The 144179-nt window shown below is 37.6% G+C and overlaps 3 protein-coding genes across 4 annotated transcripts; 1 reads left to right on the top strand and 2 right to left on the bottom strand.

Moving 5' to 3' along the window:
- Positions 1–1503: 1503 nt before the first annotated feature.
- Positions 1504–18829, bottom strand: LOC140238479 (uncharacterized). 2 transcript variants are annotated; one of them, XM_072318383.1, is made up of 6 exons: positions 18509–18829; positions 14672–14952; positions 13466–13617; positions 11770–11887; positions 4945–5003; positions 1504–4151 (listed from the first exon to the last, which is right to left on the bottom strand). In XM_072318383.1, the coding sequence occupies exons 2-6, from the start codon at positions 14930–14932 to the stop codon at positions 4046–4048; spliced, it is 696 nt and encodes a 231-aa protein (XP_072174484.1). In that variant the 5' UTR covers positions 14933–14952; positions 18509–18829; the 3' UTR covers positions 1504–4045. The 2 variants fall into 2 exon arrangements, with proteins under 2 accessions (XP_072174484.1, XP_072174483.1); XM_072318382.1 differs by having other exon boundaries at positions 18657–18828.
- A 4266-nt stretch (positions 18830–23095) lies between these two features.
- LOC140239062 (tyrosine-protein phosphatase non-receptor type 11-like) lies at positions 23096–97363 on the top strand. The gene is made up of 15 exons (XM_072318958.1): positions 23096–23289; positions 52681–52803; positions 68019–68213; positions 71476–71638; positions 73163–73279; positions 74828–74944; positions 76008–76104; positions 78076–78143; positions 78896–79099; positions 79845–79976; positions 80954–81108; positions 82017–82084; positions 84160–84311; positions 86468–86614; positions 94613–97363. The coding sequence occupies exons 1-15, from the start codon at positions 23276–23278 to the stop codon at positions 94679–94681; spliced, it is 1821 nt and encodes a 606-aa protein (XP_072175059.1). The 5' UTR covers positions 23096–23275; the 3' UTR covers positions 94682–97363.
- Positions 97364–109138: 11775 nt separating this feature from the next.
- LOC140239107 (uncharacterized) lies at positions 109139–123951 on the bottom strand. The gene is made up of 14 exons (XM_072318998.1): positions 123928–123951; positions 123233–123383; positions 122305–122508; positions 120617–120806; positions 119131–119948; positions 118761–119025; positions 117616–117734; positions 116835–117044; positions 115428–115605; positions 114762–114933; positions 113388–113528; positions 111927–112043; positions 110892–110985; positions 109139–110311 (listed from the first exon to the last, which is right to left on the bottom strand). Exons 1-14 carry the CDS (start codon positions 123949–123951, stop codon positions 109827–109829), a joined length of 3168 nt encoding a protein of 1055 aa, XP_072175099.1. The 3' UTR covers positions 109139–109826.
- Between the last annotated feature and the right edge of the window lie 20228 nt (positions 123952–144179).

Below are 144179 nucleotides of genomic sequence, written 5' to 3' on the forward strand. Positions count from 1 at the left end.
CCACTCATCGCCTTGTACAGACAGTAGCTCTCTTTTGGGAGTCTATTAAATTCCCACAACATGCAGTGGTATCACCATAATTTATATGAAAGTCATGTTAAAGCTACATTCCAGGGACAAGTAAGACCAAAAATGTGACACAAAACATATTCTTGAATTTTCCTGTATGGTCCCACAAATCTTCACAACAATTTAAGAAAAATTTTGGTACAATGTTTCAAACATGTAGCATTATCTGTGCGTGCACGTGTGTGTGTGTACAAGTATATATATATATATGTAAACTGACTTTGGTCATGGTCATGATTACTGTGCATATATATATATATTTTTTTTTTTTTGAAACAAGGAAGGAAAAACTGACCAGAAACAATTGTAATAATAAATAGCGAAAACTTTGAGCAAAGAAAATGGGTTTTCATCGGCGATCCCTCACATTTATTCCAAAGTTGATTTACATCATTTGGGTTTATGTCAGGTTAATGTGTGTGTGTGTGCCACACATACGCACACTATAGCTTCTGACCACACGAGCAAAGAGAGTTAAGGGTTTGGGACGAACACCGATCTAGGGCTTTCAATAGCTCAGTCGGTAGAGCACCGGTCTAGTAATTCGGAGGTCTCGGGTTCGAATCCCGATGAAAACCCATTTTCTTTGCTCAAAGTTTTCGCTATTTATTATTACAATTGTTTCTGGTCAGTTTTTCCTTCCTTGTTTCAAAATATATTGCAAAAAGCTGCATCGCTTCGGCGATCCTTCACATTAATTCCAAAGTTGATTTACATCATTTGGGTTTATGTCAGGTTAATGTGTGTGTGTGTGTGGCACACATACACACACTATAGCTTCTGACCACACGAGCAAAGAGAGTTAAGGGTTTGGGACGAACACCGATCTAGGGCTTTCAATAGCTCAGTCGGTAGAGCACCGGTCTAGTAATCCGGAGGTCTCGGGTTCGAATCCCAATGAAAACCCATTTTCTTTGCTCAAAGTTTTTGCTATATATATATATATACAATGTATATATATATACAGTTCGACCTCGATTATCCGGCCTCCTTTTATCCGGAAATCTCTATTATCCGGACGCGTTCACGCAGTGAAGGACTTTTTTTTTTTCATCCAAAAATTGAGAAAAAAACAGTGACTTTCATGGATCTATTTCACTAATTTCATAAGATGTGCATGATAGGTTTCTCAATATCTAATGAGGTAAAACATGTATGATTTTCACATAAAGATATACTTTATTTTTGTGAAGAAGGGACTATAATTTTGCGCAGGCTAGCATAGATTACCCCACCGTTGCGGGGTACGTTACCTGCCTAGCTGCCAGGGCACTGGGACAGCAGCTTGGACGGCTGCTATATACATTAACATTGTGTCTCCCATATCCGGCCAATTCGCTTATCCGGATGAGCGCCGGTCTGGACACGGCCGGATAATCAAGGTCGAACTGTATATATATATATATATATATATATATATATATATATGCACAGGACTGTATAAACTCTGTTATGATATGAAAGTACCAGTATCAATGTGCACTCTTTCACACACAGTGGTATCTTCAGTCCCCTCTGACACATATGACAATTGCAGGATAATAAAATGTTAACTGTTGATGTTGTTTAATGTTCTTTGAACTTTTTCCTCTTTACTCAATAATGAAGGCCTTCAAAATAAACTGATAGGCAAGTTCAGCCACAAGTCTTGAAAGTGAATCAGTTAATTGATGGCCCTAAACGTCATGATCACCTGCATTGAAGCCCATTCCAAAGTCCCCAATCTATTAACACACAATCAAGTCATTTCAATCACATGCAGTCAAACCTGCCTTAGCAGCCGCCTGTCTATAGAGGTCATATGCCCTATGTGGCCACAAAAAAAAAAAGAATACCCCTGAGGGAAAAGCCATGTGAAAGACTCTATAGTGTAAAGTGGCCACTTGTTTTTAACATCTACTCTTTTTTTTTAGTCTCCCTTTGGTGGCCACTATATAGACAGGCTTGACTTGCTTGACTTTATAAGCTCTCTCCTGGTCAACAATTGCTTGTTATAAAATATGTCTATCACTGTTGCTAGTATTCCAGAAAAGAACAAGATAAATTTGAGGAACTGCCCTACCACTTCAGTGTGACTTTGGCTTCAGAGAAGTCAGTATCAGGTAACAGTTGTAACCATGCAACACATAACCAAGAACATGAGACACATACAAACAAATACCGGTTTACGTTTGCATATCATGTAATATGTACATTCAAAGGTAAAACATAGTTTCCATATGCCTGCAGAAACTGTCAAGTTTTTGCTCTAAAATGGACACACATGTATAAGGAATGTGTGAAATAAAATGCTGTGATAACACAATTTCAGTTGGGCAATGCCAAAAATGCAAAATAATGGCCAAAAAGGTACACTGAAAGTATTGCAATCTCAGAGTATAAGCGATCATGGCTGCTACGTAACATTCTACAAGAATCGATTTCAAATCGGGCCACAGAAGTATCCATCAATCTTTCTCATGAGAGTGAATCACATTCCACTTGTTGGGAAATACTACAGTGGACTCACGTTATAACGAAGTCCTCGGGTCCGGCAGTTTTCTTTCACAATATATAAATTTAACTTAAATAAATGAACAAATAAAGAATTAAAAAACATGAATTTTTACTTCGTTGTAACCGGAATTTTGTTATAACCATGTACCTTATAACGGGAGTGCACTGTACTGCAAAGGCATGATTGATCATCATTATTATTATCATCATGCAATAGGATAAAAAGTTGTGGACATGACAGAAATTATTTTACACTTTTGATCTCAAAATACTCCAAAGCAACTCATTATCCTGGCAAATCCTGTCAGCCAAACAAGGTTCTTGATAGACCCTTTTGATATATTGCAAGCAAATTTGAAATGGTAGAAGATGAATTTTGAGCCCTTTTGTGAACTATGTTTTATCGTTTTATCGACTAGCAAGCTAGTTTACATACATCAGGACCATTAGGGTAACATAAGACATTAGACGATATTCATCAATGTTGCAGGAGGCTTGAAGAACTAAAAAGAGATATCAATCCCCTTGCTGGAAACACTATTGAAATAACTTGACAAGAAATGCAAGTCTCGATCTCAACAGTTAAAGATAGCAATAATCTCATCAGAGGCAATGCCTCAAACAAAGTGTGAGCTATGAAGCCCAAAGGTGAGGTCACACGCACGCTGGTCACAACCTGAACGTGGATTATTAAATGTTCCTGACCAAGGATACAGGCTAACTCATAGCAGTACACATTAGGAACATGTGAGATCACTTGCTTTGTAGATGATGGTTTGGGTACAGCATCAGCTTGGGTTCATCTGATGTACCCTAACTTGTTCATCAGACTGAATAGCATTCCTACTGGCTGACTTTCTAAGGTCACTTGAGAAGAACATTCTTGCTTTGATATATGGCTGGCTGACAAACTGGTATATAAAAAATTAATTCATAATCATCACAATATATTGCAAATGACATTGTCATTGAATGTAAGATACAACAAAGCCAAAGACTTCTTCATTTGTTTCAGCTGTGTTTAACAAAAGACAATGAAGGAGAAACAGGTGACCCATCTAAACTAATGCAAAAAAATAATTTAGTTCTGATTTGTATGCAGAGCTTTAAAAAGGTTTTCAGACACTCCCATCAATGGGCATAGAATTTCATTTCTCACTATGAATTATACTCCATGTTACAAAACGAAGGGGACAATATAGGTTCTCTCTGAATACATAATTATATTTGTAGCTTCATCCATAATAGTAAATCTCATTTTAACAGACTTCATGAGAATGCAAGTTCGCTTCAGGTCTGTTCCCATTAATTTCATGAAGGATGTCATATATACTCATTCTGCAAGTTGCTAGTTGGCTTTTCATGTTACAGCTACAGTCTCTGTTGTTCCATGGATAGCAACAGTGTGCCTGAATACAGAAGTCTAGCTCAGGCATACATGCATGACGTTGACAAGCATGTTCAACAGAGGCTCCTTCTATCAGACCGGCAAGGACTTAGACACAGCCTTCCCTGCTACTGATGTGAACACTTTTGTGAAGAACTTGAGTCCAGTCTGTCCTCCTGGGATGTAGCTCATGACATACCTAGGCAAAAGTTACAAAATTAAGTATATTAGAGTGATATACTAACAAAAAGTGAACCAAATGAAACTAAGAAACTCAATCATTTAGTCTGTCATTGATGATAGAATCAGGTCAGAGCTAACAGTCGTCTTGAAGAGTTTTAAATGACTTTGCAAAATTCAATTGCCAGGCTTTATGTAACAATCAGTTATGAAAATAATTATGTTGATGGTACATTTAACCACCAATACCATTATAAATAAGTTAAACTATTTTTTAAAATCTACTTATTCAAAGAGGTCCCAGAATCTCAAAAGCATACCCTGGTATTAGCATAATGAATAAATGAAACTGATACAAATTCTACATCTGGCTTCAGTATGAGGCTATCAATTGTTTCATGATTGTGAGGAGAATATGGAAGTCATTTCCTAATAATGTTACTCTTAAGGCAAGTTGAAAAAGCGAAGTCTCATATAATATAATACTGCTATCAATTTATAAATATACAGTTGATTCTTCTTTTTTTGTTGTCATTGAAAATAGCAGTAAATTCTTATTTATTGTCAGCATGGAATTGTTCTTGCATATAATGAGAACTACTCCTATCTCTGGCTGTTGAGTCCCTGTTTTATTCTTATTTTAATGTTTTAAACTCACAAGATGTATTTCACACACACCATTTAATATCGCATGCCCAGTTGTACTTAGAATTCATATTTATACACATACAAATACATATTCTACTAAGCTCTACTCTGGAAATATATATCAAACTCAATGTTCAAGTTGAAATCCTTTTGTTTCAACTTACCAAACTAAGGCACACATTTGCAGAATTGCACAAACGATTGTCATCAAGGTGACATGTTTCTGTGAAAGAGAGAACAGTATTGACATTACAAACTTGACTCTTGGGTGGCTTGATGCAGTAAATGCTACAATTCACAGATAGAAAGTGTGCACAGAGTGAGTAAAAGGGAGTAGTATGAAAATAAAAAGAGAAAACATTTGGGCCAGCTCATTTGATCTGTTCAAGGAGTGATGCATAATTTCTGATCTTTTTCTGCAGTATCATTGATTGTAATTAAAAAAAAAAAAAGAAAGAAAGAGCTTACAGGGTACAGTATTACATGATAATTTGTTTTTTAATGTTGTTCTCCTTGGAATGATTACACTAAAAAACAACAAATAATTCAACAAGATGGAGAATTTCTAGTCAGTACCCTAGAGTAACAAATACCACATCAGCAGGTCCCTGTTTTATGAAGAGTTATAATTGATTATATGTGACCCGCTCCAACAAAAGGATCCTAAAGTCGCTGACGGCTGAGCCAATAAAATCGAGTCTGAAGTCACTTCATCAAAATCAGTCAAAACAATCGGATTTCTGTTTTTGGCATAATTTTGTAGTGTAATGCTTTGTCTATCATCTGCCGAAATTTCGAAGCTAAATAATCAAAGGAAAGGCGAGAAATCAGCATTTTTCTGGGCCATGATTTTCCGACTTTCAACGTAACAGAAACATGTCTGAAGATTTGAATTTAGCGCTGCAGCTAGACTCCGCCCCTAGCAACGAGGGAGTGATCTTATTGGTCAGTGCGTGGCATCCTGGTTACCAATTGGTCGTGCGTAGACCGCTGGCGCCAAGCTTGAATGAACATCACGGAGGTCGCTAGGAGCATACCTTCTATTGTCAAGCAGTGAAAACTGCCTCGCCTCCCCTTGATCATGAAAGCGACGGAAGAAAAACTTTGAAGCCGTTTTTCTCGAAACTCTGATTTCCTCAACCACTTTACATGTGCTAATACAGTGAAACCCCATTATAACGAGTTCGGTTATAACGAGGAACCGCTTATAACGAGGTGATCGCGTCTGTCCCGTTTTCCTTTGCATGTAAACCTATGGCAGAACGAATCGGTTATAACGAGTTCGGTTATAACCAGATTCCGGTTATAACGAGGACAATTTCGGTGCATCATGATAAAGAAAAACAAGCTATTTGATCGGATATAACGAGGTTCCATATCTTGACTAAATTGCCGCTTTCAAACACAAGACAAACGAAACATTGAAAACCAAATTCACGCTATCCATGTCTTTTTCCCATTTTGCAGGGAACCGTTCCTTCCATGTTTTCTTCTAAACCACGCGATAAGACACAGGAATGCCTTCTGATGTTCCTACTGAATTACTGAACATAATCATTCGATTTTCTTTTTCTCGCGATACGCGTGCGTGATATTAGGTCAGACCACAGCGCAACGAAAAAAAAAAAAAAAGATAATGCATTCAAAAACTTTTCATGTAGCGACACTTGTGGCCAAAAATGGACAATTGGAATGCGTGTGCACCTCAATATATCTTTTCCATTATTAGTTCCGACTTCCAGTTCTTTTGCTGGTTAGCAAATATGGGTGTGGATGATTAAAGCCGAAATAATTAATGAAATCATCGCGATCTCGCCGGGTGACAGTAGCGTAAAAATAGTTGAATAACGCATGTTAACCTACTTAATTGGTGTTCAGAAAAAGAAACAAATGCATTTAACAGTTCAAGAACGGATGTACAAAACACAAAGAGATTTTCGGAAGAAAATAAAGAACGCATTTTTAATCCCTTCGGACGCAACGATCATACATTGTATAAGATTACAGCCGAAATGATTCATGAAATCATCAAATTCCTGCTGGGCACCAACAGCGTAAAATACCTCGCAAGTTATCGGTAAACAACGCATGTATGTTACTCTGAAATCATCGCGATCTCGCCAGGTGACATAGCGTAAAAATAGTTGAATAACGCATGTTAACCTAAATCAGAAAAAGAAACAAATGCATTTATTAGTTTGAATAGATCTGGATTTGTTCATTATCACAATTTTAACACTGCATTTCACAATGAAGATTTTTCTTTCTTTCAGAATGGTCTACCAGGTACGGATTTGCGTAAAAAGGATCACAACCTTCCAAATTCAATCCTGTCGCATATTTTTCAAGAACGGACGTACAAAACGCGAAGAGATTTTCGGAAGAAAATAAAGAACATATTTTTAATCCCTTCGGACGCAACGATCATACTTTGTATAAGAGTACAGCCGAAATGATTCATGAAATCATCGCATTCCCGCTGGGCACCAACAGGGTAAAGATACTCGCAAGTTACGGTAAACAATGCATGTATGTTGCTCTATTTGCGTTGGTGTTTACAAAAACTTAACAAACGCATCTTATACAAACTGATATTGTTCATTATCATTTTACACTGTATTTAACAAACGAAAAAAAATATTCTTTCAAAATGGTTCAATACAGGAGGAGGAGATCGGTGTAGAAAGAATCACGAAAATAATAAAGGCCTATACTTCTCAAGAACATATTGTGCAAGTATTATGCGAAGAGATTTTCGGAAGAAAAATAAAATAAAGAATTAACTCATTTCAACCCCTACTTTTTCGTCTAATTCACAAATAATTTCCCTTTATTCTCTCAATGATAATGATCCATAATTGTGTAATAACAACGCAAATGATGTTCTAAAGTTTCATTGATGGGTATATGACGTCGTGTATATGTTTTTCTTTGTTTTTTATGAGTACGGTTATAACGAGGTACCGGTTATAACGAGGTAATATCGCCGGTCCCACGGACCTCATTATAACGGGGTTTCACTGTAAAATCATCTACATCTTCGCAACCGAGTACTTTTATGAGGTGTGTTATATATGAAATTAAAGTAGAAGAGTAAGGGAATTATGTCATGTCATTTTCAGAAATATGTACTCCCCCGACTTTCGGATCCTTTTGTTGCAGCGGGTCACATATTGTTGATTTCTATCATAAGTTTATGGCAGCCTGTGTGTTAAAGGGAATTTATAATCAGTTATATCTTTTGATAAAATGGGGCCCAGAAAGTGAAAAGAGCCTTACACACTTCAACCCATGTCCAAAGAGTACCAAAGTGTGATGACATAGCCATTCATCCCCATGGAAACTGGTTATAAACAACTTCACCTGGCCCAGTTTGTGCACACTATTATCGCTATCCATGCTTGCACCTGGTTCCAACCAAGCTATAACAAAAGACTATGACATCATCACTTTGCTACTATATAAAGCAGGCAACAAACAAATGTGAAATGAACAAGCTGCCAAAAGCAGGCATGAAGATATGCAGACTTGGAATCTACACGCAGCTAAAAGCACATAAAGGTGTGATTTCATGGAGCACGCGAACGATTTGCGAAGGACGCGAATGACAAAATCCAACATTCGGAAAAGTTTTTCTCTGAACGTGTTCCGACAATGAAGCCGAAAACCATTCTTGCGCAATTTGTGTGAAGTTCTCGCGACGTACGTGCGAATGTCGTGTGTATCATTGCTAAAGTACAGCATGTTACGTACACGAAGAACAGGCGACGGAAATGCGAACGCAAATTTTTCAATAATCATGGGAGAAAATGAGAGGTGGGAGCTGTCTTGAGTTGAATTTTTTTTTTCTTTCCTGTATTTCTCCTTTCTTTTCTCTCACTTCTGTGTTGTGTACGTGCTAGAGTTTTTTTCTTAGGAAATATATCTCCACTAAAAAAGCATTTGATTTTTTTTGCAGTTTCTCCAACACATAATCTCCAGTTTCAAATGTAATTTTGGCATACTCTAGATTCATTCTAAGTGTATTCTGCGATTTTTTGTACATCAAACATTTCTTTCTCTTTGCTAGTCTTTAATTTCTTTTTTTACTATATAGTTGTTAATTGTTTGATGTTTGGATGTATGCTATGATTTTGATCTGTAGAAACGTAGGTCATACATCCCCAAAACATGCACTAAACGTTCGTGAGAATGTCTCAAAAGATATGCGAACAGTTTGCGGTTACGTCATAAAATGATCGGAAAAACTTTGCAGATTTCGCGAAACATACGCGAAATATTCTCCAAAGTTTCAGGGTCTGTTTGGGGTTTCACGAACATTTTGCGAACATGGCGCGTGTCTTGCAAAGGTCTTGCGCATATGACGAGGCTTTAAAGACACTTTTGAGAACAAATCAAGAGCAAATTTCAAAATTTTTTGAAATTCTCACCGAAGTAAAACGACATTCGCGAACAATTGACGATGCTTCCGAACCCTCACGTTTGTTTGGCGATCTTTTGCAGACTAAAATACGAAAAGTTTAACATCAAGAACACTTCACATTGTTTGCCCTTCCATTCACAGTGGTGGCCAAACTTATCAAAGCTGAAGTTCTCAAAGTTTTGGTCAATGGTGCATATGTGTAACAAAGAAGAAAGCGTGTTTCATCTGAAAGCTAATGATTGTTATGTGAACAATGCACCAATGTCCTTCTCAATGAGCACTCGCTTCAAAGGCACTACTTGCAAACAGGTGGTGGACTGGTCATGGGACAAACTTTGTAAAGTTTCAGCTACAACAAGGAAAAGTAGAAATTACGCGGTGCGTAAAATTTGTCCCCGCCGGAAGTAGCATTTAGTAGCAAAATGTACAATATTGGTAAAAATTCAAGGTCAAAGGTCAAAGAAGTCAAAGGTCAAAATTCTGTGTAGAAGTTTTGAAGCCCTCACCTAGTGCCATCACAAAAAGCAAATGGAATCAAAATCAGGTTAGAAATGGCGAAGGAGTAGCATCTTGTAGCCAATGTACAATATAGGTCAAAAATCAAGGTCAAAGGTCAAAGAAGTCAAAGGTCAAAATTCTGTGTAGAAGTTTTGAAGCCCTCACCTAGTGCCATCACATAAAGAAAACGGAATCGAAATCGGGTTAGAAATGGCAAAGGAGTAGCATTTTGTAGCCAATGTACAATATAGGTCAAAAATCAAGGTCAAAGGTCAAAGAAGTCAAGGGTCAAAATTCTGTGTAGAAGTTTTGAAGCCCTCACCTAGTGCCATCACTAAAGAAAACGGAATCGAAATCGGGTTAGAAATGGCAAAGGAGTAGCATTTTGTAGCAAAATGTACAATATAGGTCAAAAATCAAGGTCAAAGGTTAAAGAAGTCATGGGTCAAAAGTCTGTGTAAAAGTTTTGAAGCCCTCACCTAGTGCCATCACATAAAGCAAATGGAAGTGAAATTGGGTTAGAAATGGCAAAGGAGTAGCATTTTGTAGCAAAATGTACAATGCAGGTCAAAAATCAAGGTCAAAGGTCAAAGAAGTCAAAGGTCAAAATTCTGTGTAGAAGTTTTGAAGCCCTCACCTAGTGCCATCACATAAAGCAAACGGAATCGAAATCAGGTTAGAAATGGCGAAGGAGTAGCATTTTGTAGCCAATGTACAATATAGGTCAAAAATCAAGGTCAAAGGTCAAAGAAGTCAAAGGTCAAAATTCTGTGTAGAAGTTTTGAAGCCCTCACCTAGTGCCATCACATAAAGCAAAAGGAATCGAAATCGGGTTAGAAATGGCGAAGGAGTAGCATTTTGAAACAAAATGTACAATATAGGTCAAAGGTCAAGGTCAAAGGTCACAACTGAAATTCTGTGTAGAAGTTTCAAAGCTCCCATATGGTGCTATCATATAAAGTAAGCAGAATCAAAATTGGCTCATAAATGACAGAGAAGTAGCAAATTGAACATTTTGATCACACACGGACGCACAGACGGACGGACGGACAGACGGACGGACACACACAAGTACGGAGCCCGTTTCATAGTCCCCTGCTCGAACTCGTTCGGCGGGGACAAAAATTCAGACTGCACAAACTTCAAGAAGATTTGTGGAGGTTTGGGAAATTTTCCTAGTTTTAGTAGGAAATTTTGCGAGATGTTTTTGAGAAGTTTAAAGTCACATCGGCAAAAATATGAGAACTTAACTCACTGAGGACGAGTCTCGAGTATTCTTAGGCAGGGGTCTATGGGAAATGCGTGTTGTAGCAAAATTAGTCCGTCCTCAACGGGTTGAACTTCAAAAGTTTTGCCAGTGTGACCACGGCTATATAGTCCCACTGAGCTCCGATGTTATGCCATTCACTGTCCCCCTAATGCCCTGTCTGTTAAGTTCTGGGGTTAGCAAAGATTATGCACAGCTGGGCTTAGTGGCGAGTGATGGAGGGAGACAGAGAGAGATGAAGAGGGCGACAAGTCAAACAATGTATGCAGTCTATCGCTTGAATTTGTATTTCTCAGCTAGAGATCTATCACAGATATGACTTTGCATCACTGGAAATACAATACGCATTTAGATCTGTGGTTGTTCTTTTTTTTAAGATAACAACTTTGAGATGTGACGAATATTTCGTGGGGTTTTTATTTTCACAAATTTCATGAGTCACATGCTATTCGCGAAATTAAAGACACGCGAAAAATTTGACTCTGATCTCGATATGAATGTGACGTACATGTACTAGTATACAGTTCTCCGTTAAGTTCAGTACTCCACGATCGCGAATTTAAACACTTGTAAAATCGTTGGGAAGTCCCGAGTCACGAAAATTTAGACTCGCTAAATATGTGGTGTATACAGTACATTGCAAAATACAACTACAGAATGAACAGATGGACTACATGAAAATATATTGGACATGTGACGACATGTAGCACAGAAAATGAGATATGAAGATGATAAAACATGCAAAAATGATGCACAGAAAGACTAGTGCAGTAGATATTATCCACTTAGCTTCATACTCACTATCATTGAGAAGTACAAAGTGGCAAACATGGTGCCAAAGTAGGTAGCCGTAAACGGCATTCGGTCTTTTGAACAGAGGTGTCGTAGGTGATTCATAGGACCCCATAGAAGAGAGAAACTGTTATGGAGAGAGTGGTATGTATCTGTTACAAAAATGTGCTGAATTCACTTCCACAAAGCAATGACAATGAGAGAAAAAAATTGCCATGAAGAAAATGCATATCTGACTGGACATAAGCACCACTTCACATGAGACCATTGAATACCAGTGTTTTCTGTATTACAAGAACACATTGTACCAGGTACATTGTATACTGATTCAGACTTTGCTGACCAAGAAAATCTGTGTATCCAAATTAAAGGAACAGCTTACCTTTGGGAGAAGTGGTTTTAAAAATGTTCAAGATATCACATTTGATGCATATGCGTAGGTTTGTCGTCCTACAAAACATCCTACCATATAAAATTTTCGTAATAAAGCCTAAAATATAGGGAGATATCAGTATTTTTCTCAATAAACCGTAACTGTATATGGTTTAGTCTGGAAACATTTTGATTATAACTATTGTTCATATTTTGTATATTTAACAATACTTAACATCAATTTCACTGATTCAATTTTTTTACAGTGGTTGTTTCTCTCCCTAACTCATATTTTAAAACTATTTTAAAGCACTTATGCTGGGTTTTTGTTTCATCTGCAAATGGTAAATTATGCCTTTAAAAGAAAAACAGAAGTGCAAGCACCAATGCCGACTCCATTGGGCACCTAGCTCTAGTAATGAAATCTTCTCTTTAAAATGGACTCACAATACCAGTACATTGCTGTACATTGCTGATTCTGCACTCAGGAATTTCTACAATTGTAGTTCTGCTTTGCTGATACTTTTGTCAAATGACAGCAGCAAAAATGTTACTTGTCATTTCTATCAGTGTCAATAAACCATTAGTTTTTATTGTGGAAGTACTGCTGTTCTAAGAGTATTTACATAAATATTTGTATTACTGATATGATTCAAACCTAGGATTCAGATAACTTGAGCTACCTGAATGGCATATACAGTCACCTAGAGATGATGTTAATGACTGAAAAATTAAGAATTAATTTTTTCTCTTTGAAAGGTAGAAGGGTTATATTTTCTGGGCAAAACAATTTGGAGTGGTCACACGAAGATGTTAGTCAGCTGGCTAAAGGATCATGCCAGATCACAGCTGTTTCAAAATTATGCAAGACTGCAAAACACACTTCAAATGAGGTGAATCCCTTTGCAGCAGAGAACATTTATTCACTTCAATTTTGACTTTTGTGTGAGTTGACTTAAAACTATCTTCTGCACATAAAGTGAAATCTTCTTTTATCATGACATGACTAATGCAAATTGAAATCTTCTTTTATCATGATATGACTAATGCAAAGTTGATTAAGTTGATATAGGCAAGGTGAACTGCACGAGTATCGTATATCATCATTGCAAATTCCCCTTTGTCATTAATGTAAAAGTGAAAATCTGTGCACATTTTGCGTGACCAGAAACTGGCACCAATATAAAAGCACCGATACATTTTTACTTGCTTTGTACTACTATGTAATGTCTTGATTCCGCAGAATTAAAAACATGTGAAATTCATCTTACCTGGCAGAGCATAAAAAATTACTCGTACAAAAATATCCACTTTTACAGCATTTTCATATTACCTGCAAACTGAGAAAAGGCTACCCAGCGTATAGAGTAGAGCAAACTTCCTTGGCTTGAGGACAATCATAGGTGCAAATGTCCATGCCAAAGCAAAACAGAAAATACCAGCAAGAAGGCAACCGACGAATCCCATGATTCTTTGCTGTCGACTCTGCGGGATACATAAATGGAAATGAAAATAAAAATGAAATACAGCTATTACACATTTAAAAAATAATGAAAGGGGATTTCTGATTGTTGTTGAAAAGGAGTGATGAGCAATACTATTGCTCCTTCAACTTGTGTTACTCTGTATAGACGTATTTTGTTTTAAAACACTGTAAAAGTATGTCAGTCATAACTGGGGGCCTTACAAAAGAAGAAAAAAAGATGATTCAACAGATAATGCTTTGTTATGTCACTGCATGAAATTAGCTACTGTTATTAGCTATTGTTAGATTTTCAAAGCTTAAGCCCTCCTTCCCAACCTCCCCTCCCCCCCAAACTGTATAATCTTGGTGGTGCCATTGTATGTGGTCATTGCAACACTGTAACATAGCCTGAATCACAAAGTACATGTACACACAAACAGCTTTGGACGATTCCTTCCTTACAGTTGTTAAGACTGAAATTGGATGAACAGAAAACTTAAAATCTATGTCAATATCTGACCTACAATAATATTTATGGAATTACAAAATTATGTTTTTTTGAGTTCATCTTGAATTTTATGATTGAATGTGCATCTTAGCTCAGGTGTCATGATGACATCAACCCACAACCTGATTTGTACATCTCATAACAAAAAACACAAAAAAACACACAACCCCCCCCCCCCCCCCCACAAAAGAACATGCTTTTGGTTTATGATTTAGAAACTAAAATCCCAAGATTCTGCACATCACATACACACACACACACACACACACACACACACACACACACATAAAAGTGATATGTAAGACAAGATCTTTTTTGTAAAAAAAAAAAAGAAAACAGAAAAAGTAGTGACAATTTGTAAGTAGGTCAATAGATGACTTTTGGGGGCATGACATTATCATCCAGTTTTCTGTCTAAACATTGTTGCTGCTATGATTACTGTTTTGCAAAAACATGATACACTGTCAATTCCATTACTTTCTCAGTATTACCCCTTTCCATAAGAAGTCATATTTAGTGATGTCCACTCTACTGCCACTGGTAAAAAAAAAAAAATTTCACCTTACCAGTGAAGGGCACAATGGATCCTTTTCAGCTTGACTGAACCATCCATTGGTCTCCCCATTATTTCCTTCCTTTGGTGCTCCTGTTAGCAAATTTCCACTTGCTTCATCACTGTGTCCATTGCTCTCCTTTGTACCAGAAAACCATGCAGTCACTGAGTTCAGCGTATTCTGGGCTCCAGAGGAAAACGAGCTACTGGACTGGGAGCTGGACTTTGAGGACGTTGACAGGTATGACTGCAAGTCTGATTTCAGGTCTGTCATGGTTAGTTTTCCAAGTCTGGCTGCACAACAGAAAGGTGAAAAGGACTTCACTGTTAGAAGTCTACAGGTACTGGGTACAGTTCCAAGCGTGACAGAATTTGCATAGATATCATATTCAGCAAATGTACATGGATAGAGCACTAGTACACAATGTAATTTTGCAGAAAACACATAGTTCTTATATTCTACAGTGTGCCTATGCTCCTCCTCCTCCTCCTCTTTTTCTTCTTCTTCTGGTAATCTGCCTCCTTTAATCCTGCAGATTATGGCAGGTATCAGATTTTTTTTCCTTCTGTGTGCTGGGGGGGGGGGTGACCATTTCACTGGGATTTCACCCTGCTCTATACAAGAGAAGTGGATTCTTTTACATGCATATGGTATAATTCCCCCTAACCACATGACTAGTGGCTTTTAACTTGAAGTCTCATCTGAAAGACTTGGCAATGAGGATAGAGTTCCTTGCCAAAGGGTACCTGGGTACGACTGGGATTTAAACATCATTCATGCATAGAAGCACATGAGCTCATCCATGTGGTCTTGACCACTCACCTCCTCTCTAAACACAGTAAAGGAACATATGAAATATAAAACATCTGTATTTTGTGGAATTCAAAGTTTTTCATGGCAATAAGGTTGTCTTTTCATGGATTTGAAACTACCATAATGAACAATACTAATTACTATAATTTGAGAAGGCACTACATTACTGGATGTGCCTCATCTTGAATGGAGCATTTCATACAAATCAATGAAATGTTAACCCTGTGGTAAAGCCCAGAATCAGAACCTAATACAACGGTGTATTGCTCACCTTATAAGGTAAGCACGCCTACACTCATTTGAACGAATGAGACAAAGTCAATCTCATTTTCTCAATCAAGCAACTTACTATTAAAGTCTCTAAATTCTAATTTCTGAGTAACATCTAATGCAATGCAATAGAATTCTCAGCTCAAACCGTAAGAGCCAGAGCCAAATCTGAAAACAAACAAACAAATGTGAATCCAATTAGGAACTCAACCCACTTTCTATGTTCAAGGGGTAGATCTAGGTTATGTCATCACAATAATAAATTATATGTTTCTGCCTGATTGAGCAAGTGTGCACTAGTAAAATAGATATCTACACTGTGCCGTCCAACTGTGTCTTGTCTTGCCAAAGATGCCCACAATCAATAGGTTGATGGCACTAGGGACATAGATAAAGCTTGACCTGTCCTGATCTGCGTTGACCTACTGTACTGTACTGCTATTTACACTGTAATTTGTTTTCTTTTACCTTATGTTTAAAAAATGTTGGTTATTTGTTGACCCTTGACATACATGTAAACGTGTCAAGGGTTGAAGCTGCCACGACTTCCTCTGGAAGACTGATCCTCCAGTCATTTTTAATGATTTTGAAACACATGGTTTGTTGCAACTGATTGACAAATTGCCTGACATCTCCCCAAATGAGTGCCGAATTGATCAGTGATTTTAGCAGTAGCCATGTCAAAAGAAATCATCAGCATTGATGAACTACTCAAGCAGCATTTGAACCTAACACGTCCGTATCTCCGGACAGGTGTTTTTATATCCACTGTTAGGTATAGTACTACCACCGAGCTTCCACGCGACAGCCAGTGCTGGTTCTGATCCTTGACCTTATACTATAGCATGCAGATGGTATGGTACTGAGTAATTATTCAAATTGTCATGGCTAGGTCCTACTACTAAAATCACTCATCCATTCAGTGCTTATTGGCATTGATATAGGGCAATTTGTCAATCAGTTGCAATTTAGAAAAAAAGAACTTCATGAATTTGAAACTAGTGTACTGCCCACAGCAGTGCTTACAATTGTCACATTATTTACCTCTGCCGTTTTAATATACAATATACCCCCCGAGTCTGGCATTATTACCCAACATTTTCACTTCTAAACTCACCAAAGATCTCAGACATTTTTACCCGACATTTCCACCTCTGACATCTATACCTCCAACATTTTTACCACACATTTTTACCCGATATTTTTACCTCTAACATTTTTATCACAACACATACTGTATTTATGCCAGATATTTCGCGAGTCTTAATTTTCGCGAATCGGGAATTCCAATGATTTTGTGAGTGGTTAAATTCGTGATTGTGGTCCTGGACTGAAGCAGTGAAGGGAGAAATGTATATGCATACGTCACATTCACATCGGAATCAGAGTCAATATTTTTGCATGTCTTACATTTCACAAATAGCATCCGACTCATGAAATTCGTGAAAATAAAAACCTCGCCAAAATATTTGGCATATACAGTAACTGTGTGAAGGAGCACCTCGGGGTTATTAGTATTACTAAACCTGTCCCTTGATCATCTGGCTGACATTGCACTGTCACTGATGACAGATGTCAGCATCAGCAAAGTCAAGGATTCAGGAATAATCACAAACACTCCACTTCCACTCCAGTCAATTCCACAACACACTGTCTGAGCGGTAGTGTTAAATTTATGAGTATCTACCTATGATGACTAGACCTTAGACCTAGGTCTATATTTAAGATAAATTTTAAGCTGTATTGAAAAGCTGAGTAGGCCTAACGTTAGTGAGTAATAATGTAATTCTAAACATGACTATAAAATTCATCAATGAACTTCTGTGAACTCATAAAGTACGTAGGTACGATATCTGCAGCCTGCTTTTAAGTTGTGCAAGTGGAATCGACTGTAAACAACTGGAGCCTAAATCTAGCATAGCTCGTAACGTCAGTCGTAAAGTACATTTGATCGACTGTCAAAATGGTCAAGCCATAGTGTCGAGGGCACACAGAGTCAGTTCGGGAAACCCACTCACAAGGGGGGCCCCTCCTTATAAGTAACCCGTCCCCCTTATAAGTAACCCCGTCCCCCTTATAAGTAACCCCCGGGGCACCCCTTATAAGGAGTCTCCACGCTTTTTTGCAATGCAACGCGAAAATGAAAGGACTGCGGCAATTCGCTTGATTATGTCCATAAAGCTTCACAAGTTTCCTAGTTACTCACGAAATTAGAGCAAAATCGGTTTGAGGCATCATATCTAAAATCATGGATTTAAATGCGATGTCAAACGACCCATATGCGAGCGATTACTGGCGTGAGTGTCGCCAGGCGCGGCGGCGCGGCAATGCTCGAGTGCAGACGTGGCGACTGAGTACGTACTCAGTCGCCACGTCTGCACTCAAGCATTGCCGCGCCGCCGCGCCTGGCGACACTCACGCCAGTAATCGCTCGCATTTCAGCGTTCGCATGGGTCGTTTGACATCGCATTTAAATCCATGATTTTAGATATGATGCCTCAAACCGATTTTGCTCAAATTTCGTGAGTAACTAGGAAACTTGTGAAGCTTTATGGACATAATCAAGCGAATTGCCGCAGTCCTTTCATTTTCGCGTTGCATTGCAAAAAAGCGTGGAGACTCCTTATAAGGGGTGCCCCGGGGGTTACTTATAAGGGGGACGGGGTTACTTATAAGGGGGACGGGTTACTTATAAGGAGGGGCCCCCCTTGTGAGTGGGTTTCCCGAACTCAGCTCTAGGTCCAGTAGTAAGTTAAAGTACCGTACCCAGTATGCCGGCCGGCCGCCGGTACTGTCTTCACTGGCAGAACTGGTGTGGTGATCAATCTGAGCTTGATCACCAGCTCTGGCCTCTGCTATAAATTAGTATGCCGTAGGTAGACATAAATTATCTAGACAGTTCCTGGTTCCTTACCAACAACAATACATTACACGTAGCCAGCCGGAGAAGCTGGGATCGGGAGAGGAGGTCGGTGACGGAGACGTAAACACACGTTGCACCCACCCCGGCCGAAGTGAAGAGGCGGAGTATACTGTAAGGCCCTACAGGATATTGATTTGGATTGTAGCATGTCCAAAATGTGTATGTAGCGTGTGCATTCCCTGTGAGTACTAGTAGTCTACTTCCGTATTCCCTATTCTATATTCCCAGCAAAGAGTATAGAAGCGCACGCAGTGCGCCAAGAGGGAACACTCTCCCCATTTTGCGTAGTACGCAAAACGTACGAAGAACGGGTTCGATCGCCATTTTAGGATGCAAACCGCCGGGTGATCGATAGAGGGCGTATTTCTGCCTCCGTTTCATTTCTGGGGCATACAGGATAAAAGATGAATTCAGGACCATATTATGGCATATAGAAGTAGAATTCCTGCCTAATTATGAAATAAAATTGAAGAATAATGTTTTTAGCTTTCCAATCTATAATCCACCAATGTTCGCCGGCTAATTTATGACCGTATGTAAGCCTACTTGTGTCCTAAGCCAAGCATAGTGCTTAGTATCAAGGGCACTTTCTATCCCTCCCCCTCCCCCCCCCCCCCTCTCTCTCTCTCTCTCTCCCTCTGACCTCCCTTCTCTCTCTTTTTTTTCAGTTGGCAGTGAATTGGCTCAGTCGGTAGCGCGTCTGCCTCACGATCCTAAGGGCCCGGGTTCGAAAACGAGTCTAATGGACTGAGCAATGTTGTGTGTAAGCATACCGTCCCCTCTAGCAAGAGGCAAAACACTCTATCCCACGGATAGGACATAAAATCGAGGTCTCGTGTATGAGAGAGTAACAACTCATGCACGTAAAAGATCCCGCTTCATTCATTCATCGCAAAGAGCAGGGTGTTTAACCCGGTGAAGTGGTCCCACCTCACACCCAACTGGACCCCATGGAAGACCAGCTTAACGTAGCTGAATATACTATGGGCTATCCAGCCATCTTCTCAGATGGAAAATGAATCAATCAAAATCAATGTATTTTTGCCAAGTTGACCTATTTATCAGCCATCAACATGCGAAAGTGTTGTCTTTTATATTCCTTGTGCCTATGCAACTGACTTGCTCTAACCTATATTTATCAAGTTCAGCATCATCCTTCTTGGATTTGTGTTGCGGAATATGTCTTTTAGGATGTACTCTTGGTGAAATGATATGGAAATTTTGAAATGAAATTAGTATAGCACCTTTTTTTGTCGGTTGTCTATAGTAAGAAGAATAAGAGCCCAGAATAAACTGAAGTCTGTAATTGTTCGGTGATTTTCTCATCTACAGATCAAAATTTATTTGAAAATCTTGATCATGCACACAATGAGTCGAGACAGTCAGAAGTTGTGGGATGGGGATACCCCCTCCAACACATGAAAGCTTTTGCATTATTTTGTTAATGAAATTCAAATCTGGGTATACACACTTTTCATGGAACATTTTCGAAACACACACTCAAATATTTTCAATAAAAAATGAGAAAAATTATTATGTTGATAAAAATATGAAGAGGTAAATCATTGTACATCTGTCACCTCTTTTTATGCGTCTTCACCATGTGAGTCTATATGGGGTGGATGTAAGCAGTCACTGGTAATTTTAAAACCAGCAGTTTGAATGGAGTATGTTGATGGTGATATATAGATATTACGATCTCAGAGGTATAATATTCTCACAATAGGATCACGAGAAATGCAACCAGTAAAAAGAAGGGTATAACATAATCTAGTAATTGTTTCACGGCTTTTTACTGATCAAAATCATCTTAAAATCCATCATCTGATTCTTGGGAAAAAAAAAAGGATTTGAAAACCCTTCCAGAGTCCAGACCAGTCCTCCCGCAAGTAAATGAGACGTCCATGGTTGCTACCTGACTCGCTCCCAAGAAACTATCTCTCTCAGCCGTTTTGGAGTCAAGATTTTCAGCTATAACGCCTATGAAGGGGGAAACGGGGGGGGGGGGGTACCCGGGGAATCAACCTGTGACAGTAGTAGAGACTGGATTTGTGTGTGTGTGTGTGTGTGGTTTACATAATTTTCAAACATTAACTCTTCTGTTGCATTTGGAGATTTTGGTGTTGTTTTTGTTGTTGTTTTTTGAGGTTTTTTACTTTTATTTTCCTTTCCTTGTTCAAGCGGACCCTGCTCGCCAAAGGGGGGAGGGGTCACCCCTTAAACCCTCATCCCTATGATAATCAATACAGGTCATATCTTTTCTATCATTGCAGCCTTTGTAAGAAAGGCTGCCGAAACATTTCTTTTTTTAGGGGGGGGGGGGGGTAGGGGGAGCGCCGGGAGAGAGGCATCACCCAAACGATCAACACCACTTTACTATGTGTGCAGATTGACCATGAGACATAAATATGAAAATAACTCTTTCCTATGACTAAAATATGATAAGGAAAATTCAGTTTGTTATATTCAGGAAATTGCGTTCCTTAAGAGTCTCGGAGAGAATATGGTATATACCAATGGTATATAACATAATATCCTATCTATACATTATCAAAAAAACGACCTAAAAATATGAATAATCGATATTCATACCATTCGAATGATATTACATAGGGTCTACAGCCAACCTAGGGCCCGGTAAGAGAGAGAGAGAGAGAGAGGGAGGGAGACTTAAGAAGCGCTTTGTGAGTACGTTTTAGTTAGGCCTGCACATACTTTCATTAGTTAGCTCGAAATTTGAGGGACAACAATTTGGAACAAAAAAGGCATTTTTTCAATTTTACATCATACTTCAGTAGAGATTATGCTTCTGTATGATATAACAAGGTCCTACATACATCTGAAACCTTGCATGCCCCGTAAAAAGAAGAAAATGAAAGGGAGGCAGAATTTTCTCTATACGGCCACGTGATATACGCTCCGAACGATCCGGACGATTGCATCCTAAAATGGCCGCCGTTGGGCTCCATTGCGTACTACGCCCATTTACGTGTAAAATCGGGAGAGTGTTCCCTCTTAGCGCACTGCGTGCGCTCTATATTCTTTGATTCCCAGGCATCGAGCATGAACTCTACTCTTACTCTAGTTTATTTGAATTGAATTTGAATTTATTCATTTCACTTACATTTACATTGCATTTACATTGCATTTACATTGTATTTGCATTTTCATTTACATTGCATTGCATTGATGATTACATGTTGACACATAATATTACAGTAATATAACAACATGAATTAACAGAAATATAGAGTTACTATACAAAACGGAAATGGGGTGACCCAACTAAAAGCATAGCTTGTAAAATTTGTAGATCACCATTCAACGAGTAATATTCAGAATTATGTACAGAGTGATTGAGAATATAACATATATAGAGACTCCTGAAACATATTTACATAACTTATACATATATACATCTTACAGATAGTAAAAATGAAAGAGAAAGAGAGGGAGAGAACGAGAGAAATAGAGGAAATAAAGTGAGAACCAAAGGGGGAGAGAGGAGGAAGAAAAAAGAAAGAGAAAATAAACAATGGAATTAGAATGAATAGGAATACCACATGAATGATATACCATATAAAAATGATATAAGATTACCTTATTGGGTATAAGTGTCCAGATATTTGGTATAGAATTATTTAAAAAAAAACGGTTACATCGTAACATATTTTAATACTCAAAAGACTTAGTTTTAATTTGTATTTGAATGTTTTGAGGCTTATGGTTTGTTGAAGAGAATAGTCTAAAGAATTCCAATATTTTGGTCCAGCGAAAGCAAAAAATTGGTTCTAATGGATGGCAGGTGGTAAGAAGAAGACTGCCGAGTGTAGTTAGACTGAACATTGAACACGTATTAAAAACAACAACAAAATACGACCAAATATTGGTTATGAAATATGATTACTGACACATAAGGTCAATTACAATTACAGAAACTGTATTCTGACACTTTACTAGTACTACTAGTACTAGTAAAGTGTACTTTACTAGTACTAGTACTACTAGTATTCTGACCATTTTAGTTATTGCCTTTTCTTCATGCAGGATGAAACTAGACCAGCCGAAGATATTACAACATGCTTGAATATCGCGCTTTAGTATCTGTGCCAGATCCTATACTTGGGCGTTGTATTGGGCTTTCTCAGCTCCTGATAATAACGCACAACTAAACTCGCTTCCGCGAGGGCAACCCAACCGCGCCACCTAGTTTTCGCGTACGACCACCGACAACCGGGTACGAGTGTAGTTAGAATCACACCGCGCTCGTCTGGCTGCTGCGCTGGCTGGCAATATGCCCTTTCCTAGATCCTGCTGCATCGCTCTCTTACCGTACTAAACCCATCGCCTCTACTAGTAGTAGTAGCATATTAGCAGCGAGTTTTGTATGTCATTCGTATTGCCTGTACACATAACTCATCGCTGAAGACTAGAGTGACGCTCTTCGAAATATCAAGACAGTGGGCAAGCACCGACATTTTGATCGTTTGTGTGTGCTTGCTCCAAAGTTTATTTTTCATCTAACGTGCGAGAAGTAAAAGCAAGCTCCTGGTCGGTCAGTGAGTTGTATATCAGGAAATATTCAGAATTTACACCAAGATAACTAGACTATGGCGTCTCGAAGGTAAGTGAAAGTCCCTGTTGTAAAATAACCCACAGCACAGCCACACCACAGCACAGGGCCACGGTGCAGTGCACCATGGGCACAAAGTGTGTAGAAAATCTGCACATTCGGGTTATGATAACCGGCACATTCATTTGATGAATTTATGCTTTGATTAGAATCTAGAGTCTATGCCTACATGAATGTTAGATGTACAGTAGGGGTCACTACATTGTAGGCACTAGTGTACTTTTTGTACCTGTTTGTCAAATGATCTCCAAACATGCACAAACTCACCCTTGATGGCCTTGTAATGTTATTCAGTAACAAAACAGAGGCCCTACTAGATTCTATAGGGTATAAGTAAGTAAGTAAGTATATAGGGTAGTAAGTAAGTAAGGGTATAGGGCCTAGATTTGTCTAAAGTTTACTTCAGACAAGTTCAGTAGGCCTACTTGCATCTGAGTCTCCAAAGTCGAACAGAAACGATATCAAGTTTTAACCCTTTTAGTTTTATTATTGTGTCAGAAAATCGTTCGAAAATCTTGATCACTTGAAATGCTCCTCTGTACACAAGCACAGTATGAATACGTTCAGGGCATGTTAGAATTTAAAGGGTCGATCATGTACAACATTAGCGACACAGTGATTGTCAGTGGCTTTTTCTATGAATGACTGTAAGATGTTGTTGAGCACCTAAAATTTGTTTTTCTCTTTTCCTCGGCCAAGTCTTGCATTTGATAGCGGTTGCAGCTTTAAAGCGGTTAGGCATGTGCGCGAGTGTATGCTACCACTACGTCTTTCTCTTTCTTTTCTATCTTTTCTTCTTTCATTTTCAGGTAAATAGGCCTACCTAACTTTCCCTTTCCTTCCTGTAAATCATTTCTTTGTGGTTTTCTGCTTGTCAAACTTTCTCAATGTCCTATTTAACTGTAGAATCTACTTTCTCCCTAATTATAGCATTTTTCGTATAAAAATCAGATGTACACCAAGCCATGCAATGAGATCAATTATCCGTAGATTGATACATATTATATGCATGAAAAGTGTTGAAATCAGCCGATTTTTTCATTTTCTTGTAAAAATCTTGCATTTTAATAACTTTTCGCGTTTACGTTTTTCCCGTTGTAGTAGCTAGCGGCCGCTAGCGGCCCTTGCGGCTTCGATTCGCCAATCATCGTAAGCAGAGAGCTGAGCCAGCGTGCGGCGTCCGCGGGCAGTCGTAAATCCCACAGCACCCATAGTGACTCCCGCGGCAGCAACCGCGAAGCTCTTCACGGGCTCCGATCGGGCAGCCAATTTCACTGAAACAGGCATCGCAAGGTCCATTTCGTGTACCGTTCTTGCCACATGCGCTAACATGCGCTCAATAAATTTTCCTTTCAAAAAATCAGAAAACATTTCAATTTTGAAAAAAGTAAAGTTTCGATACTGCCATATTTTGCGCAATGTGGATTAAGTACAAAATACACCAAAGGTCACGACAAATAAGTGAGAAATTTCGACTTACCGTGCCGAACAGATCGTCCTTCTCGCGCTACTAGCTGTAGGTAGCAGACGCAAACCCACGTACATGATGGCAAAAGTAGTTCAGGTTTGTGATTCGAACATGTTGTTTGCAGTACGGCCGTATTACTTTTGAAAAGAATGATATCAATGCACCCCGTCATAACTGCTACAGCTAGCGATCATCGCAAATGGGCTCAGAAATTGAGCACACTGTGTGTGTAGAAAACGATGTACATGCGCGAGAGCGCCATCTAGTGCTGAATGACGAACGCTATCCTAATTGTTCTTTGTTAAATTCATTTTTCACGAAAATTACACATTCCATCAACTTGATACTGACATATACGGTAGTTTATTATTCCCCGGCCCTGCTTTCTGAAAGCCGTTAGTCAAATGCACTTTCATTCTGTTAGAAAAGTGAATTTTTGTGGAATTTCCTTTATATTTTCTTTATGTTGTCCACACATGACATAACCTCTAGTAGTCTCCTCATCTAGCAGTTCCAACACCAAAATTTTAAATATTCTCAACTTTTGCATGGATTGTCCGATTTTCCTCAAACTTTCACTGATGTGTTCTACTAATGTTGCTGCTTTTACTCAATCCACATTTCTCTTTGGGTTTTGGTTTTCTTTAATATTGAAGGAGATAATTCTGTTTTCTTTTTCCATCAGCTTGTACCTTGCCTGTACCAAGTCTTGCTGTATAGTGCTGGTGGTTATATTATCAGCATAAAGACCTCCAGAGCAGTTGTGCCTTGAGGTTTGTTGTCAAATGTGATGTTTGTGTGTGTGTGTGTGTGTGTGTGTGCATTCTTGTGTCTTTCTTTCTAATTCTATTTTTTATCTTTCATTTTTGAAGTGCATGTTATCTTTCTCTTTCCTTCCTATTTTTAGACTCTTCTCTTTCCTCCCACCTTTTCTTTATTTCCTTTTTGATGTTATTTTCTTCTCGTGAGTATTTGTTCTTTGTTCCTTTCCTTTCATCTTTCCTTTCACCTACCTTTATATACATTTAGTTTATTTCCTCTCTAATATATTATTTCTTCTCACCAGGTCCTATCACTATTACTGTAAAGATGGAAATTTTTGTGGTGTTTTCACACATTTTGCGCAACCTGAAACTAGCGCAAAAGTAAAAACACGCAAATATTTTTGCTTACCGTACATGTTCCAGTAGTTGATGTCTTGATTCCGCGGAATTAAAAACACACAAACTTCTTCTTGCCCGGCCAAGCGCAAAAAATTAGTCATGCAAAACTATCCACTTTTACAGTACTTTTTAGTATTTTTTTCTTTCCTTTTTCGTACAATACAATTCTCTTATTTCTTTAGTTTTTAATTTATCTTTATTTTTTCTCCTGTCTCCCCTCTCTTTCTCTTTGGCCATACAAACGTAATTTACTATTTGCCATGATCATTCTTATTTCATTCGAACACACACACACACACACACACACATACACACACTCACATACACACACTCACATGCAACACAGAACAACAACAAACCTCAATCAACTGCTTTGTAAACAACCAATATTATACCACAAGACTTGGTCCAAGCTGAGGGAAGGGAAAAAACAAGTATATATCTTTTTAAAGATACCATACAAAAACTTGATGTGATCGCTGAGTGATCGCTACTTTACATTCAGATCCAATTATCAACTGTATTGTATGAGAACATGTACGGTCGATTTTGATGTGAAAATTCAGCATTTTGAGGATAAAATAGGATCTGAATTCGTTCAAATGGGTACCATGCCACACCTTGGGGCCCTGGGAGTCCACCCCCCCCCCCCCCCCCCATTGAAGGAATCTTTAAAAATCTTCTCTAGAACCAGAAGTGATAGAGCTAAAGTTAATACTCTGAATTAGTACATTGATTACTGTTGTTTCAAGTTTGTTCATGGCGAAATCAGGGATGACCGCCTGCCCCCCCCCCCCCCAACCTTGTTGTCGGGGAGGGTGTCCATGTGGGGACTTACATGTACACATAAATTGTACATGTTCATCTTCTTCTTGAAAACCCCTTAATGGATTTTCAACAAACTGGGCAGGTATCATGCCTAGGGAGTAGGGTTCTCAAATTGTTTGACTTGCCACTATGCTCCCCCTTGGGAGCCACTGGGGGGCCTAAACCCCCCAAAGCAAGGAATACAAATCTTCTTAATTATAGAACCAGAAGTGATAAAACAAAGTTAATTCTATGAGTTCCTGTAAAAGTGAAAATTTTCACGGTGTTGAAATTTTCACACATTTCGCGCAACCAGAAGTACCGCGAAAATAAAAGCATGCAAACATTTTTGCTTGCCATATGTTGCTGTGCGTGATGTGTTGATTCTGCAAAATTATAAACGCGCAAAACCCTTCTTACCTGGCCAAAGCGAGAAAAATTAGTCACGCGAAAATATCCACTTTTACAGGAGTACATTAATGACTGTAGTTTTAAGTTTGTTCATTGCAGATCCAGGGGTGTAGGCAGGGGGGGGAGGGGGGGGGTCGGATCCAAATGCACACCGACAGTAACTTGTACATTTTCAGCATCTTCTTGGAGACAACATACTGTAAAACGTGATATATTTGCAGCATGAATTTTTCGTGAATTGGAGCCGACGGCCTTTTTTGCGGCATGAAATTTTGGCAAACTGCCACTGGTATTCAATGCATATAGTGTAGACAAGAACTTTCGCATGCATTTGAATTTCGCGAATCTTGGCGCTGGCGAAATTAAAATGCACGCGAAAATTCCTTGTTTTACAGTAATGGATTTTCATCAAACCTGGCAGGTAGCATTCCTAGGAGGATAGATCTCAATTTGTTCAAAGTGATAGAGCTTTAAGTTTTGTTTTTTTTTTTCCAAACTGCATGGTCAAACTTCTTAAGTACAGTGTACTTGGCAGGTATTTTTACCAGTGTGATGGAAATATGCAAATGGACACCATGCCCCTAGCTCTCAAAGCTGCCCGCCTCCCCACCTCCAAGTTTGCAATGTTCTTATGTGAGAGTCTGCAAGAATGCATGGAAGGTGAACTTGCAATACTCGGGTGAGCGTAAGACCCCTGGGTCCCTTGTTACTGATATTGTGGTACACAAATTATGTGGATTGAGTGAATGCAGTACAATATTGGTAGAAGACATCAATGAAGTTTGAGGAAAATCTGACTATCTCTTCAAAAGTTTGACATTTTTAGAGTTTGGATACCTCCATAGGGGGATGAGAAGACTACAACAGTTTGGAATGTCACTGTACAAAGTGTACCCTGGTACTTGTAGGACAGTGATGTAAAGAAAATATAAAGAGAATTCCACAATTTTTTATTTTTTTATGAAAAGTGAAGTACCCAGTCTCTTAGCTTGTTGCTGAAGTGTGTGTTGAGGATGATATCATTCCCCCTGCTATCTGAAAGAGGTAAAATCAAGTACAGTGAAACCCCGTTATAACGAGGTCCGTGGGACTGGCGATATTACCTCGTTATAACCGGTACCTCGCTATAACCATACGCATCAAAAACAAAGAAAAACATCAGCACGACATCATACCCGTCAATCACACTCAAGAACATCCTTTGCGTTGTTATTACACAATTATGGATTGTTATTATTGAGACAATAAAGGGAAATTATTTGTGAATTGATACATAAAAAAGACGGAAAAAAGTTGGTGTTGAAATGCGTGAATTCTTTATTTCTCTTCCAAAAATCTCTTCGCATAATAGTTGCACATTATGTTCTTGAGAAGTAGGTCTACTCGGCAGGATCATATTCGTGAATTTTTCTACACCTATCTCTTCCTCTTGTATCGAACCATTCCACAAGAGTGTTTTTTCGTTTGTGAAATACAGTGTACAGTGTAAACTGACAATGAACAAAATCAGATTGTATATAAAATGCGCTTGTTAAATTTTTTTAAACACCAGCGCAAGTAGAGTAACATACATGCGTTGTTTATCGTAACTTGCAAGGTATGTTACGCTGTTGGTGCCCAGCGGGAATAGGATGATTTCATGAATCATTTCGGCTGTAATCCTATACAATGTATGATTGTTGCGCCCAAAGGGATTACAGAATGCGTTCTTTATTTTCTTCCAAAAATCTCTTCTCTGTTTGTACACCCGTTCTTGAAAAATATACGACAATGTTGAATTTGGAAGGTTGTGATCCTTTTTACGCAAATCTGTGTATACCTCGTAGACCATTCTGAAAGAAAGAAAAATCTTCATTGTGAAATGCAGTGGTAAATGATAATGAATAAACCCAGATCTATTCAAACTGTTAAATGCGTTTATTTCTTTCTCTGAACACCAACTCATTTAAGTCGATTAACATGCGCTTTTCAATTATTTTTACACGCTACTGTCATCCGACGGGATCGCGATGATTTCATTAATTATTTCGGCTTTAATCATGCACACTCATATTTATATTATGATTTGTTACATGATAATGAACAATCCCAGATCTATTCAAACTGTTAAATGCGTTTGTTTCTTTTTCTTAACACCGATTCAAGGAGATTAACATGCGTTACTCAGCTATTTTTACGCTACTGTCACCCGGCGGGATCGCTATGATTTCATTACTTATTTCGGCTTAAATCATCAACACTCATAGTTACTAGCCAGCAAAACAACTGGAAGTCGGAACTAAAAATGGAAAGGATATAATGATGAGTTGCACACACATTCCATCCATTTTGGCCATGAGTGTCGCTACATGAAAAGTTCTTGAATGCGTTATTTTTTTTTCTCTCTCCTTGCGCTGTGGTCTGACCTTATATCACGCACGCGTATCTCGCGAAAAACAATATCGAATGATTTTATTCAATAACTTAGGAACATCGGAAGGTAGGGCCTATTTCTGTGTCTTATCGCGTGGTTTAGAAGAAAACATGAACTACTCTGCAAAACGGGAGAGACATGGATAGCGTGAATTTGGTTTTAAATGTTCCGTTTGTCACGTGTTTGAAAGCACCAAGTCAAGAAATGGAACTTCGCGAAAAAGAAAATGGAATGATTATGATTATGTTAAATGTGGTTTAGAAGAAACATGGAAGGAACGGTACTCCGTTATTTGTCACTGATAATGGGCGGTAAAGAATGATAAAGGCGGGACTGAAACACATTTGTTTCCGAGTCTTCCCGCTTCAGATAGTACATGACTATGTAGAGATTGAGACGGGACGGGCACTTGTGCAGTGTGTTACTGCGTTCTACACAGACTAATGTACAACGGGATAGCGTGAATTCGCTTTTCAATGTTTCGTTCGTCGCATGTTTGAAAGCGGCAGGTCAAGAAATAGAACCTCGTTATATCCAATCAAATTGCTTATGTTTTTCTTTATCATGATGCGCCAAAAATGTCCTCGTTATAACCGAACTCGTTATAACGGATTCGTTCTGCCATAGGTTTACACGCAAAGGAAAAACGGGACCAACGCGATCACCTCGTTATAAGCGGTTCCTCGTTATAACCAAACTCCTTATAACGGGGTTTCACTGTACTCTTTCATTATGCTAGATAAACACAATTATGTTCAATGGTATTCTTCATATCATGACAGTGATGCCATGGTGTCCAAAGTGTGTGAAAACTTGTCACACATTTGGACACTGTTACATCTGCAACCAATGATCAAAAGTCAGAGAATCTAGAGTATTCGTTTATCCCAATTTTTGTTGCATTGCATCAGCCAAGTACCCCAAAGTAATCACACCAGTACTTATCATGATTGGTATTACTGATGTGCTGTAAAACCAAAAAATAAACAGTTTGTAGATGTAACATGGACACCATATCTGCATTACATCCGCAAACCCAATTTTTCTACAATTTCTAATATAATTTGAAAAGTGCCACAAAACAGAAGGTCTTGTGTTCTTTAAATGCTTCATGAAGGTAACACAAATATCACATCAAATGTCCAAATGTAGATCAGCCTTATTTCAAAAGTTATGATAAAATGTCACAAAGGGTTTCCCAACTTTGTGAAGAGACCCATAAATTATTAATACACGATACACGTACAGGCTTGTATGCATTGTGTGTTGATACACTGGATATTACATTGTACCTGCAGAAAGTAAAATCATGGGTAGTGTGACTCATGATCTCTCATTGACTTAAACACTTCTAGATCAACAAGGAAAAAGGATGTCAAGCTGATTTCATTTTTTGAAGGCACGTGTTCTGTTTCAAGACTGTAAGGCCTGGGTTCACAGGCAATGTTATCTTGCTTTTTAACACAGATTGTGGATGTATATTTCAAATCTTACAATTCAAGCAGACAGGGCATAGTAATTATCAGATTTAAGATGAGCTCTAGTTTGGAGTCACTTTTGAAGAACTGCTGTGTTTTGCAGTGACATTGTAATATACAATGCAAACTCAGAACTACATGTAATTGAATTGAATAATGGAGGGGGTACAGTAAAAATCATAAACTCGCCAAATAATGAAAGTTGAAAGCATACATTCTAAGGAGTGAAGCAATTGTTGGCATTTCTCATAGTACATTCCCATTTACATAGCCCATTCATGCACAAAGCGTTAAAGGGAAGATAAACCCCAAGAACAATGTGGATTGAGTGAAAGCAGCAACATTAGTAGAACACATCAGTGAAAGTTTGAAGAAAATCGGACAATCGATGCAAAAGTTATGAATTTTTAAAGTTTTGGTGTTGGAACCGCTGGATGAGGAGACTACTAGAGGTTATGACGTTTGAGTGGACTACAATATCAAGAAAATATAAAGAAAATACTACAAAAATTCATTTTTCATGAAAATTACAAATTCCATCAACTTGATATTGACATATGTTAAGGGTAGCAATTATTCCCCCTGCTTTCTGAAAGCGGTTTGTCCACTGCTCTTTCATAATTCTAGAAAAGTGAATTTTTATTGAATATCCTTTATATTTTCTTTGTATTGTTGTCCACTCATACGTCATATCCTCTAGTAGTCTCCTCATCCAGCGGTTCCAACACCAAAACTTTAAAAATTCATAACTTTTGCATCGATTGTCCGATTTTTCTCAAACTTTCACTGATGTGTTCTACTAATGTTGCTGCTTTCACTCAATCCACATTGCTCTTTGGGTTTACCTTCCCTTTAATAGTATTTAGATTGCAATGCAACAATTGATTCTATTTGCTGCTGTTACATATGCCCCCCCCCCCATAACTTTGAGCCAGAGCACAATTCAGGGCACTATCATTCTGCAGGCTGTACCTAGTGTGATGACTTGTATCGTAGGATTAAAAAACTGAGTTTTCTGGAAATAATTAAGATGGACCACGTTTTGCATCAATTGTAATGAAACCTATGGATTATGATAGTGATTTTTTGTGTGTCCCCACTACATGTAAGTCATTGATTTTCACAACATGTTGAAAAATAAATTTGTAAAAACCATTGATTTTAGATGTGCAGGAACAGGCCTTCTGTTGTTTTGTAAAATTTTTCCAGATACAGCTGTATTTTTTTTTCTGGAATTTTTTTAAAAAGAGATGGGAGGAGGAAAAGTTAATGTACAATATGACATAGAATTTGGCTGTTTGTAACTTTTAAAAAATGCTGTGATAGTCTTTAAGCAAGGAGGTACTATTTTTTAGTTCTGTCAACTAAATTAGGACAGCCTGGAAACCTCCTCTGTGATAAACTCTTTACAAGAATTTTCTCAGTAGAGTTTAGAAGGAAGCCAGAGTCACATCCTCTAATTGCCATGTATAAAGAGTAAATTCAGACTCACCAGAGTGAAGTGACTATTCAATAAGTTTGTTTGGTTTTCTTTTTATTTTGTGAATTACGGGCTTTGAACTGTCTTGTAGAGAAAAATGTAGGGGAAAGGAAGGTGTGTTGGAGCTCATTTTAACCATACAATATCTAGTTTTTGTCTAGACATCCTAATTGATTTTTGAAAGCTTGAACAATGTCATACTGTAGGGGTCATAAAAGGTATCTAAAAATTAAACTGCAAATTTGTGCTTTCTGAAACGGGTTTCAGCCAGAAACGTGTTTCTAGAAGCAAGATAAACGCAAAGCTGTTTTGTAATGACTTTGTATTGCGGGTACAAAGCTCGCGCCGTATATGACCCTTTCTCCTCGGGTCAAACGAGGCAATGCCGTTGCACCAGTGACAAGGCGAGCTTCATGTTGGCAAAGAGTTGATAAACGCAACTTATTTTGGAAGCCGTTTGTCAAGGGCTTTGGAAACGACTTTTGATAGTGGGTATGGAAAGCCATCTCAAAGTGGGGAAAGATGATAAAAGCAGCCTTTGATTGTGTGGTAAACCAGTTTAAAAGTAAAGTATACGATATCGATACAGGGGGAAATGAACTTGACTGTGTTGAAGATCGATGCGGAGGTGGGGTTGTACACACATGGTTAATGTATCAAAACGTCCATTATTTTTTTTTTTTTTTTTTTTTTTTTTTGTCTGTGCAAGTGTGAGAGTGTGAAATTTGGTCAAAATGCGTGAGAGTTGGCAGCCCTGAAATATCTGACATAAGGCTCCATGAAATGCCCCCTGAATAATCCGTAGAGGACAAACTTGCTCTTACTTCCCCTGCCTACATACAGGTAGCTAGGGGAGTATTACATGTCCTACTAAAGGTGAATAAAACAACAACCAGATGCATACTTTATCATAAGTTTTCAAACATTATGGGGACAGCCCCTGTTTGCTGTTCAAATAGTTTCTAGGGGAATGGAAGTACAATTTGTATTAGATTTGGTGTCACAAGGTGGGACTGCCCCTTGACATGAATATAGTGCAGGCATTCCCATGCCACAAAAATATGGGAACTTCCTCAGCTAAGGAGTTCCAGTCGCAGCGGACGGATGCAATTAACTCGCTGTTTTCATTTTGACGTGACCTCGCTTTCCTCTTGAGTGAACACAGTTCGCATGAAAACTGCTAGGAAAGTGTCGCAACAAAACCGCTGTAATTTTACTATAAATTCATATTTTTTGATAATCCAAACAGTTATGAAAAGTAAAAACCCAATTTTAACCTGCCATTATGTTACCTTGTTTAAATAACGAGGATAAAATATTCCAAAATAGAGCAGAACTTCACTCTCAAAACGGAAAATAATTGTCAGAAATCGTTGCTAAAATTGAACATTTTTACTTCGTGAACAACAAAAAACTTTCAAGTATGTTACTAAGTATGTATTTCTTTATGGAACTCTAAAATATCACATTCGAGAAGTCATGCTTCCGGATATGTCTGGAAATAATCGGAAGAGGTGCACTTTCTACCTTCGTTCGGAGCACGAAATTTCATAGTCATTCTCACACAGGAAGACAGGGTACAGCCCCACATACCCACATCTTTGTGGCGCTCACATCACCTGTACTCTGATTGTATTAACTCGTACCAGGAATCCGTAGGTATTGTTACTTACTAGTGCTGTAAAATCTGCGTGAAGTCCGAATAATCCAATGTCATGAATTTACAAGTGGTATCATAGCTGGTAGATATTCACATTTTTGCTTCTTTCTTTTTAATAGGCCAGTTTTGATAAAGTGAGTGCTTGTTTATGAGGTGACGGAGTCCCCTGCAGCAGGCCTTGAATTTCATCAGTTTTAGGGGCAGGCAATTTTTGGTTTTGGGGGCACTTTCTCTCAATATGTTTTTTAAGGACAACAAGGCAAATCAGAGGGGCACCGAGGCAAAACCCCAAAATTTGAAAGGGCACCAAGGCAAAACCAATATATACACTATATATATAAAGATATATATGAAATGGCTTCCAAACTTTCGCATTAGCGAACATTATTTCCAATCATTCATTGGTGTACTTTACATGATAAGGGCTCACCTCAGTTTGAGTTTAATTAGTGTAGACCACAACATAATTTTACGTCTTTCAAGAAAGAAAAGAAATATGATAAAAATGGTCCATTTACAGGAGAGAGAAATACCATATTCATTCACAGGTACATGTCCAGCTGGGCCCTGTTTCATAAAAGATGTTAGGATGGCAACTCTTGCTGGAATGGCAATTTCCAATAGCAACAGCCAATCAGGAAGTTGGATTCTTGTCGTTACCATGACAATTGTCATTCCAGCAAGAGTTGTCTTCGTATCAACCTTTTTATGAAATGGGGCCCTGTGGACTCCGACTGAAGCGCAGCTGTTCAGTTGGTGGAGAGAAAACACTGGTTGAGATCAAACCTGGAAGATCATTTATTTTTACAGAGGTGCCAACCTTTGGAAGCACAAATTAGTACTCAGCAGCTCCAAAATTCGTATTTTTCCTTCAGAATTCGTATATTTTTCAGTCTCCCTCTATTTGCTATTTTGAAATAAACTCGCCGACTTATGAGGCCTACAGGCTCGAAACATAACATTACGACACATGCTGAAGTAGATTCCAAACTACGCAATGTTCAGTGTTGATTGATTGCTTACTCTCTCGCAAAGAATGTGTACTCGTGCATGTATTTACCTCCAAAAACTTGCTGGGCTGGTTATGGAAACTTCCACTACCTAGCAGGGGAGGAGAAATGCTTTCATCTTCTCTAGAGAGCTTTTGTGTGAGCAAATGCAGAACTCTGTTGGGTGTTTTCAATTATTGTATACTATAAAACAAAATCATGCGTCGTTTTCAGGCTTTTTCATTTTATTGGATTTTAAACATCGTCATTTTCCGAAGTACAGTTGAACCTCTCTTATCCGGCCTCCCTTTATCCGGATCTCTCTATTATATGGACGCAATCTCACCGTGATTTTTTTAAAATAATTACGGGAGGAAAGGGGGATTCCCAACTCCTTGACAACTCCTACCCAAACACACATGAATTACGTATTACTTCTAACATGATTAACATACATTACATCAAATTTCCTTTCAAATTGCATACCTCCAGACATTTCAACATCCCCAAACATCCCCAAATGTAACAATGAAAAGGTTGCAGTATACACATTACTACATGTGGTACTACAATGGGCTACATCAGTACATGTGTAGGACCTATGTACTTGTATATGTACATATGTATAAAGCATTGAGTCTCCCGTATCCGGCCAAATCCCTTATCCGGATGAGCCCCGGTCCCGACTTGTCCGGATACGAGAGGTTCAACTGTATTCCAATTTCTTTCCCCCTGACTGGAATCGGAAAGTCTGCCATAACGATGATCGCTAAATGCCGCGCTGTGTGTAGATATGTGTCGATGTGCAAAACACGTGGTTTCACTTTCAAGTTCAAAGGAAATGCGCCATGTGCTCCTGCCCTAGAGATTACTGAAAGTTCGATGGATCGAATGCGCCATAGCTGAGCTTAATGGCTTGGTTACAGTAAACACTTTACATTCGATATGAAGAAATCATTACGTCTTTCACAAGGAAAAAAACACACAAACAAACCAAAACAAAAAAAAAAACACCCACAAACGAATGTTGACAGCCAAAACTTTGAAAAGTAATAAGCAGTTTTGATGAACTTGAAATTAATTGTCATGATTTTGCTGTCTAATCGGGTGATGGCTGCATCTCATAGGACCTACTCATAAAGAATTTGTCTAGGCATACGAGACCTTTCATGTATTTCTGTGATTGCATTTTTAATCGAATGATTAATCAATCCTTTTGTTGCGGTTTTTATTGTTTAGGGAACATATAAGATATTCAATCAAGTACACTATAATTGACTGTTCGATGTTTCCCACTATGCATGTGCGAAAAGAAAGGCTATAGAATCGTGATATCTTTGCGATGATTCCTTTAATTCAACTCATGAGCTAGTTCTTCGATCGATATTTCCAGGATATTTACACGCTGTTTATTCCAGTGCGCGCATTCTTTCATCTGGCACCTGGGTCTGGCACCTGCTTTTGTGGAAATTTCCACAAGGGGAGAGGGGTGGGGTGTCAAGTTTCTTTGAGCTGAAGAGACTGCATACACAATCTCTTCGCTTCTAATTACTGTCATTCGTGTTTTCCCCTATTCTTTGCTGGTAATGAACATTTAGATTTCACTTTACGAAGGTTGCTAGCACATGGTTCTTTTTGTTGTGAGGTGTATGTATTTTCTTTTTTTATCATTCTTGGGAGAGGAAACAAGAGTACAAGGGAAAATAAAATAAAACGAAGGCAAGTACGCTCAGCATTCACAGCAAGCCGTCTTTTACACCAGCATCATTAATTATCATCACAATCAGGCATCACTCCGATCATTTTGTCCTTTTCCTATCAACATTTAAAAACACGATCACCATCATCACTCGAGATAAACGCCTAGGAAAATAAATCACAAATACAAAGTATCGACAACCTCCCGACAACAACACAAACATTACAAAAGATAACACACACTGACACAGCACACTGAAGTGGCTGGGATCAAACTCGCTTCGAAATATTGCAGCAAAGCAGAGAAATCACTGTTACGAAAATGCATGTACAGTGTGAGACACTTGAAAGAATTACGTTGAAATACTTCAAAGTATAAAGGGAACGGGTAAAGTGATATTAAACGGAAGAAATCGTACCAAACGAGGCATGATAAATGACAGAAATAAAATGATCAGTAGGCCCTAGCAGAAGTTTGCAGCATCGAAAGCTACGACTACGAGAAAATAAATGCACTGTAGAAACTCGGTATTGCAACGAGATCCTTGGGATCAGCAGTCAATAAACGATACAAAACAAAGGAAATTAATTCATTTGGACTGGAAAATAGTTTGTTATAAGCATTCTGTCATATGAGATCTCCTTTAATAGGCCTAGAAATATATCGAGTCACAGGAAAGAAAGTTTGAACGCTTTTCACCTGCACTATACTGGTGCTGCAGTGCACATCAAAACTTGAATGGAAACTCACCTCTTACTTGCAGAAAAATGATGCAATAACGTTAAAAAAAACACACAACTCTCTGAAAGTCATTTCGTACTTCGGAGGCAAGGGAAAAGTGGATGGAGAAGAGAAAAAGAAGGAGACATTGTACAACGGAACGCCTTCTACCCCTCCTCAAAACGATAGGGTACTGTAAAAGTGGATATTTTCGCGCAACTAATTTTTCGCGCTAGGCCGGGTCAGAAGAGTTTCGCGTGTTTTTAATTCCGCGGAATCAAGACATCACGCACAGGAACGTATGGCAAGCAAAAATATTCGCGTGTTTTTATTTTCACGCTAGTTTCTGGTTGCGCGAAATGCGCGAAAATTTCAACACCGCGAAAATTTCCACTTTTACAGTACCGGTTAAATGGCTGGAAACTGGCTACAGTGTGTACTCGTGCTCCTCCCCAGCCGCCCACACGTGGCGATATCACGGCGATCGATGTAAACATCCTAGGGTCCGTAGGCGGCAGGGATTCACATGCGCGAAGTTCAGTTCGGTGTATACAGTACGCAAGCAGCGATTTGCGTGTGCCCACACTTTTCTGCTCAGTGCTCATTTTTTACCCATTATTTTTTCCCACTGTGAATTTGTACTTTTTAAGGACATTTTCGGAACAAATACAAATTTTTCTCTCGCGCATAGCTCATCATCAAGCTGTGTTTCGGATGAAAGGGTATCACGGCAAACCAAAAAGAGGGGACAGCAACAAGTTGCCGTAAGCATGGTAATTTTGAGAGAGGCATTGCGGCAAATTGCCTTTTGCTGCCCGGGTAATTCGAGGCCTGCTGCAACACATGCTGCTATAGACACCCCGCGGCCCACTCTCATGCATGTACTGTATGTACAGTGTACTGGGCATTCGCAGCAGCCACCTCGCATCGCACAGTACGCATCGACCAGTCAGCTCGCTGGATCGAAGCAGCATGGGAAAGTCCATTCATTGCGCAAGCGCAAATCAGTTTTTTTTTAGAATATGACGTCATTATTCTCGTTTGCTGCTCCCGCACAATGTGAGATTTCTGACAAAACACCTCATTTATTTTCACTTGTAACTTCAAAAATAGGTCTTCGGCAAATCGAACAACACGTAGCTAACGTCCGCCCATGTCTTATAAATATGTATGTTAAGTTTCATGAATATTTAGTGGTGCGACCAGATGTGTCTGGAAATAATCGGAGGGTAGTTTTCCAAGACAGCGAAACATGAAATGTTGAATAACTTAAAAAGTACTTAATCGTTTCTCGTGATTTTTCATATGTAGATAGAAATCATCATTTTGCATTGATACTGAAAGTTTGAGCGATTTTGGTCAATGTATAGCAGAGATATGAGAAGGTGAAATTTTGGTGAAAATGAGGACGCTTGATGCGCACTGCCTCGATGATGGTTGAAAATTCAAAACGTTTTGTGGGTTTCGGGGGAGTTAATTATAGTCATCCGCTGCGACTGGTTCTGTCTGTGATGTACAGCTTCTTTAAATGATGCATCACGCGTTACCCCGGGGTACCGTAGTACCCCGGGTAACCGCGTTGTGTAGTGCCACCTCACGTCCACTCGAGGACAGCCAGAGAAAAATGCATGCACTGTGTGTGCGTGTACATAGTCATTCCCATGCCACTGCATATGCGTGCATGGAAGCTGCGATACCACTAGCGTGTGCTTTAGTGCAATGCAGTGCAGTAGCTAGCGCGCGCTAGCTCCAGCACCAAAATAATTTCCTCTTTTTGGCACCCAGGGTACAACCTTTTAAAAAAAAAAATAATAATTCAACAAAATGGCTGATTTTTGTTTGGTACCCCAGGATACCATTTATGTCATCAAATATGAAGTTTGTGTTCCTTTCCTTTTGACCAATCTTGTGAAGCTACTTTATGCTCATATGATGGCTTATTTTCACACCTTTACTGTCTAATCAGGCTCAACTGCCTCCAAAGCCATGCTATTCTACTTTTTTCTTAATTACGAGGTACTGTAAAAGTGGGTATTTTCACACGACCAATTTTTTGCACTTGCCCGAGTAAGATGAATTTTGCGTGTTTTTAATTCTGCGGAATCAGGACATTAGCTACTGGAACATATGACATGCCATAATATTCGCATGCTTTTATTTTCGTGCTAGCTTCTGGTTGCGTGAAATGTGCAATTATTTCCACGCTGCAAAAATTCCCACTCTTACAGTTAGTTTGACCTTTTAATGCCTCTGTCCAGAAGGGTACCAGAGACATTTGGGATATCATTTGGAAATCCCTTCTTTCCAGCAAAATCCCATAGCTTCAGCTAGGAATATCCAGTTTTGATGCAAATTAAAGAAAAAGGTAGAATTGAATTTATACATGTAATTATTTGCATGAATATAATAGTTGGGAAATAGTAAAATGCCAAGGTCGCTGTGCATTACAGTTCTCCCTATCGTATATAAATGTAAACATTTAGTCGCTAGCAGTCAGGTTGGTAGCTGGCCATACACTATTTGCAAATCGAATGAATGAGGTAATCTTTGGCACCCGCATGCAACATATGGAGGTCAGGTGGGCTCACACTTTCGGGGTTCACTTGTGCGCTTGCAATAATGCGGAGTTACTATGCAGCATGTATGGGCGGAGCATCACATCTAATTTTCCCCTTTCTATCATGGCTGAAACACTATCACTTCACAATAAATAGGCATTTTCAGAGTTTACAGTTGAAATTTCTTTTCCCAACACGTAACAATTGCTAAGGAAATCTACAAAGCTAATTGTAGTTTCGGGATAGAGATAGTGCTTGATGTTTTTCTTGTATTAGGCCTAAATGCTGTAGAGCTTGCACTGCACACCAGCACAGCGTTGTTGACTCATTGTTACGGTAATTTAAAGTGCTACTTCCATTAAAGTTTTTACAATTATATAATGTGATAGCAAGAATAAAATATAAAATAAAAATGCTATTTTCAAACCATAATGTCTGCTAGGAATGTCTACGGTGATATTGTAACATAAGGGCCCGAATTCACGAAGGTGGTACAAATGAAACCATGGTTTAAACCATGGACAAAAACCATGGAGCACCAAGTGTCGCATGGAATATTTTGTTAAGAAATCCGTCATTTCGTCGATGAAATGATTATTTTGTAACGAAATGACAATATTTTGTAACTAAATGAACATTTCGTGCACAAAATGATAATTTCGTTAACGAAACGGTCATTTTGTCGACGAAATGACCAATTTCGTAACAAAATATTCCGTGCGACACTTGGCGCTCCATGGTTTTTGTCCTTGGTTTAAACCATGGTTTCATTTGTACCACCTTCGTGAATTCGGGCCAAGAAGTTTAGATCTTGTGGATTTATAACAATAGGTTTCCTAGCATAACAGGGGTGAAAGATCAGCGGTTGTGGTCAAAGGCCATCAAAATCTTCCTTGTGTGGAGAGGGTTAAAGGTCAATCCTTGGGCAGCAGAGAATTTGATCAGTCAATAGGCGTGTCTTCATCAGCCCGAAGTTCAAACTAGCGGGACATTTTGCAGTCTTAGAAAATAGCCCGATAGAGCGAATGTGCGTCTTCATCAGCTCGAACAGCCTACTTCGGGAAATTAGTCCGAAAATTGACGCATGCGCACTTTGCATCATTACTCTGCCTAGCTCGCTGTTCGAAAGTGGATTTCCCGCTCAAAATCTCCTACAACACCGTATATACGATACTACAACCAGGGTGGTGAGCAGTACAGCAAATTCTCTCCAAAGGGATATTAGTAACGCTACTCTTCTGTCCAGTGACACATCTTATACGAAATGAACGAATTGCAATGTTTAAACAAACCCAAAATACACACAATCTGCAAGAATCTTTAGCTAAGGTAGAGTGGACCAGAAGAAGAAGTTTACAAAAAACAGCTAGCATGCACGGAATCACCTCCCTGGTTTTAAAGATGTCAACAACAGTAGGCCTAGTACACACATGTGATCCTTTAATACGCCGTGAGTGTATGCACTATACACAATCACTATAGCTTGTACATGCGCTGTCAATAGCCAGCTGGCTAACCAGAAGCGTGGAGGGATCGAGAAAATTTCGGGCTGATGGAGACGCACCCGAAATAGCGCGCTATTTCACGAATTAGCGCTCTAGTTCACGAACTAGACCAAGATTTCGGGGGAAATTTTCCCGATCAAATAGCGCGCTATTTGCGTCTTCACTACACAGGTAGCGCGCTATCTTGACATCGGACTAGTTTGGTAACCGCAAGATAGCGCGCTATTTTGAAACTTCGGGCTGATGAAGACATGCCTATTGAGTTTCATCAAACTGTCAGTGAAAGGTTATGTTCATGAATATCACATGTTGTGACTGCGTAAGAAGCTGAGGCATCCCAACTGGCTGCATGGCAGTAAAATTACTCCAACTTTTAGGTAAAGGGTTCTCTAAACACATATTTTCCATAGAAATCTGCCGGAGTATATTTAGGACTAGTCTTCAAGGGTTGAGGATGAAGAAGAGGACACTATGGGTTCTCTGTTTAGAGATAAAGAGTTTTATCCCAAGATTCCAGTTAAGATTGGCAGGGGTGTAAGTGCAAGAATTTCAGGGCAAATGTTTATGTAAACCAAATGTGACCCGCGACAACGGTTTCAGGCAAAAGTCGCAAGAGCAAATTCCCTCCTAGGCGGGGTACAAAGATTTTGACCATTATTGTTGTCGATTTAGGTTTTTTGCAGAAATCGAATCTTTGATATGTTTTCTACATCTACACTAAATTCCATAGCATAGGACTAAGTTTTTCCTATCGAAAATGGAATTTTAAGCACCCTATGTTGGATCGCACTCGTCAGTTTCGAGCTTCTTTCGAACGCCGCGCCAATATCCCCAGTGTTGCTACGGCGCAGGGTCTCGCATGCGATTGGCTGGTGCGTCGCATTCATTTACATAAGTCGGCTTTCGGAGACACCGGTTGCAGCGTTCGGGGGAATGCTTTGTCCACGCGTGCACGATTACATGCTCCATTGTTCTTGCTATCGTGGTTTATATACGCTCGCTCTGTAGTGCGTGCTCTTCGTTTTGCTTTCTATCCAAACTATTCTACCACAATGTTCGACAACGGAAGTGAAACAAAAATCATGTAGCATGACATAATCGTGTGAAAAGAAAACTACAACTGTAGATACTCTCAAATTTGTCTACTTGTACATGTAGTAAAAATTATGACAGCAGACTGACTCAATGGAAGGTAGATGAGAGGAAAGGAGCGGTCACATGTGACTAATTATATTTAAATACTACATGTCAAGATCGCACCAAACTAACGAGTCGTGTTTGTTTGTTTGTTTGTTTGTTTGTTTAAATTTAATTAGCACCACCCAACAAAGCAACATAATGCATTACGCATGTCGTGTAAAAGCAAAACAAACTGGAAGCGTGACCCTTGCCAGCACTAGCAAGTTTCTGCCTTCAAAAGGGTCGCCAATGATAAAAACAAATCAACCACAATGAAAACGCGATTTGTAAATGTGTGGATTCGCCACCGCTCCTGTTACATGCTCACGGTCATGGCGTGTGGATGCCATTGCGTAATGCGTGCGCCATACACATGAGTACATGTAAACCATACGTGCAATTATCGTATTCGCCATTTTGAAAGACGTACTGCAAACAAACCCGAGCGAAACGCATTGTTTTTCGGCTCCATATGCTGAGCTCCGAGGAAGGTGCCCGGGAAATTTGACTCTCTCAGTGAGCCAATCAGAAGGCGATGTGGTTGCTAAAGGCGGAGCTTAACATCGATTGGCACCATCGTACGGATGGGTGACTCTCCCCTCGCATCGCCGCTCGGACATTGTCTTTGAGAAAGAGGTGAATCTTCAAAGCCTGTTTTCTCGCAATTTTGTCAGGCTAACAAGTTAAAAAGTGCATTTTATTTCTCTTCCTATGCCCACTTATGGTGCCGAAGTATACGAGTGTTTTATATCAATGCAAAGCTTAGGAAATGGGCAATGTGATTCAGTGAAAAAATGAATTTTCAAAATTCCCGACTTTTGCCTGAAACCGTTGTCGCGGGTCACAAATGCTCAAACACTTGTCTTCTGCATTAACACTCAGAGAGACCTCGCTACATGTAAAAACAGGCAGATTCCCATTGTGGTAGGGATACATTGCAGCTCCGCCCAGTATGAATTTGAGAAAGGCACTTGCTCATTGATTGAACATTACAATAATTCATGCAGAGGCAGTGTACTGTGCACCCCAGGGCGATATCACTCAGTGGTTGACCCCGAGCTTTTAGGACAAATAGTCACATGATTTACAAAAGGGGAAATCCCCTTCAGTGTTGTCTTCCATTCCTTATGAAACAGCAGGTCACCTGACCTCCTTAGAAGGTAATTGACTAATGGGAAGGTTTCCTCATATACTGTATCTCCCCTGTGAACCTTCATTTTTACTTAGATAATTTGGTTTGCATTATGTGCTTAAGTACATGCATGTGCTATGAATGCTTGCAAGCTTGCACATGTGGAAATAAGATACAAGAACGTATGCTGACGAATTTGGCCTATCAAGCTCCATAGGAATCATGTGAATTTTAAAGATGTATAAGTAACTCTATGCTCTCCATTATTTCCTAAATCTGAACTTCATAAGTTAATGAAGTTCAAGATCTCCTTAAAGGGATATTGTATCCTAGTTTGGGAAAGTACCATTGCTATGAAGAGATCAAGCTATAATGAAATAAAATCAAGATTTAGGCCTACATGTTGTAGCTGACTTGATCAGATCTGCAGGTAATTTCATGGCATGGAGTACAGTGCATGTTCCTAGGCACTACGCAAAAGATGTCGACTAGTTTATAGCAGGACAGGGAGTTTTCCATGTAAATAATTATACATCCAGAAACCAGAAGTGCTGCCCAAAGGAATAGAGGTTTGTTCAGTTATTTAAAGTGATGCCGGGCTATTCCATGGGAATGTGGACATCGCACTCAAATTTCAAGTTTATCATATTGCAAAAGAATTACTCATTATGTATTACCTATATATTGAAGTTACAGAAACTCGAAGAATTATATCAATCAGTCAAATATTTCCAGAGAAACGGCTACAAATGTTAAAGACAATTTTTCAGTCATTCAAATTGCTAAAATGCATGATTAACTTCATATGCATTTTTTCAATAGAAAAATTCTGCTAGCACTTCAATTAATTCATTTTAAAGAAGCAAATTGGTTCTACTCCAGTCTCCCAAGAGGAAGTTTCTATACCACCTTCAAAAAATTTTAATCACCACATGAAAGTTCAGCCCTTGAGTAATGTAACGCGAGTTACCAAAACAAGAAATATTTTTCATTCTGAAGGAAGCAGTGGAGGTAATTTGTTGGGAATCATAATTTTCTAAATTCATCACACCCTGATACTGTACACAGGATGTTGACTTGAATAAATGCTGTCATCACATTAAAAAATGTCAATGAAAAGTATAACGCGAGTTACCAGCATGTAACGCGGAGTTACCGACTATAAACACAAGTTTCCACCAACGTAAGCAAATTTTAATACTTTTTGAGCTAGATTGTGGTGAAAACAATCAAATGCAGTGTTATACACACTATGCTGGACTGAAACAAAGGAGGGCAGCCTAATAAACTGTGATTGTATAATACTAGCATCAAGGCCACTTAATTAAAGAGTCTAGCCAGGCTTTCACTGCATGTGTACTTGTACATTCAGCAGTGAATAAGAACATAAAATTCATCTTCTGAATTTCCTGCATCAGTATTACAGAATTTTTATTACAGAATGCTGTAAAGCAGCAAGTGTTGGTTTTAATCCATATTCGGTGGTCTAGTGGAGATGATGCCTGTCCGGAGATCAGGAGGTTGTACATTGTAGGTTCAAATCCTGCTCGAGTATGTACGCTCACGATTTGTTATCATGGCTACTACTAAAACACTGATCAATTCAGTGCTTATTTACGTTGATGTAGGGCAATTTCTCAATCAGTTGCAATGAAAACATCTCAATGGAAGAATTTCGTGAATTTGAATAATTACGCAGTACCCGCTGCATGCTATAAGGATTAGAACCAACACTTGCTGTCTGGTGGAAGTTCGGTGGTCTAGTGGAGATGATGCCTGTCCAGAGATCAGGAGGTCTTAGGTTCGATTCGTGCTCGAGGTTGTACGCCCGTGACCTTTTTATCATGGCTACTCAGTCAGTCCGCAGCACCAGATAATTCGCTCGTATTTATTCAACTCGTATGCAAGCCCGCTCTAGGCTTGCATACGTAATGAGCTGCGTAAGGGGATTTTGTCCTTGGGCTTTCGGCAACAAAAATACACCTTATGTTCACAAATTTGGTATCAAATTCAAGGAAAATATGTAAACTATCGTCACATGTTAATTATTGTAAATGAAAAATATCATAGCGTAATTTGAGCTTGAAAAATGATGAAAAAAGTAATTCATGCAGTACACGTTCAAAACATCAAAAAAATATTAAATTCACCTTGCGTCTCAATGAAAATGCTTTATTTGGTAGTCCATCTCCTAATCTTTGTATCCATGTAAATATCTTGACAATTTGTTGCTTAATCCGGTCAGGAACCAGTAAAATATACATCGATGTCAGTGCTGATCAGCTTGAAACCGTGTAATCTCAAGAGTAAGCTATCTCATTGGACAGCGCTTGCATTCAGCGCTTGCATTACGTCATTACGCTACTACATAACGGTTTCATGCCACTTGCGGTTTCTTGGCACGCATGTAGTTCAAGCGCTGAATGCAAGCACTGTCCAATGAGAGAGCTCTTTCGCGCCACTGTACACTTTGTGTGGAGCATACTTCCGGCTTAGGAGTGAATTTTACAGACATTTCAAAACGGAAAAACAAGTATAAATCATGCTTGCGTCTCCGTGACTCCAATATATGATGAGCATCTAAGTTTCCTCTCTACGAAAAAGCCAAAATCAGAAACAGCAGTTTCTTAATCCAGTCAGGAACCAAAAAAGAACTTTAGACGACAAAATCTTCTGTGAAAAGCAGGTAAAATTTATGCAAATTCAACTGATTATATAGTCATGATAAGATCTGATGTTATATGCAAATTTAGTATCAAAATAAAGATCAAAGTCTGGAGAACAGTTTACCATGACTTGTAGCCATGACAGATGTATGTACAAGTCGCTACACTGTGATAACCATAGCCCTATCAAAGTCTCGCAAAATCTCGCACGACAAGACACCTTTCAAACGCAAAGATCGTCAACGAGAGTGCTGAATAAATCTTGCCGGATCGGCTCATTAGCCTACGTGCTGCAGACTGACTGTACTACTAAAACACTGATCAATTCAGTGCTTATTTACGTCGATGTAGTGAAATAAGCCAGTTCGTAATTAACTCATGTACACATTGGTCAAAATTACATTTCTTTTTTCTCAGTTGGTTCAGCACTTCACTCGTTTTCACACTGGCATAATGCATAAGCTTGCCCAACATAACAATTTATGGAATTCATGTTCAAACAAAAAAATGAACTTGCGTTTAGATCAAATGATCAGCATACTCCATCAGTTTATAATTTAGCAGGCATCCATTTCATTGTTTTGTATTGAATGCAGTAACAGCCTATTTCCTTTTATATTGCGAAGTACCATTCTTGCTGTCAGGTGGATGTGCTGGCAAGCACCATTTACATGTGTAGATAAGGATCACATGAATAATCATGGAATCACAGATGCTTAAAATCTCAGTGAATTTACAAACCAAAATGCCTGTTGGTACAAATTACCTTTTTCTGCTCATGCGCAAAGTTGAATTACAAACTGGTCTATTTGTCAATCAGTTGCAAAGAAATGTACTTGTTTTCACTACTCACAAAGATAGGATTTTGATTTTTGAAAGATTGTAAGCTTGTTTGTACACTTGTTGATAGGGTTTGATCTTTATGTTTTGTTAAAGACGTTCAACATTTTTCATCTTACACTCTGAAAATTACAATGTACTACACGTAAACCATCTGGGTATACTGTATATTCAAACATATTCAAGGTCTATATGAGGAGTGAAGCTCTTAAACACATTCTTCTCTATCAGTTGGGTTTATTAGTAAAATATTTGTTTAACATTTATTCATTTTACTATCTACAAAAATAAGCATCTCTCAAGATATCCAACACAAGATGCAGTGCCATCAGAACAGTTGTATGTCATCAGTTTGTGTCATGCTATGTTAGTGGACATAATGTAACGCGAGTTACCGTAACGCGAGTTACCGATATAAAGGCTCCCTACATTTTACCAGGTCTTTGATACTCAACTTTGATTGTGTTAATTTATGAGTCATAACCCATTATCAATTCAAGGTAGGAAAGCTTTTATGAAGATTGTCTAGTATGAGGAGACTTTCCAAAAAGAGGCCTTTATAGAATTGACCATGTCCTTTTTGTGTAACGCGAGTTACCAAAATTAAATGATTCAAGAATCCCAACATGTTTGTCCTTTATTTTTATTTTTGGATTCCTTCAGTTGGTGTATGTCTACTTAACCCATGATGAAAAAAGTAACTTGTAGATCCTAACAATTACAAAGATAATGGCGCATTATCCCATAAATGTACGCATTATTTGTAACGCGAGTTACCATGGAATCGCCCAGCCAATATTTACTGCAAAAAACAGCAGCAGCAGCAACAAGAACAACAACAAAATAAACAAAGCAAAAAACAAAAACAAAAATAAAACAAAAAAAAACCACTACATTTTCAGGAATGTTATCATACTAGAAGAAGGCCTCATACTCACACATAATTTGGTGTCAAAAAACAAACAAACAAAAAACAACAAAAAACAACTCAGATTCAGCGGTAAAGAGCAGATTTTTCTTGTTTTAATACTGAATGTTTTTTCCTTGAACATTTAAGTTATCTTCCAGTTACCATAAAAAAGGGGTGTGAATGAGCTGATGTGGCAATTGGAGTAAACCCTTCTGAAGTACAACAAAAGGCAAAAAGCATGTGTCTAGTAAAGGCTGCATTATTATCTTTTTCATGTTTGAAACACATTTCATTACCCACTATCAAAATGCATAACCACTGCAAAGGGGCTTCAGATTGCATTTATCAAGTTGTTGCATTTATCATCTTTATCATGAATCAAGAGGAAGGCAGCTCCATTGCGCTATTTAAGCCAAGGAACAGAGGTCATGTACATGTAGTTGCCATGGGTAGGTCCAAGCTTTGTGCATTTCAAAATTATTGTACTTTGCATTTATTCATTGCATTTATTGTCTCTACAGAAACACATTTCTGGCTCAAACACGTATTCAAGATCACACTTTTTTTCAGCATTTGAAATAGGTGTTTGTATCCCACTGATCAGAACAGCTTTGTGTTTATCATCTGCCCTAATCTCCCTGAAAGGTGTTTAGAAACCGTAATTCTGCTCCAGAAGTGAGTTCATAAATGCACCCTGAGATTGCTACCTAAAAGTATTTCTTTAAAGGGGATGGCTAGTAACCGATCAGTGGGAATCAGTGGGAATGCTGAGGGATGATTGTTTCAATCCTTGTGGGATTCATTTAAGAGTACATTATATATCTACTGTTGTGTGAAAATTATTTGCTTCAGAACGGTCTCATATTCAAGTAATGTGCAGATTAATGCCCCGTCACTGACCAGGCACGCTAACCTGAAAACATTAAACTGCACATTACTTGAATATGAGACCATTCTGAAGCAAATAATTTTCACACAACAATAGATATATAATGTACTCTTAAATGAATCCCACAAGGATTGGAACAATCATCCTCCAGCATTCCCACTGATTCCCACTGATCAGTTACTAGCCATCCCCTTTAAAGGGATGGTATAGTTGATTGAGAGGAGGATTGAGCTTTTAACTTTTTGTGAGATACTAGGAAACCACTAATAATGTTACAGAGCATGCAATTCTAACAGGAATCCAAAGTTTATTTGGTGAAATTGTTTTTGAAATGTTGAGATTTCCAAAAACAAAGTAAAACAAAGCAATCCTAATAAAAGATGGGTCCCACCTTTTATTGGGATCCCTTTGTCTTGGATATCCCAGCCATTTCAGAACAAATTTTCATCAAATGAATCCCTTGTAGAATTGCTTGCTCTTTGACATTTCATAAGAGGTTTTTCATTATCTCACAAAACAGTTGGAAACCTGAAGCCCCATCTCAAACAAAACTGTCCCATCCCTATAAGCTTAGGTTGGGCCAAATAATTGTTGGATTTCATAGTTACTATTAGCCTCAGTTTCTCATTTCATGGGGCAGTATACATGTGCTGTATTCAGTTTGATGTCACCTACAAATGTAGAGCTACAGTGTACTGTATGTATGTCACTAAATTCTTCTTCTTTTTTTTTTCTCTCTCTCTCTCTCTGATTGAATTATGTTGACACGTATCCCACTGTAACCTTGAATCAATCAATGTACCTGTGTCAATTCCAAAGTGAGTGTAAATCATGTTGCGGCAATCAGCCAGTTGGTAATAGTATCGGACCATGTATGTGATTCATACGCTTTATGGCTGAGGCATTCACCTATTATATTGCCATGAGAAAACTGGCATTCCAACTCAACCAACTTCAGTCAGCCTTGGTTCCACCTATAACATTTTGTTTGTTTGTTTATATGTGGTTCCACCTATAACATAAGTGCAGGGATGTATTTTGTCTGCCCTAGAAGATAGAGCAAATGACTGTAATTATATACTGAGTAACATGTTAGTATCTAAATGTTAGTGTACCAGGTTTGCATGCATATTTCTGCGTCACACAAACAAATTTTGTATGTATTGGCACATGATGGTAGAGAACAGTAGAATTAGTCTGAGACATAACTTTTTGAATTTGCATCACTTAACCCTAATCCCACCGTGTTTTTTGAGGGACTTGAAATGGGGGGGGCCTTTTTGGGCCCCCCTTCAGATCTCGGTCGTGGATCGCGCGATCTTCGCGAAAATTTGCACTAAGGTGGAGACCAATGTAATCTACAAGACTGTATAGTTAGATTTTTCAAATTTCAATTCATGCATTTTGTATTAATTAATTTATGCTAATGTATGTAAATAATTTTTTTTTTCCTGTAAATCAAAAAATGAAGCTCCAAAACTTCTAATTTTTGGTGAACATATTCTTTTCAATATCCTCAACAATAATATTGAAGCAAAAATTCGACTTCATAATTATTTCTTATGTATTTTATTGTTTATTGAATTTCTTATGTATTTCTTTGTTTTTTTACATTTGTTTTTGTTGTTTTTCATCAAAATTTGTCGCAGAAACTTTTTAAAGCATAATCAGGCTAAAATAAATCATTATCAGCCATTGAAAGCAAAAATATTTATTTTTATATGAATTAATTGCAAAAACACAATTTACGTTGGATTTGTACACAAAATCATGTTTTTGAGCAATTTTTGGGTCGACAAATTTTTTTCAAAGGGGCGTGGCTTCAAAACGGTGTGCCCAGGAGCGACAATTTTGGTCTCAAAAGTTGTGCGATACTTGAAAGAAAAAATTCATAAAATGTTGCGGGGAGAACATCATGCGTTGCGGAATAATCACGCGAAACGTCGAGGGGGGCCAAAATGGCCCCCCCCCCCCATGGGAATAGGGTTAAGGCAGAGTTCTGAGGATTTGGTGCCCCCCATAAAATAAGATATTAAAAAATGTGTTCTGATATCAATTTCTGTATTTTTTTTTTAAGGCATAGAATTTCTCAATGTAGTTATAGTGTTAACTGACTGTGATTGTAGGATTCAGGATGACTATGTATGTCATCACAACAAAGAGAGATTACATATATTGTACAATGAAATCAAAATATTATTAATGCTTTAAATTTGAATGATTGATAACAAAGCCTATCATGTTTGCACTGAACACATGTTCCGACACACAGACTGCTTTGTTGATCAAAGTAAGAATCTTCACATGAGCAACTGCTTTTTAGTACAGGTCAGTTCTTGCCTGATGTACAAAACTACTGTAATCTGAAATCACAGTGACTTTGACACCAGAAGGTTTAGATAACATGAATCCATTGTTTGGTGTCAGTGTCAGGCTCAAGGCATTTTTCTCTAGACTATGGAACATGTTTTGCCATAATCAGTAGACATTTCCTTCTCATGCAGGCTCGCTGCTGTAACTGGTTGTTGTGCATACAAATAGCAAAAGCTGTATGTTATCTTTCTGCCGTTCATACGCTTGGGAGGTAGTAGTTATGGATGAAGAGATACATGTATACCAGTACAAGGAAATCAAGAAAACTTTGTAAGGTCATTGGTTTTAAAGGAGTGAAATGGTGCTAGATTAAGTATTAAATGGTGCTAAAGGTAAGGCTAATCTTGGGATTGTTGACCATGATGTAAAGCTTTTGAATATACAACTGCAACATGTCACTGATATTGAAACCCAATTTCTGCATTTCTAAGGGCCTACTTTGGCCTGGATGAATTATAAAGGGGAAGAAATAGATGACCTGGCTTTCAGTTAGTATAAGTATGGATGTACTCATGTATTGATAATTTCTTTTGTTTTTGTTGTTGTAATGAGGTAAAAATCATAGATTCAAATACACACTATTCCTTCTTATTTCTATCATTGAAATTAAATATGCATGTCAAATGTACATGTATGCTAATCTCAGTTCTCCCCTAAAGTTAAAGTGCACTATGGTTGAAAGTGTGTCATTTGTTCGTATCTTTATAAGCTGTATTTCAAACTATACTGTGGTTGTATTCAGATATTGGGCCCTTTGTAGATGGAATGTTTGAAATCGTTTGTCTGGTGTGTACACGTACAAAGGTGTATGAGATGATCACAGAAGTACAATTTATCACAGTGTTTTCATCACTTGCAAGTATCTTTACACTTTATAACAACAGCATTGTCAGCAAAACTCAAGTGTGATGATGAAAGCAACAATATTACATAGTTGCTATTTGCATATGTTGTTCTATTCTATGCAAGTTTTGAGCTGGGGGCTCTTGTCTGTGTGGATTGTCTATGATCAATAATCTTTTTCTTCATATCTCCTGCCCAGATGGTTTCATCCCAACATCTCAGGCATAGACGCAGAAAGACTCCTGCTTGACAATGGTTTTGATGGCTGTTTCCTTTGCCGCCCCAGCAAGAGCAATCCAGGGGACTTCACTCTCTCAGTCAGGTAAGAAGCCGATGAACATAGGAGGGCGAGCTGACAATTTACTGTGGACAAAATTCTGTAGGTTTTCATGACATTAAATGGAGTAAGTTTGTTAGATTATTTGTAGGGTGGCAATCAAACAATTGTTGAACCTCGGGGATTATTATTATTTTTTTTTTAATGATACAAAAGAAGATGATGTAGAAGTACAAACTCAATCCAAGATTTTTTTCATAGATATTTTAAGGATGTGCAAAAATTTTAGTATAGTGCATGGTTGTGCCTACTGAAACACTTACAGTGTGTCTGTGCTTTAATTTTCTATGCGGGGGGGGGGGGGGGGGGGGGGTATATGTGTGCATGAATAGAGCACAGAATGTAGAAAGTATGCAGTTTATATGTAAGTCTGCTCAGCCAGCACTACAATGTGTACGATTAAATATCGTTAATACTCTGTGTGCACAAAATCAGTAGTAGAGTCTAGATCTTTATAGACCTACGGCAAATGCATCAATAGATCAAAGGGTCTTGATATTTACTATGCATGTTCTATTGATGCACCAGTGCTGGACTATATCTAGAACTCCAAATACTAAATTATCCCTCGTGCAGTTCTATTTCACCTCGGCCTGTTTTATAATCCAGTATAGTGCATGATAGAGCATGCACTATTAATGCCTTTTAATTTTGAATGTGTGTATTTGTACAGCTGATTCTGTTTTTAAAATGACCTTTGTTCAAAGCCTTTTGTATAGAACTCCATATTTCCATTTAAGTGCAGTTCCATACCATGTTCAAATTGACTTCAGTATATCCAGTATGAGTTGAAGTCTAGAGTGGTTGAGATTTCATTGAAATCAGGCCACTAATATGAAAGTTATGGCAGTGTAAGATTTTATACATGTGTAAAGAAAAAAAAGAAGTGATATTAGCAGCAACCACGCAACAAAAATGGTGATGATCTCATGGCCACATAAATCTGCTATTGACCTACCCTATCTAAATTTTTGTTTTTGACTTAAAGTCATACACAATAACTTTTATGCTCCACATTTAAATTTAGTTGAGCTACAATAATGTACAAATGGTAAATTTTTAGTGGTAAGGGTTGTTAGTTGCCATTTTTTTTTTTTTTTTTTTTTAGTTTGTTTGCTTTTTCTTTACTGTAGATATGATGTTTATGTTTGGGTGAACAAAAGATTAGAAGAGATTTGAGTTCAAAGCATCACCTGTGTGTAATATCACTCTCTCCAAGATATCTTGTGAACCTTTAAGCTCAATTACTTCCTGATGTAAATGAAACTTCAGCCATTCTGTTTTTCTGATTTGACTGTATTAATTTCAATGTGAATACAATGTATGATGTGAAATTGCGTGTCTTTCCTGTATGACATCACTTCTTTCATTTGTGCCAGTTTATCAGATGAATCTTGCTTTATGTAAAATGCTCAGTAGTGTAGTGTTTGCTGCAAGGTATTCAACTGATAATTTATATTTGCAAACCAAACCTAACTTTAGCTGTCTTGAGTTGTTTCTGTGTTTGTTTCTGAGATAGTATATCATACTTCTATACTCCAACTAAACCAGGAAGTGCAACCTCTGTAGACTTTTCTGTGCATTCAATAAATCTAGGCAAACCCGTGGGGAGTCCCTACTTGTGTAGCAGGAAGTCTGCATGTGCTCTACTGGCACTGTGTGGACTTTGCAGCAGACCTTTACCTGTCACTCTCAATTCACAGAAAAGTGCCCCCATTGTGTTTTACAAAGACCTGCCTGGCTTTCCCAGGTACAAACTCCGGTTCGCACACTGTGACCGAGTTTGACGACAATGCTTCTTGGCCGGGTCCCAATATCCTGCGTGTACATCATGGAAGCCTGCTTACCTTTGAGTTTGTGACTCTGATGGGATGATGACTTCCTGGTGCTGTGTCTCTATTTCCATTTCTGCCTCTTACAGCATTCTACCATAGTCCTGATGAGTCATATGTAATATCTTTTTCAACACACTACAGTACAGCTGCCTCATACTGAGATAAAATCTTGAGTATGTGATACAGTATTTGGTGTTATGGGTTACCAACCAAACATTTCACCATTATATTGAATTATATGGTGTGTTTTGTTTTTTTTTCTTCTTCTTCTTCTTTAGCACTGTACCTTGGGTTACCAAGAAAATGTATGATTCTTACCCCTATGGCCCTGATGTTTTGTTGTCTTTTTTTTCTCTCTCTCTTTGATTACAGTACCAAACATTATTGAACATTAAAAAGGACAAGTTCACCTTCAGTGAATGCAGCACTAGTACAGTAGTAGACCACATCAATCAGACAATACATTTTTGAAGTTTCAGTGCCGCTATTGCTGGATAGCAAGACTTCTACAATTTATGATGTCATATGTAGAAAGAGTTAAAGAAAATATGAAGAAGTTTCACATAGGCTCAGGTTTGAGTTTCTTCAGTTTGTCTCCCTCTACAAATGAAAATTTGTTAAGATCGCAACTGCTGATCTGTAAATTAACAAACATGTCGGGAAAAAAAAATTCACATATTTTCACTTTTCTTGCATAATAGAAGAGCACTTGAGTTACCTCTTTCAGAAAGCAGTGGGAATAATACCACTCTTAGCATATTCAAAGACAGTGACAAGTCCAGGAAATGTGCACTTTCTTCAAAAAATGAAATTTTATGGTATTCTCTTCATACAAGACTACTTCCTTTATATCATTATGCACGTGACATCACTCTCTGTAGTAGTCTTCTCATCCAGCATTGACTGCCCAGAAACTTTAAAAATTCATAACTTTTGAACAGATTGTTGGATTTTACTCAAACTTTCATTGATGTATTCTACTGTTTTTGCTCTATTCACTTATGGACGTTCCTCAGTTAATGTGAAGTCCATGTCATTTTCTTCAAACTTTCCATACCGCAACTTTGACCCATCCGAAGCCCAAACATGTAAATAAAACCATAGGTTCATGTGCCTGTGCCGATATACCCAGTTCACTCATCCTTCACACTATGGAATACCCCCCACCATCACGCCTCAACCCATGTTACGTCCATCCTTTGCTTCAGTAGTTCGCGGAACAAATTATAATGCTATGTCCCCCTATCCCAACGTCTGCGACCTGTGTGGTGAGCCTAATCATCGGGCGCGATCATGCCATCATGGTATCCAACTTCAATGCAGACGTTGCTCTCAATACGGTCACAAAGCAAAAGTTTGCCCCTATTAGGTAGCTGGCCACAAAGAGTGTGCCAAAGACACAGAAGTAAGCTCAGTAAACCCTCCTACTAATGTTTTGCCAAGAAATGAGTATTCGAAATGTTCTTCTATATTATCTTGTGTTAAAGGTTTCAAAATCGCTCATCTTAATGTCAGGAGTCTTGTTGATAAGATTGATGAAATTCGATTATTACTGAACAGGATTCACTTTGATTTATTATGTTTATAAATATGAAACATGGCTTCACGAATTGATTAGTGATGATTTGATATCAATTGATGATTATGTACTTGTACGCAAAGATAGAGTAGAAAAAAGGCGTGGTGGAGGAGTTTAGACATTCATAAAACGCTATCTTTTATTATAAGGCAGGACCTTTTTTCAGATTCTCTGGAAGCTGTATGGATCGAATTGTTACAAACTAGGATGGAAAATTTAATCGTTGGTTGTATATATAGACCACCTAATGCAGATAGGTTGGTTGTATTTTTATTGTTTTTTGGATATTCTTGAGAAAATAACAGATGAAAATAAAGAGAATGTGATTTTGGGAGATTTGAATTATGACTATAAGTTTGATGAAAATTTGTGTAATGATCCTATCAATTTGATTGAAAATCCTGAAAATCTGTTTTTGTTTAACACAAATTGTTCACAAGCCGACGAGGGTTAAACAGATAAATCATCAAAGTGTTTAGATCATATACTTACCAGTTTCCCTCGTAAACATACTGTCTGTTATGTAGCTAAGATTTCAATCAGCGATCATTATCTTATATATATGTTGACATGAGGATAAGTACTAATAGGAAACATAAAGAAATTGTCTTCCGTGATTTTAAAGCGTTTGATGAGATTAGCTCTTTGGATGATCTTAAGAGAGTTTTTTCAATGAATGATTTCACGGATGAGGCGGAAGGAGTAAATGAAAAATGGATAAAATAGAAAACTATATTTTTATGCCTCCGCAACGAAGTGGCTGGAGGCATTATGTTTTCGGGTCGTCCGTCCGTCCGTCCGTCCGTCCGTCCCGTTTTGTTTTTGTTGATATCTCAAGAACCGTGTGGTGGTTTTACATCAAACTTGGTATGAGGGTATATCCTTGGGGGATAATACTTTGTGTGGATTTTAGGGTCACAGGGTCAAAGGTCAAAGGTCACAGGTTATTTTGTGAAAAAAAAATTGAAATTTCATGTTTTTCTCCATATCTCGCAAATGGTTCAAGGTATCTTCATGGAACTTAGTATATATGCTTGTACCGATGGGCAGTGATTATCTAGGGAAGTTGGGGGTCATGGGTCAATGGTCAGGGGGTCAAAGGTCAAGGTCAACTCCTCAAAATATCACTACTTTCCTTAAAATGCAATATGCCTGAAGGTTTTTTTTTTTTTAACTTGATATATGGCATGTATTACCCAATATATATTTTTGGGGAAGTTTCTTGCCAAAAGGTCAAAGGTCAAGTGAAAGTGCTGAATTGCACTTTTTCCTCCATATCTCGAAAGTAACTCAAGGTATCATCATGAAACTTACATATTTATGCATGTTCAACCTAACAGTGATTCTCTTTGGAACTGTGAGGTCAAAGGTCAAAGGCCAGGTTTAGATAATGCTATTTTCCCATTTGATACTGAAATTATACTTCTTCTCAATACCTTGAAAATTACTCAATGCATAAACTTATAAAAGGGTCAAAAGTCAAGTAAAAATCATCAGTTCCCCAAATATCTGCACTCTGACATTTTAATCATTCATCCAATTGAACCTAGTTCTAGGAAAGTGAACATTCAGCACATTTGTGTCAAACCTGTCATTTTAATATTTTGCCAATTGTGTGAAACTGTCATCACACATTGTCAAGACATTGTACTATAGACCTATTAGGAGAACCATGCATTATGGCGGAGGCATATCAGTAGCCGTAGCGATATATCTAGTTATAAGTATGTGATAAGCACGCCCCTTTAAAAAATGTAAGAGTTAAACAGAGATGTTGTCCATGGATCACAAAAGATATTGTAAAGCTGATTTATAAAAGAGATTATTTAAAGAAAAAATGTGAATCTCAACCTCTTTTTAAGAAGGAATATCAAAGAGTCAGAAACAGTGTTACAAAACTTAGACGCAGTTTAGTAAAAAGAAGTATATGAATGTTATGTTAGATAAATGTAAAAATGACAGTAAGAGAGTGTGGAGAAAACTGAATAGAGTCACGGGTAGAAAACGTAAAGAAGATAACGTTCCGATGGAATTGACTGCTGATAAATTGAATGAATATTTTGTTAATGTCGGTAAACAAATAGTAGAAGGTGGTAAAAGTACTTTTCAATGGAATCATTCTGAATGTATGAGTTTATTTTTGATTGTGTTTCTGTTGATAGCATTCGTAATTCTCTCATAAATCTTGGTAAAGATAGCAACCTTGACATTCTGAATTTTGATTCTAAGTTGTTATGTATAGCTGCTCCTATCATTTCTGAAACACTTTATATTATATATAATAAGAGTTTGACTGATGGCATTGTTCCCACTGATTGGAAAAGGGCTAAAACGATGCCTATATACAAGGGCAAAGGAAGTAAAAATGATCCTTCAAATCATAGACCAATTTCTGTCGCTTGTCATGTATCAAAAATCTTTGAAAAGCAGATTAAAGATCAGTTATTGGCATATCTTCAGCAAAATGATTTGATTAACATAGATCAAGCCGCATTCTTGCCCCATCACTCAACTAATACTTATCTCCATCGAGCTGTTGATGATTGGTTGGAGTCTTTAACGATCATGAAGTAGTTGCTGCATGTTTTCTAGATATTTCTAAGTGTTTTGATTCAATTGATCATACGTTATTATTGCATAAGCTGGAATGTTATGGCATCAAGGGCAAACAATTAGAATGGTTTTCTGATTATTTAACTGGTAGGAGTCAAAATGTTTTTTTGCCATGGCCATCTCTCAACATCCAAAAGTATCATGACAGGGGTACCACAAGGGAGTGTACTTGGGCCTATACTTTTCCTCATATTTATTAATGATATTTCAGAATCTGTATATTTATGTTCCTGTAATGTATTCACAGTTGATGTAGTAATTTATTGTTCACATAAAGATACTGATAGAGTTACATCAATGTTGCAAAATGATCTGAACTCAATATATAGATGGTACAAGAGAAACAGATTAAGTATTAACTTAGATAAGACTAAGGTAATGTTATTAAGTCCACCGTGCTCCAAAAGTTTGAACATTTTTCTTGATGGAAAAAGGATTGAACAGGTTCATGATTTTCGGTATTTGGGTGTTATAATAGACGACCATCTTCAGTGGGATGTACACGTACAAAATCTAGCCAAATCTATTTCTATGAAATTATTTATGTTACGCAAAATGAGCTAATGGTTGGATAAAGATTCACTTAAACTTTTGTATACTGCAGTTATTCAACCGTGTATTGATTATTCATGCTCCGTTTGGGGAAGTTGCTCTGTTAAAAATAGAAATATTCTTTATCGATTACAAAAGAGGGCAGCACGAATTATCACATCAAATTTTGATTACGAAACTGCAAATGGGAATGACATTATCAAGGTTTTGAATTTACAAGCATTTGAAAATAGAAGGAATTATTTTTTGTCAACGCTCATGTATAAATGCATCCATGGACTTGCCCCCACCCGAATGTGCAATAATATTGAGGTGATTTTTGACAGGCATGGTTTTAATACAAGAGCAGTTGATTCTTTGAATGTGGTACGACCTAAACCGAATGTAGAGTGTTTTAAAAGCTGCTTTAGATATGCAGGAGGAAAGGTATGGAACTCACTACCAAATGTTTTAAAGAATTCAAAGTCATTATCAGCTTTTAAATTGTTATATAAGAAAATGTATTTTCACTGATTTTATCAAACGCCCTGTTTTTACATAATATGTACCATATTATTTTTTGTCACACTGTGTTACCCAAACTTGCCTGGTGCAAATTATGGGTGTGTGAATCCTTGAATGTGTGTTATGAGTATACATGGGTAATTCCATAAAGTTGGGGCAGTGTCCATGTAGCATCGTGATATTAAAAAAAATACATTTCAGCATAACTCAATATTAATTATGCTGTACATTTATTGTTTGTAGGCTTTACATTTGCATTGAGGCCACACATTTTCCTGGAAATTTTGTGCCATTCAGACTCAATTTTGATGAAGGTATTGAACAATATGTAACAGTGTCCTGTAGCATCGTGACGTGTCCATGTAGCATCGTGATATTTTAAAATTTGGTCCTAAGAGACAAATTATGGCAATTAGCTTGACCAAAATTTGATGCAATATGCATTTACAAGATATGAATGAGATAGCTAAATATCTCAAATTTCCTGTACACAGTTTTAATTTTAAAAGAAAATTACAAAATGTATCACGATGCTAAGCGGTGTCCTTTTTTGTTACATTTGGTGGACACCGCGTAGCATAGTGACACATTGTGTAATTTCCTTGTAAAAGTAAAACTTGAAAGGAGAGTTAAGATATTTAGCTATTTGACTAATCTAGTAATTATGCATATTATATCAAATTTTTAAAAGCTAACTGCATTAATTTGTCTTTTAGGACCAGATTTTAACTATCACGATGCTACAGGACACCGTTACATATTGTTTTAATAACTTCATCAAAATTGAGTCTGAATGGCACAAAATTTCCAGGAAAATGTATGGTCTCAATACAAATGTAAAGCCTATAAACAATATATGTATAGCATAATTAGTATTGAGTTATGCTAAAATGTAACACTTTGTGCCCCAACTTCATTGAATTACCCACATGCATTCGACTGTTTAGGTTAAATGGGCATGACTGCCAGATTGCATGTAATCTATTTATTAGTGTAGATTTTTACATAGAATGTCTATCTGCTTTTTATGATCGTGGGCTTGTTGATTCAAGTCCTTTCTGGCAGAGTTTTTACATTCCTTTTGTACACCAAATGGTTTGATTTTGTATATAATCTTGCATCATTTTATTCACTGTTTTAATATATCCTTTTTTATCATATTGTTTCGTTATATCATACATAGATCTGGTTACTACTGATTTCAATTGGACGTATTGCTCCTTTCAGCTCTGATTGCTTGTTTGTAGTGGTTTTTATGCTTATATTTATGTAACATGATTTTTATATTTATATAGTTGGATTGTACAGGACCTTGATGTAAAACAGCATTCACTTGCTGATCTTGATATCGTGTCAAAATATGTTGAAATAAATAAATAAATAAATAAATAAATATTCAATACAGATATTGCACTTTTTCTCCATACCTGGAAAATTGCTCAGTGCATAAACTTATGAATGGGTCAAAGTCAAGTTAAAGTCCTTAAATCCCCAAGTGATACATGCTCTCCTATTCATCCAATTAAACCTGGGTCAAGGAAGGTGAACATTCAACACATTTGTGACAAACTTGTCATTTTAATATTTTTGCCAATTTTGTGAAAATGTAATCACACATTGTCCACATGTACTATAGACCTATTAGGAGAATCATGCATTATGGCGGAGGCATACCAGTCGCCATAGCGACATTTCTAGTTTTTTGTATAAAATATAACCTTTGTAAGCATCATCTCTACTACCTTTAGCATTATTGATAGGTTATTTTTTTTTTTCGTACATGTGTGCATCATCCCAAACATACAGAAATTTGCAAAACAAACTGTTTGGAACAAAATGAAATGATTTTCCTCAAAGCAAAAAAACAAAAACTGGCTATACATTGAAACTGTTTTGGGGCTTAGAAATAGATCAAAAAGTCTTGTGTAATTTAAAAGTGACATTAATGCAATTATTGTTATTGTCAGAGTAAGTGTTGTGTATTGCTACTGCATAGAAAATTGCAAGGCTTTACCTTTTTGTATACTACATGTATGTATTATGAGTGTTAAATCTATGTTGTATTCTTGTCTGGCATACTTAAGGTATTTAATTATTCCTCCACTAAAGACAAAACTGGATAATGGGTATATTTCTGTATCTTATTAGGGAATATGTTATCCTCTTTATCTCTTTGAAGCTGAGTAGAACCCAATCCCATGTGAAATTAATGAAACTCATGTAGGGTGTACTGTATACTGTAATGGACCATGATAAATCCCTGCAGACATACAGGGGCTGTCTGTATCAAATTATACTGCTGGCATAGTGCATGTAAGATTACTGGGAAGGCCTTAATGGGATTCAGGCAAGGCACTCTGACTTTAAAGGGTGAGTGTCCCCAAGATCTTTCAGCAAGACCAATTAATTTCAGTGGAGGCATGGTGAGTTAAGGCATCAGTCCTGAAAAGCTATTTTGCAAACGGGGCAAATGATTGAAAGGAATCTCTAATACTTCAACTGCAATTAATCCGCAAGTTTCAGAAAAATGAGAAGCTGACAATATGATGTCATTCATCTGACTGTGACATAACTCATGATAAGAGTGTGTGCTTTCTGCCCACATGTGTACAAAATATTGCATGACATGAAAAATAAAAGCTTGAAATAATTGTATAAAGCCATATCTATAGTTGCATCCTCAAAAATCAAGTATCATGTTATCAATGAATATCATTCCATTCAAAATATAGCACATAATAGTCATCAGACTTAAAAGAAGTACCAGGTAATATCTTTTATAGTAACAATGAGACAAAATCAAAAACAGTGTTTTGAGATCAAATAGCATACATTTCTGTCTAATACACCCAGCAGAGGTTTCTGTTTGATGACACATAGGATGATGTACTGATATGGCGTTACTGAAACCTACTGATTACCCCAATATGGGTATACTTATATGTATCTCAAGTATGTTGTAGGATTTTCAGTTAAATCGTTGAGTTTTTACATCCACATGTGTACACTTCTGAAACGCATTTTGTAAATGAAATATTCAATGCAAATGGCTAAATCAACGTGTTTTGATTTTTTAATCCCTTGATTTGAATAGATTGATATGCTCAAACAATCTGCATGAATGAAGCTCAATATGGATGAATGTCTTTAAAAAAAAAAAAAAGCAGTGATTTCATGTATCGGATATAATATACATTTAAGCATGGACCTACTACAGATATGGACTATGAACAGAGTTCTTTCTTTGATCCAATGTTCACCACTGCCACCTGATTATGTGCATCTTAATGAGTACATTCAGACGTTTGGACAATGACGATTGTGTAATCACGCATCATCACTGACAAAAGAACCGTTTCCCTCATTTCGGTCCTATTTGGCTAAGGGGCTTTTTTCAGACTCAACTGCCTTTGTATAGACACCAATGATAGGGAGCAAGGACAAATTTTTTGTCGCAAAATTGGTAATTACTGAAGCGGACACTTGCGGCCACGAATGTAACACCCCTGAATGGCAAGACAAGCATGTCATTTACTGTTATTGTCCATGTTTACTCTGAAACAATGTGCAACAGATGGGGAAAAAATAGATTACAAAGCACAGTCAACCTGCCTAATTATTTGCTTTTTCTTGTAAAGTACTTGTATTTCGCAATTGAAATGGCTTTAGCGGTGATTTCGTAATACACACTCCAACTGCACATAAATGTATGCAATTTTCTTGATTTAAGAGAGTTATTATCTTCTGTGCATGTAGTTTTTAGATTTCTCAAAGCGCCGTCTTGTTTTTATCTAAACCGGCTGTCAGTGGACAACACTGGATCAAAGGAGAAAAGCATGTTCAAAATGCTTTTGTGATGCTTTTGACAGAAACAGGTGCACAAATTGATTAACGAGCGATGAATTTCCATGTGCAGTAGGTCCATGATTTAAGCATCTGGCACATTGCATGCAGGATGAGGTGCATTCTGATTTCAACATTGTATCGTGAATCACCTGTTGTATTTTTTCTAAAAACATGTACCTGTTGGTCTGTTGTTAACATAAAGTTAACATAAACTGTATATCTGTAATGGACATAGTACTAAATACAGTCAGTGCTAAGACAAATATTAGACAGTGCATGCCACATTCACAATAGGAATAGTATAGTATGGTGCAGAAATAAAATCTTTCCATTGAAATCAGTGGGTTGATCTCAGTAATTCTGTCCCACAGTCAAAGGCAGTTTTCTTTCTTCCTTTCTTTTTAAATCAGAGTTTTTGTCTTTTTCCGTATTCATTGAATGTCCCAAAAGAAGACATGACATAAAGCCAAACTAGCCCAAAGCCAGAAGCAGACTGGGTCGCCATTTAGTAATCCCATCCCAGGCCAGTCAGCTGCACGAGATATCATGTGTCCAGGATTTCCCTTGTTCACCACTTTCTGCCGAAATTAGATACCTGACTAACGATACCCAGGAATATGAACCAGACTCCCTTCAAAAAATTGGTGACTCACAATTCAGTGGAGTGTTACACTTACTGGATTGAACATTTTACACTGCTATGGTCTCATCAAGGCATAATTTCATAGCATAATCTGGAATGAACATTAGAGTCTGCAAATTTCAGTCTTGGTTGTCCAAAAAAGCTCACATATTGCCTGCTATTTCATAGTAGAAGCCATGCATGTAAAACTGTATGATTGTTATACATACTTGAATTGATATGGACATTCTATTCAAAAATATGTTTCCCTTCTTAGTTCTATGCTATTAATTATGTACAATTCAAATTACATTCACCAGTTTTAGGAATTAATTTGGTTCAAAGAACTTGCTCACACAATTCATTAATTCTTGTTTTCGCTTGATGAACATTATCACCAAAACCTGTGTAAATTTTCAGTAAACTTTATCATTTTGCTGAGTTCACCCAAATATGAATACTAGATACTATGTAATTCATACACTAGAGCTATAACCTGTTTGGGCTACAGGTTCTTTCAGTGAGATGTCATACACGGTGAGCATTAGTTGTCAGGCAAGTAATTCAGGCATTTAATCATAATTTGTAAGCGCATGGTTATACATGAAAAATTCACCTCCTAAGCCCCTTGTCATCCCATCAGCATAGACCTCTAAACTCAAGTAATTACATATCAAATTAGCTTGGCTCCTCAAATAAGAAATTCATTAACTGACTTAATTAAGAATGCCTTGATCCCACTGTACCTTGTTGTACCTGCTACAACTGAAGCAGTGCAAGAGTGCAAGACAAGGAAGTACATACATTAAATATCACCATCGTGGGAAAATAAAGCAAAACAAAATGTGATTTCAGTTTCCTATACTACTTTGATGTTAAGTGTCTATACTTACAAATCTTGGGGACATTTACTCTCCATCTATAGTTTTATGTATCCCTTGGTGTGAGTGATCTGTGAAAAATATCTTGAAGCAAAACTTGTTTCTCTTCATAGCAGGAAGCAAGAGGTGCATCTATATTTCCTTGTTTCCATGACTTGGCAATAGAATAATTCTCACTTAAAGTGCAATTCTATGCCATGTTCAAATTGAAATAGAGTAAAATCATTTTCATCACATATCTTGTTCTCAAGATTTTTTTGCTCCAGCATTCACACACATGCTGCCATGTGAATTATTGCACTATTTCTTAAATTATCACAATAATTCAAAAAAAAAAACCTCTAGATTTTTGGGGATTTGGATCACAATACCGATTGCACTATTTAGTGGGATTTTTATGTCCACACAGGCAAAATCTCTACATTTGGATAGCAATATAAAGCTCTAGATGTGTATCCTGCTATTCAATTTGCGTCAGTGTGAATCCTGCTTGTATCACAGCATGGAAACTTAAAATGCCATGACTCTTTTATTCTAGTTCCAATTTTAATAGAACCTGTACCAATATGTTCCTCTGATTTCACTAGATTCGTTGAAGCACTCTTGCATATGATGTGGAATTTCGGTATATAAGCAACAACAAAAAGTGCAGAATTAATCCATCCATACTTTGTTTTTGTTTTTTTCCTTTTTTTTTTTTTTGGTGAAACTGATATAGCACCATATCTGCCTCCAGATGTTTTCAGTCTTTGCATGTGAAAGTTTATTTGTTGTTGTTGTTGTTGCTGCTGCTGCTGCTGCTGCTGCTGTTGTTGTTGTTGATGTTGTTGTTGTTTAGAGAGAGAGAGAGAGAGAGGGTTGCAAGTTTTGGAATAACATGAATGTCAAGAGGAAAGGGCAGCCCAATGCAATGAGGTCAAATAATCACAGAGAGGAATTACTCATATCCTGTAGAGCAGTGGTCTTTGCACCAAACAGATACTGTTATAAGATAGTACCAGCAATGCTGAAGTACATGTACATATATGTGGCAATAGCCTTATTCATTGGTGAGATAATTATGTGCATTGATACTGAATCCTATAATTTCCAGTGCGTTTCCTAGTACTTAGTAAATGTAACAAGTTTACCTGTAGAACCACAGAAATTGACATGACCACATAACTCATTGGAGTCACACTTCCTTACATGTCTGTGCCAAGGTGATGGTGCAGGTGTGGAGATTTGATTTCTTTGTGGTCACTCTGGTTACTGTGGTTAAATTTTGATACATCCTTTTAAACCATAGATTAATATGTGTGGCATGGTGTTTGCCAATGATGATTTTATTGCAGTGGACCATTCTGTCAAACATATTGTATGTTGTATAAAACGTGAGACCCGTCGGTAGACCACTTTTTAAAGGTAAAATTTTAATCCTAATAAACGGCAAAATTATAGAAATTATAGCCTATGAATGATACTCGAAGCTTAACTTAATAGTGATTTTACAAGTTGTACAAGCAGAGTTAGGCTCTCCATATTAAAGGGATGGTATATTATTGGTGGAGATGAGAATTGGGCTTTTAACTTTTTGCTAGAGACCAAAAAAACACATATGAAACAGTACAGAGCATACCATTCTATGAGGGATTCAAAGTTTATTTGGTGAAAATCAGTTTTGGAATTGCTGAGACATGCAAAAGCAAAGTAAAATAAAGTGATTGTAATAAAAGATGGGTCCCACCTTTCATTAGGATTACTCTGTTTTGGATATCTCGGCCATTTCAAAACCAATTTTCATCAAATAAATGTTGAATTTCTCTTGGAATCACATGCTCTTCATATTTCATAAGAGGTTCCTCATTATCTTACCAAAAATGTTAGAAACCTGAAGTTTGGTCTCAACCAAAGCTATACGATCCCTTTAAATCCAGCTGAACCATGATGTGAATGCAGTGTATAATTGAAGTTTCTTGCAACCCCATCACTATTACCTGTTTTTATGTGGCTACTATTACTGCATTACCAATATTTAGATTAGCGTTATTTGGTTTAATGTCCAGAAGTATACGTTACTAGAATGCTATGATGTCAGTATTTTCAGTCTTATTATTAAAGATACTGTATACGCTATAATTTTCGCGTACATAAATTTTCGCGAATTGCCGATGTCACACATTTTCGCGAGTGGTTAAATTCGCGAATGGGGGACCAGAGAAAATATGAAGTGGCAAAGAAAGTGTGAATTTTCAACTTACTAGCAACGAATGCTACCACAGCGACTGGGCTGTGTATATACTAAATGTAGTAATCGTTAGTTAGACGTGGACATGCATAATATGTACGTAAACAAGCTTAATAGCCAGTATGGTCTGTTCGGTAAGCTGTAAAATGTTCGTATCGTCAAGGCAAGGGATTCATTTTGGAAGGTAATATTTTCGCGTGTTGTTAATTTCGCGAATAGCTCCCGACTCGCGAAATTCGCGAAAATAAAACCCACGCGAAATATATAGCGTATACAGTATCTGATTGATTGACTAACTATAAAAACAGAGAGAAGTATCTGTGGCATCCACCCCAAAGGAAAGCTAACCTCAACTGTCTTGTATCCTATACAAGCTAAATCTCAACTGTCTTGTATCCTATATGCACCTCAAGTATTTGTTATGGTATAATGGTTTGTCTACAAATGTATGATTTGCATCATTTACCATAATTCCAGTGTTCATAATACAGCATTAATACATTCACGCTTCTTTCAATCAACTCTTGCTACATTTTTTCAGACGGAATGGGGAGGTCACACACATCAAGATTCAAAACACAGGTGACTACTTTGACCTGTATGGGGGTGAGAAGTTTGCTACCTTGGCTGAGCTGGTGCAGCACTACACCGAGGGGCGGAATCAGCTCAAGGAACGAAATGGACACGTCATCGACCTCAAGTACCCTCTTAACTGTGCAGATCCAACCAATGAAAGGTAAGTGATGGCAAGGAAATAATATGAAAAGTTCTCTGTGGTGCCTGAACAGAAAGGAATAGCTGTACATGGATTTATCATGCAAATAATGAATAGTATGCATGATAAGTTGTAAAGTACAAAGAAGAGAATATCTGGAACAAGAGGCCAATAGTGTTGCATCACACACATTCCCTCCCTGTCCCCCCCCCCCCCCCAAAAAAAAAAGACAAAAATAAAAGGACTTGTAGTGAAAAATGTTGATGAAGGAACACATCATTGGGTAATATTTTCTGTATTGGTTGTCTGCTCTCTGTTTTGCTTGTGAAACTGCTTACACGTTTGCCAGCTGTCAAAAGAGAATATGTGGGTGTCAACTTGAACCAATGTATTGTGGTAAATAAATTTGAAATTAAATGTCATGTTTTGAGGCATGGTGGAGGTATCAACCTGAGAGGGTTATATGCCAGTACATGTATTGAAAAAGAGGATGTATGCCTTTGTTAAGCATCTCCTTGAGTAGGGTAGAGAACAGATCATCCTTTCATGACAGACCTTGAAATGTATTTTCAGTGGCTCTTGTGGTGAAAAGACCACTGTGCTTTGAAACTAGTCAGGCAATGCAATGTATGGTGTATTGATTGAAAACTAATAACTTGATTGCACATTTGAAAGCACACTGATCTAAGCTACACTGTTATACATATGTAACTAAAGCTTGGAGCTTGGTTTTGGTTCTTTTATCTCTGAGCATTTCATTCTGATGGACTGAGTAGCATATAAGTGGCAAATGGCAGATGAAAACATGTGTGCCATGATATTAATGATGGACAAACATGAATCATGAGAAGAGATGCTCTATGGTGGTGAGTACAATGTCTTTCAGTGAAAGGTACGCATGTAGGTGCACAATATTGTGGACGCTGTGTGGAAGTGTAGCCCAGTCTAGGTGTATGACAATGTGTATCTCTGAGATACTTATTTTGATTGTTACCTGTGTGTGAAGTGTTCAATTATTTGTGTTGGAAAAAATGAAAATATTTCTAATGATAATTTTGATAAATTTCTTTGTAATTGCTATTAATTTGTGACCCGCGACAACGGTTTCAGGCAAAAGTCGAAAGAGCAAATTCCCTCCTAGGCGGGGTACAAAGATTTTGACCATTACTTTTGTCGATTTAGTTTTTTTGCAGAAATTGATTCTTTGATATGTTTTCTACATCTACACTAAATTTCATAGCATAAGACTAAGTTTTTCCTATCGAAAATGGAATTTTAAGCACCCTATGTTGGATCGCACCCGTCAGTTTCGAGCTTCTTTCGAACGCCGCGCCAATATCCCCAGTGTTGCTATGGCACAAGGTCTCGCAAGCGATTGGCTGGTGCATCGCACATATTTACATAGTTTGGCTTTCGGAGACACCAGTTGCAGCGTTTCGGGAATGCTTTGTCCACGCGTGCATGATTACATGCTCCATTGTTCTTGCTATAATAGATACGCTCGCTCTGTAGTTCGTGCTCTTCGTTTGGCTTTCTATCCGAGCTATTCTACCGCAATGTTCGACAACGGAAGTGAAGCAAAAAGTGAACAGCAGCGCTAACTTCCAATGTGAAAACAGATGCATGGGGAACATGGTTTGATCACATCAGAGTCACAAATCACTACACAAATTGTGCATCATGCTATCGGAAACTCACCTGTCACTTGTAGCTTGACATACATACTGTAATCGTGTGAAAAGAAAACTAATATTCTCAAATGTATCTATATGTAGTAAAAATTATGACAGCAGGCTGACTCGAGGGAAGGTAGACGAGAGGAAAGGAGAGGTCACATATGACCAATTATATTCAAACACTACACGTCCAGATTGCACCAAACCAATGAGTCGTGTTTGTTTATTCGTTTTAATGTAATAAACATCACCGAACAAAGCAACATATGCACATATGCTTGTAAAACAAAACATACAGGAAGCGTAACTCTTGCCAGCTCTAGTAATTTTCTGCCTTCAAAAGGGTCGCCAATGATAAAGACAAATCGTCTACAATGAAAATGCGATTTAAAATGTGTGGATTTGCCACCTGCTCCTGTTGGTGTTACATGCACACGGTCATGGCGTGTGGATGCCATTGCATAATGCGTGTACCATACACATGTACACCATCAAGCTTGCCATTATCGTATCCGCCATCTTGAAAGACGTACTGGTAAACAAAGCCAAGCGAAACGCATTGTTTTTCGGCTCCATACGCTGAGCTCCGAGGAAGGTGCGCGGGAAATTTGACTCTCTCAGTGAGCCAATCAGAAGGCGATGTGGTTGCTAGAGGCGGAGCTTAACATCGATTGGCACCATCGTACGGATGGGTGATTCTCACCTCACATCGCCGCTCAGACATTGTCTTTGAGAAAGAGGTGAATCTTCAAAGCCCGTTTTCTCGCAATTTTGTCAGGCTAACAACTTAAGGACAAGTTCACCTTCATAAACATTTAGGATTGAGAGAATGTAGCAATATTAGTAGAACACATCATTGAAATTTTGAGGAAAATCGTACAATCCGTTCAAAAGTTATGAATTTTTGAAGTTTTTGTGCAGTCACCACTGGATGAGAAGACTACTGCAATGTATGATGTCATATGCGTACAACAATATAGGAAAATATAAAGAGAATTTCACAAAATTTCATCTTTTGAAAAAAGTACACATTCCCTTGACTCGTTACTGATATAAATGGGTAATATTATTCCCATTGCCTGTAGAAAGAAGCAGGTCAGGTGCTCTTTTATTATGCGAAAAAAGTGAAAATATGTTGAATTTTCTTTACATTTTCTTTATACTGTTGTACTCATATGACATCACGAGCCTTAGTAGTCTCCTCATCCAGCGGTTCCAACCCAAAAGTTTTAAAAATTCATAACTTTTGCATCGATTGTCCAATTTTCCTCAAACTTTCACTGATGTGTTCTACTAATATTGCTGCATTCTCTCAATCCTTATGTTAATGAAGGTGAACTTGTCCTTTAAAAAGTCCATTTTATTTCGCTTTCTACGCCCACTTATGGTTCGAAGAATACAAGTGTTTAATAGAATGCAAAGCTTAGGAAATGGACAATGTGATTCGGTGAAAAAATTAATTTTCAAAATTCTCGACTTTTGCCTGAAACCGTTGTCGCCGGTCACATTTGTTGTTGTGTGATATTTGACTTCTATGACTGTCAGATTGGAACCTCAATTTTGTCTTTTAGATCGTAGTGTTTCCCTCATGTTCTTTCTTTTGCAAGATGGTTCCATGGTCACATTACTGGACGTGAAGCAGAGAAGTCTTTGACAGAGAAAGGGAAGAACGGCAGCTATCTAGTACGAGAGAGCCACAGCAAGCCAGGTGACTACGTCCTGTCAGTGAGGACAGAGGACAAGGTGACACACGTCATGATCCGCTGTCAGGTGGGTTATCTTTACTCTTCCTGCTTATCAGCTGGATGTGCCACAAATGTGTCGCTGCTTATCATTTTTGTTAACACTTTTTATGTATTTAGGGGTGAGGATTAAAGGGACTGTACAGTACTGGTTGAGGTGGGGATTCATGTTTTGAACATTCCTAAGTGAGATAATGAGAAACCTCTTATGAAATATGAAAGAGCACATAATTTTAAGAAGGATTCAACTTTTATTTGATGAGAATTTGTTTTCAAATAGCTGAGATATCCAAAAGAGTGATAATAATAAAAGGCGACAGGCCACACTTTTTATTAGGATCTCTTTGTTTCACCTTGTTTTTGGATATCTCAGCCATTTCAAAACCGATTTTCATCAAATAAACTTTGATACCCCTAAGAATTGCATGCTCTTTGACATCTCATAGAGTAGTTTCTGAATATCTCGCAAAACATTAAAAGCTAAATCCTCACCTCAACCAGAACTGTAAACACCCTTTAATGGGGTTACCACTCAACTTTACAGGAAGCTACATGCATACTTGACAGTAAAGCTGGAATAATGCTGCAATTCTGCCATTGTTCATGTATTGATGTTTAGGTTTTTAGAAGCATATAAAACATTGCCAAGTGTAATGTAGGCATTGGAATGATGATGAATGGGTTTGTGGCAGTGTGACAGGTTGAGTGCACCATTGACCGACATTTCCTCCCATGGTGATACTCAGCATATGCATATCGGTCATACAAATGTTGCCTTTTAAAGGCATAATTTACCATTTGCAGATGAAACAAAAACCCAGCTTTAGTGCTTCAAAATAGTTCTAAAATGTGAGTTAGGGATAGAAACAACCACTGTAAAAATTTGAATCAGTATAATCTATGTTAAGTATTGTTAGATGCACAAAATGTGAACAATGGTTATAATAAAAATGTTTCCAGACTAAACCTTCTACAGTTATAATGGTTTATTGAGAAAAATACTGATATCTTCTTATATTTTAGGCTTTATTGCAAAATTTTATATGGTAAGATGTTTTGTGATACAACAGACCTACACATATGCATCAAATGTGATGCCTTGAAAAAATTTTAAATCACTGCTCCCAGTGGTAAACAGGACCTTTAAGGGGTAAAATAAACACTTAGTTATATTTTGCGGAAGTTATATTTTACCCAAGAGATGATATTTTTCACTAGTGCGCAGACATGTGTAATCTTCCTATTGACAAGTATTGGTAACAAGCACTCATTTTTTAATTACACTTTTTTTAACCTTGAAGTAACATGAAGTTTTGTAATGTATAATAATAACTTAGCTCATTTGTCCAAGTCTCCTCCATTTATGCATTTCTGATACATACTTTGAAAACTGCCAATGCACCTATTTCTTGCAGTATATGCTGATATCAACAATTGGTAGGAAATTTTTAGATGGAGTGAATCAATGAATTCAGTGGCTGCAATGTAATAAACATGAATATTGTTAATTGATTAACATCAAAGTAATGATGATGATTGCTCCTTGTGCCAGGATTCCAAGTACGATGTCGGTGGAGGAGAACAGTTTGAAACATTGACAGACCTTGTGGATCACTACCGGAAGAACCCTATGGTGGAGACCACCGGCTACGTAGTGCACCTCAAAGTGGTTGGTCTTTATTCCTAACTCTCATCTTGTCCTTGGGATGATCTTTGTACTAGCGGGTGTAATGATTATGGTAGTAGTCCTGTAATATTGGTTGGCTGACTTGTAATGGATAGGCATCCTGTGACAGGAAGGTTACAAGCTCTTTTTTCTTTGCACTCATACACTTTCATTTTATATATCACCAGTGTCAGGGTGACAGTGTCACCTTGGTGTTTTCTGTTTGTCCAGCTCACATCAGACTTGCAAAGGTTAACCCTTTATGTGCCAATGCACTTGTCTGGCCAAGCTCTTTCATTAGTATGGGGTTAATCCCTTCAAGGCTTGACTTTTATGCGAAGTTTGACAACTCACTTAAGGTTAGTAACTCCAGATTACTCTGAGGAGTGATGAAGCTACATGTCAGTCAGGGGGACTACATAATCAATTCAATTAAATTTATTTAAAATCTTTGTTCCCTGATGGCTCAGAGTCTTTATTTCTGTACTGATTGACAAAGACAGCAATCCATTAGTTGTGCCAATTAGTGAAGAAGGCACAGCATGAAAGGGGTAAGTGTGATATAAACTTTTAACATGTTGAGGACAGGCTGATTTTGCTACAACACAAATTTCCCATGGACACTTGCCCGAGTATACTCGGGACTCGTCCTCAATGGGTTATGGGTCAGATGTGGAGACATCGTCAAAGTTGTGATATACACAATGAAGTGAATATCTGAAATAGGGCTTTTGATGTCACTCAGAAACATTTGACCTTATCTCGTCAGAGTTGATAGACACTGAGTGAGAATATGACTGGACAATTTATGGGTTATATTTGGGAAGATTCTAGTATGGAATGGACATGTCATTGTGAACTTCTGGAGCTTTGCAATTCCAACAACTTCTGATGCTTTATGGTTGCTGACACCAAAGTTGGTACGTGAATGAAGTGTAAATAAAGCAACTTGCTCATTAGAAAAAGATGAATTCTGATGAAAACCAAAGTTCCAAAAATAGCCTGAATTTTAACATTCTATATCTTAATATGGGAGGAAATTCCATCAGACTTGGTACATGTATAGAAGTAGTTTGACAGAAAAGTTCACAAAGTAGATCTTGGGCAAATTGAAATTTCACTTTATACACAAAATCACAGATTGTTTTGATTTTTCCTAGACAACAGTAGCTATTTGTGCCTACATTGCTCAAGCTCTGTAGATGGCTTGTAAATGTGTGTTTAGTCAGGTCTTTGTGGATGCAAAATGCTTTAACATGCAAACCTGGGCTTGCATGTGATGGGTTTATGTACGAGGTTAATATCATCGCCCTGCAAAAGGTAAAGAGAGGAGTCCTGAATCATTCATGTTACTGCCTTTCAAATGTTCCTTTGTGTGCCGCACCTTCATTTATGTATGCTCTTTATGAATGCAGTTTTGGCAGAAAGAATGTACTCGCATGATATTTTGCACTTGATACGCTCATTTGCTTTTATTGACAACCAGTACAAGGAATGTGCAAGCAGTTTTCCCTCAAACTACATTTGTGTCTCTCCATTGTATTCTGTCAGCCTTTCAATGCAACAAGGATCTCAGCATCTGGAATCAGAAACAGGGTGGAAGTGCTGGAGAAGGAAACAAACTCACGAGAGAACTCCAAGAAAGCAGGATTTGAGGAAGAATTTGAGGTACAAGAACACATAATGTAGCTTTCAGGAATTGTGGAAAAGCCCCAAATCCACCATGCAAACCCTGCTTGTGTACCAGTGAACATGTCACAAATTACAACTCTGTGCAGCCTACTGCTTTGAGTATATAATTATTTGTTTCATAAGTTTTTTAACTTCTGGCAGCAATTTAAAGTCAATGTAACATTTTCATTCTAGTTCTTGTTACAGTGATGAAAAGCCAAACCACCATGATATTGGGATTTAGTTAATAGTATACACAAGTGAATTAAATGTGTGGCGTGGACAACATCATGTATTCATTTTGTGCTTTGTTTTTGGATATGTACTATCAGTGCCTACACTGGCTTTCCTTTTGGACACTTCTTACCAACTGACTTAAATTCAATATGACCACCCTAGCTATGTCTAGAATGTGGTAGAATTGAAGAGAAGAACCACTCAATAATGTTTACATTATAATTTGAAAAGAACAAAACACTAACATCTTTGAATTTGTTTTTAACTTGTGTATTTACCCCTCAATATGTACAATAAGTCTCATTTCATTTCTGAAGCTGACATTCTCTGATGTCAATGCAGGTGTAGTTAATGTTGATGTAAAGAGTAGAAGTTGTCATAACATTTTAGACTTTTTATTCTGTATATATTTCCTTCTTTATTTTTGGTAAGTTATGGCTCTACAAGTTCAAAGTACAATGTACACAAATATGATAAGAGACCGTTGAGATTTAAAGTCTTGTCCAGGTGTGTCTTGTATGGGACCTGCCAGGACATGATGTATGTTGAAACCTTCTGTGCAGATAAAGGACATGTGCTATTTAAGTATTTTATTGGTTTGTATTTTAGTGAAATTGCACTTTTCTTTGATACTTACATAGGGGCTTTACTATTCATTTTAGGAGCAAGCCATCCAGTAAAAGTGGTAATCTACATATGATATATAGCCGCTGGCAGTGCAGTTCTAACCAAAAACTGGGATTGCATTAGTTTACCAGCATATATCATTGCTTTCCTCACCACCTAACATTTTCCTCTGATTGTGTTGCTCTCTCACCTGCAGGCATTACAACTCTTAGACAACAAACATCTGCTTCCAAGGAAAGAGGGTGACAAACCAGAGAACAAAAGCAAGAACAGATACAAGAACATTCTTCCATGTGAGTGTGTAGATGGGAGAAGGGAGGTATCTAAACTATCACAGGGATGTCTAAAATTACAATTTGTCAGCTTCCTCTCACCACACAAGACCTTGTCATATCAAGTCACAGAAATTTGATGGTACATATGGCAGCTATTTGTTTTAACCATATCATTGTTCAAAATTTCACAATCCATGATTATGAGATCTGGCAGGAATAATCTGACAAATTAGGAATACAAATTGTGCATAATCTAAATTTAAGTTGCCCATATGCAACAAAAAAAAGAAAAAAAAATTGTGGTATGGAGTAGTATCTAAACCCTTTGGCAATTAAGAGTCTAGTGCATGCATTTTTCCCTCCCAAAGGAGCATTGTCAGGTCTACCCTGTGTGAGGTACGTAAACTGCAGAATACCTAGAACACCTCAGACATGTCTCGTGTCTTATGTTCCTCATTCTGCACTGGCCTCATTGGTCTTGTGTGATCCCCACTGGTTGCAGGTATCCAACCCCTTTGTTATCAAGTCATTCTTTAAAAACACCACATGAAAATCATTTTTAACAAGAAACTTTGTAAATATTTTGAATTATATTTAGTTCTATTCTGGATGGTTTTGCAATAAATTAACCGGCTTTTATTTTGACCAATCACTTTGATAGATCACACATATTTGTATATCATATTTGTATGTTTCTGTAATTGCCCACCACAAATGCATTCTTTTACAGATGTGTGTGTCATACAAATAAGTAATACTGTATTATCATTAGCAGATATTGGCATGTAAGCAGCGCTTTTAGAGAACCAAAATGTCATTTGGTTTGGCATTCAGAGTTTTCAAAAGATACATGGTGTCCCTATAGGCCCCTTTGGCCACAATTTGTGAAGGCTAAAACGCCATTCATCACCATCTCTCGATCTTACAGAGGTTATGAAATGTATTGCTACTCTAGAAGGTAAAATGTAACGATTCCTCATAGTTCCTTGACATGGCGGTTAATATTAAGTGAATGACACACCATCAAAATGTGACCAAGGAAGTTGGGTGGAGATCAGATTTATTTTGAAAATCAGGTGGGTGACAAACTTCATGTTGTCATGGCACCAGCTGTCTTTATTTATATTTTTTTCTCTATGCAATAGGGGATGGTAGTCATGGCAATCATTTTCACAATGCACATGCAAAATAACAGAGGCACAGGTATAGGATCTTTTAAAAAAGGGGGGGAAAAAAGTTTGTTTGTGTACAGTGCAATGGGAACATTTACATTAAATGTAATAACCTTAGTCAGTTTGACCTTTCACCATGTAACCATGATGGAGTCCCAAAGGCTAAAGGTGAAAAAGTGCAAATAATTATATTTGACTGATATAATAGATGTAATGTTTATGAAGTTTGAAGTTTCTCCTGTTTGAATTGCAAAGACTAAAAATGTATCATTCTAAAATTTCTTTCTTCATGAAATGTGTTTGAGTTGATGTAGTGTTAAGTTATTTTTAGTACAGTGGGAGATATTATAAATCAGTGGAATGTTGAAAGTGTAGAGGATTAGGAAATGAAAATGAAGGGAAATCAGTGTCTTTCCAACTCTGTCAGGATTTAATCATAACAGGTGACATATGAGAGAAGTTAGCAGCTTTCATCAGCACTGCTATGACTCTCATAGATTGAATACAATGCCTCTATTTCAAGCTTCTCACCAGCAATGAGTCATATTTGAAGAGGAAGTGACAACTGACGTGATCCAAATGATGCCGCTGGTCTTCTTTCATGTCTCAAGTCTCCATATTATCCAGCAGGTTCTTGTTCTGACTAATTTTTTTGTCTTCTTTCATGCAGCAAACATCTCTTCTTGTCCTAATAGGACAGTCAGTGATGATGTTTAGGTATCTCTAGTTTAGGGTACATGCAATGATACATCAGAAATGAGTCTGTGGGACTGAGGCTAAACCTGTGTTAATTGTTTTGTTTATTTTTTTCTCCTAGTTGATCACTCAAGAGTCATTCTCAAGGATGGTCTTCCTGGTGACTACATTAATGCAAATTACATTGACGTGAGTACACTTGTAGCAAACAACGCCCTGTTTATGTTTTTACCCCAAAGGGCAATGGTGGCATGATATATGTTTTTGCTAGTTATTTCAATCAAAGACAGTGAAATAGTTTGCTCAATTGGATCTTGTTAAATGATGTTAAGTAGGCAATCTTTACAATACATTTTTACAATGTAGAGAAAAAAAGAAACAAGATGGCAGCCTAACATGCAGCAGCTTCTACTTGTATGTTTGTAATCATTATCCTGTACTTGCTGGATGATTTTTTTTCCCCCTGAGCCATTATATATTGCCATACTGATGCTTAGTATGCTGACATTGGAGCATCTGAAGCCTTTTTGCATGTGAGCAATTTCAATACCATGTTTTTACCTTCATTGTTAACTGTTGCAGTGCAAGTATGATGCTAGTCATTTTAATACACAAAGTATCAAAGTATCTCATCGGCATGCCAATGACAACATCATTATTTTGTTTTTATGAGGGCCGCCTGCTTAGTGAAAAGTTTTGTGTGCATGTAGTTAGAGCATCCCTTGTAGATGTAGAAAGAGGAGTAAATGCGGACTTTCTTTTCATGGCAAATGACATACACGTGTAACTGTTTAAACTTAGGAAATGTCTGTCTCAGAAAGATGAGTCATTTGACTGTATCACACTTCTTCACTTTCCCTGACCAGCATGTGAAATTTCTCTAAGAGTACCATTATGAAATATACCTAATGAGAAGACCTACTTTTTGCCACAAATTCCAGCTCCCCAAAGCATGGAAACACAGCATTGAGATGCAGCAGGCTGGGGAGAATGTGGAACGCATTGACATGAGCTGGGAGCACCAGAAACGCTACATCGCCACCCAGGGCTGTCTCAAGGACACTGTCCCAGAGTTCTGGCGTATGGCCTGGCAAGAAAACTCACGGGTTATCGTCATGACAACCAAGGAAGTGGAGAGAGGAAAGGTGAGTTACGGTCAGGTTGGCAGGTCATGTGATTTATTAGTTGTTTTCTGGATTAATTTATGAACAATTTGTCAAGATAATCATATAAGTACTTCTTGTTTTCTTGTTATGCAGTTTGGTTTAGCCAAGTAAGACTTAAGTTCATCCCCCTGCTTGCCAGCTTAAGCTTTTAACACAGGTATGAGTACAATACAGTACATATTGAGCAGGCTGTGTGGTGGTGTATGGACACATGAGCACATATATATGAAGTGCACATGCTCAAAAATTTCACAAGAAGTGAATGAGAGAATAAGGAAGGAGGATTTGATCTTAAGTCAGGATTGTGACATGTACTGTCATACTATAAAAAAAAAAAATGAAAAAAAAATGAAAAAGAAAAGAAAAAAAAGGATTTGCTTAGGATTTTATTTTACCAATGTCTTTCATATGTGTGAAAATATCACCCATTCAGAATTGTCTTTGAGGGTATTTGATGGACACAGTAACTTTGGTGTGACAGAAAATATCACGGCATGATTTGATATTTGGTCAGTTTCACCAAGATGGCTTGATAAACTGTGTAGGGCTTGAGTTAAAGCTGAGAAAGCAAACTTTGAGACAATCTTTCTGCAAGCCATTTTTTCTTTTTCGTAATATTTTAAGACGTAGTGGATTTTGTTGTTATTATTAGTTTGTGTGAAAGCCAAAGCTATCAACAGTATCTCAGTAAATTGTTTGGAAACTCAATTTACATTCTCTGCAGAACAAATGTGTGCGTTACTGGCCAGATGCCGGCCAGAAGAAAGAGGCAGGAGTTATCACCCTGACACACATTACAGAGCACAGCATGGCAGACTACGACCTCCGAGAATTTGCCATGGTTCACGAGCAATTCGTGAGTAGCTTTGTATTTCTTACAAAATACTGTGAGAATACACACAGAAGATTTGAAATGTAGTAATGATGAAATACTAGCATTTTTATCATCAAAATTGTGATGGATGTGGCAGAAATTTTTCTATTAAATATTAGAGTTTTCTCGTTAACCCTAACTTGAAGGAGTTAGGACCTTGCACATGATAGAGAAACTGATGCATAGTATCCAGTTGGAATGATTCTGATAGTATTCCTGCAAACTCTGTCTTATTTAACTTACCACAAACTCAGCTCTCCATGCTACAGAGGCTTCAAAATGCGGCAGCACGCATCATCACACTATCCAAGAAGCACACTCACATCACCCCTATTTTGAGATCACTTCATTGGTTACCAGTCAAAGATCGCATTATTTTTAAGATTTTACTTTTGACTTTTCATTGCATTCAGGGCGCTGCTCCTCAGTATAACATTGACTTACTCCATAATTACATCCCTGCTAGATCTTTACGCTCATCCAACTCCGGTTCTCTGATAATTCCAAGATTCACTACAATATGGGGCACACGTGCCTTTGGCCATGCTGCTCCCACCTTATGGAATAACTTGCCTTCAGCCGTAAAAAAATTGTTCTTCATCAGACTCCTTTAAAAGCAGTCTAAAAACTCACTTGTTTAAAGCCTCAATTTGATTACTCATTACATGTACTTGATATTTGTATGTCTTTTATCTCCTTCACTTTCTCTTCCTTCCGCGCCTAGAGCACTCTGCAGAGTGGATTTGGCGCTATATAAATCATATCAATTATTATTATTATTATTATTATTTTCAGCAGATGGGAGATTTCAGGTCTTAAATCAGATCATAAGTCAGTCGAAGGATGATGAGATCTTTATCACTGGCAAAAAGAAGATACCTGCTGACATCAGTGTTATCACACTGTATGAACATGAAGTGAGGCTTTCTACTAACACAATTTGATGCTGTGTCTTGTAGCCCAATGAGGTCAGGCCAATGTTCCAGTTCCACTTCAAGAGTTGGCCTGACCATGGAGTGCCTGTCGACCCCAGCAGAGTTCTCAACTTCCTCCAAGATGTCAACAAAAAGCAAGAATCATTCCCTGAAGCTGGCCCAATCATTGTCCATTGCAGGTGAGAATGCTGTTTGCATGGCTTCTATGGAAGAATGAATTCTCCAGTTTGATTGGCAGTTTGTCTGGCCATCTAAGACATAACAATAGAAGTTTATCCCATTGTAGCAAGGTTGCTTTGTTGCCACTATGACATTGATAATGATCCTCTTTACTTCACTTTGTGAGTCTCAGTGTCACGGAGATCCGGCATAGGTTTACTAGGATTTGTGGTTGAAAAGGAGGAAAATTACATAAATAATTTATTGCATTTAGCAAGCACTAGAATTGTAGATATGCTCTTAAATACTGTGCAGTCCACCGTGTGTTAATGTCTGTACATGCTGGGAGTTGCTGGTATTTACATTCCATCACAGAAAATATTTGCAAATTATTCCCTGGAAATTCAAACAGCCATTGAGGTATAGGTGACCTATTTAGCGATATCAGCAATATTGTGTGTCACATCTAGGAAAGCCATCAACAAAGGTCAGAGTACAAATAACAAGGATTTTCTTTTCACAGCTTATTGGGTAGTCTCTTTTGTAGTTAAGTTCATGTTAGCAATAAGTCAATTTCATGTCAGTGGACAAATACAGAGTATGATGCTGTCATGAAAAGAGAGTCAGATGTTACCAAGTACAAAGCTGTATCAGGGATAAAAGTAATATTTCCATAATTTATTTTTTTATAGGATGCAGTTTCCACAGTAGAGAGTGGTGGCTGAGGTTTAAATAGTTTAAATTCTTTTTACCTACCTGATACCAGTTGCTATCATTTGTTTAGAGAAATGTGTGCAATGATAATGTTACACTTTTTATCCTGGCACAATGCTTTTCTTGGTTCAAATGATATTAACATTCTTGTCAAGGATTGGTGAAGTGGTCTGAAGTTTGCTAAATTGCATTATTTTTGTTCTGTCTGAAACAGTGCTGGTATTGGAAGAACAGGCACATTCATAGTCATCGATATCATTCTCAACCTGATCAAGCAGCATGGTGAGTGATTTACCTCTTTTCTGTAGACATGTATTATTAGTATTTGCTTTTATGAAACATAATTGATGCCATTATAGCTGTTTTGCAGATATTGATAAATTTTTCCTTACTGTAAATAAATGTTATTTCTAGTCATTATATACATAGGATTCAGTAACAGAAGGCATACATGCAAATACCTCACATCAATATTTATTGTCCCCGCCGAACGAGTTCGAGCAGGGGACTATGAAACGGGCTCCGTACGTGTGTGTGTCCGTCCGTCCGTGCGTCCGTCCGTGCGTCCGTGCGTCCGTGTGTGATCAAAATGTTCAATTTGCTACTTCTCTGTCATTTATGAGCCAATTTTGATTCTGTTTGCTTTATATGATAGCACTACATGGGAGCTTTAAAACTTGTACACAGAATTTCAGTTGTGACCTTTGACCTTGACCTTTGACCTATATTGTACATTTTGCTACAAAATGCTACTCCTTCGCCATTTCTAACCCGATTTCGATTCCGTTTGCTTTATGTGATGGCACTAGGTGAGGGCTTCAAAACTTCTACACAGAATTTTGACCTTTGACTTCTTTGACCTTTGACCTTGATTTTTGACCTATATTGTACATTTTGCTACAAAATGCTACTTCTTCGCCATTTCTAACCCGATTTCGATTCCGTTTGCTTTATATGATGGCACTAGTTGAGGGCTTCAAAACTTCTACACAGAATTTTGACCTTTGACTTCTTTGACCTTTGACCTTGATTTTTGACCTATATTGTGCATTTTGCTACAAAATGCTACTCCTTCGCCATTTCTAACCCAATTTCGATTCCGTTTGCTTTATGTGATAGCACTAGGTGAGGGCTTCAAAACTTCTACACAGAATTTTGACCTTTGTCTTCTTTGACCTTTGACCTTGATTTTTGACCTATATTGTACATTGGCTACAAAATGCTACTCCTTCGCCATTTCTAACCCAATTTCGATTCCATTTGCTTTATGTGATGGCACTAGGTGAGGGCTTCAAAACTTCTACACAGAATTTTGACCTTTGACTTGAACTTTGACCTTTGACCTTGATTTTTTACCTATTTTGTTACAAAATGCTACTTCCGGCGGGGACATATATTACGCACCGCGTAATTTCTACTTTTCCTTGTTGTGTGTAGTGAATGTACTGATGTGCATGAGGGTCAGAGTGAGGAATCAATGAGCTAAAGTAACTCTTGCAAGGCCAAACAAAGACAAAACCCTGTAATATTCACCGGGCATAAAACATTTACCCTCTTCTCCAAAGATTATAACAATCAATATTTTACATGTTTGAATGCACCAAAGATCCTTGAAAACACTTACACAAAAAAATAATGATAAAAAAAGAAAAAAGAATAAAATATCCCTCACCAACACAGAGAAACTGATTTTCAAACATAGAGTACTGTGATGTCCCACAGCCATGGGGGAAAAATACCAGCAATTTGAGTACAGCAGAAATGCTACAGTAACTTTGAATACTGTCTTAAAAACTTACCATGCATACTGACTGCATTGACCATGCACATTTTTGTTCTCCTTACCAGTTGCTCTTACGGGACTTTTACGAATCACAGACTGTTGTTTTTGTACTGTAGTCTATACATGTATATGATAGGTGTAAAAGACCAAAGGGCTTTATGTAATTACACATTGATGTCAGAATATCATACAGATTGTATCATCAGTTTTAAGAGTAGTGACTGTCTTGAGTGAATACTTCTTTCCCTCTTAGCCTATAACATTTATCACCGCTTCCCCTTCCTAAAAGTTGGGTCACAAGATACATGTTTTGAAGATATATTTTGCACTTTCAAAGTGCAACGTTTATTCCCATACTCTTCACTACTGTCAAACTAAAGAGCATTAAAACCTTATAATGCTGAAAACTTTCAATGATAGACAGGTACAAATTATTTTGTGCCACTGATGTGATTTAATTTATTGAAATGGTGATTGTCAATGACATAATTGTAAAACTTATATGAGATACACATGACTTTGTGACACATTTGACTTCCACTTCCTATGTGACAATATATTCCTTTGCCATCAGGACTTGACTGTGAGATTGACATTTATAACACAATACGGCTTGTGAGGCAGCAGCGGTCTGGACTTGTGCAGACAGAGGCTCAGTATAAGTTTGTGTACAGAGCAGTCCAGCACTACATAGAGACATTGTCCCAGAGAGTTGCAGCAGAGCAGGTTGGTACTCATCTCCAGACCTCTAAAGGTCACATCTTATGCACCAGTGGAAATAGATGTTATAAGTTATACCTTTATTGAAATGGTGATTATGAATATCTTAGTATGAAGATGCCAACCGTGCCCAAATTCAACAAAATGAGAGATTTTGCCTGCCATTTTCATTGATTCATGCATCTCCTGATCACTCAGCGAAATAAAGCCTTTTGTATGATATCTAATGATGAGGAATTCAAACCAGTCAGCGTACAGTGTTGTACAGCAACATATTCAGTTGAAGGTCCTCTAGTGTCTATTTTGTTCATATGTGTCATTTGTGAATAGTTGATAAAACAGGAATGCTCGTAATTCACTTCCAAGCTCATCTGATATGTTTTTAGTTATCATGCTTTCCTGGGTAGAAACTTGTTAGAAATTATTTTTGTAAAGTTGACACAACCATTCTTGAAATGGACAGATAAGAGCACAGCTTAATGTGCACAGACTTCAAGCTTGTGTTGCTTGCAGGCAGTTATTGTCATCAAGTCAAGAGACAACTTGCATTGTTCTTTAAAAATAGTTGCATTGACAATCTCAACAAAAAGAAAAAGAAGAAAAAAAAAATGGATGAAATAATAGAAAAAATAGAGGAAGAGGTCATTCAGGTGTAGGCATTTGCCATACCAGGACAACTGTTTTATCCACAAAATGCATGGTTAAAAACATGGTGAAATAAAATGTGCCAGCGTGAACATGTATGTAGTAAAGGCTATGCGTTCAGGGCTGTCGCAGTCTGTAGCTTGTTCCACATTATCCCAACTATAGCAGGGTCCAAACAGTGAGTAAATGGCTGCTGAATTAACTGAAACTAGCAAGTGGAGGACAATGCTGCCATTCAGCACCTTTTTCTACCCCTTCATTTCCCTTCACAATAGCAGTGTTGGTAATATTTAGACAATATCCCAGTACACCCTCCGCTCTTCACAAGGTATCACACTGAATCGAGGAGGTTTAAGAGAATGGAGTCAGAACCGTCTTATTCCCTTTGCTAGATGTTCAATGCTGCCACTCAAAAATATTTGGAGCATGTGCGATACAGGAACTGCCACGCAGATAGGTAGACAATATTGACTCGTGTCTCATTGCATAATCACCAGCCACTTTCTAAGGAAGATATGTCTTTGTGATGGTAATTACTTTTCGCTATCCCGTATAAAAGGTAGGTGGTACAGACACGAGGATGCACTGAAATAAAGATGGAAATTACTCCACTGGGCATACCCGGGCACTAATCTGATGTATCTATCAATAAAGAATTATACTTGGAAGATTATTCCATATTAGTTTTACTTGTGAAAAATTAAGTGGAAAAGTGATAAAACCGACTTTCCAGGATGGTACAGTTTCAAACATTTTCACATGATACAGCTCTGATTTACACTTTTGCCCAAATTTCTTTGTAAGATTTACTTTTGTTTTACATGCTTTATCATTAAGTGACATTTCATTTCATTTGATAAATAGATAAGCAAAATATGGCCAACATTATGTTCACATTCAAAATGAATCTTCAGATTGCTCAGCAAGACAACGGCGTCAAACATCGATTATCAAAGGCACAAATGCACCTGTAAAATTCTTTTGTACATCAATTGAAATCTGACAACTGTTTGAATGATTACAGCCAGTTGGAACTCCAACTCTTAAACCTCCTTGACTGAATCAGCCAACTTCCAAGATGCTGGCCACACTTGGTAATAAAGCATTTCATCTGCTGCTCCCAAACCGTGGAATCAACGACTTCAAACTCTCCACAACCAGCAATCTCTCATCATCTTTAAAAAAAAACTCACTTGTTTCATTAATATCAATAATCTAAGGTAAAGCGCATATGAACATGTACATTTATGGAAAATGCAATATATAAATGTATTATTATTATTGTTATTACTATTATTAAGAGAACTACATATTGTCCCCTTGACGTTTTAGGCATTTCTTTAATACTGGCAATGAAATGCATCTAAATTATGAATTCCCCATGACATTGTCAATCTATGTATTCCTTGGTCTATACCTTTGGACCATTTATATTTTGGGGAACATAAGACTTAAAATAACAAAGTGTACTTGTGTTTGGCTATTTTTTGTGTTTTATGCTCTCTGCTCACACACAGAACACATTGAAGACAGGGCGTGAGTACATCAACACACGGAAGGCTCATTATGAGATACAGCATCATGCTCCAGGATCTCCCATGCAGTCATCAGCCATGACTACAGATGACAAGAATCTCTACCAGAATGTGGGACCACTCATTAAGGTTAGAGGGATTGAAACTAACTGGGTTTAGTACATGTGCTCAGTTAAAATCAATGGATTCATAAAAAGTATGAGAATTGTTGAATGATTGATGATTTGTACCTGTACCAAGAAGTAACATCAAGTAATGTGTTGTCAGAGAGAGGGGATAAAAGTTACTGCATGGCTGACAAAGTTAACATCTGGCAGGGGTTTGTATTCCTCGGGTATGGAATAAGGGATGGTTCTTCTGCCATACCAAAAGGCAAATGAATGACTAGATTGGCCTAGCCAACAAAACTTCTGATCTAATCATGTAGAAGAAATACAGTCAACTTCGGATACCTCGAATTTGTCATGCAGGCCTCGAATTACCCGGGCGGCAAAAGGCAATTTGCCGCAATGCCCTATCTACTTCCCGGGATGCCCCTCTCAAAATTGCCATGCTTACGGCAACTTGTTGCCGTCCCCTCTTTTTGTAATTGCCGTGATGCCCTATGTGCCATATGATCCTGTACTCGGCTGGGATATCGATGCAGCGCGTACGCACTGTATGTGGAAAGCGCTGAATAGAAAAATGCGAGCACACGCAAATCGCTGCTTGCGTACTGTATACACTGAACAGAACTTCGCGCGCGTGAATCCCTGCCGCCTACGGACCCTAGGCATAGGATGTTTACATCGATCGCCATGGTATTGTATCCCCATGTGTGGCTGGCTACTGGGGAGCGCAAGTAGCTAGTTACACACACTGTAGCCAGTTTCCAGCCACATACTAGTGCCCTGTTTCGTTATGAGGCGGGGTAGAAGGCGTTCCATTGTTCAATGTCTGCTTCTTTTTCTCTTCTTTTTCATCCGCTTTTCCCTTGCCTCCCAAGTACGAAATGACTTTGAGAGTGTTGTGTGTGTTTTTGTCCCCTCCGAACGAGTTCGAGCAGGGGACTATGAAACGGGCTCCGTACGTGTGTGTGTCCGTGTGTCCGTCCGTCCGTCCGTCCGTCCGTCCGTCCGTCCGTCCGTCCGTGTGTCCGTGTGTGCGTCCGTGTGTGATCAAAATCTTCAATTTGCTACTTCTCTGTCATTTATGAGCCAATTTTGATTCTGTTTGCTTTATATGATAGCACTACATGGGAGCTTTGAAACTTCTACACAGAATTTCAGTCGTGACCTTTGACCTTGACCTTTGACCTATATTGTACATTTTGCTACAAAATGCTACTCCTTCGCCATTTCTAACCCGATTTCGATTCCGTTTGCTTTATGTGATGGCACTAGGTGAGGGCTTCAAAACTTCTACACAGAATTTTGACCTTTGACTTCTTTGACCTTTGACCTTGATTTTTTGACCTATATTGTACATTTTTGCTACAAAATGCTACTCCTTCGCCATTTCTAACCCGATTTCGATTCCGTTTGCTTTATGTGATGGCGCTAGGTGAGGGCTTCAAAACTTCTACACAGAATTTTGACCTTTGACTTCTTTGACCTTTGACCTTGATTTTTGACCTATATTGCACATTTTGCTACGAAATGCTACTCCTTCGCCATTTTTAACCCGATTTCAATTCTGTTTGCTTTATATGATGGCACTAGTTGAGGGCTTCAAAACTTCTACACAGAATTTTGACCTTTGACTTCTATGACCTTTGACCTTGATTTTTGACCTATATTGTGCATTTTGCTACAGAATGCTACTCCTTCGCCATTTCTAACCCGATTTCGATTCTGTTTGCTTTATGTGATAGCACTAGGTGAGGGCTTCAAAACTTCTACACAGAATTTTGACCTTTGTCTTCTTTGACCTTTGACCTTGATTTTTGACCCATATTGTACATTGGCTACAAAATGCTACTCCTTCGCCATTTCTAACCCGATTTCGATTCCGTTTGCTTTATGTGATGGCACTAGGTGAGGGCTTCAAAACTTCTACACAGAATTTTGACCTTTGACTTCTTTGACCTTTGACCTTGATTTTTTGACCTATATTGCACATTTTGTTACAAAATGCTACTTCCGGCGGGGACATATGTTACGCACCGCGTAATTTCTACTTTTCCTTGTTTTTAAACGTTATTGCATCATTTTTCTGCAAGTAAGAGGTGAGTTTCTGTTCATGTGTTGATGTGCACTGCAGTACCAGTAGTAGTGCAGGTGAAAAGCGTTTGAATGTTCTTTCCTATGACTCGTATGGTCTCGATAATAATATTTCTAGGCCTATTAAAGGAGATCTCATATAACAGAATACTTACAACAAACTATTTTTCCGGTCCAAATGAATTAGTTTCCTTTGTTTTTTATCGTTTATTGACTGCTGATTTTAAGGATCTCGTCGCAATACCAATTTTCTACTGTATATTTATTTTCTCGTAGCTTTCGGTGCTGTAAACTTCTGCTAGGGCCTACATATTGTTTTATTTCTGTCATTTCTCATGCCTCGTTTGGTACGATTTCTTCCGTTTGATATCACTTGGTGTTTCCAATTATTGTATATTATAAAAAAATTCGAATTTTGGAGCAGCTGAGTACTAATTTGTGCTTCCAAAGGTTGGCAGCTCTGTAATGATCTTCCAGGTTTGATCTCAACCAGTGCAGTGTTTTCTCTCCACCAACTGAACAGCTGCGCTTCAGTCGGAGTCCACTAAATCTACTGGACATGTACCTGAGAATGAATATGGTATTTCTCTCTTCTCTAAATGGACCATGTTTCTCATATTTCTTTCTTTCTTGAAAGACATAATTAAATGTGGTCTACACTAATTAAACTCAAACTGAGGTGAGCCCTTACCATGTAAAGTACAGCAATAAATGATTGGAAATAATTGTCCCTAATGCGAAAGTTTGGAAGCCATTTCATTTTTTTTTTTTTTTTTTTTTGGTTTTGCCTTGGTGCCCTTTCAAATTTTTTTGGTTTTGCCTTGGTGCCCCTCTGACTTGCCTTGCTGCCCTTAAAAGAAAACTGTACTGACATTTTCTAATTGTCTGATAATTCTAATCTACATTTTTTGATGCCTACTACTGGAAAGAGAGGATTCTATAACCCAGGATAAGCCTGTAATGAATTTTTGAAAAACATGAAAATGAGCAAGCCATGGAACGATCCACACAATTTGGCCTACGTCATGGGTGCTCTTGGTGAACAACTCTGACTTAGGCAAGACGAACTACATGATGTCAATTTACTGATGAAATCTCACACGAAGTACCGCAAAAGCTGTTATTTAGTATAATTGCAATATGGAGCTAAAATAAACATGTTAAACAATATCTATTAATCTTTAAAAGCAATCTCTTCAACAGCTTTTTATTTAGATAAAACTTGTGGGGAAATTCCAGATATGCAAAATGAAATTGGCATCGTTATCCGAACGTGCTGCCCATAGAAGACTGTGTGTAAGTAACGTTACACTAACTATGCATTGATGATCATGATCGAGCGATAGTTCGCCAGTTCAAACTATCTAACGTAGATGAGGGCTGAGTGAATCTAAAGCCAAATGTAGATAGACTCTCTTCAACGGCACGCACAATTTACGCTTAGTAAGATGAAAACGGTACCCAGTACACATAGACTCTGAAATACTAGAACTAGGACTAGGACTACTGAGCAGTCAAGGAGTAGGTTCTACGTGGCAGTCCAGGTTTTGATGAGTAGGCCCTACACTCACTCACCGTCGACATTGCAGCTGTAGGCCCTATGTGCACAGTGCTAATAAGGCAAAGCGTAACGTTAGGGCCTATACATACCCCTGCTGCCAGAACTTGAAGAAAGTCCAGACGAAAGTCCAGACTCCAGATCTAGATCTGGACCCTTGTCCTGCAGGCACTGTTGTTCCTGTACGTGCTGAATTTTTCAGGTAAGGTATCTGCTTTATGGATTTCCGATGTTTTGTAGTCGAGATAAATCTCATAGTGGTGTTATTTACACCAAGGACTAATGTTAGATCTAACAGTTTGTTTCAGTAGGCCTACTACACTAGGACCCATATCTCGGAAGAGTGGCCTGACCACGTAGATTCTAACACAGTTTCGCCGCTTCGCGATCCCAGCGCTGGTGTAGGTATAGTGCTAGTGTACTTCCGTATCCATGTAGATATCTCAAAATTCACCTTGCCAAATGGCACCAAACTCACAGGAAATACTTTATGATTTATATCCAACAACTCACATTATTTAGAAACAAATCACATGTTGGGAAGCGTAAGTGTAGATGTCGACTTTCCTGTCGGCGTCGCTAAAAATAATCTGCTCCACGACTAACACGTGTGATTGCGGCCAGGCACCTACCTGCTGCGCACGCACAGACTGAAGTTAGCCATTTAATATCATGAGACAAATTTTTCAAGTTATCGGGGGCAATAAATCAATTTACAAATTATTTGTGGTAAGTTGAATGAAAAATGTAGTTCCTATATCACACAAGTCGCAAAAATCATTACACTTCTTAGTTTAGTTCTCGCGTAAATTCCCCGTTCGCACAGTACTAGTCGGCTAACTTCAGTTCTAGATTGTGCATCTTGCGTTCGCCAAGATCTCTCACGAAGAGTGAGTTTTTTTTTGAGTGACGACTTGAAAGTGGGCGTCAATATTGATACTTCTCGATTACTGATTTCGTTCAAATATAAGAGAATACTTTGAAATATGCTTAGAAGTATATCCTGTAATTTTGGTGCGATTTGGTTTAGTGAAATTTGAGATATCTACATGGATAGAACAGTACACAAGCACCGCCTGCTAGCTAAATTAGGCCTAAGCGTAGTCTGCTACTCGATACGAATTAACACACGCGTATGCGAGCGCTTGTAATCAGTAATAGTGAGAGCACCTGTGACATCATAACATCCGGGCTCGTCAGCTCATTAGCATAATTCTCACCTAAAAAGTTCCATTTTTAACATTAAATTACAGACTTAATCGTTATGAAATTTTGATTCTGTTTGCACCGCTGGGTCTTTTAGAATGAAAAGAACAACGTATAAAAAAACAAAAAACCGGTACAATGCCCTTTAAAAATTGAGATAGAGTGCCCCCAAAACCGAAAATTGCCTTCCCCTAAAATTGGCGAAATTCGAGGCCTGGTCGGGACTGAAGAAAATTGTTCGACGTACATGAAATTCGAGGTACGCGTACGTCAAATTTTCTTCGACTTATCTGACGTTTATCGATGTTCAACATGGTATCTGTTATAGTGCCTACCGATTGTTTGCATGCTTGTCAATTGGAATTGAATCGACTTTTACATGAATGAATTGAATGAAAATCGGAATTGAAATCAAAATTTCAGAAATAAAGATTTTGGTGGCCCTATCGCGCCACCAAAAAAAGTCGGATGTTTGCCTTTACTTATGAAAATGAACAGCGGTAACAATCGGCTCCGTAAGATGCTAAAATAAATGTCAGATGTTTGCTCATACTTTTGGAAATGAAAAACGATAAGACTCAGCTCCGTATGGTGCTAAAATTAATGTCAGATATTTGATTTTACGTTCGGAAATGAATAAGGATAACATTCGGCTCCGGAAGACGCTGAAATAAATGTTGAATATTTACTTTGACGTTTGGAAATGAAACTCCGTATGATGGTTAAATAAATTCGAAAGGAAATAGTAATAACATTCGGCTCCGGAAGATGCTAAAATAAATGTCAGATGATCGCTTTTATGTTCAGAAGTGAATAGCAGTGATATTCTGCTCCATACGATGCTGAAATAACTGTCTGATGTTTGCTTTTAAATTTCGAAATTGATAACAGTAACATTCAGCTGCTTTCAATGGTAAAATTAATGTTTGATGTTTGCTTTGACGTTCGGAAATAAGTAACAATAATATTCAACTCCTTACGATGATAAAATAAATGCTGGATGTTTGCTTTTACGTTCGAAAGTAAATGGCAATAACATTCAGCTCCGGAAGATGCTAAAATACATGTCGAATGATTGCTTTTACGTTTGGCATGTTTGGAAGTGAATAGCAGTAATGTTCTGCCCCATACGATGCTTAAAAAAAATATTGGATATTTGCTACATGTATTACATTTCGAAGTGAATAACAGTAATATTCAGCTACGTTTGATGGTAAAATAAATGTCTGATGTCTGCTTTGACGTTCAAAAATGAAAAACAGTAACATTCGGCTCCATACGATGATAAAATAATTGTCAGATGATTCATTTCACTTTCGGAAGTGGACAGCAGTAACATTCGGCTCCGTATGATGATAAAATAAATGTGTTATGTTTGAAATGAATAACGGTAATATTCTGCTTCGTACGATGCAAAAATAAATAACAGATTGTTGCTTCTTCATTTGGAAATGATTAACGGTATTAATCCGCTCAGTTAGATGCTGAAACAAATAGCAGATGTTTGCTTTCACGTTTGGAAATGGATAAGGATAGCATTCAGCTCCGTAAGATGCTAAAATGAATGTCGGTTGTTTGCTTTTACATTTGAAAATGTTTGCTTTTACATTTGAAAATGATTAACGGTAATATTCGGCTCCGTAAGGTGCTAACAGACTTATTAATGCTGGATGATTGCTTTTACAATAAGAAATGAATAACGGTAACTTTCGGCTCTTTACAATGCTAAAACAAATGTCGGATGCTAACAAATGTCGGCAAATGCTCCCACTTTCTCATTTCAAACGTAAGTTTTGACCTCCTAAATATATAGGCATCAACTTTTATATTAATCTCTACGCCAATTTGCTAAATCTTAAAACACAGAATAAGATGATTGAATTTTCTATTCATTTGTTTTAGACATGGGCATCTGTATCACTTTGATAATGCTTAATATTAATTTTTCTATGTTTAGTAGGACCGATTCAGTTTTTCTAATGTTTTTCTTGATTTTTTTTTGTGTGTCACCAGATTTTACTGTCGACCACCATAAAATAAAAATCAATGATATCGGTGGCCCGATAAAGGTTAGTGTGGAGCCCTGTCTATTCTATTCTTTATTATGCTCGGCCTATACTTCCAGATCATATACCACACTATTTTCATAATCGCATTGCTGAAAAAAAAAAAATTTAAAAAAAAATCAGTGCTTGCATTCTCGGGAAGAATAAATGAAACAAACTTCGTGAAAGGCAAAAAAAAAAGTTAAAAAAGGCACTACGCAGGAGATTGATGTTTGGACAGTGGACCGTGATTAATGCCAAAGATAACTGTCAACACCCAAGCAGGTGTGCCACGACGGTTAAGAAATCTACGCGCACGGTATGACTGTCACGATCAAGAATTAGAACACAGTGGTTAAAGAAAAGAAGATGATGGGGCAGAGCGTAGTGCTATCGTAAGCACTCCATTGGCACGGGTGGTATGTGCATACTGTGTACGTATGTAGGTAGGTGTTGGGGATTTTTCTTGTCAGCTGTGTACCGGGTATTTCTTTGTGCGCGCGATTGTTCTGGTGTCTCAGAATATTTACAGTCAAGTGTGAAAAGATTTGTGACATGTCTTCACTGTCCACGCGTGCTTAATCAGAGATGCTGAGTGATGTTTGCAATTTTGATTCGAGCTACATGCTGGGAAAAACGATAAGTTAATTAAGATCGGGACAGTAGATTTCACTTCGAGGTAACCGAACTTCGAGTTATTTTCTTCGAGCTACGCGAATTTTAATACACGGAAACTCCATAGGAACAATCGAGACTTTCATTTTGCCCCCGAGGTAAGTGATATTCGGCTTATCCGACGTCGAGGTATCGAAGTTGACTGTATGATTTTAAAGAAACATGCCATGTAGTAAATCCAAAAGGAAACAGTAAAGAGACCCAATATTGCTAGTTGAGTACCTAAAGGGTATAAGTGAAAACATAGTTCATGTGCATGCAAAACTGTTGAATTTTGCTCTGATGTATACATTTATGTTTAAGAAATGTGTGAAAAAAACCCACCACATTAACATGATTATTGATGGGTAATGACCAAAATTTGACATATTAACCAAAGAGGTTTAGTATTGCAAGGTCCTTAATACATACTTTGCTTCATTTCTCTGTTTGTCACACACAGTCGTCACCCATTCCTCAAAGAGGGCGTCCAACTCAACCTCCAGTTCCCAAGTCTAGCAACATCAAATAATCTGTGGATGAGCAAATGTGTCCTGGTCCACACTTTGCTCCAAACAACAAAGGGTCATGAAGAAGTGACACTTGAGAGATTGATGCTATTTATATCTGACATCAACAAAAAGTCAGTAAAAGAATTTGACAGGTGAAGACTTGATAGCCTTCGCTAGATTAGCAGACATGTGCTTGCCGGTTTCCTTTGTTGTAGTGAAATGTGTCAGCTGTGCATGTATGCAGCAAATTGGATGATGTTGACCTTTTTCCTGTGGTGACTTTTCAGTGCCATGTGTGGTTGGATCACCTGTCAAAAGTTTCTTGGGCCAGCTAATGGCAGAAGAGGACTATGAGATTTATTGTAAGGAATATTCAGACTCAATTTGCAATGGACAGCACAGATCTTCTATGTACTGTTGAGTATGTCATACATATATCTGTGAACAGTGCTCCGTATGTGGTGTACCTTTGTATACAAGATGCCAGATATTAGATATTAGCTAAGGCTAACCTTCATGAAGAGTGGGTGGAGAGAACATAATATTAACAATAATAATCCTACAGTTGAGATGGTAGTGTAAACGCAAAGAGCATTGCATATTAAATGCTAGCTAATTCACTGTGGAACTTGAGGGTTTCACATTATTATATGAGTTATTCTTTATCAAATTTGCTGTGGAGAGTATAAGTTAAGACAATGCCTTCCATACTTGTCAATGACTCCTCTGTGTTCTCTCTACAAACTGATCCATCAGTGTGTCTGTCTGTACACAAAGCCAGTTTTGATTAATTTTTGTATTGACACAGGAGTAACACGTATGCAGCTCCTTAATACCTGTGGTCTGAATTTGATGTCAGTGTCAATCTCAATTGCTCTGGTTTTTCTACCAGCTGTGCTACAACAGACGGAATAGTTGTGTAGAATTTGATAATATTGCTCTTCTGAGCATGGTGATAGTGGTGCTTAATGATGTTCTCTTTTATGATTTCCTGTAACTTATATTGTATTGTAAAAGATCGGATAATGCTATATTGCAGATGTTGTTGATATTTTCTGCATATTGTCTGTCTTAGATACATCAAATGAAAAATTAAGATAGTTTGTAAAAAAAAAAAAAAAAAAAATAAGAGTACATAAAACAGATGCTGCTACAAATTAGGTGTGTTCTTGCAAGGGTCTGAATTATTGCTTCACCTACTTGAAGTTGCATTTCTAACGTTGCACGAGTGAGTGAAAGTATCTCATCTGAGGATGTTATCACTCATTAGGAAAGTATGACAAGACGAGGCAAGACAAGGCAAACAAGTTCAAGATGGATGAGTCCTGTAAACATACCACATTTGATTGACAGTAAATGTGAGAATTCCATATTAACATTCTCATGAAGATATGAGAATATTTTTCATAGGTAGTTATAGCTGGTCCAATACAAGCACTGCTGTAGACTACCGGTAATCCAATGTTGTACAGCTGAGGAGAGTTAACATACAAGACCTACTGTTTGTGATATGCATACCTATGGAAGGACCTTCGACCATTCATTCTTCGACCTTCATGCAGTGGCTTAGTGTATGTCCTCAATTTGTCATTACAAACTACACATACCAGAATTATTCACTCTAAATCACTGATTTGCTTTTTTAGATAAATACCACTGTGCTCTTTGCTCAGCATGTATCTTTATACACACTTCATATTATCATAGGGACAATGTCTTTCTCCCAACATATTAAATGATGTTCAATTACTTTAAAAAAAGAAGAATTACATGTTTTTTATAAGTCTGGATGGATTTTTGTACTGTAATATGGGAATTGTGTTTTGTTTGTGTGAAGCTATTTGTATGCTGCATTCTCTATGAATGTTGAAAGAAAAAAAAAGCAACTCATTCTTAAGAGACTCAGAATATTAACTTGTTAAAGCTATTTACAGATTCTGAAAAAAAGAAGGAATTCTTTGACCGAAATGTTTGCTGTAATATCAACATAAGAGAATGAGACTTGTGCGTAGGAATCATACTTGCCATGAAGGATGTTGTAACACTGTAGAACTGACTTTTCTTCCATGTGTGACATGCATCTGACATGTATGCATTTGGTGCTCTCATGTCTAGCATGCAACTATCTTGGTAGTCTGTTGGTGTCGGCTTTGAATCATTCAAGTACATGAGAGCTTGGATAATAGGGAGCTTTAGATTTGTGATGCGGACGTTTTAGACGACGATCGCATTGGATGTTCTCTCTCCCTGCGTAATGCTGAAAAGTAGCTTTAGATTACGCGAGAACGCAACCTATAAAAAATGAAATGACGCCCCCAGATGATCAGTGCATCAAGTAGCTCTCTGCGTCATGAATTGAGCAGACATAAAAATAGGCCAGAATACTACTGAAAACTCAGATGATGCGAGCTATAAATAGATCTCTTTTGGTAAGCAATTTTGCGCATGCTCAGAACAGGTTTTTTCTTCTGAATGTCCCCTTCGTGAAAATCTAAAGCTCCCTAATCATCCGGTAAAAGGAACTGGATTTTCATGGATAGCACAGAGTGAATGGTTTCCCAACTCCCTAAAGCTACTCAGTGAGCTGTAAGCTAATAGCTGTGTGTACAAAGAAAGATGCATTGAGATCACCCCTTCACCTGACACTAGTCATTACCTCCATGTCTCAAAGAGCTGGAGAGGTGACTGGGATCAGTTGTCAAACCTGGGGGGTGTTTCATAAAGCTGTTCGTAAAGTTACGAATGACTTACGAGCGACTGGTGATCACTTCTGATGTGCTATACTTATCAGAATTTCCATAATTCAGCACAAGAACTGATCACCAGTCGCTCGTAAGTCGTTCGTAACTTTACGAACAACTTTATGAAACACCCCCCTGCAGGTCCCTTGTAGTTGCCTCAATAGTCCAGTCCACCATATGAAATTAATTCCTAAATTTATACTGGGAGTCTCCAGTGGACGTCTCTCTGTTGTGAAAGGCATGTCTTTCCTTTTGGATTGTTGGTCGAGACAGTATCCATCCTCACTTATGCAAACGAGAGGTGCAAACTTTCACCTTTACCTGCGTTGCCACATTATTTCAGTTTGGAGCTTGATGGCAAACATGACTGTAATATCATTTGGCTATTTGGCACTATTATATGAAGGATTTTTGTTTGTATATTTCTTGATATTGCTTGAATTGGTATATGGACAGTGTTACTGTATGCCATGTATTTTCCAATTTGAGACCCTACAAATTCCTTGTAAGGTTTAGGAGGGATCTCTGATTTACTTTATATTTCAAAGTTTGTCATTTAAGTTAACCAAGAGCTATATCTCAAATGTATGTTGCTTTTTTTGTTTTGTTCCATGTGCGCCAACTTTGTAGTCATTCAAAATTACACATTCTTTTGCATATCTACGAGTTAATTTGTAAGTACTGTGCAATCTATATTTAGTTTTTGTATGTGAGTTGTAATGCAGAGATATGTTGTACATCAATATGACCCTCAGTGCTGTTACCATCTGCAGTTTCTTTTTTAAATGTCTTCTCAGTATTGCTTATTTTATTTTCTGTATTTCCACCTGAGACTTGCATTGCCTACCCTAATGTATATATAGATTTGTTTGCTCATCCTATGTATGATTCTTTGTTTTGTCAGTGTGATTTGTGTTGTGTTGCCATTTTCTTTTCATTTTTGTTTCTAATTGTAAAGATTAAGTGACAGAATGGACTTGTTGTCAGTGAAATGTTTTAAATCTCAGATCGAAAGCTTTCATTCTCCCCTCTGCATCCTGATTAAGTGTACTATCCTTCTTGCCAATGCACACTTGATGTCATTTTGTTACACAATCTGCTCTTCATGCCTCAACCAGTAACATGATTTTGTTATTTCATAGGAAGTGCATGAAGGGAGAAATCATTTACTATCTAATTGCCTGGGAAGTCATTCATAAAATATTTTACTGACCACCTCTGATTTATTTAGCTTTCTTTCATTCATGAATGTCTGTGCATGCCACACAATGTTACCAACAAATTCACACATTTCATGCTGTGGGTTTGTATAACTCCTTGCAGTCTTGCTGACTAAGTCCATTAGTAGAAGAGCACTTAAACAAAGCACAAAATGTTGAGTGTGTATGAGACATTTGCAAGATGAAGTTTTTATTTCAAATGAGGACTCTCCCCTAGTATATTTGGTTCTGTGCAAGGCTGTAAAGTGAAGAAACCAGGAGTTTCTGATCCTTGCATTTTGGTACATTCATCCACATAATACAGGCAAGTAACAACAAAACCAATAGTGATGTTTAACTATCTTAGTACTGGTGAAAAAGACTGCTGGAATGTAATATTCACATATGCTTGCATTTGCTCATGTTATAATAGTGAACATGGCACAGATATACATGTATGTCAAACTATGGGAAAATATGATTAGATTGAGTAGGTATAAGTTTCCTTGACAGTTTATCAATCATTAGATATTTCATTGTACGTCTAGGTTGTAGGATTGTCTTCTAGATAATCTTAGAACATTAGATGAATATGTTTTCTTTTATTCTTCTCCATGTGCAAGATACTTTGTCCTTCCACATCAATATTCAGATTTTGTGTGTCATTCAGTTGACTTCAGAGATAGTGTCTTGAGAAAGTACTCAGTGCAGTGTACAAAGAGTATGCCTCTTTTCCTCTCCTTGGTAGCTTTGTGTTTGCTCAATGCTCTCTTGTCTTGCTATGATGGATGTTTGTAAATTTTTGTTCAAAATTTTGTGAGGTATTTTTGTACATTTTCTTATTTGACTGAGATAAAGAAAAGAAATCTGTATGTACCACTGACTGATTGTCCCTTCTGCCATTTAGGATCATAGAATGCTTGTCATTCCCAACAGAAAAGTAGTGTATTACATGGCCTGGAGTATGTGACATTAACCAGTCAAGTAAATTTAGTCAATATAGTGCCTGAGATATAGCAAATATGTAGACTAACATGTACAGTTAACTGAGGATGTAATTTTGATTTTCTTTTGAAAGGCTCATAAACATTGGCAGAATTGAATGTAGGCTGATAGTTTATTATATATCAGAACCATAGTGCCAGTATCTGTAAAACATCAAATTTGGAATGTACTGTAAACTTTCATGAGAGTAACTCTCAAATCATAGCATGAATTTACTATGTCATCTCACTTCTCCATATGACATTCTCCATTACAGTGCTGAAAGCTCTGGTTCAGTTGAGAAGAATTGTTGAATTGAAATGAATAACCTTCCTTTACTCTCACTTTCATAAATAATAGAAAAGAACCATTTTAAATGTGTGCAACTTGGGAAGAAATTAGTTTCAGTCAACACCAAAGTTTGATGAACTAATATATAGCGTCATTATTCACTCGAAAGTAGTCACATGTTCCTGTCTCACATATTGTGTACATTCAGCAATTTGTTATTTTAGACTCTTTTTTGCCTTTTGCAAGCTTGTATAATGTTACTTTAATGTTGCTAGTCCCGTGGATCAAGAAAGTAGTGATTAATGTATTGTCATCCACTTAGAATGAAATTCAAATACTTCATGTGGACTCAACATGTGACTAAAACTATGCAGAGGGTTTGAACACATCTTCTTTGATTGCATGACTGGTAAAGTGCAGCTGCTCCATGTTGCACCTGTAGGTAAATGTTACCGTCTGTCATTGTGTTTATACACATGTGATCTTTTGTCATCCAAGATGATGAAGGGATGGTGACTGATTTATCTCCAATCCATTTGATTGGTCTATACTTTACATATAAGACAGATCCAAACTGGAAACCTGAATGTTTCATATTTTTCTACAAATGATGTATCTGCTTGTGCACAGTCAATATCCAACTCAAGAATACAATGAAAACTCAGACGGGAACCCAAGGAAAGCAAGATAAAAGTGCTACCAAGACAGAATTACAAGTTTTAGACTCCTGAAATGCACAGAATAGATAAAGTTACATTTCTCAATAGTAGGTTCACCAAATGTTGCATAATGTATCCATTTACAGCTTGTTGGTGCTTTATGCAGTGATAGGATTGACGTCAAACCTCTCTAGGTAAAGTATGAATTTGCAAGTCATCAAGTATTGCCATTGTGTGTGTTATTGTTATTGTTTGTATTGTCAGGATTATGCACAACATGAAGTATGTGTGATGCAATGATTGTTGATCATTTGTGTTAGCAAAGGTTATATTTTTATAAGATATATGTCGAGTCCTGGACCACATGAAATATATTGGTTAAGAATAGGATTTCTGGTACCTGTTTTGGAATTGGTATACTGAAATGATGCAGATGTCTATAGTGTAATTGTCATGTTTTATCACATTGTATACATTGTTTTTTGATGTGATAGCAAATGTGTAATTAATTTCCACTTCATAAAAAGATACAAACTTGCAAAATAATATGTAACCTCATGACATAAAAATAAGCAGGCTATAAAGTACCTTCTGTTTATGAAATGTCCGTGCACAGTTAAGGATAGTTAATATATTTCACAAAGTTATTTTGACATACTATGGAGAGAAAATGAGTATAAAGCTATACAAATAATTAAAATGGTCAAATAGATGTATTTAATGTCCATAGTTGAGTTTTCTTTTTCATTATAATGATCTAGGTGTGCTAGATATCAAATATGTCAAATGTGATACCATGCTTGCACCCTATTAAATGGAAGATGTTTTATTAATCCTTATTCTCCATGTGTTTTATTTCATAGTAGTGGAGCCACACATTCATGCACAGTGAAATTAAAGAGAAGCAAAAAGGAATGAGCTGTTTTAGAACAATCATTGTAGAATGGATAGATGCCTCATATATTAGGAGAGTTGGTGAAGTTGATCTTTGAATGTTGTTTTATTCAGAAAAGATAGAAGGTTATGCATTAACCCTAAAACAGCTGGGGGGGGGGGAGTGTGTTATTGGGCATACTGTTAAAATGCTGCGTGACCTTTTGTGCTGTACATGCCAATCAGACCAAAAATGGCTCAATAATGTGATTTTGTATACAAAGTCTATGAAAATGGAGTTTTCTCACGTTATTCAAAAAGATATGATTATTTTCACTTTCATTGGCTGATATCAATTCATTTAGTGTAATTATGCTTGAAATAGGTTCTGTGATAAATTTTGTAAAAAGGAATAAAAGCCAAAGGTCGAAAGATATATGTAAGTTCATAAAACAATTAACCCACTGAGGACTAGTCCTGAGTATACTCAGGCAGGAGTCGACGGGAAATGTATGTTGTAGCAAAATCAGTCCGTCCTAATTGGGTTAAGTACATAAGACATTAATTTTGATACCAGATTTCTTTTCAAGAACATTGTTTGGAATGCTTCAAATAATGTTTACACCAAAAATTATGATTCTAGGAGCTTATGATTTTGGAACATGATTTATAACATGCATTTACTAGCTCTTTTATTGATGTAAAGTATAAAAATGAAATTTCTTTTTTTTTTAAGTTTGTTAGATTACACCACAGGTATAAACCTATGTGCCAATTTTCATGGTGATTGCATGATCGACAACTGAGATCTTGGGGGGGGGGGAGGGGTTGATTCAACCCCACCTCCCCATTCATAGCAGTATCAGTGCTTTGTTTGCCTTTCTTTATACATGCAACACGGTTTTTAGTACAAAGTAATAATGCTTTGTTGTTTCATTTGCCAGCACTGTGGGAATATGTGGTTGAATTTAAAAAGAAAAAAAAAATAGATTATGGAGATAACATGCTATTTAAAGGTGTTGCAGATTGTGAGGAATAAATTCTAAATGAATAAAAATGAAAGAAAAAAATCAATGTCTCTCTTTTGATAATGTGATGTACACAGCACCAAGAATAGAGCATCACACTGCGATCTTATAATCGGGAATAATGCATTACTCCTCTGATTTTCTGATGATACAACCAAAGTTTTAATAGTCAATGAATACAAAATATACTAAGTACAGATGAAAAGCATCCCCATTCTTCTCCCTTAAACAAGGGTGGGTGGTTCCAAATCCCTTGTGTTTTAACAAACGGTGGAATCTCTCAGGCAGTTGACGGGCCCCACATTACTCATATCCACTAAAGTTAGTTAGAGCTCAGATTATACTGAGCACATATGTATGTGGTGCTTGTCACGGGGGTGGTAACTTACTGCAAGCATGAAGGAATGATGCAAGACATGTACAGAGAGTGGTAAATCAACAGTAGTTTGCTGGTTTTGCCACAGTGCGTGATTTTCCTCCTGTTTGGTTAAGGACCTAAAATTTTTCCTCTTCACATCATCACAAATTTTTCTGTTTTTACTCATTTTGATTTGAAATCTATCTTGCAATAAAAGAAACTAGAAATTCTCAAAGGTTAAAACAAAGGCTAGTTTGGCCGTGAAGTTTTACCTTGTTAAACATGGATTCTTATACCCCACCTACCTATAATGGAACTCCCCTGTAAAGAGCCCAGATGCTCTATTTGCCTGTACATTATTTTATGCATTTTGTAGTTCCCAAATACCAGGTCTTGGGCCTGCCAATGAATGAGTGAATGTGTCAGATAGGAGATCTACTGATGAAATCCATGTACAATTGTATTTACCTGCACTTTTTCATCAGATGATATTTGTGTCACATGTAATTAAATTCTCTGATACACAAATCTCTCTTGATAGATAAAAAGTCTTATTTGGCAAATCTATGTGTCCCCCCCCCCCCCCCCCCAAGAAATGTGGCAAAGCTTAAAAAGCAGTGTCCGGTGATAAAGATGCCCCTCTATCTACAAAATAGTGATCAAAGATACAGGCCCACACAGTGAATGTTGTGCATTCCATTCTCAAGCCAATCATTATTTTCATATATTTTCCCCTTTCCATTTAAGAAACAAAGATGGTAGAAGCAGAACCAAAATAGCAGAAATCATTCTGCTGTACTATACCCTTTTGGAAAGCTGGTTTTATCACTTTTCCACATAATTCCAACAAATAAAACTAATATGGAATAATCTTCAAGCAGAATTCTTATGAATAGATATTAATAGATATATCAGACTTGTGCCCAGGCATGCCCAGTTGAGTGATTTCCATTCTAATTTTATCATTTTTTGCCCAATTTCTATTCATGCATCCCTATGTCTTTAACATTTATATATCACCTATCTCTGATAAGTAGGGATGGCAAAAAGTAATTACCATCACAAAGACATATCTTTGTTAGAAAGTGGCTGGTGATTAATATGCAATGAAGTAGAAGTCAATTGTCTTCTTATCTGCACGGTATATCTACTTTGGCACCTGCTTCAAATATTTTCGAGTGGCACATCAAACATGGGTTCATTGAATAAGCCAGTTCGGGGTTAGCTCATGTACAGATGGGTACAAATGACCTTTCTTCTTTCTCAGTTGATTAGGCCAAGGAGGTTTAAGAGCTGGAGTTCCAACTGGCTGTAATTATTCAAACAGTTGTCAGATTTCTATTGATGTACAAAAGAATTCCACAGGTGCACTAGTGCCTTTGATGATCGATGTTCCAAGCCGCCATCTTGCTGAGCAATCTGAAGATTAATTTTGAACGTTATCAAAATGTTGGCCATATTTTGCTTATCTATTTATTAAATGAAATGAAATTTCACTTAATGATAAAGCATGTAAAACAAAGTCAATTCCGTCCAGAAAAAAAAAGTGTAAATCAGAGCTGTATCATGTGAAAATGTGTAAAACTATACCATCCTGGAAAGCTGGTTTTATCACTTTTCCGCTTAATTTCCACAGATGAAACTAATAATGGAATAATTTTAAAATATAATTCTTTATTGATAGATATATCAGATTAGTGCCCGGGTATGCCCAGTTGAGTAATTTTCATCTTTATTCCAGCATTTTTTGCTCAATTTCTATTCGCGCATCCTCGTGTCTGTACCACCTACCTTTTATAAGAAGGGATAGCGAAAAGTAATTACCATCACAAAGACATATCTTCCTTTGAAAGTGGCTGGTGATTATGCAATGAGACACGAGTCAATTGTCTCCGTATCTGCGCGGCAGATCCTGTTTGACACATGTTTCAAATATTTTTGAGCGGTGGCATCGAACATCTAGCAAAGGAAATAAGACGGTTGCGACTCCATTCTCTTGAACCTCCTTGATTAGGCACTCCACTAGTCTTCAAGCAACAGAATGCATTAGCTTGCCCAAAGTAACAATTAGTTCATGGAATTCATCAGTCATGTTCAAACAAAGGATGTACTCGCGTAGACCAGGTGACCAGAGGCACGATCCATCAATTGGCACTTCGGAAAACATTCACTTATTTTGCATTGAATGTAATGACAATCTTTTTCTATTGATATTGCCAAATACTGCTTTTGCTGCCAGGTGGATGTGATGGCAAGCACCACTTTGACACAAGGATTACTTGAATAATCATTACATCACAGATGCTCATCTCAGTGAATTCAAAAACCAACATGCTGACCTTTTTCTGCTCATGCTCAAAGTGGAACCCCGAACAGCTGTGACTCCATTCTCTTCAACCTCCTTGGCAAAGCTAACCAAGGTAACTCATTTTCATAGCTATTATGACGATCCACTAGTTTTCCCCAAAATAGTATGTAGCTAATGTATGCAATCTGCACTTGCAAGAAAACATTCCAAAAGGTGCTTAATATATGAAGCCCTGCAAAGACATACTTAGTGGTAATATATGCAGCTTGACAATACTGGTGAAAATATTTTTAACATGACACAGACTGACAAGTCCTGGAAAACACCACTGCAATAGTTTCAGTGTTAGACAACAAAATATAGAAATTAAAGCAGTTTACCAAAGAGCACACCCACCACTATGTTGAAGGAAGACTGCACTGAGCCAACTTATGGTGGACCCAGATTACTACAGCCTGCCTCTAGCATCTTTTTCCTGGGACTGAGACAGGAAAAGAGAAAGCACACATCATTGCACTCCCAGTATCATGGGATGGACTGGAGTGGACTTCAAGTGGACAACAGTGACTGTAAGCTGTGCCTTTCACTGGGTTATATCTTTTGGTTCCACTGTGACAACAAAATGTCTTCTGTTTGCCTGTGAGAGGTGAGTGTGACAATTAGTTTGTGGATGAAGAATATTTGTTCATGGCTGATAATTATGTTCATTCTCTTCTCATATGGTAGGTATAGTTATCAAAACAGACCTTAATTATTCATATTTCATTCAGTAAATTACACAGCATATGTTCTCCCATGCATAAACTGTTATTTTGCTGACAACAAAATGATTTTGGGAGCACAAGACAACACTGTGTAACAAGTATGTTATTGGCTTTGATATTTAGAGTCCATTATAACATTAGAACTTATGAATATGTTGGTTAATCTTGTATCTTGTTCTCACTGCAAACACTCAAGCAACTTATTACTTGAATGGGTAAATTCTTCTTTATCTGCAGCTACTTTACTTAGACTCTATTTATAACATATAAGAAGGAAACACGTCAAGCCAAACAAATTCATAATACTTATTTTATTCACACACTACACAAGTACAAAACCGTGCAGAAAGATATTCAGACATACACAACACTGAACTGCATATTCAATAGTTTTTTCATTCATATGTACATTTGTCCAGCTGTCTAAAGGCTTTGTCATTCTCACTGGACGGTATTACTTTGGAGATGGCATTAATTGAAAGACTTCCTATCTCACATGTTTAATACAGTCATGCATACATGCTGATATCTCAGATACCCTCTGGCATGAGGAAAAAAAAAAAACCCTGAAGTTATAATAACTGACAGATTCATCAAATCTGATTATAGCGCAGTTGATCAATTGTTGACCAGAGAAATTAAACATCTGGACAATGATAGTGAAGACAAAGAAGTCATGAAACACAGCCATGGTTTCCTCTTTCGAGGATGAAATGTGATAATACTGTTAAACAATTCCCTGCAAGGATATTTATAGTGTAATTTCAGCCAGATCAGACTCAGATGCATTTAATACAGATATGAACTACAAACAAAGCAGCATAATACGAGGAAATAGCGACACATCAACTTGTCATGTGAACAAGCCATCAGGTTCTGTCCCTTCTATGGAATGGAAGAAGAAAAATTAATCATGAATCAGAACATTATTTGGTCCCCATGGATAGTAGGCAAGTATGCTTCATAGTATTCATTTCCTAATCAAAGAGGCTGGTTAACTATTAGGAGCATTCCTTAACTGTCAAAGTAACTGAAAATGGCTGGTATGGAGAAACTGCAGGAAAATGTGAATACAATTGTCACATGTACATGTAAAATGATCTTACATCTTTCTCAGACTCAGACTGCTGTCATACATAATAGTTGAGCAGACAATCATCGCTAAAACACCCCCCCCCCCCATGTATATAATTCACTAAAGAAAAAAAAAGAAAATAAGTATAATGGAATGAAAGAATAAAATGAAATAGGCACAGCAAGTATGTATGAATTCTAAATGAGGGCAAGTACACACTCACACAAGAGATGCAAAAAATAACAACAGTAATAAATTACTGTGTATGCAGAATATTTTGCGAGGATTTTATTTTCACGAATTTCACAAGTTCGGTGCTATTCGTGAATTTAAAAACACATGAAAATACGGGTATGAATGTAACATGAACCCATATGTTTCTCCCTTTAGTCCTGTACTCCACAATCGCAAATTCAACCACTCATGAAATTGTCGCAATGTCCCGATTCACGAAAAATTTTACTTGCTAAATATGTGGCGTATACAGTAAAATACTGATATATATTTGCATAGATTTTGCAGGTCCATCTTAAAGCAAGCATCTCAATTCATTCATTAATGATATCTGACAACCCCAGACTGAATAGCTATGCATCACAAAACACTATCAACACTCACTTCAAATACACTTATCTACTTCACGCTTCATTGTACATGAAAGCATATCAATGTCACTCATGAAATACATTTCTTATAAATAGGCCATTTCTCATCTTTACAAAGTCCATGACATTCTGGAGTAAAATGCTCAAACTTGACTGAGCTTTCTAAAATTGTCATCAAGAAATATAAACATGATGATCCAGTACGCTGATGACCTGCAGTGTCTGATTATTCTGTAAAAGTCTCCACATAAAAACACAGAGGAATCCTGTCATAAAAAGGTTGCTGAGTCTTGAAGCATACCGTTGAATGTATATGTTCTCTGATAGGATTAAATATATAATATGACATTATACTGATGAACAGGACAACAGGATATGCGAGGGGAAAGCACTAAGAGTATTCACAAAACAAAAATGAAAAAAAAAAGTTTTATTCTTGATGCTTGTTGTCAAAGGTTTTGGATTTGACGATTATCATGTTGCAGACATGTCACACATTAATGAATGTTCGCATCCTCTACACATCGCCTCTGTATCATCTCAATTACACTATAAAACAATGCTTTATTCATAAAGTAATGATTATAAAAGAATGTAAAAAAGGAAGCAAATCAAAGAGACAAAAACTAAAGACCATGCACTGCTCTTTGAAGACAGACTTGTGCAATGAATTCTCAGAAGTGCACAGCAGAGTCCGTGATTGCTGAACCCTAAAGGTGTTTACGTGTACACTTTTTCAGTGTCGAGCGTCAAACAATGCTTTGTTGCCTCATTTTTGATGCTGTAGGATTATGTGGAAAACAAAAACAAAAACAAAATATGAAGACGCTATCTAAAGGTATTGCACAGAGGCATGAATTCTATGTAAATAAAAGTGAAAGAAAAGATGAAAATGTCCTCTTGCAATAACGTCATGTGCATAGTGCAGTATAGAGAGTGATTTTGCCTGCTGATTGGTTTGGGACAACAACAATAAATCCTCTCTATATTCACACAAAATTGTTTTTCTTGGTTTTAGGCCAGAAATCTATCTCACAATGAAAGAAACCTTGAATTCCCATGGGTACAATACATCAAAGTTAGTTTTGACTTGAAAATTTAACTTGTTAAAAGTCAATTCTGTTATGAGACCTCGCTATAACACGACTCCCCTGTATACGTACATAACAGCAAAGATGACTGGGTAATTGGTCAAAATTGATTGTATGTCATGAACTTGTCAATGTGGAACAATACATCCATCCCCTAGGGATATGGTCATTACTTACATACTAGTATCATTGGTTAGGCTTGGTTTTTCAATTTTCTTCCCTTCAAATTTGATGACAATTTTATACCACAAAATAACACTAAACCTGCAAAGGATTCTTCTGGTGATGCTGTGCCCATGCAAGCACACACACTCTTGGGGTATTCAGCATTGAGTCATCCAACAAATTATTCTATTTCTTTTCCCAATTCATACCTGAAGAATCTTAACATCATTGAAAAAATCAGGTGCTATCTGTGCTTCATCCAAGGAACTGCACTAAAATCAAGGGGGAAGAATCTGGATGTTGTCAAGCACTTGTAAATTTTACATGTACCAATTCTTATTAATGTCACAATCTACACATAAATGTAACCAGTGTGTTTGTTAAGAGCAATTGCACATCAAAAGACAAAAGTAATGATGAATTAATTTCAATGCATATGCACCAGATCTACTTGCATCTCTCAAATATGGCAGCATAATGCTATGGCAAAGTCTTTGTAAGGTTCCCGAAGACCATGCTGACATCTTCACATAAACAATTCCATATGAATTTGGCAACTATCAATGGAAGTGTTTTCATATGCACTCATGTAGTCTATAGATGACAAGTCTTTGGGGTTTGTGTATGTTCAAAAAGAAGCAGTGAAAACCAAACAATCTGTCAAATTGATAATTTCACAGCAAAATACTGCATCTTTCCTTGTTTGGCATTTGATGTGTACATTTATAATGTGAAATGAGTGAGGTGATATGTGTTGTACTCTATTAGTGATGTTAGAACGCAATTTTTTGAAGCTTTGAAGGCAACATAAAACTACAGAAACTAATCCAAGTGTGAGCAAGTCAAATCAAATCAAATGTCATTGCATAAATGTGCACAAATATAGCAAGAATCAGCTGTTGCTCTTTGGGCCTTCAGCTAACCTTCTGTTGAGATTCAATAGAGGACATCTCAAGATACACTCATGCTAGAATTACCATCGTAGAGTAGAAAATTAAGAATTCTCTCTAATCAATGGCATAAATCATAATTGGACTGAGCTGATCTTGGTTTCAACGTCCTTCAAATCCTCTTCTGGTTTCTGTGGAACAATGGCACGGCCTCCCTGCTGAAGCTGGACAATCGGTGGAGAAAGTGGAGTCACATTCTTTCTGAGTGTCAGTTTGACGACTGGCTGCTGCTTGACGTGTGTCATTCGCAAAGTTGTCTTGGAGGAGGAAGACGAGGCTGCAAGGGATGTTGATGATGATGAAGATGATGCGGCAGGTTGCCGTGGCGACTTTGACTTTGTTGCCGCACGCTGTGGGCTGACAGATTTGCGTGGTGACCGCAATGCTGCCCTGCTGCTACTTGCAGTAACAGAGGTCAGGGCTTTACGGGTCGGGGGTCGCACACTTGGAACACTGCCACCAGACTCAGCATTGAAGAGCAGACGGTAGCGACGCTGCTGTGACAGTGGCATTATGTTTTGCTTGCGCTTCCTCTTCTCAAATATCTCCAGAACTACATCTGTAAATTTAGAGCAGTTTTGGTGGTTGTTATGCAGGAATACACATAAGTGAACTTTTGTTTATTTTGTATATGCTAATTGGTGCAAAGCAACTTCATCAAGTTTTAGATTTGTTGGTACAAAAAGAATTGCTAATCCATGGCTGATTTACATGTTCTACTGTCACACATAACTAACTATTCCATTAGAAATGCTTAAAAAAAAACCTTAAAGCTCTGCAAGCATGTTACATACTTTCATTTTTTCTATGTTTGCAATGCAGAGGATTATTTCATAATGCAAAGTGACTCTGACTGTTTTTGTGCTTTGATCATCGCATGTGTAATTTTTGTGATAACCATACATGATATGCACTCTTTAAAGAATTCACAAAGTTCAGAGCATTTCTTCCATATACAAATTTGGCATTCTTCATTTCACCTTGCCATAGACATTGCATCTCTACTCAGAAATTCTGAATCATTCAAAATTGATCACTTGCATGAGAGAAACACACTGATAAATGTTTGCAAATCATTTCATTGTTTTTCTGTCCTGTATAATTTTGTGATTGCGAGGGGTTAAGGGCTTGGAACATACCAAGGGTTTCCTCTATCATTGCTGGTAGTTCGTTGCGTAGAACCTCACAGTTTGTGTGCAAGGCTGGGTTCACATTGATCTCAAGAAGCCATATCTGTATTGATAGATAAATAGATAGTGATAGACAGACAGGAAATCAGACAGAGAGAGAGATGGACAGGTAGATAGAGGGATCAATAGACAGATTTATAGATAGATAGACAGAATGGCAGACAGAGGAGGACAAAGAGAGATTCAGGTAAGATTGAAGAGATAGCCAACTTTACACTATAAAGGCAGCTTTTGTGAAGATCTTATGCATGACAGGATACCAAGGTTTCTCATCCAACAGTAACAAAAGGGAGTAAGTTACCAACTGCACTCGTTTTGTTTCGTATCTATTCAATTTCAAGGCAAACTGTAATAAGATCAAGTCCTTTGTCGTGATATGGGGACATTTACACAAAATGGAAAACACTGCATTTGGCAATATCAATCATTGAACACATAGTCTTCCTGGACCATTTGATGGAAATTTCTAGCTAGGAACCTGATGCAGGCTGGTGTCTAGTTTAGCATAGACTGGATAATCATCAGTCCAACGAGGCATCTCAGCCTACACACACTCATGCATCAGATGACACAAGCACAGAGTGACAGCGTGAGATTAGGCTATGCTTCATTTCAGTAAGCAGTTTGAATGAGCGTAGGCAGCATTGGCCTGATTTAGGCCATTGAACAAGAATAGACCACACAGATGTCTACACACCATTGCATTAAATCACTGGTAATATCCAACCTTCCATAAACCACAATGCACACAGCCTTGCTTCCTTTAATAACGATAAAATTCCCCCCACAATTTTAAAAAAAAAAAGAAAAAATGATCATACACGTGGCCTCAGATTTATTGCCAGTACGCTAATGATAATGCATTGTTGCTAGATTTCATCTCCAGAACAGTGTAATATGCTATAACCCACAAATGTAGCATACACAAATGCTTTGTTAGGTTACACACAACACTAGAGGCCTAAGTTCAATTATAACACATACCTTCATGTCTGTATCCAAGAGGAAGTCAAAGCCAAGTAGGTCAAAGTATCCCAACCTGGGCTCAAGCTTGTTCTTAGATGCCAGAAAACACTGCGTCATGATTTGACACATTCGCTTCTGTAATTGAAAAAAAAAAAATGAGATCACGTTTTTCAATGTCCCCTTAATCTCCTTTACTTTCAGAGTTGGGTGTGTTATCTACAGTTATTCTCTCCTTTCCAATTAAATTTTGGTTCTTCCTTGTTTGTGTGTTAATCTCTCCTCCTTCACATGACATCTTGCTTTTATTTTTTCACAAGAAATATATTTTATGTCAACCCTTTTTGTAAGTTGGGCCCTTCGACACAGACTTTTTTTCTTTTCTTTTTATTCTTTAAGGGGGGGCAGTTGACAGCCCCTTCAAAGAGCAAAGGTTTAGAAATTGATTAAACAAATTATTGACATTGTTTTAACATGTCACACTGGTGGCACATTCCTCTAAGGAAAGAACTGACACCTGAGAGGCAAGTTTTGTAGTTACTCAGGATATTACAGAATTATTAAAATACAGATTGGTGATCGCTATTATAGTTTTAGTCATAACACAACAGAAGAAAAAGGGTGTACCTTCAAATCAGTCGTTTTTCGCTATCTGAAATTTGCAGGACACATCATCCAAACAAACAAAAAAGGAAAAAATGTTTTTTATTTAGTTGCAGCAATCTATTACAACTATAGTCCTTGAGGTCGAATGGAGAGAATATTAAAAGCATCTTTCAAAACAGGTTCTCATGTACAGCGACATAATTTTGCTCACTGAAGCAATGTTTGGATGAGTTTTGCTTGTTCATCTAGCTAATTGGTTTGGTTTTGCTTTATTGTAAAAATCAAGGACAATTGCTCTCTCTCAATATTGGTGCAAATCTAATTAAAAAATAGACAATTGAAAAAGTTTGCATGAAATGTGATTGGCATTTTATACATTTATCTTGCTTGTAAGATGGGATAAAACTTGATAGAAATTGAATGTTTCATGTTTTTTCACACACACAGAATGTTAAAAAAAAAGATGTTAGGGAAATTGATTTATTGTGTCTAGGGGAACCAAAGAAAACAAGCTATCCTCAATGGAGTTAGTGATTGACTGATTTTTCGTTAGCAGAGTTGTGTGTTGTGAGAAACCATTATTTGCAAACTATCACAGTGGTGGGAGGAGAAGAATAGTCCAATTAAGCAGAAAAAATAATAATGATAAAAAAAATCAGCTGCCTGGGAAGCTCATGACAAATAAACATTTAAGTCAAGGTCACATTATGATTGTACCTCATAAAAACAAATTTTATCTTCATGCAAACAGGAAGGTAATTGGCATTGAAAGAAGCTGAAACAAACACTCAGTAATTCTCCAGCACATTTCATGAAGTGATCAAAGCTCTGGTATGTACATAGAAGTATCCCTTTCTAGTTAATGCAAAATTTTACCTGAAAGAAGCCAAAGACCCAATCCTTGGCCAGGCCCTTCTCCTCTGCAAGGTTCTTGTTGATGTGGTCATTGAAGTCCTCCATGCTCCACACCGTCTCCTCTTTGATCTCCTGGTAATTTGGATTCTTCTTTTGCTGGTACTGGTAGCAAACATATGACAGCACGATTTCGCATTGATTAGGGCATGATTTATGGTGGTATACTATTAAAGACAGGACACCCTCAAGGGGACCATATGGGAAAGGGGGTTGTATGTTTGCGTTAACGTGAACACTTCACCAGAATTTAACCATGTTTCTCTGCTGCAGTAAAGGGTCTACTAGGAACACTTGAGCAATGAAATACATCTCATTCATCTCTCTCTTTTATTCCAATTGAACTAGCTGAAGAATAACATTGTAGGCACAAGGGCCAAAAGGGAATGTATATCTAATCACTGCTTTGTCATAATCAATATTCCTGAAGCTGCACATTTAATTTTTGAAAGTACAGTAAATATATGAGACAAAGTTCTAGGAACTAAAGAAAGTGCTTTGAGTAAAAAGATACTTCGACTCATTTCACTGAACTTATTCACATCATAGTTGCATGCGTATGTGTCTTAGCCATTAAAGTAAGCATCATCACTGAGAATTGAGAGCTCCTGTTGTGCCCTTGCCTAACTAAATTACATTATCTTTTCTCAGGCTCCAAGCATGAAAGGATGAACCAATTTAAAAAAGAGAAAAAGAAAAAAAAAAGTTTCCAAAAATTTAAGGTTCAAAAGCTTTAAATATGGAAGGACTGACAAAATAAGAAAAAACATGAAAAAATGTAGAGTTCTTTTTCAGGAATCTGTTAAGTGAAATGATTGAAGTTACAGAGTTTTGGATGACTTGGACTCTGCCCCTGGACCCCCAAAGGAGCCATGTGGACCATTTGACAAATTTGTATCCTCTACCAATATAAATGATTTTCTGCACAGTTTGGGAAAAATACAAATCTTTGGAGAAAATGAAATTGTAAATTTTATCCCTTGGGCCAAACCCTAAACTTTACCCCATTAAGTTCGCAATTAGGCCTCCATTGCCAAAATCTTGGGTCTTTATCAACCTCTAAGAGTGTCTACACACTCAACTTTGGGCCTCTTGGGTTGTACCCCAGGAGTTTCCTCAATCATTTGAGTATCTTTTTTAATCCCCTACCCTGAACAAATAATACCTTGCAAGTTTGATCCAGCAATGTGTTTCCAAGAAGGAGGTTAAAATGGTAAAAGTTTGTGGAAGATGCAAAACAGATGACAGTCAAAGAGCCCATTTAAGTCCACTAAAATGAGCTTAAAATGAGCTAAAAATAACAACAACAGCAACAACAAATGAGATAAATTCCTATACCTGATTGGTTAGATGTGTGGAGATGTCCCTGCTGTCTGGGTCATAGTTCTCACAGGAGAGTCTCAGGTAGCCATGATGGAAGAGTACGATGAATGGATTGGTACAGGCAATGAGCATGTAGGAGCGCACATCAAATTTCTTGCCATTCAGCAGAAGGGGATTAGGAATATACCTGTAGTAATTCAAAAGCAAAAATTCAACCATAAAATCAAGGTAGACGTTGGAAAGCACCTTAAGAGCTTCGAAAGACAAAACATTCATTGTATGAAATCTTCACTTTGTTGCTGGGGAAAATGAAAAGACTATACACGCCTTTTTTTATTTCTTCAAAAAATCAACTTTTCCTGTGTGATAGGTTTTATAACTAGTTATTAAAAACACAGAGATATTTACAAGAGCATTGACTTTGCAATGGTAAAGTTGTTGAGAAATATTACACAAGTCACATCGTGTTCAGGTAACCATGGCAACCACTCCAAGGTTAATATGAACCTAATTTCTGTCCCTTTTTTTTTTTTTGCTTGTCTCTGTAGTACTTTTCATCTAATCTGTGGAATAAAGTTTTTGATCTATCTATCCAGTGTCTATCTATCTATCTGTCTATCTATCTATCAATCCATCTTCCCATGTCCATCTCTCTATTCCATCCTTCATCTTTCTTCACACCTTTGTATCAGTCTCTGTCCTGCTGTGTAGCCTCTGATTCTTCTCTGCATCTCCTTGCTGCTACTGGCTGCCTCATCCCTGGCCTGGTACCTCTCTCTTAGCTGTGTGATGTCTCTCACCAAGTAGATACCTTTTCCCTGGTTCATTCCATTTGGTTTGCAAATCCAAATTTCTCCCTCTGTTGACAAATGAGCAAACATATACATCGTTAACATACACTGTAACATAAGTTGACACAAAGCAAAATGAAACAGCTCATACTGGCAGAAAAGAAATACTTAGCTCACTATATCTCAAAATGATTTCCCTTGTGAAAAGCTGATCAACAAACTTAATTCATACTACCAGTCCAAAAATGAATTTGATGTAGTGGACCCAATATTCAGAGGTGACTGGACAATCCCGACAGCAATGAGGAGGAAATTTAAGGAACTTTTGGAAGCTGAAAGCTGACACGATAGCTTCTACAAGGTGGGTAAAGTGGGTACATACACAGTCAAGAAAGAAGTTTGCATGTTTTCAATTTCACTGACTGTGGGCACATTTCTTTTTCTCTTTGCACTTGTATCACATAACAAAACAAAACAAAACAAAAATGTCATTTTCAGACTTTATAATAAATATCAGAAGACCAGTACTTATCTGCTTAAAGGCATCTGCAGTCTGGGAGACACGCCCACCCACACAGCATACATAAATTATGTCGCCTGCACAACTTGCCCACGCTATATGCAAGGCAAGTCTGTTGTGCAGACGCGCTTTGCTCTCATAACTCTTGTGCTGTGCAACACCACAAGTCGAGAGGGCTTACAGTAAACTTGGTATGAATATATCACTTGTGTGTGGGCGTGCCTCCTTTTGACGTAAGTTTTCCAAAATATGTTACAAATCTCACTGAGAATGTTAGATCAAATTTCAGGTTACTAGTCTTATATGGCAAGGCCTAATATAAGAAGGACAATATGACAGATGAATATTGAAGATGGTAGCCAACCTAGTACACAGCAAGGAAGGAATTTGGACCAAACATTTGACAAGTATGTATGACCTGTTTCACTTGGGTTAAATGCTGAGGCTCTCTTTCCCAATACAGATAACCATTTTGCAGAAGCCAGGAAGAGGAAGACTATGGAATCAGATACTGACTGAATGCAAATGACCGCAAGGTAAAAACATCCGTGGGTGCTGAGTCAAACATCTTTTCTAGTCAGCAGGCAGAATGCCCAGCTCAACCACAATTACCTATATTTTTGCTGTTTGTCTTTATGTTTTGAATACAATGTAAACAAGCAAAACCATTACCACACATCTAAAAATAAAAATGTTACATGAATGATGCTTTGATGAATGCATGCAGCTATAACAGCTTTATAAACAAAGGATAACTCAAGAATAGTAAATAAAAACCTTTGAATGTTTCAAAGAAAGCCTCCCTGTCCGATTTGAGATCCAGTATGAAGGATTCTGGGAAGAACTCCTCCATCCGTAACCCAAGTGTGCAGCCTCTACTGCCCTTTGTCCTGTCACAGATTCTCTCATACTCCCTTAGTGTGTTGAATAATCCTGTCTTTGTTGCCAGGATACCACTGTTTGGAATGCGATTGACCAGCTGCTCACCTGAACAATTCAACAGGAGTAAAATGGACGGAAAATATTCAGTAGGATGAACTTTAGCAAAAGCTTTTAACTCTTAATAAGAGTTTTGGAAAAGAAAACATCTTACACTATGAGTATCATGCATGGTATTCGTAACTGTCACCCTTGCTTAAATCAACCTCGCATGAGTCAAAGCGATTTCTTCAGTCCAAATAGATTCGACTTAGGCAAGGTTGACTGTATCTCGGTGAGAGTCAAGTTTGCAGTACAGGTGAACAACTCACATGAACTTCAATTGAGCAAAAACAAAGAAAAAATATTGTCCACCTAACTAACTCAAGGAAGAACAAAAGCCCAAGCCAACCTTTATACTTGGTGAAATTGACACCGCTAGGCTCCTTCTGAGAGACACTTTCATTCTCTTTTGGTTGTTCACTATACTGTATGTAAATCACATTTATGTCAAATCACACACACACAAACACACACACACACACACACACACACACAGAAATAAAACCCACAATAAAATGATGTTGGACCTGATTATTAAGTATTCTTAATGTGGTTGTAGGTGAAAAGCAGGGATTACCAGGTTTGAAGGTGTTGTAGTTGATGCCACTCTTGAGCTCAACCCACTTCAGCTTAAAGTTGTCACTGGTCTTGTCTGTGATTCTCCGCCATCCTCTGGCCAGCAGTGGTCCTTCAATTCTAAAATGGGAGTCCGCATAAGATGGATAATTAAAAAGAAATGAACAATAACAACAGAAAAGAACTATATACAAGTTCCTATAAATCACACAATGAGACAATTAATCATACAAAGGAACAGAGTAGGAATACGGAGATACAGAACAAGAAATGACATAATTGGAAGGAAAACATGAATGAGAAAGGATTAGAGACAGACAGACAGACAGACAGACAATCTGACAGACAATCTGACAGACAATCTGACAGAAAGAGAGAAAGATTGCACATATTGAAGAATATGATAAAAGAAAATGGGAAGCAGAAAAAAAAACACAAATAAGGTGTGCTGCACCATGTATGAATAGATTAGCAATCAGAGAAAGAGGCGTTTGCCTGTGTGTGGGTGTGGGACTCAGCCAGAATTGCAGCCACAGACACCATCACTTGCCTTAATGCATTAATCCTAACCAAGTGAACACATCTAGCTGATGTCAAGAAAATTCTGATGCACTTTGTGTGTGAGTATTTATATACTTGTAGACGTACATATGTACACACACACACAAGCACATAATCATATTATGTATTCACAAAAACAAAAGCATGAGGAAAGTGCAAGGGGATGACCCTGAAGAGTTAAAGAGACTGGGATAAATAAAGTAGAGAGAGAACAAAAGCAGGAATGAAAGCATGGAAATCCAATAGAAATCTGTCAAGAGTGAACTTTCAAGTGCACTCTATTGTTCATACCAATAAACAGATGGATTAGCTATAGTCTCATCAAGGTGACATTAGGAGGCACTTCAGTATCTTGTATGATGTCCTTGTACGCCTACAGGTGGTTTGGAATTTGGCATGAGTTGCTGCGTGCTACACTATGAATAAATAATCCTGGATTTTTCTCCTTCTACGCAGAGTAGAGGGAGACACACAGCTACAGCAAGCAATGCAGCACAAAACATTATGTTAATATTCATCCATTCATCCATGATAACCCACTCATCTATCCCTCTATTCCATCCATCCATAGAAGCAAGTACTCACAGTGGAACCCCGTTGTTGCCTCCAATGTAAAAGGCAGGACTGGTGTCCACCTGCATGACCGACTTCCTGCCGCTGGAGTCAATGGGGCTCTTCCCACCTCGTCCTCCTCCCCCATTCTTCCCTCCTTTCTGCCTATCACCACTGGTCCCCTTAGATTCTTTCAAGGCTGATGAATCCTTCTCTGCTCCACCCCCATTCTCCTCCCTCCGTGCACCACCTGCACCAGCCCCACTTGAGGAAGTGGCCTCCCCTTTGCCATCATCTCCTTCAGCAATGTTTGGGCCATTGTCATGGCAACAAATTAGCACATGGTCATTGCTGTTGTTGTTGTTGTTGTTATTGTTGTTGTTGTTGTTGTTATTGTTGTTGCTGTTGAAGTTTAGATTGAGGATAGTGTCAATATTATCCTCAGGATCCTTAATTTGGGGACGATCAGACACAGATATATTTCCAGTTGTTCCTTCGACACATTGAGGTTTCCATGGAGGCAGATTGTCTTTACCATGGCAACAGTCATTGTAACCTTCATCCTCACCATTATCCCCATTGATGTCTACATTAGCCCGGCTCCAGAGGTCCTCATTCTCCAGCTCATGAGGGAACTCCTCATCAAGCGATGTTACGTCATCATCAACTTCATCATCACATAAGCTGGTTCTGCCTTCAGCCTTGTCAAAATCATATTTCCGTAACATTTCTGTCCCATCAGCATCTCCTTCAATTACCTCACCTTCCAGTCCCATCCTTGAGTCCCCTGCAACATCCAAGACACCTGTTTGCCCATCCCTCCCCATCCCACAGCCCAGAACTTTAAGTCCAGCTTCTATGTTCTCTATTTCCATATCTTGTAGAGTCTTCTCTCCTGTGCTCTTCATGGCCATCATCTCACTTGTATGTTCTTCTTGGGATGTGCCCTTTCTTTCCTCCCCTTCTCCTTCCGTGTCAATGTCTGCTGCTTCTTCCTCTTCATTCTCTTCTCCATCTTCATCTTCATCACTTGGGTCAGCCCTTTCTTCCATCTCCTCCTCATCAACCTCATCCTCCTCAGGCTCCTGTCCTCCTTCAGTCTTGTGTCCCCTCTTTTTTCTCCTCTTCCTCCTTTTCTTCTTCTTCTTCTGGTCAACAGAAAATATGGACTTCTTCCCCGGCTTGTATTTGACACGCGTCCAAGGGTGTTCATCACAGTAACTATGTAAAACATGAGATTTGATGGCAAAGTGTTCAATGAATTTATATTGACATCTACATCTCATATACTTAAATTATGTATGTAAAACATCAGTAACAGCATATGAAAAATGAGAATATTACAAGCTTCTATCTTATCAGTTGTTATACCTGAATCAGATGGATTAAGATTACACAATCTCTCACACTTTTGATCCCTAGAAATATTTGAAATAATCCCTGATGCCATAGTCACCTAATTCTCTCTTGATGGCATTGTATCTGTACTACATAATTCCCTATCTTTATCTATGATTCCCTAACATTATACGTAAACATCTGATAAGCAGTGACATACTTTGATTCTATGCAAATGTAGTCACAGGCAAACTAACATCATTCAGGCACACTTAAATTTAGTAATGATCTTGATCACACGAACACATGATTTAAATATGACTCAAAAGGTATACATTCATAACTAGCTGTAACCTTGTGATATATCTAATGTCAGCAACATTTGTCACAGTGGTCCTGAGAGTATTAACTGAAAAAACAACAACTAAACATTAATCGAGAAAGAATAGAATGCAATCTCAGCTGTGAGATCCAAAGCTGACTACAGGCAAGGCAGTTGGGCCTTTACTTCTACGCAGCCAGCAAGCACTATGTCTTTTTGAGAACATTACCTACGACAGATCCCTTTTAGCCAGGTGTCAATAGACTTGAAGTGGTAGACCATACTGTGGTAGCTCTTTGACACAAATGCATAGGAGTCAAAGATCTGAACCTGACCCTTCTGCCAACGAGCCCCAATGGTCTTGGGCCCATCCCCAAGCCAGATTTCAACATGAACCATGTCATGCTTTTGTTTCCTGGCTGCAGAAGAAAAACAATGATATAGATAAATGAAATCAAAATTAGTCTATGCTTCACAGCATTCTGGCATCACTAACAACATTGATTTGAAGAAATGCAAATGTTACTCACTACAAATATATCAAGACATTTCTGACCTTGGGCACACACTCATATCTAAGATTTCTCAAAACATGCTAACTGCTGATGTTGATATAATTATATCCATACGAAATTCAAAATGAGAGATCAGCTGACACCCTAAAATAGATTATATAACCACACAAAGGTCCATCTAATTCTAGACTTCTATTTGTACATTGCATTCTCCTTCATAATGGCTAGTGATCTTAAGAAATCAAATAATTTCTTCATTTACCCATGAGATATTCAAAAGATTACCTTTTTTGTCAGTATTGCTGCATTCTTAATTCATATGTAGTTACCTTGAGCTAAAAGTGCTGTCCATTTCAGTGCAAATGTCATACTATGAAACTGAACAGTGGCTGAGCCATGTGTGGGGCCAATGAGCAGAAACATACAGACATCAATGGTTCTATGTTTATAAGTCAAGTTTTCAGCTGCGAACCTCTTTTACATCACAGCTAATTTGTAAAAACAACATCTAAAACGAACCCTTTCAACTTATACTATTTGCCTATGATTTGCAAATAAATAAATAAATAAATATGTATGTCAAATCCACTTATATTTTCCTCCAGTGGGAAATAGTTTTAGAGGTTGCTGTTCAGAATGAATCAACTACAGTAGGGTAAATGTTTCTGTGAAACAAACATTTATAATCACTGTCCCTTTTCTTTTCTTTTTTACCTGAGATGATATGCAGAAAGATATGCTGTACAAATTTATATCATAGACATGATTGCAAGAGAATATTTGGTGAGATCAACTCTTTGTGAGAAAATCAGACAAGTTTCATCATGCTGGTGTAAGCTCAATGATCCAAGCAGTGCAGGGGCATTTACCAAAATGGCAAAAGTACTAACTTGAGAAGACACTAACATAGATGCGTAATCTGAGAAAAAGTATAAAGTATAAGCATTATAATGAAGGTGAATTGGCTTATACAGCACAGTATGGGCAGCTGCACAAAATCCTCTTTGACAGAAAGACATCACTGGGGTAGAACTCACTATCATTATTTGTACAAAGTACAATCTTTATTATGAATTTACTGTATGTGAAGGAAATACTTCCATTACCCTGTGGGATTTGTAACACCATTAATAACGCAGCATGTGTAATGTGCAGAGTCATGTCAAGAATTTTCAATTTGAAGAAATTAGAGTTAAGGAAACAGTTACCAGTGAAATGAGTTTTACTAGAATGGCATCACAGCACATGACGTAACAATAGGACATCATTTCAATTCAATCAATGGGATGTCATATCAAGCAATCAATGAAATCAAGGTATGCATGGTTTGTTTGACTTTCATAAGATTTTTTTGTTATCTCCCAGTTTCACATTTTAAAAAGAGAAGTTTGACAAAACTCACACTTCTCATTGAAGTAGGTGCCTGAGATGAAGACTAAGTCCCCAGGCTTCATTTGATCCTCTGTTAGTGTGATGGGGAGTGTGTCATAGTGGTAGGCCTGGTTCCAGGACCCCACACGGAAACCAAACTCCTCCTTGAGGTCCAGCAAACAACGGCGTATCAGGCCACAGCAGTCCAGGAACAGTGGAGCATCATACATTGGAGCTGGAGGAAAAAGAAGGAAAGGCTTTACACATTCATGACAACCATTATTTCCTCTACAATATAGTTCCACTTGTATCACATAGCTTGCATTCAAAATATGCTTGGCGCATAAAGAATACACATCAGAGTTGCATAAGTTCATTCTCATTATCATTTCTTTTTCTTATTATTGGTTAAACTGACAGTGCTTCATTTCAATGACAACATAACAGAAGTATAACATCATTCCTAAATATTCTCTCATTTATTAGTGAGTGATACTCAATCTTGGTAGCTTTCAAGATAAAATGTTGGATATGTCACAGATAAAATCATAAACTCCACTGTGTCCTATGGAACATTTCAGGAAATTAGTTCTGACAGTATACAAGTGCTTTCAGCACTTGACCATCTATACATGTCTTTGCCAAATGTTGCAAAAGATAAAATACATTATGCCCTGTTATCACTGATTTGTATTAGGATTACATAGACGGGTTCTTGGTTTGCAAAAGTCATGTGCTGATTTCTTCAAACAGGTCAAAGTTGCATCCATTGCACTTTTATTTGGGACTTGAGATTTTCAATCATTTCAAGTGATCAACCAGTTCCACATCATTCCAGACAATCCCTTTGGTGTATAGTTGCAGAGGCTCAATGCCATAAACATGTGTGTTGTCAAGAGGCAAACTTGATACACCCACCCACTCTGTGCCCAATAGATACATGTCAGAGAAAGACTTACTGCCTGGAGCATGGTAGCGCTTAGCATATGGTACTCCCATATACTTCTTGGCCTGTTCCAGGAACTTCATCCGCAGCGCCCACATACGGTCTGGGTCCTGCTTCATGGACAGCTCCCTCTCTCGCACCAACTTTTCTTGTCGAATCTCATCCTGGATGAAAAGAAACAAACAGGCGAAATACTCAAAAGCGAGCAAAAAACATTTCCATGTTACACAGATATTTGTCAGAACAGAAATGCTGATTCATGACTATATTGTATGTATGTATGCCGAATATATCGCAAGGATTTTATTTGAGCAAATTTCGCGAGTTGGGTGCTACTCATGAATTAAAAAACATGCCAAAATATTAACTCTCATCCCGACATAAATGTGATGTGCATGCATTAATTTCTCCGTTCAATACTGTACTCCACAATCACAAATTTAACCACTCACGAAACTGTCAAAAAAAAATTTTTTCAAAAAAAAAAAATGATTTGCTAAATATATGGCAATGCATATACAGTATCATAGGAGATTTGTTCATTTGTTTTGTTTTGCTTTGCTTTTTTTTTTTTGAAAGGAGAGTATTTTGCACTAACATTTCATGTTCTTAGCGTATTTTACCTTATTTTTCATTTGCTTTGCATTTGCTTTGTTCTGTAAGATATCACAGTGTTAAAATCTGTAACATAATTGTCATTAACATCACCATGAGCATCCTTCTCCTTCCCATCCTCATTATAAACCACAGGTTTCCCTTCCTATGTCAGCTAGTCTTATCTTTGTGAATATCAAGCATTCCATATGCTAGCAGAAGAGGAGATTAATGCATTATGTACAAGTAATTCACCTGTAGTTTCACTGCAGGGTGGCAAAATGCAATTGATATAAAGGTATGGTAAAATACACATACGGGCAAAATATCTACCAATATCGTTACAAAATACATCATTGTCTTCATAATAATACAGTGGCTCTATCACTTTTGTAGGATTCAGTCATACCTGTATAACATTGGCACAAATTGCAACCACATTAAATGTGGCTGCTGACGGAGTTGCAAATCAACCATTTTGTGGCAGTAAAATATCACCTACTAAACATGTGAGTATGTGTATTTGGATGGTTCTAAGCTAGTGATCATCCATGTGAAATCCACTGCCTGATAATTATTACATGAACAAAAAAAGGAAAGGAAAATAGTTTCATTATCCACTTCAGAATTCTCCTTCACGAAGATTTTGTCAGCCACTGTGGCTCTCATAGAATACCATGATAGAGATATCTCCTGAGATGGCTCTTCTACCAACTGACCATGCTTCTGGCATATAGGAAACTCATCACATCATTTGGCCTTTCAATATTTAGATATTGACGATGAATCATGTTTACAGCCTCAATTTTCTTACTAAGCATAGAAAAATGCAGACTTCCATATACAGGGACCTGCTGGTCGACATGGCTTCACAGGGCAGACCACTGTATGAATTAGACGTATCAATTACTCCCACCTAGTCTGCTTCAATTATGTGCCAAAGCACACACAACGTGGGCTCCCTTAGTAACGGGTAGTTGATGTCATAAGGCATGGGTGAGGCAAAGCTCGTAAAAAAAAATATTTAAAAAAAAAAAATTAAAAAAATTACAGGGATCAATGTACACGTTCATCACGCAAAACACTGCAACAAGTAGCAAATCGTGAAGATTGCCCAATTAATCGTTGCTCCCACCATCAAATGACGTGGCTATATCATGTGCGTGCAGCTCGTGTTTGGTTGCCATAGGAACACGTAATTCATGGCACAAGCCATTGATATAATTACAATGAGGGAGAGAAAGTGAGAGACAAGCGATGGATTATGACTTCATATTGACGGAGTGTGCCTGTACATATGTTGGCCTTCAAGAAAACCACATTTTATGGCCTGCTCCTTGTATTTCAAGGCAGCGGCTCCTTTCAGGAGTTTTCCTTTTATCCATCAATAACCTACGCAGCCTTCACATCAAATAAGACACAAAAACTCCTTGATTTGTTCCTTTTTCTACATTTATCTTCTAGTTGCTGATGGGCATAATAGGAGATTGTTTATATAAGAGATTATCAGTCTCCAAAGTTGTCTGCTTATATAAAGAACTACCACATTATGTCTGCAAATGACAGCTTTAAAGGCATTGTTTACCATTTGCAGAAGAAACAAAATCCCAGCTTTAGTGCTTCAAAATAGTTTTCAAATGTGAGTTAGGGATAGAAACAAGCTATGTAAAAAAAACTGAATTAGTATGATCAATGTTAAGTATTGTTAAATATAGTATACAAAATGTGAACAATAGTTATAATAAGAATGTTTCTAGACTAAACGGTCTACAGTTCTGGTTTATTGAAAAAAAAAATAGTGATATCTCGTTATATTTTAGGCTTTATTCAGAGCTCTACACTAACTTTTTTTTTTTGGAGGCCCAATGGGACCACCAAAATCATCAATTTCAAATTTTTGGTGGCCCGAAAAAAACAATTAAAAACATTAAAAGTCCTTTCTTTTATGAGTCACACACTCACTGTATGCATTTATGCAATTCCGGCTCAAAAAGTTACGAATTTATTGACATACTTTTCAAAAAAATTTGGCGGCCCAAGGCGAGCCACCAAATTTGCCCTTTTTTGAAATTTGGTGGCCCTACTTTCATTTTTGGTGGCCCTGGGCCACCGGGCCACGGATAGTGTGGAGCCCTGCTTTATTGCAATTTTTTTTTATATGCCAGGATGTTTTGTGATACAACTGACCTACACATATGTATCAAATGTGATATCTTGAACATTTTTAAAATTACTGCTCCCAATAGTAAACAATACCTTTAAGCACCAGTAACAAGTTATTGCTCTTTATATTCAGATCACCAGATCAATGTATATTTTTCTTTGATAATGCCATGCAAACTCAAATTTTATATCGTACAGTTGAACTACAGTAGACCATGAATCAGTCAAAACCTGGCAGACTAGTTTGTGTCTGTTTTTTTTTTTTTTTTTTCATGACCATCTTCATTCTTTGCCAATGATCTGCTCAAATATGGTTATTGGGATGATTGTTTAGTTTATTCATATCCAAACTGTATGAACACATAGGTTGTGTCACATCTATATGACTATTCTTGACTTGCAATATATATGACTAACACCTCCATTTTATCATTCATTCATTCCTTCTCTTTCATTAAATTTTGAGGGCAAGAATTTCTGCATGAGGTGTATTCTACAGCAATTAAACAAGTAGTACAGTGATGATATTGCATATGTTCACTATGCACAGAGTTGTACAATTAAGTATGCGTAATAAAAGCAACCTGACATTTCATTGCATGCTGAGTTTGATGCAAAGTCCACATTAGACCAACACTGCTCCTTAAACTGAGAAAGAAGCTTTCTGGGTGTGGCAGAATGCTCAGACTGCTAAGACTGCTCAGATAAACAGTTGCTTCCACATTCTGCTTTCAGCGATTATTTTCCAGCAGACTTTGAAGACTACACAGTTTGCTTTTTAAAATAATTCTTGTGAAATGGGGTGAAAGGTAACCATGTGAAATAATATTTGTGCTACCCTACCACTTCAGCTAAGATCAAACTTTTTACATAAAACTCCAAAACTTAAATAGTGGTACCATTCCTCTGCAGCATTATCCAGTTTTTCATGTGCATCACAGTTAAAAGCCTCATAAAACAAATTTTCAAAATTTGAACAATCCCCTGGAGAATGCTGCTTTGGCCACTCTCATAGAATTCAATTTAAAAAATCAATATTGGTTCACAACGGTAGTAATTAAGAAAACTCCGTGAAAGCTGTTGTTTTCATGAATTTTTGCCCACAAGGCTTTGTGAAGTTAATGACAGGTTTTATTCTATAGATGGTATAAATCAAAGTAAAAGATGCATCACCTGTGGTAGCGGGCCTATAATAATTATGCGCACATATGGAAGTAGCACACAAAATAAGACATCACAAAGAATACACAGAAAGCAGAAAAGCAGAAAAAATACAAGAATTGCACCAAGTGAGACATTATGCAAAATACTAAGAAGGCAAGAAGACCCTATATGTTATCAATTTGAGTAAATGCTACAGCTGAAAAAGAAAAAAACAACAACAACTTCCAGAATGCAACAAGCATGACTTCCTTCATTCATCTAGAAAAATTCCATTGTGAGCAACCATTATGTATTAACTCCACAGTGGTGGTTGCAACTCTTTGTGCTTTATTGGGCTAAATATTAAGTATCTCATGATGATTTGAATGTCATTCAGTATTCAAACAATACATGTTATCGTCCATATATCTCCAAAGAGCTGCTATGAGCAGGTGTCTGAGACATCTCTCTGTGCAAATACTCAAAGCTTTTGTGTACTAGTAGTTTGATATAAACAAGATTTTCTGCATGACATGGATTACCCTTGCACCAATAGATGTTCAACATGTCACACCATGTTGCTTGCTATAGCTCTTGTGAATCCACGCCACTTCATTTGCATGTTGGGGAACTTTTAAGATCCTGTATTTGCATTGCAGATAAGTCATGAAGGATATAAACATGTAGTAGGTGTGACTTCACATGTTTAGTAGAGACAGACATAAAAGGAAATACAGACCCTCTGGTTGTTACACTAAAATAGGTAAAAAGAAATCCGCCATTCACATTCTAAAGATTCTGATATGGCATGACTGAGAGACAGCATGATTATTCACATTAAGAAGGTCATGTCTAACTAAGCCAGGGTTGCTTAATGAGATTGGTGTACGGCAGTGCTGGCATTTAATTTGCTAAAGGTATGGAATGCTGTGGGATCAAAAGCTTTGTTTTTTGAAGGCCAACCCTGAGTAATGAGCAGTGCAAACCTTCAATAGGCACATGAGATACTTAACATAATGACATGTAACTGGGCTTCATCAACCCAATTTGATTGCATGAAATGCTTCATGACCTCATTTGGGCCACATTTCCTGTATTTCCTCTGACTCTCTCTCTCTCTCTCTCTCTCCCTCTCTCTTCCCTCTTTTTCTTGTCTTTCTCTCCTCTCCTCCCTCCTCGCCTCTCTTTTCATACCATTCTCCATCTGTATCTTTAAACAGAGCAAAACTGTTGCCATTCTTGTGGGGTTTGGTTTGGTTTTTCCTGCCAGAGCCAGTATGCAGAGTATTTAGAACCTATCAGGCAGCTTGCACACTTCTATGTATATAAAGAACTCTGTGGAAAATGAATTTTTACTCAGAGTAATATGAAATATTTACCTTTACAGCAGAATGAGCCTTAGCCAGTTTAACAAAACATAACTAGATTTTCCAGTTGTCACACTTTATTCTAGATTCCCTTTATTCCCATAGTAAAATCCTACAGTTAGCCCTTTTGTTGGTGATGTATTATCTCATCAATGTGACATGTTTGAAATTTCCATGATCTTTATGTCTGTGTGGTTGTTTCAAGAAATATCTCACAGTAATTGCTGTTTGAAGTGCATTGAGAAGAAATGACAGTTATATAGTCCTCATATTAAAGTATATACTACAAGTACTTTTGTACTCATGTACTTCACATGTTTAACTTCAAAATCTATTTCAGGCACCTAACAGGACAATGTCATGAGAAATTAGCAACTTCATCATATATCTTGTTTAAAGAAAGTGCAAAATCTCACTGATTTGACTAATGAACTCTGCAAACCTTATAAAATCTTCATATAAATTGGAATCATAAAATACAAATCACAAAAAACACCTTAAAACACTTGCAAACTATTAAAAGTTAAGAACACAAATATGGTTGCATGGGTAAATGATATGTCATTTGTGAAACTAATTTCAATATTCAGTAGCACTTCAGATACATCAATAAATGAATTGTTGGAAACATCTTTTTGAAAGCCATGCCTTTATAAGTGTACAATAGTGAAATCACAGTGTTACTGTGCAATACATCATGTGGTGGCACTGGGACTTCTTTCCAGACTGTATACATGGGTATAGGTCTCTGTAAAATACAACAAGCATGCAGAAAACAAACAAGGAAATAAATATTGCTATATTCCAGGATATACTAAGGCAATTAGATCCTAAATTCCACATCAAGTGTTATAATGCAAACTTTTTGTCCACAGGATATCTCAGAAATTTTGGTACCAGTTAAAACTTTTCATCAACCACAATCAGCTTGTCCTTGATTTCCACCTCTTCCATTGCTTTTCTTTTATTTTTCTTGTCAGCGCACTGAACTTGTTTCACATCCGACATAGCCCTTTCATTCAATAAAGCTTCAGGGGAAAATAAAGGTGCAAAACACCTTTCTCAAAGCAGTACAAATTTCACCAACAAGAACGTGACTGAATTTCCCTAATCTCAACATGTGAAATTCCCAAGATTTGTACTGACACTTTACAGGGTCACAACTTCTCTGTCTCCTGTTTGTGGAAACAGGTAATGTAGGCCAGAAAGAAAAAGCAATCACTCACTGCTTGCAAGATATAATATAAAAGAAGATGACACTTCACTCTCTTTCACAGCTGAAAATAACTATTTAGTAATTCTACATGAACTTCACACATGTCTCTGGTGCCATACTTTTTGTGACTTTTTGCACTTATGTGTTTTTATTTCATAGCACACCAAAGGTACAAAATAACCTTGATGTGAACACACACAAAGAAATGAAAAGACTGGCAAAGTATTACAAGGTGATCGTTGTGTGTTTTCAGTTTACTCCATGTATCTCCCATTGAGGAAGTGCCCAGCTTTTAATTTTGGTATCAGTCATGGGAAAATACAGCAATATAGTTAAATGTCAATATTCAGATATAGAAGTATTCAATGTTGATATTCACAGAAATCTGAATATATTCAAGCACTCTAAAATTTCACATTTACGGATTTCTGATGTATGGTTTCCCGTGTAAGTTTTCTTTTGGAAAAACAATTTAAACACTTGTTGTTATCAGACAAATATATTATCATATCATGGAGATGCTTTACATGGAGATTCTTAGAATCAGACTTCTAAGCGTCCTCTGATTAGTAAATCATCACCATTTTACAGCTTTACAAAATCCTTTGTCTTCAACACTCAACATTGTTGTATTCTGTGCAAACCACTGTCTTAAAAGAGTCCATGCGTGGCCCATCTATTGTTAATAGGCAGATCCACAACCATGAACTTTGCCTAACCCTTTAGTTTTCATCAAACATCTATTGAATATTACAAATTACATTTTCCTGTTGTGAAGATACCACACCAAGCCATCCCCATGCCCCAACCCCCCCCCCCCCCCTGCATTCACATACTTGGGCTTCAGTGGGTGTCTGTAATTAACAATCGTCTGTCCTGTTCAAGTGTTTCATCACATATTCAAATAGGAAAGCATTAACTTTTGCTGTGAGCTGTGCTTTAAATAACCTACACAATAATTTTTCAATAAACAAACATGTATGCCAGTGATAAAACAGCACAGTGTATTTGCCAAGAAATGACTAAGTATATTACTCGTCATGGAGCATATGCTAAATTTTGTGTCTGTATGGACCATCATTATATCCTGTGTGTTGGTGCCTATCATCATTTGATACAGTTTTGTTTTAACTCCACACCAGTTACTCTTATGATTTGCACTGATGTAGTCAATACGTGGGTGTCATGTATCGTGCATGTAGCGCTTGCTCAACTAATCATCATGAATTAGCACAAATGGTACAGTGTGTCTCCGTGTCTGATGAATCAAGGCTAATAGTAACAGAAATGACAATAAACTCACCAATTTGACATTTCTTTATTACACTAAATTGTTAGTCTGAAATTTTCAAAAAGAGGTCATAGGGTCTTGGGTCTTTACCCTCTGCATGCACAGTGTTGTTACTGCTTTATATGACTGGGCTGACTCCTTTGAAAAATGAAACAAGAAATTACACAAAAGTCTTTGATTATGATACACAGATTTTATGGGATCTTTACCAAACCACAGAACTTTGTGTAAAACCCAGTCTTCTTACATTTCTGGTATAGCGGTGTTTTTCTCTGAGAGACTGTAGAAGAAAACTCTAAAGCTATCTCCAGAGACTTATTCTCAAAAGAGCTCTTGAAAGTGAAAAAGGAACAATCAAGTAAAGGAACACAGGAGAATAAAAAGGAATTCTAACATTTCATACACAGAAATATAGATGTTTCTAACTTGAATTTCATAATGAATAAATTTTGAGTTGAATGGAATTGAAAGGAGTGTGTTCTAAGATAGAAAAAAGAAGAAATCACATCACATTTCTACTTTTTGATGCCCATAGTCTAGACACTCATAGTACCTCGCTTATCTCCCCCATTAAAAACAAAGAAATTTACAAACCCTACTAAAACAACTCTCTTTTTAGTGATTCTTTCATTGACAAATATTGAGAATACAAGAACAATATCGACTTATGTTTTTATAGCCAAATAACAACTACCAGTAATTGCCTTTGATACCCTTCCTAGATAAAGTCCTGTATTCTAATATCAGCATTATGAGGGAATACTAACTGAAGACAAGGGAAAGGGGAATGAAGCTAGCAGACCGTGTTTTATGTGAAGAGCAAACATACTGATGCCTGTGTATTTTGAACATTGCCTAAACTGCGGTTGGCATATCCGTGACAAAAACTTGACACGCAATTCATTCTTGGGCAGGCAGGACTAATCAAACAAAATCCCTCCATCTGAGGCCGTTTGCCCATTTCCCGTAACATGGTAAACAGAGAAACGAAAGAGAAATAGAATCAGAGTATGAAGGAGAGAACTGCGGGGGAATTGAGTGGGAGATATGGTTTGGGTTCTGAGTTCCATTCATTGTAAATATCATATCCAGAGACAGCCTGGTAAAGCACCTCCAACACAAAGAAAGATTATAGTTCGCAAAGTCATTGGAGGGTTGGGCACATTGTGTTCTCAGATCGACTATCTGTATGTCAATTCCAACGTTTTCTTGATTAAATGAATGACTTTTATAAGCATCCATCCTATCTCCAGTGAACTGACTAGAGGGGTAGGCTATGACTGACATAGAGCTTCACTCACTTGATCAAACTGGTGGCATATATGAGGTGAAGAGTCAGCTGGATGGCATCCCATGGGCACATCAATATGTGGATATCTTAGATTTTTGTCACATTGTACTATGTAGAGCAACTCCTGCTCTTCCCTTTTTGCCAAAGAAAAAAAGAAGTTACCACTTTGGGATTTTCTCAAATGAAATATCTTTGAAAATATTCACATGGCTAGGAACTGTCTCTACCTTACGTATACTAACATATACAGTATATAGAATACCTTAGCATAGTAACAATTTCTACAGCAGCATGAATATTTTTTGGCACAGTCCAATGAACACTTTGAAATGATCATTTTTACACCTTGGCCTGTGAAGCAGGGAGTCTCTTACTCAGTTAATTCTTTGTAATAATCTCCTTCATCCCTTCCTCATTTTTACATTGATTATTATTACTCTTCGACCGCAGTAAGAAATGTCAATCTGGCCCATGGCGGGGAGATCTGTATGGTAGTATCTCTCTTGTTTAATCATTTCCAAAGAGCTTCAGATGGTTCTGTTCATCAAATCTTTTATTTGTTTGACAGAGAAACTGATCATCACTGATCACCAGAGAAAGCTGATATCCCCATTTTTTTCTTGATACCAATGATACTTTCTTTTAACGGATCTATGTATACTTTAATCTTTTTATGATCTAAGACATACTCTGCAGAAATTATTCATAGTATGCAAGCACAACAATGGTGTGTGAAAGAGTGCAAGGAATTTTGAACCAATGCTGGCGGAATGGGTGACCGCGGTAAATCATTGCCGACAAAGATAACATTGCATTTTTATCATTATTTATTCATTTATGAATATAAATGAACAAAAAATCTACCTTAACTTTGATTCATAAAAATTGTGTTAAGATTGAAATATATCAACAATCCAATGAAAATGTTATTATGGACACTACATGACAGCCCAGTTGACATAGGCCGTGTTTATGCTTCCCTTTTTCGGGCCAGAATCAGGGTTTTGAAACGTGATTACTGCAAAACGCCGTTGCGTTCATGCTCACTTCGATAGAAACACTGATTTAAAACACCGATCCAAAACGCACAAAAAGGTGCATTTACGATCGGCGTTTCTGACTAATCATGTTTGACGGGGAAGCATAAACGCAACAGCGTTTCTAAACGCGTTTAGAGTGGTGTCATCTAAACACCTTTCCGGTTCACGTGAAAAAGCGCGCGCCGCCCGGCCAGCCAGCTACCCTGGCCTGTGCAGTTTTCCCCATGTATTGTGCATACGCATGTCTTTCCCAGCTGCTCTCTCAGGCCAGGCCACCGATCGCAGCGCGCGCCCCAATTTGACCTGCCTCTGCGGAGGTCAGCGAAACAATCGCAAACGCTCTTTCCAAGGCTCGAAGAAAGTGAGCATAAACAGTGCTCCCGTGAATGGCATTTTGAATCAGCGTTTTGAATCAGCGTTTCAAAACGCTGATTCTGCCTTCGCAAATTGAGCATAAACACACCCAGAGTGAACTGACATTTATCTAAGATTGAAAGAAAAGGATATTTCCTTGAAACTCATTTACGATGCAAGACAATGTACTTCATGGGAAGGTGTGTACAATATGAATCATCCTCCACAACCTAAAAAGTTGATTTTTTTATACAAATTTTTGGAACATCAACTTTGGGACTTTTTTTTTTGTGTGTGTGAGTGTGTGTGTAAAAGACCAGGATTCCTTTCATATTACACCACTGTCATGTGATCAAGACATTTGTTGTATATCCTAATAGGATGCTAATGACAGTGATTACAATACAGACATTCAGACTTTTGTAGCTGTATGTCATGTATGTTCATTTGTGTTTGATAATACCCACATATTGCTGAATTTTGCTCTGTTTTAGCAATATGATGATGAAATAATTTCCACAAGGAAAACTTTCCTCCAAGGAATGCTAAAATATATTATTTTTCCTAATACCTAAAACATGTTTGCTGGGAGGAATGCTAAAATATATTATTTCTCCTATACCTAAAACGTGCCTTCCACTCCCCCATATCTGCTCTGCTAGTCCAAATGGTTAGATGGAGGTGTAAATAAAAACCAGTAGAGGCCAATGCAGTCACCCACTCCTGAATATAATCTACTGGCTTGGAGGGAGGGGTTGGATGGCTTCCTTTCAGATTGTGAATGGCGTAGCGCTAATTCACGACTCCAGCAACTATAATGCGATCACCTGCCATGAACAAAAGGGCTGGGTTGTTCCTGTGTGCATATCATATATCATGACAAACAGGCCTTAAGGCCTGCCATTCTCCCCAATCTCTCTTTATGAATATTATTACCCCACTCTTTTCTTTTCAACTCTCTTGCTTCTCTTGTCAAAAACATTTTCTCTTTGCTTTGTGCTAACCCTACCATGACCTCTCACTTGCATTCTATGGCAATGTCCCTGAAATATTTCTGCATTCACATGTTCAGGTCTCCCTGAAGGCGTGGTGTCGTGTCCCAAAACTTGGGGTTAAAGCACTTATAATTGCCATAATTACTGCATTCTCAATACATGTGTACCTGATGGCCATCTTTATTGTGTACAATACCAAGCAATATCAGTATTAATTGTACCTAGCAACTGAAAAATTTTGTTATTATGCTTTCCTGTAACAGAACCTGCTGATGGATATAAATGAGCTGGAAAAAAAATGGAAAGAACATGACTTCAGCTTTATTTCTCATAGTTTGTCTCTTGATGTCAATGAATCTTTGAATGGAAAAACAGGAAAAGTATCTTTAAAATTCTGAACCTTTCAATAATATCAAATTGCAAATGTGTTTACAAGGTGAACTGATGTCATATTAGTCCTACTTCGCATATCTGTATGGCCTTTAACAATTTATGATACAAAGTTGATATGAGCAAATTGTTACATAAAACAGCAATGAGTTCAAAAAGCTCAGATGCATGTATTACAGTATGCCAACTTTAATCCATGTACAATACTCAATGTTACAATATACTAAACTTATCCCACATTTTTTGAATCATTTAATAATCTTACTGCTCTAACCTCTACTGCTTTTTCATTTCTTCAAATTTTTTAACCTACTTATCTACACAGCATATTGTTGCTACTGATGGCTTATTTCACATCACAGCTCTAATAGTATATCTGCATAAAGAGTCCATCAATATTTTTAGAATACTCCTGAAATATTTGATATGGACAGGCTACTGCACTGAGGCCTCTCAAGACTGCTGTAGCAATGCACAAGTCCCTGCGTGTTGTTGACTAATGATCTTTTACTGAACCAAAAATATCCATTGTGGGAGTAATGCTATGGGTACTGACATTGATAATCTCTTAAAATGTTAAGGATGTACTCATCCTGTGGTCTGCAGAGTTTTTGCTCCCTTAACCTTGACCTTCTCTATGAGAAAGAGGCGAATATGGAAGAAACGGGATACGAATCACCCACAGCGACTAGCGACAACTGCCCTTCAAATGCGTCATCTTCCGCATGAATCGCCACGCTTGCTCACTCTCTACCAAAATGCAATCAGCTCAGCCAAGGTGCGCGCCAGCCGCTTCTACCCCGGCGTCTCCAAGCGCCCACTGCAATTTGTGCACACAGGCGAAATTAAGTCACATTGATCGGCGAGTTGGAGAGGCACACGGGGAGATATCACAGGTGTGTTTGTCTATTCACATACATACACAAATATCTCCTACACCAACCCCAGTATGTGTTAACATGATAATATTGGGGACACACATGACAGTCAGGGTGTGTCACATTCTTCATGACTTAGGTGGGCAACATCTATGGAAGATTGCAAATACAGAACAGGGGAATCTAAGACAAGAGAAAATAAGTCTGTATGGGCATTGGACTCCATAGGACTCGGTGCAATTACATTTTGTCACACATGTAAGGCCAAGTAAAAAAAGAAAGCAGTTTCTCGTCCGGGAGGTCCTTACTATTTGATATCTTACTATTTTTTCAAGGATCGTCAAAATGAAAGTACTAGTAATATGTGTTTCTCGTCCGGTAATTCTGAGAAAGGTAACGATTTATGAAATGAAATATCACTCTGGTAGCTGTGTTATGAGATCAGGTCTCAAGTGTACGTCTTGCCTGCACTCTGTGCATTTTCAAACAAATAGATATATGTGCCATACTTGAAATGAAACTTCATGCATGCAGAAATACATTTGCTTTTTCTTTCCACTACAGATGTCAAGGGAAAATGACCATCTTAATACTGGTATTTAGTGTTGTAATGGCTTTTCTGATACCAGTGTACTTGCAATTCTGATGTATTGTGCTATTAATTGAAACAGGTATAAAACATGTCTTTCAATAAATGTACGACTGAAATAAATTCCATGATATTCAAAACACTGGACGCTTTATTTATTGGTGTTTGTGACTTTTTGTGTCCACACAGCTGGTATGTATATCTGCAGTTCTTCACAGTACAATTGTAGCACATTCAACTGGAAACTGGCTTGTACAATTGTAGATGGATGTCAAAATGATACTGATATGGCATTCTAGCATTAAACGTTTAAAGATGTTTCTTCATGTTCTAAAAAGACATTTGATAATCACTCATTATTTGGATGATGAATGATTGTATAACAGTACACACTACAGATGATACCACTCACGGCTAGCTGTGTCCGTGAATTTACATCGTGAAGAAAAGTATCCCGCAGAAATACGAGACAAACCAGAATCCATGGAAAAGTTATTTATTTTGTAGATACACCCATTTAATAATTCTACATTTGCTGGAAAAGCGCATTCATTTTCTCTTCAAAATAGAATGTATCGCCGTGACAGACCAGGGGATGGGGACCCTGGACAGCTACAAAACACGCACACTTTGCCGATATACGGTGCGGCACGGCTACTGCACTGGCACCAGGGAGGTGGGGACCTCCCTGCTGGCACCGTACCTTCCGACACTGCACACACATGCACATAGTCACAATGACATGAAAATGTATACAAACTCGATGCCGTACAATCTTCACAAGAATTTGTACAGTACAATTCATCCGCTTAAAATATCAGAAACGGGGAAAACTACGAACAAGGCGCGAAATATGTGTGGAATATCAGCGATTGTTCGCAAAAATGTTGCCGCTATCGCGTTCACGACGTACTGAGTGCGCTGTACATCACAGCAAAACAGCCCAAAGGCCCAGTAGGCCGGCCCGTCGCGCCGCCCATTCAACTACAGTGCAGTTCGACTGCTTTGTGGGTCATTCCTTCTTGCCGATCGGCCGAGCTCGCAGTGTGAAATGCATGCGTTATTACATACGCACTACACACAGAAGCTACAGCTGTACTACAGTCTACAGCTAAGTGGAGGACGCAAGTAGGTGAATTGTCGATCTTTTTTTTTTTTCGGCGGCCGAAAAAATAGTAAATATCAAAAAAGTCGATGCGGCAACTGAAAATCGATGCGGGCGGGGAGCGGGCTGGGACGAGAATTATGAATTTCTTGGTATTTTCAGCGCCATTTTGAAAATAGTAAATAGTAAAAAAATCGATGCGGCGGCCAAAATCGATGCGCGCGAGGACGAGAAACTGGTTTCTTTTTTTACTTGGCCTAAATCATAACTTGTTAATTTGAGCATCAAAGCAAAGATTCCATTGGTAGCAAAACAAAAGAAGGGATATCATTAAAATTTCTCCACTGGGAAATGGAACCCCTGCACATTGACCATTCTGGGATCCATGATGGCTGATAACCTACTGTTACTGATTCATAATTCATGTACTGTAAATACACTTCATGTATGCTGTGCTCAGATTGATTCAAGATGGTCATTAAAAATATAGCCAGTATTTTAACAATAACACAATATTAAAAACAGTAGGCATATCAATATGTGACTACCTGTTCTGAATCTGCAGTTCATATTTGTTCATTCTTTTCTCTTTTTTTTTCTCTCTCAAACTATGTTCACATAAACCTAGACAGAACCAACCACCCTCCCACACATACACTATCTAAAAACTACAATCACTCTTCTGCCAGCTAGCCACACATTGATTTACTATATCATCTGGGTCATCTCATTGTGCTATGACTGTTTTTTTTTTTTTCAATTTGTTTGCTTGTTTTATAACTGTCAATGAATTTCAACTGCTAGAAGTGAAATCCCCTGCCAATAGCATAGTACATTTGTAATGTACATGTGTATGTAGGGCTTCTGTCTAGGTTTACTCCATCATGACACACCAGAATGTGCATGAGATTATAATGTTACTTGTTAATACCTTCATGGATGTAGGTACCTACAGAGAGTCTCCTTATATCCAACTTTCTGCTTTAGTCCTTCAGTATATTTGCTGTGAATGCTTGAAGTTTTTACACACATAATCTCTTTTATCATGTTGTTAATAAGATATCAAACTACATTGAAATCATGTGACTGCATGATGCAACACAGCCAACTGGAGGAAGTATTGCAGGATTATTTATGTGTATGTTCACATGTGAGTATGACATGATCATAACATACTGTGCCATATAACACATACAGTCATGTATAATTATATAATATTGGATGCACTTGAGTGGTATATCAGATATATTGCATTCATCAACATGAATATTGCACGAGTCGAAGACGAGTGCAATATTCATGTTGATGAATGCAATATATCTGATATACCACGAAAGAAATCCAGTATTATTATTATTATACATACAAACCAGTTTCCACTACAACACCACATTCAATTTCCCCCCCCCCCCCAAAAAAAAAAAAAAAAAATGAAAAAGGGTTTCACTCACCATTATATTGTTTACAAAATCTAACCTTTCAACTTGTATACGGACATGTATCTACGCACAGTACAGTACAGTACTGTACATGCATATCAGCAAGCGACTGCCGCAGACAGCACAGACGATTTACGTGTACTCCTATGGCATTTCTCAACCTCATCGCGCATTTCTCAACCTCATCGCGCAATGCCACTGCACTTTGCTTTCTTTGCAAGCGATACTGCGCGCGTGTATAAAGAAACATTTGAGTGTGATATTGACAGCAGAGTACAATATTGGAGACAATATTGTACTCTTTTTCTCCATTGATACGGGTAATGTAAAATGCATAGGACAGGTATTATGCTAACAATATTGTATGTCATTAAGCAAACCCCTTGCAGGAATATTGATACATGGTTTTATTGTATCAAAAAAGTGGCTTGTATGTATAATTGTGGATATTCGGGGGAGCAAACATATAGTGTAGAATGCAACCATCAAGTTATACACAGTGATGATATAAAGAGAGAAGTTCATGAAAACTAATACAAATGGACTTGATTGTAATATACAGCTAACCATGCATTCATACTCAGGTTGACATACTGCTGCCATTTTGCTGCTTTCATAATGTCAAAAATAGAATACAAAGTCGGTTGCATTCGACCCATGGCATTCTGTCTGGGGTGTCTCACTCACAACACTTCATGATTGAAGCTAGCTGATCGGGTTAATAATTGCTGATAGATATTAATGATTCCTAAATATTTGCCTTCTGATAAGGCTTTGATGGAGACAGGAGGTGTGATACTGATGATGTCAATCACCTAAAATGAATGTCAAACAATCCAGCATGGAATCATATCACAATCACTGACAAGATAATACAGGTAGATCATCCATACTACAATAGTCGAAGTTTGAAGAAGCTGACATTACATTTATCCACATTGTAAAATACAGAAGTTTGGCAAGAAATGCAGATGCTAATGAACTATTTTCTGTCACTCAGCTAACTGGTTTTATCACGCTTCATCACAATTCAGACTACGTAATAGAGGAACTGATTACACAAGTTTAGATCAAATGATCTCCTGAATGTTGCAGGATTTCTTTTTAAAGCAGCACTTACTTGTTTTGTTTTGTTTTGTTTTGTTATTTATCTATTTCTTTCGTTTTCTGCTTCAACAGAAAACCAGTCAGATGGATACTGGGAGCTGTCTGTACAACATGACTCTGGGCTTTTCTGTCTAGCACTCTTCATATCTTTCATTGAGTTGGTATTAACAAAGTTCATAAATTATATATTGTCTGAAGGAACATTCTGTGATGACTGTGCTAAGAATATGAATAATATAAAGACTCAAGTAAGCATTTCTGTATGTTACTATACTAATGTCCTGTGTCTGTCCATGCATTTCCAACTTCAAGGTACCATGAACTTGATGTCTTTAAGTCTGATCTTGACTGTCATGTCTCACTGACTTAGCTAACATGAAAGATTTCATCAGAAATAAACAATATCAAAATCATACAGATTTCCCCACAGTTATATTCAAAGCAAAATGAAATCATTAGTTACCAAAATTTCTATAAAATCTTTCAGAGTAATGCATACCCTGAAATTTGACTGGTTTCCACTGATGGACAGTGTCATGCATAGGGGTATAAATCAGCAGTAAATTTAGTCAATGCTCAACAATGCTGAAGATTTTTCATGACGACATCTATAGCCTTAACTCAGAAAAGAGAATTACATTTTTTTCTCTTTCTGGAATATTTGAGCACATGAATGATGAGAAAGTGTAATGAGTGTGTGAGAGCAAGGAGGTGCCCCACCTCCCTGGTGAGAGGCAAATGTAAGGAGGCTGAGAAGGGCTGTAAATGATGTGATAGAGAATGGGAGAAGTGCCAGTCTAATTAGGATTCCTGCCATATTCATATGCCCTCTGTTTGACCTCTCTGCCCACTGTTCATTTCCACTTGTTCAAACAACGTTCTCCGAGTCTGTCTGTCACTGCATGTCTTTGAATACATCTATGCTTTGGATCACAATGAAGTTATTAATAACCTTATCATACCCCTGCGCATGGCAACCAACTACTGAAAACGCCAAAGAATAGATAGTTTACACACTAAAGGGTTTAGATGTTTGGTGTGCCATTTCACCATTAGTCACTACCAAGTTTGATCACCATGACAACTCATTATGCACCCTGCCACAAGTCTCCACTTGTCAGAATTTATTGCAAAGATATATTGTCAGTTTTACTTTGCTCACAAACGGCGAATGCTAGTGACTTGTCAACATGTATTGGACTTTTATGCAAAAACAAGCAAAGTAAGGGGTTTGGCAATATGACCAGATCTTAGTGCAATACCACACCATGTTCAAATTGTGAGATTAATGTTGTATAATAATATGATTAACAGAATGGTAGAAATTTCACCCAAAAAAAAATCAAACCAGAGATATAAAACCTTCAGAATTTCAAACTTCAGAGACTGTCAGTTTCATCAATCACAAGTGTAGTAATACTTACTGTAATATTATATGCAAATAAGCTGAGGTGTCAATGTCATCAGCTTGCAACTCTACTTGTTTGCGGATACAAACATCATGAAAATCAAGTTTCTGGCCATTAATTTAGCAACTATATACAGCGATTAACTTTTTTAAGTCATAAGACCTTGCTAATTGTAATGCAACAAATATCTGATTGCAGTTTTAATTTCTATTTCCACATGAAAAAAAAGAAGGAAAGTTAGTGAAGATATGTGTGTATGTCAATATGAACACTTCTAAATTCAGTTTTTGACAACACTTGAAACTTTGAAACCTGCAGCATTCTTTGTTTGTTTGATATTTGACTCTATTTCATTAAAGTCAACTTGACCATGATTGGACTTACATATAGAGTTTTTCTTCTTCCTCAAAAAGTCCTTCAGCAGTGTGTAGAAGGTTGTACATGGTATGGTAGAGTTCGAGGTAACTCCTGAAAATGAGCTTTAGGTGAAGGGTATATATATTACATTGGTTAGAGCATAACTGTCCTATTTAAAGAAGTCTATGTTAATGTCATTGGCAGGTCATTGATTTTACAAGCCTTGGGCACAATATTTGTCAAATATATCATGCAAACAAATGACTGAGGGCCGATATATCGAGTGAAATGGCTTTCCCACACATAATTTTGCCAAGTTTTCTGCCTTCTCACCCTCAGTCTCAGCTGTGAGTGACTCTAGTTGGTGTTTAGGCCTCTGTGGTTCTTGGTCCACGAGAACCACACACAGCTGCGACCAGAGCCGTGAAGGCCAAAAGCTTGATGAAATAAAGTGCAAGAAAGCCATGTCAATGGATGTACTGGCCCTCATTCATGTCTTTTTTAATACTGATGACATCCAATCTATGAATAAAAAGATGTTGAAACACCTCACACTTATATACAGGCAAAGTTATATATGAACATTCATGACTATCCGAAATGTGGAATCAGTTACAAGTTAGTCTGAGGAGAAAGAGTAAAATTTCATTAAAGCACAACAAAAAAATCAGGGAGTTATGAAATCATGAAATTTGGCTAATTTTCATGAAACATTTATGGACAGTCAATGTGGATGCAAATAAAGGAGCTGATGTCACTGCCCCACAATGTGCATATTGTGCACAAAATCTTAACCGTTGAGGACGGTTTGATTTTGCTACAACACGCATTTCCCATAGACACCTGCCCGAGTATACTCGGGACTCGTCCTCAACGGGTTAAGATTTCCAATTTTTTTGTTTTTGTTCAAAAGCTATTATACTCCAGTCACAAACCCTAGTATATCTGATTAATCATTATTTTGAAGTTATCCATGCAGGAATAGCATTACATTTTACACTTTCACATCAGAAGAAAATTGATTTTGGTCATTTTTTTTTTTCATTGTATACAAGCTCTTTAACCTTCAACAGCATCAACTGAATCATATGACCAGGCTATGACTGACTCCAACATGTGGTCTGGTTGGACACTCCTCAAGATACTGTCAAAACTGTTCATGGACAGATATTTTACAGAGGGTCACAGACATATTTGAGAGATGTTGTTTTTGCGATTTGACACCAAGACTATCATAAGGGCAGTCATTTGTGATATTTCAATGTGTTGTGAAATTCATGGCCCAACAGTAATTTGTGAAAATGAAATCCTCGCACAAACAACAACTTTTATAGTAAGTCAAGTTAAGACAACATTAGCCCCTAGTTAACCAGTCTGCTATCTGAAAAGTCATTAGAAGAGAAATATCAGAATGCATCTGATATAAGATTCAAGTGTTTGGGGATACAACCACATGAGAACAATTGAACAAGTCAATATCTTTATAATATTGACTCTAATTATGAGGGCATTGTACCATTTACAATTTGTGCTTGGTACTTAGAATTTTCTGGTTTACAATCTATCACCTCTGATGTTGCATGCATGACAATAGCACTTTCTTCCTGACAATCTTCATGACATATGGCGGAAGAGATGGAAAAAAAATTATATATATAACCACCAATGAAAAACAAGAGGAAATACTGGTGTGCACTTGCAGAGATATTTTTTTTGTGATACACTTTGTGTAGAACTAGAACAAAAGAAAGGGGTAAAATTTAATAAACTAGTTAAAATGAGAGAAATAGAGTAGACTAGGGATATATGACAGACATGGAGTCCTAAGTTAGAATGAGAGATGGACAGAGGAGAGCTCAAGAGGGAGAGAAGATAGAGAGGAGAAAAAGGAGGAATAGGGATGGGAGAAAATTCCACGTATTACACATTCACAGTCTGCACATAAGTAAACACGAATGTCGCCACCGAGGCTGGGCAGGTCAGGATGATTCACGGTTGAGTCAAGAGCGCCATGACCAAATTGCGCAAGGCACAAAGCAGCATCATATTGGTAAAACATGTATGTGAAATCTAAGCACACATGTGGGTCACCTTTCTTGCTCTCCCACTGGGTCTGGCACACTTTACACACCTATCTACCAAGAACTCAGCTATTTCATTTTCTCTCTCACCAATCCCTTGATACAAATTGGGAGGTCTCTCCCAAACTATGCACAATTTTTCATGTCCTTT

The sequence above is a fragment of the Diadema setosum genome, chromosome 15, assembly GCF_964275005.1.
Source record: "Diadema setosum chromosome 15, eeDiaSeto1, whole genome shotgun sequence".
NCBI classification, from domain to species: domain Eukaryota; kingdom Metazoa; phylum Echinodermata; class Echinoidea; order Diadematoida; family Diadematidae; genus Diadema; species Diadema setosum.

Bases quoted from the DNA above. Each gene is read 5' to 3' on its own strand.
- LOC140239062 (XM_072318958.1), top strand. The intron at 73,280-74,827 runs GTTGGTCTTTAT...GTATTCTGTCAG, and splicing joins ACGTAGTGCACCTCAAAGTG to CCTTTCAATGCAACAAGGAT. The intron at 81,109-82,016 runs GTGAGAATGCTG...TGTCTGAAACAG, and splicing joins CCAATCATTGTCCATTGCAG to TGCTGGTATTGGAAGAACAG.
- LOC140238479 (XM_072318383.1), bottom strand. From the start codon at position 14,932: ATGACAGACCTGAAATCAGACTTGCAGTCATACCTGTCAACGTCCTCA. The intron at 11,888-13,465 runs GTAATATGAAAA...TCTCCATAACAG, and splicing joins AGCCTTTTCTCAGTTTGCAG to TTTCTCTCTTCTATGGGGTC. The intron at 4,152-4,944 runs GTAAGTTGAAAC...ACTTTTGCCTAG, and splicing joins CAAATGTGTGCCTTAGTTTG to GTATGTCATGAGCTACATCC.
- LOC140239107 (XM_072318998.1), bottom strand. From the start codon at position 123,951: ATGGGAAGGAGAAGGATGCTCATG. The intron at 120,807-122,304 runs GTGAGTTTTGTC...TTTCTTCTGCAG, and splicing joins CACCTACTTCAATGAGAAGT to CCAGGAAACAAAAGCATGAC. The intron at 117,045-117,615 runs GTAATCCCTGCT...TGAATTGTTCAG, and splicing joins CTACAACACCTTCAAACCTG to GTGAGCAGCTGGTCAATCGC.